Source organism: Hippopotamus amphibius, chromosome 5 (genome assembly GCF_030028045.1).
Source record: "Hippopotamus amphibius kiboko isolate mHipAmp2 chromosome 5, mHipAmp2.hap2, whole genome shotgun sequence".
Taxonomy (NCBI): Eukaryota; Metazoa; Chordata; class Mammalia; order Artiodactyla; family Hippopotamidae; genus Hippopotamus; species Hippopotamus amphibius.
In genome coordinates, this window is record NC_080190.1 from 122909773 (window position 1) to 123053951 (window position 144179).

The 144179-nt window shown below is 41.3% G+C and overlaps 1 protein-coding gene across 1 annotated transcript; it reads left to right on the forward strand.

Moving 5' to 3' along the window:
* Positions 1-31558: 31558 nt before the first annotated feature.
* On the forward strand, positions 31559-114336 carry CA8 (carbonic anhydrase 8). Its single transcript, XM_057735520.1, has 9 exons — positions 31559-31956; positions 33601-33792; positions 44449-44573; positions 79536-79631; positions 85034-85096; positions 87541-87589; positions 89199-89311; positions 97539-97708; positions 113643-114336. Exons 1-8 carry the CDS (start codon positions 31857-31859, stop codon positions 97671-97673), a joined length of 873 nt encoding a protein of 290 aa, XP_057591503.1. The 5' UTR covers positions 31559-31856; the 3' UTR covers positions 97674-97708; positions 113643-114336.
* Positions 114337-144179: the final 29843 nt, after the last annotated feature.

A 144179-nucleotide genomic window follows, 5' to 3' on the forward strand; every position in this document is an offset into this window, starting at 1 on the left:
ACGTTGGCATTCTGCTGTTTTCTAAAATGAATCACGGCATTTATTTTTTATTTATTTATTTTTTCACTCACAATTTTTTAACTTTATTTTATATTGGAGTATAGACAATTAACAACGTCGTGTGATAGTTTCAGGTGCACAGCAAAGATACTCAGCCATACATACACATGTATCCATTCTCCGAGCATTCATACCACCATCACTGACACCACCGTCACTACCACCATCAACAGCTTGATTCTGGCTTGGGTGAATAAATTAATCTCTGTGGGATTTCACAGAGCGAAGATGGAGTAAAGAGGTATCTTCCAGTCATGCTGTGCTTTATTAAACACATGGGTCCACAGAGGACCTAACTTGCAGCACTGCAAAAATGGGTCAGGTCAAGCAATTAATATTTAATAAACAAAAGAAGTTCACCATTGAAATGGATGGGAAGCTGATAGAAAATTGTTTCTGGAAGTTTTTTTTTTTTTTTTTTACCATAAGTAAAAAGTTATTCTCTATTTAGGAAAAGCCTGTAAGTGCTGATCAAATGTCAGTCCTTGAGGGATTAGGGTCTTATCTTGTAGCTCCATAAAGGGATTAAGGAAAGTATATGATGAGATTTCTGGAGGAAGAATATACTATTCACTTAGTGAGAAAATGAAAGGACTAAGTGTTGATATATGAACTTTTTATCATGGGGAACTCAACCAATTCACAGTTACAATTTTCAAGCTTAGAATCCCGGGATTCGTGTACTTATCAGTCTAAGCAGTGTATGGTGAGTGCCTGTCATGTGCTTGGCATTGGGATAACTGCTAGAGATAAATGGGGAATGAAAATCTCTGTTTTTCAGAAGTGTGTAGCCTTGTGAGAAGACAAGACTTCACAGAAATAAGTACGGAATTAGTTATTAACTACGGAATTAAAAGAGGCATGAACATTGCTGTGACATCCTGATGGACTGACTCTAGCCAGGGGAGAGTTAGGAAAAGCTTCACAAAAGAGGTGACATTGACTGGAGCTGAGTCTCGAAGAACGAGTGGTTGTTGAAGATGGAGAAGAAAGGAAGACGTCAGGGGCAAAGGGAGCAGCGTGTTCAAAGGTGTAAAGCAGAGCTTCTCAAAGTCCTTCAGGGGCGGGGGGTGGGGTGGGTACGCTCTCAAAATGCAGATTCCTGGGCTCGTGCAGCTATATTTGGAGTCAGAATCTCTGCGGGCAGGGCCTGTTAATTCACATTTTGGCAAGCATTCACATGTGTTCTTCTGTATGCTGCCCTGTGAGGACCACTGGCATGGGGGAGAGACAAGAATTCTAGATTTTCCCTGAAAACAGTCCATCTTACAACAGAATGCGGAGACTTGGCAGGTCCTTCGGGGAATATGGTAGACTGAGTGGATGCCATGTGGGTAAATTTTTAGGGGTCAGGTGCTCAGGGCTGTGCCAGGACATCTCCCCCAAAGTACTGCCTCTTACCTTGTCTTTCACAAAGAAGGAATCACAATGCCTGTTTGGCCTCTTCGGGTGGTAGAAGCAGCAGGTTTCCTGGCTGGGAACACTGCTCCAGCTCCAAGGCCAAGTGGACCAAAGGGCTGCCACCAGCTCTGAATGTGACCGAGAATAGGAAGGGTCCCTGCAGCAGGTGATGGATGCTTCAGTGGGGGGAACAGAGGCTGTGTGGACCAGGTGGCCAGCCCCAGCAGGAGAATCACAGAACGGGCCCCCAGCCTTCTGTAGTCAAGCTGTTTTAGAGCAGCATGGAATTACATGCTTTTGAAAAGCATCTCCTACCCTGTTACTGGGCTTTGGAACATCCAATGTCTATTCAGCTGGATCTGTCCATCACGAGCAGGGCAGACCCAGTAAATCATAAAGTCAGGCTGGCCCGGCAACAATCCAGCATGAGATGAAACGACAGATACTCCAGGATTGAGCCCGAGCAGCAGTAGTGGGCAAAGCAAACGCATGAACGGCAGTCCCAATCCCAAGGCACTATGTCTGCTGTCCCGGCCCTCTGTGGCATGCACCCGCAGTTGTATCGGGGATCCCACAGGAGGAAGAAAAAGCCCATGCTTGCTTATAGAGGGTGAGCTTGTTAGGTGGGTGCAAACTGCAAATGGATGACCACCATGCTGCAGGCTCCCTGCGAGGTGGCCTTGCTAGAGTGGGGTGAGAGAAAATCCTTCCAGTGGGCAGCGCACCTGGGCACCCACTTTATAAAGAAAGAGAAGTGGGCCAGAGTTAGAAATCATGAGAATCCTGGGAAGTAGTGAGTGGCTTGGCCAACTGGTCAGGGGTCTAGAAGGAAAAAGATTGGAAGACCACGGATGCATGTGGATGGACACACGGAGGGGGCCTGATGACCTTTGTGTCACATGTTAACATGAGAGAGAGGATCCTCAGAAGAGGTACTAAAGAGGAAAATTAGAAGTTTGCACTCAGCTAGAAATAATTTCATGCTTGCTCTACTTCTGTAAAATCTGCTTGCTGCACTGAGATAAGAACAAGATGACCTAGCAGTCAACTGTAACCTTAAGATGTTCTGGTAAGTATGGAATGTTCTGCTCCCGCTCCAAGTTTCTGTTTGGAAACCCCCTGCACGTAACCCATAGCAACTCCTGCTCTCTGTAACTGCCCATAACCTATAGTAACCAGGTAACCAATCAACCAATGCTAACTGTAACCATGTGCATGGACCCCTATAAAAGTAAAGCTCACCCTGGGCTCGGGACCCCAGAACTTTAGAGCGTTAGCTCTTCTGGGACCGCCAGCTTAATAAACCTGAGTTCTCCAACCCTCCGAGTGTGGTGCTTGGTTTCTCGACGGACCGATTTGATTTCCACAACAGTACTAGACAACGGAGCAACAGAACATCCCAGCCGAGTGCTGATGTGAGGAGCCCCTGAACACAGGGGTCATGGTGACTACGCAGGGGCCCAACGGCACGGACTTACACCCACCAAGACCCGTCTGGCTATTGCTGCTGTCAATTTAAAAAAATGTACAATGTGAGAGTTACAAGTTAAGTCATTTTTGGGGCAAAATGAGGACGGCAGCCCGGGAGACAGCATCCCAGATAGCTCTGAGAAACTGTTCCGAAGAGGTAGGGGGAAAGTCAGTATGTGTGTAATCTTGGGGAAGGAGGAGTACATGCAGTCAAACACATATTTTTGTTTGGGGTTTCTGCTAGTCATGAGGAGCAGACGTCACCATAAAGGGATTTAGTGCTTTTCCAGATGTGATGAGATGCAAGGACTGGCTCACAAAATCAGCTCCTGAAAACATCTAACTACCTGCAGACCAGTTCCGCCCGTTCGTCCAAAGCACAAAGTGCCTCATTCCCGATCTCCACTCTGAATTCCCTTCAGAGGATGTTGAAGGCCAGCAGCTGCAGCAGCTGTGTGATGTAATCCTTGTAGAGGTAGATGGCCAGTGCCCATGGCAAGTGCCAATTTGTAGTTGACCCTGCAATAGAACACCTAGACTGCCAGCTTGGAGAAGAAGTATGAGCGCTTCTGTCTTCTCCAGAGCCCCATGCTGGATCACTCCCATTCTATCCCAAGGGGGTCTCAGATTCACCCTTAGAATAGCTTCTTGAAAAATCTAATTTGGAAATATTACCGTCATACTTAGCATTCTTAAAACTTTTCACATGATGAGCTGCTAAACTGGACAGATCCAGGTTTATTATTATTTTTTCCATTGTAGTTTATTACAGGATATTAAATACAGTTCCCTGTGCTCTACAATACAGCCTTGTTGCTTATCCATCCTATATACAGTAGTTTGCATCTGCTAATCCCAAACTCCCCATCCATCCCTCCCCCACCCGCCCCTTCCGCCTTGGCAATCACAAGTCTGTTTTTTATATTGGTGAGTCTGTTTCTGTAAGATACAGTTTTAGTCCTAGTAGAAATAAGATTTGACTTAAAATTCTTCAGGTTGTCTTTAGAAGGTTAATAAACGGACAATTTATTGAAGTCAATTTTAATAGCACACAGAAATCTCGTACTAGGAAAGGTGAAGGCCGTGGGGGAGAAGTTGATTTTCTTTAAAATTCCACTTTCCCCATCTTTTAAGTCAAAATGCATCTCAGTTGTTGTAGGAAAACTCAAAACTGTTACTATTACCTTTCAATTCACAGTATCTCATAATAATGGGTTAAAATCTCCCAGAGTGTACTTTAAAAGACCAAGTGTGTTTGAGAGAAAAAAACCAAAGTGATCTTTCACAGAAGCCATTGGTCATGTAAAAGACCAATTCCATAGCTGGGAAAACATAAGAACATATATTTGTGATGTTTGTAATCTGTCAAGATACGAATATATAGAAGTTTAGCTTTTGAGAAATCTATTCTGGGCCACAAAGCAATTTCAACTGGCAAAAGTAATCCTTGAACAAGTTAAGGAATTAACTGGAATTTCAGCATCCACATAAAGCCTGCTTATTTGGGATAAACCTGCCTTGGGGTTTCAAGATTTGTAAAACTTTGCCCTGCCCTGTATTTTGGGGAAAAAAAAAGTCTTTATAGCATTGCCCTAGAGGGATAGCATCTTACAATGACCTCTGGGGTGTGGTGTTGCTACAGCACAGGACAAAAGCTTTTCTGTGGTTTTCAGAAAATGATCTCAGTGTAATACTGTAAGCTGACAGCAGAAGAGGCGTCTACATTCCTTCACCCCAGGCAACCAGACAGAAGAGCCAGCTCTCTGAATGCCTGATAAATAATCCAATGGCAAATGGAACTTGAAAGAGAACAGGAATTGCCTCAGGCATTTTTCCAAAGACTAATTGTGCCTTTGGGAGTCCTCTGCTTTTAGAGATTTCAGAAGCAACATAATCAATGTTTCTCATATTGAATTAATAGTTTAAAATTGAGCAAAGTCATATTAGGATCTTACATCTTTGCTTTAGGGAAGACTTAGCTTTGCCATTTTCTGGGGTTCCAACACCTTTCTGAAAATCTTGTATGCCTGCCTCGCCAGTTCTGCTTCTCAGCAGGTTCTCTGCTCTCCGCACTCTCACTGTCCTGCTTGCTGTGTCATACTACCTCCAAGTCTTTGCTCTGTTGGAAATTCTCCCCTGTCACCCCTAACCCAGGTATCCTATCCATTTCTTTTTTTAAAAGTTAATTAATTGGCTGCCTTGGGTCTTTGTTGCTGTGCACGGGCTTTTCTTTAGTTGAGAGGAGCAGGCGCTAGTCTTGGTTGCTTTGGTGCTTGGGCTGCTCATTGTGGTGGTTTCTCTTGTTGCAGAGCATGCGCTCTAGGCGCTCGGGCTTCAGTAGTTGCAGCACGTGGGCTCAGTAGTTGTGGCGCCCAGGCTTATTTGCTCCTCGGCATGTGGGATCCTCCTGGACCAGGGATGGAACCCGTGTCCCCTGCATTGGCAGGCGGATTCTTAACCACTGTGCCACTGGGGAAGTCCCTCCTATCCATTCTTGGAGGTGTAGTTCAAGTATCACTTCCTTGAAGAAATCGTCTCTGATCCCTACAACTGGAATCAGTCCCTCCTGGCTAAGACCATTCACAGCACACAGAACTCATCTCATTCAGTTGTGTTAGTGCAACTGAGCAGGGACTCCTGGGCATGGAATCCTTTCAAACAGTTGCTAATCAGAGAAGGGAGGGCATGCAGAGAGAAGGGAGGAGCAACCAAGAAACAGTAGTGCAGCCTTGGGGGCAGGATCCCAGTCCCCCCTCAAGGGATATGCATAGCAATATCTTTAAGCTCTTCTGCAGAACTAAAACCCCAACAAATGCAAGATGGGCTGTGCACATCCTCACCTTGTCAGCAACCCTGCCCTTGAACCCTTGCTATACAACTCCTCACCAAATCCTCTCACGTTGGGACACAGTTTTTGGAGGCCACGAGCCTTCTGTGTCTCCCTTTGGCTGGCAAAGCAATAAAGCTATTATTTTCTACTTCACCCAAAACTCTGTCTCCAAGATTCGATTCAGCACTGGTGCACAGAGGCGGAGCTTTCAGTATCATTAGCAAAACCTTTTTAGTATAAGCGAATCTCCTCCCAGTCACAAGTGGGGTCAGAAACTGCCTCCTTTTTCCTCCCCTGCTTTGCACACAGCGTGTGCACGTCTCTGCTTCTTAGGTGTCAGCACTTAACACAGACCTCTGCCGCTGAGGCCTTAATTGTTTGCCCCTGACCCCATCCCATCTTTCAGCAAGACTGTAAACTTCAGGAGGGGTGGTTGTTCTAGAAGTATCTTGGGAGCTATTGCATTCAGTGTTCAAATCATGTGAAGAGGGTTTAATATATACACAGAAGAGATTTACTACACATCTGTCGTTGCTTTATCCCTCTGTACTTCCTTTCACAGTGTGATAAAATTAATAACTATTTTTTCATTTGGGTCAAACTTCATTCATTAATAAGCTTTTCCAATCTGTCAAGTGCTTTTGCAAATGAAATAATATTATTGTTGTCTAAGCCCCATTTGGTTCCTCTAAAGCATAGGCGAGGCACTGTTATTAATGACTTAAATGCCTTGGAAGATTACCAGACTGTTTATATAGTCGAGAGTGAACTTCAGGAGGCACTTGGCTTCTCTTAAATCAGCAAAAGCCACAATGTTGGATCAAAAGGAAGGTACACAAATGAACACAGGGTACCTTTCCAATGCTGTAACTTTTCCTTTAACAAAAGGATCTCTGGAAACAACTTGTAACCCAGTGTGAATTCCTGTAACTTCTCAACAGTAACAGAAAGGAATTGTAGCAAACTGGAAACTGTCATGTGACTAGATACATTAGAAATATGTACAATTTATACCTGTGGTTTTCTAACTTTGCAATTTGGAATAAAACTGTGGGGATTTGGTACAAGAGTTGGGAAAATGTTTCCATCTAAACACTGCTACATCAACTAATTAGCTGTTCTGCAGAGGAAAATGGAACTTGGGGAAACTTCAGCTGGACGGCATCTCCTTGGCCACAGTGAAACCCTATTACCCAAGTTCAGAAACTGTTTACATAAAATAACACTAAATCTTAGAACTTCTCAGATGTGCAAACCCAAGATGAAACAACAACATGAATGACAAACTACGGAAAAGGCTGTTACCCTACTTTAAAATAGGCCTTTTCATGGAAATAAAGTAGGTGATTTTTTTTTCCTGAGTTATAATTTGGTTCACTTTAATTTAGCGTTGCTATTTGTTCACTGTTCTCCCAGCTCCATAACATCTTTGGAATATTCTTAGAAACCAAAGATCCAGACTTCTTCGCTCTAGTGAAAAAAAGATACAAATGCAGAGTGGAAATCTTTGGCGCCCAAGCCTGTATTTTGAATTCTGTAGGGGGTGCCCCACAGACTCTCCCTCCTGATTCCTTCTTAATCACTTGTGACATTTTCCAAGAGAAGAACGAGGTTAAAATGCAGTGAAAGCTGATTGTGTGAATTTATTTGGTTTTACTTACTTACTTGTCATTAAGGCCATTTGGGGAAAATTGACTCTATGCTCTCTTGGAGAAAGAGAAAACACCCTCCTCCCTGGCTTGTATAGGCTTTTCTACTTTCATGTCTATGTCTTGCCCGGTTTTTGCAAACCTTCCCCTTTTCAACTTTGGATCCATGATAACTTTTTTGACTCTGATCTTTAAATGATTTTGTGTGTATTAAAAATGCTCAAATACATCATAACTTGATAAATGTCTTCCTTATCGTAGTTGTAGAATAGCAGTTAGGTGTGAGTTCTGGAGTTAAACTCCACAGATTCAAAACCTGATTCCCACTGTTTTCTGGCTGTGTGGCTTCTGGCTAGTTACTGAACCTCTCCAAGCTTGCGGGCACCATCTCTGAAATGGAGATGACAACTGAACCTCTCTCTCAGGGTCGTTATGAGAATAAATGAGACAATGTTTGTAAATAGCTTAGCAGTGTCTGCTAGACAGTGAGTGCTCAAAAAATGGTAGCTATTGTTTTTATGTGGGTTACCATTACTGTGAGATCTTCTAATTTTTCACATTCTATTGGGAATATCATCTTATTTGGCCTTTCATTATAATCATAACTGGGTCATGCTAAGTTATCTCTGCCAGAGAGGTGCTTCAGGCCTCACCTTACTGAGCACTGATACTAATTTATTTCTTTTTAATTTATCAAGGGACTTCTATCAGCTTCTAATTTAGCAGAGCCCAGAGTCTCCCTGTATGTCCTTGAGCTGAGATGTAGAAGATCAAGTGTGTAGGGAGGAAAAAATATGAATTGCTTAGCCTTCCAGCTGTTCATCCTGCTGTTTTTCAAAATGGCTCTTAGTGGTAAGCAGGAGACAGGAAAAAGGTGGTTCTAAGTTGGAATTTGATTTAATGTGTTCTGAACACAAAACTTTCACTTTCAGCCCCATCAAGCCCGAAATGCACGCAATACAACCTGTACGGTATTCAGTGCACGGTGTGTGGGCGAAAGGTCAAAGGTGATCAGGCACCAGGGGAAATCTGATCCTGTTGAGAAGTGGCTCCTACAGGCTGGCTTTAGAAGGATGTGTTTGTCACCCTGGTTCTCGGAGGCAGGAACAGGGAGGTTAATAGTGGTCCCTCTGGAGCAGGGAGAGAAAAGCCTCTCCCGATTCCTTTCTATTAACGTCTGACTTTAGGCAGATTGACGTGGTCGTAGCTGAGGCCGCAGTTCCACTGGCTCCAGGCACAGAAAGGACAATTGCGGTGTGGTCTGTGGGCCAGGAACATGACACTCAGCTCTGTCTGTGCTCAGATCTTCAGGGTCCAGGTCCTGTTTGCTGAGAGTGGAAAGAAAAAGCTACTTCCATTTTATTTGGGGTGGAAATTGTTCCTCTGCCTTGTTTTTCTCTGTTGCAATTTGTTGACTTTTATTATAGTTAAGACTCATCAAGGGGTAAAAATCTGTAGAATTTGAAAGGATATTTATTACAGAAAGTAATCTAAGGATTCTTTTTCTTTTTCTTCACTCTATTCAGGAAAAAAAATTACATGCAATGTGCTTAAGCTGAAACAGAGTTTTACAGTTGAAATCATAATTCTGATACCAAATAGTTGTTTACTTTGATCCCTGAATATTTCTGGATGTCAGCTTCCTCGGATTTAAAATAAAAGGGGGGGGGGGCTTGGAATAGATGAGCTATAAAGCCCCTGTCAGATTTAAAAACTTTATGGTTCTTCCAGAGGGTTAATTTATAAAGAAATATACACCCTCCTACCCTAGTCAGTCCCAGATAATGTGCTATTTTTCACAAACATTACTGATAGAGCATCTATTTTCAGTTTCCAATGGAATGGAGAACAATGTGACCCATTTAAAAGCTAGCTCATGAGAGAATATTACCCACCAGTTATCAATCCTTCTAGTTAATTCTCTTGATAAGGACTGTATGATAGAAACATTTCTTTGCTGCAGAACTAATAGCAGTCTAGACTATATGTGATGATATATTGTACATGCATGCTGTAATAGCTCTGAAAAATGATTTCATATTTGTTGCCAGTTCAGTTTGCTTGAGTTGAGAAAAAGAAGAAAATTCACTTTCATGTTCATCTGTCCTGAATGACTGAAGAGTTAAGAGGACATATGGCTTCTCCACATCATTAGAAACTATAGCTGTTAATTTCAATGTAGATTGCTCTTATGTTTATGATCCAGAAATGATTGCTATTAAGATCATAAGAATTTTTTTTTTCAGTTTTAAGAAAATATTCCTCTGTTCACACAGATGCTTTCTTAGGATGAATTAAAGGATGTTTACTAAGAAAGACAGGAGACTGAATAATGGAAAGCAGCATTATTTTAATGAGTAACTCAGTTCATGGATGTAGTTTCCTAAATTTTATCTGTCTAACAACAATCTGGCTAATGTCTATCCGTCGGTGATAGCTGAAAGAGATTATAAAGATCTGTTTCCTTAGAGAGGGACAAGGCTTGGAGATATGGGGTGAGTGAGGTCAATGGTTGCTCATCTTTATATTCAATTTTACTAACAAAGTTCCTATTCTTGATTAGGGGCAAACACCAGAGTACCTATTTTTAAAGATGTGCTAACTTCTAAAAGCATTAGTGAAGAAATACCACAAGGTGATGGTATATTAGCCAATAGACATTCTGCACACAGAGATGCTTAAAGGATGCTTTTTAAAAACAAAAAATCAACCCATCTCTACTGACAGTACCTCTCTTAATCCTTTCCAATTTCTGATATCCTTTCTGAGAACACGCCACACACACACACCATATATGTGGGCGCGCCCCTCCCACACATGCATACACACACGCACGCACACACCCCTCTTGAGTTGTTGATGGTGGGGAAGGGGGACATATCCTTCAGTTGCAGCAGGGGCAGTGCTGACTAGAGCTAGAACCCGAGTCACGGCAGGAGCACCGTGTGTGCTGCTCCCTCATCTCCGGAGGCAGCTGCAGAACAAGGTACCTGGGGGGGTGGGGGGGGACACACGGCACAGACCCGAGAGCATCCTCTGCAGGCTGCTCAAGGTTGATGCCTCTGTCTCCAGCTCACTTTTAACAGCAGTGATACGGAGAGAGCGTGGAAAGTGAGGGACAGGAGAAGAGGACGGAGTGAGATACGGGGTGAGGGAGAGAGAATAAGCGAGGGGAGAATGGCTCTCCATAAAGCACAGACGTGGCTTCAGAGGAGGGTGACCAGGCATCCTGGGCTGCCTGCTTCCCTCATATAATTAGAAATAGTGTCCCTTCACTCTAAAAGTGTCAAATACGGATGACAAATTGTTACCCTAGATACACGCCCCAAATGCCGGTAACATAACTGATGACAGGCCACCAGTCCTGGGACTCTAAAGGGTCAAGTGGCACAGCCAGGGAAGGAAAATTGTTGAGGATTCGCAGATACCTTGGACAAAAAGGAAGAAAATGTCATTGCCTTTTTCTTGCATATTTCTATGGTTTGATTGATAGGCTTCTTGCAGCTTGGCTTGTAGAGAAGTGTTTTTATATAAAATATTTTAATCTTAAGGTTTGATAAGACTTTTCCCTCATCAAATCTCTCCCACTGTCTCTGTCTGCCTTTTGCTGCTAAGACAGCCCCAGTGGTCCTCATGCTCTTGTGTTATCCCCTTCCCTTGAGTGTAGGCTGGATTTGGGGACTAGCTTCTAGCAGATAGAATGGGGCACGGGTGATGGGATGCCTCTTCCAGGTTAAATTATAAAAAGACTCTGGATTCGTCCTGGTTCTCTCTCTGTCTCTCTCTGTCTCTCAAACTGACAGCCCTGTCCTGAGCTACACTATGGAGGGACCCACGTGGAAAGGAACTGACGTCTCCGGCCACCAGTTACCAGGGGTGGAGGCTGCCACGGCCATGTGAGTGAGGGCGGAAGCAGACCTGCCCTAGTCAAGCCCCGAGATGACAGCAGTCCCAGCTGACACCTTGACTGCAGACTTGTGAGGGACAGAGGCTGGCACCCAAGCCAAGCCCAGAGTCCTGACCCACAGAAACCACGAGATGATGTTTTTTTAACCTCACGTTTTGAAACAACTTATTATCCAGGAATCAATAACTTAGATGAATGCCATTTGTCCCCTTGCAGGGTTCCTGGATTAGCTTTCCACCGACCATACCCGATTAAAGTGCATCTTACAACTGGGCTGTCACTGACCAAGGTTAATCCACTGTCTGCTGCGTAGTAGGAGGGCAGGGAGTCAGGAGTTTTGGAGGGAAACGGCCACAGTGAGAGGGTGTACATGCAGGGAGGCGTCATGTCGGCGAACGTGCCCAGGGCAGACCTGGCCTTACTCACCTCCAGTCTCTTACAGGTCATATTGTCTATGCGAAGACTCCATCTAGATCCCTCACCTGCAGCTGCTTCCCCTTCTTATGAGCTGCTCTTCAGCGATGGGACCCAAGACCTCCACCCTTCTAGTCCCTTTCATTTGGGGCGGAGGCTGAGGCCAGGCACGTGGAGCTCTCGCTCTCACTTTGAAGAGCCATGGTTCCACTTCCTGCTGCTGACTAGCAAAACATTTGGCTGACTCCGTCCACGTTTTACTGTGTAGGTTTGAAAGCACAGCTGACGTCACAGATAAATGAGGCCCTGGTTTCTCTCTTGATAACGGCTCTTATCCGGTTTCATTCACTCTTGAGAGGCAACAAAACCTGGTGGTTCAGAGCTTGGCTCTGGATCTCAACTTTCTGGTTTCAGGTTTTGCTCTCGTTTACCAGCTGTGTGACCTTGGGCAACCTGCTTCACCTCTCTGTGCACCCGTGTACTCAAACAGTGGGTAATAATAACTGTTACTGGGCACCGATGACCACATATCTTATTTATAAAGATTAGAAATGGTTAGCTATTTTTTTTGAAAGAACTAGAAACTGAGTTTGACTATTTATTTATGTATTTATTTGGCTGTGCCGTGTCTTAGTTGCAGCATGTGGGATCTAGTTTCCTGACCAGGGATCGAACTCAGACCCCCTGCACTGGGAGTGCGGAGTCTTATCCACTGGACTGCCAGGGAAGTCCCAAGAAATGGTTAGCTTTTCAGAATGCTGAACAATCAGGAATACGTGAGACAGTCTTGCAGAGTGAGTGTGAGGAAGTTAGCCTGTGCTTACAGGAGTGCCTGGCTTTCAGAGAACGCTCTGTGAACCTCAGCCACTATTATCACAATATCAATTGGCACAAATATAAAGCAATCATTTCAAAATCAAAATGCTTTCTTGAGCTCTGACTACTTTCTCCAATTTGCATTTTTGGAATTTGCCGTGAATTGTGAAGTAACCCACGGACACAGACTGGATTCTTAGAGCACGGTTCATGACTCAGGTTCCTCAAAAGAAATAAGCTCTCCCTCTGCAAAGCCTTTGGAAGTCATTTGTATTCAAAGAGTGGGGATAATTCCTGAATTCTTTCAAGAAAAGAGAAATTGCCTATTTAATGGGTGAAAAGAGAACATCACAGAATCGTTTATGGAACTTTTAAGGAATTGCAGTTTGTAAAATAAATGAGGCATTGTGGAAAAGTCAGTTCTGTTAGTCAAAGGAGGATGTGGTTTATGTTTCACTATTTTTTATCAAGGAGATGAATCTGGACCCAGTGAAGATGCACAGATATTCACAATAACCTCCTCTCACACGTCTATTCACAGCAGTAGTTTTCAGTGGAACTAAGGACATATACGTATAGAATGCTTGGTTCACAAGGCTTGGAAATGGATTATCTGTTTTGAAATTAAAAGCCAGATGGGGATTTTACACATACATACGAAACACACACGAACACACACACGTATCGCAACTTTCACAAGAGGCTCGGGTGTACCTGCGCCCAGACTTCTTTCTTTCCTCCTCCTGCTTCCCTGGCTAGGCCCCACTCTCCTGACCTCCTGCCTTCGTCTTCTCTGACTCTACCCAGTCTTTCCCTCCACCTAGTCCTTGCTCCATTTGGGATGTGGCCGGGGCTGGAGGGCACTGATTGAAGCCACAAGTATATATATGTATTCATGGTGGTGATGAGTACGTGGAATCTGCACAGAATTTCCCCACAAGCACAGGAGTAGACATGCAGAAAAAAAAAATCTATGAATGAGTTTTATATATATATATGAATAAATTTTTTTGTTTTTGGCCATGCCTTGAGGCTTGTGGAATCTCAGTTCCCCGACCAGAGATTGGACCTGGGCCACAGAAGTGAAAGCCCAGAATCCTATCCACTAGTCACCAGGGAACTCCTAAGTATATTATATTTAAAAAAAAACAAAAAAAAAAAACCCACAGAAGATCCGAGACCCTTGAAACTCAAAGTGTGGTCCTTGGATTTTAGCACTGGCATCACCTGGGAGCTTGTCAGAAATGCACAATATCAGACCCCAAACCAGACCTACTAGATCTGAATCTGCCTTTTAACAAGATCCCCAAGACGTGTATGCCCATTAAAGTTTTAGAAGCATTTCCTGAGAAACATATTAGCTTAAAACTCAAGTTCTTATGGTGGCCTGGCATAGCGGTTAAAGTGTGGAAACTAGGTCCAAATCCTGTCTCCACCCCCTACAGTCTGAATCAGTAGTAGTCCTGATAATGCAAAATCCAGCATATTTCTACAACATGATTATTCCAGGGAAGAATTTCTGCTCTAAGTTTGGCCCCTGTATCCTTCACAAACAGCAGCATGTGACTTCATCTAATCTTAGCCCCTTTGGACACGTTATTATAGCCTGTATTATGCACCTAGCTATTTAGGCCTAATTAAGGCATACAATCCTATCTTTGAATACCCAACAAAATACTCGCAAACCAAATCTAGCAATGTATAAAAGTGATTATACACCATGACAAATCAAGATTTATTTCAGGAGTGTGAGGTTGGTTTAACATCAGAAAATCAATTATTAATGAAATACACCATATTAATAGAATAAAAGGCAAAAACTACACAATCACCTCAATAGACACAGAAAAATATTTGACAAAATTTGCTGGTCCTTCATGATTAAAAGACTTAACAAATTAGGAAGAGAAGGGAACTTCCTCAAATTGATAAAAATGCCCAAAACTGTCAATAAGGATCATACTAAATGATGAAAGACTGAAGGCTTTACCCTTAAGATTGGGACTAAGGCAAGGATGTCTAGTTTCACCACTTCTGCCAAGGTCACACAGCTGGCAAGTGGGGGAGCTGGAATTTGGTTCTACATACTACCAGGCTACAGGATACAGTGAGACTAAAAGGAAAGAACCTTCAAAATTCTACTGTTACTGAACACATGCTCTGATTATTAAATATCTCTGTCTTTACAATTCTGTGGGCTTATATGGACCACTTCCCTTGGTATGAAGTGGGGGCCTGGACTTGCAGGAGGGAGCGTATCTGAGTCATACGCTGTTCCAGAAGTGGGCTCAGCTGAAACGCGATTCAGACATGGGGGGGTGGGGGTGGGGTGGGGGAGGGTAAATCACACACCCTCTCCTTCACCCTACAGCAGTGAGAACAAAATCCTACCCAAATAACCATCAACACACGCCCGTGTGGCGGCAGGACCCTTCTCTTCCTTCAGCTCTTGGGGAGACAGCACAGAGACCGATGAGCAGCCCGGCACTCCACCTCTTACAAAGCAACCTAGCCCGTGGAGAGTGAGCATTCGCGAAGAAGGGATGGAAGGTGTATAGCAGGTGTATTTCATGTATAGCAGGTGAAAGGGACCAAGGAAGGAGGTTTTCCCCCACGTCACTAAAAAGACGGGAGGCTCGGTGAGCACTAAAGCACCCCGTTCTTCTGTTCTCTTCTTCCACAGAGGGAAAGGGGAACTCTTTCACCCTCCTGCACTCTCTCTGGCTTCCTTTTTGTGATTTGTCTTTATTTCAGGGCTTTTGGACACTTCTTTCAATGTGTTTAAAAATATTGAATTAGAAGGTGAAAATACATAGGGCAGGCTGAGAAATGTGAGTTTGCGGGGCTCATCGCTACCCGCCGTTGACACATGGGAAGGTGACCACCCAGGGAGCTAGGACTCACTACTGGCCCCCGAGGGCTCTGAATCAGATTCTTTGGAAAGTTCCTATTAGTGTACTACAATTACAAAAGCAAGACTACTTGTTTTTATAAATTCGAGCCTCATTTTCAATTACCTTTGCTTTCAGAGCCATCTCCCCATCGTTTCACTCTGGGAAAAACCCAAGTTAACGTCAGGCACTTGAAAATGGCTATTTATGAGACATCTAAAAGAGAAAACAGAATAAGCTCAGGATAACTTTTAAATAAATCTAACACATAGGTGCAGGAGGCTTGTACATATCTTCTGTAAGAGGTAAGGAGTCACAGAAACAATGACATAAAAATTGTGGCCGTGCATACATCAGCCCGGGTACTGAGGACCTGCTCCCAGTCAGTGAGCTGATGCAGAGCAGATTCACAGGGAAGCCAAAGAAATTTAGGTCAGGGTCCCTCACTTTCATGGGGTCCCTTGCAAGGCCCTTGAAGGGGCTCTGGCAATTCTATATTCCTAATTTTATATTATTATTTTTTATTATGAATACAAAATTTTTATTCATTTTTTTTGCTACAAAGTAGTGTTTATTTAAAAATAATATTTAGGAATTTATACTCCTAGGACATGTTATAATTAAGATCCAAAGACAATCAAAAATATTTCTTGATGATTTATTATATGCTTAGTACTAAAAAGTTCCTAAATCTATGCAGTGTTGGCATTACAAGATTAGAGAGTTGTTTTTGGCTAATGATTGTTACAGAAAAACACTGAGGAAAATTTCGACCATTACAGTCAGTTAAGTATAATTTTATATTTCACAAAGGAGAGTAGTCATATTTAGCAATAGCTTTCCTTATAAAGTATACACGCTTCAAGGTTGTATTCTGATGCTGTGTCTTTTCCCTTCTCTTCTTGCAAATAACCAACAAGATACAAACTGCTTCCAAATGACAATCCCAACAAAGGAGGGATCCTGGCTAACCATCTAGTTGCTAATATTTGTGAAAGGCAAACTGCAAACTTCTGAGGACAGTTCAATGTCACCAAAAGGAGTCAGGTTGCTCCCTCTGACCACGTTATTCCACTTCTAAAATTGATTTTTAAAATTCAGTGGAAAGATTTAGGAGAGTCATTTTATCGATGTATAACGTTACATAAGGAAGAGCGGACAACTGTGAATTATTCTTCCAGAAGAGCAGACCCCACCCCAGTCTCAGCCCTACAACACCTGCGTTAGCCTCTGCTTCCCTTGCTTCTATAGAGGATCTTTCCCTCTTCCTCTCCCTCTTCTCTCCTGTGGAAGCAGATTTTGTTTACCAAACACTTCCCTGAGTTCTGAGTGATTTTTGGCATTCAGTTTGCATTTTGATAAAGACATAAATGATATGACAGTTGTTTCCTCAGGTTGGAATAATATACTCAAATTCCCAACATTAGGGACTTCCTCAGTGGTGCAGTGGTTAAGAATCCACCTGCCAATGCAGGGGACACGGGTTCGAGCCTTGGTCTGGGAAGATCTCACAAGCCATGGAGCAACTAAGCCTGTGTGCCACAGCTACTGAGCCCATGTACCACAACTACTGAAGCGGGCGCACCTAAAGCCCGTGCTCTGCAACAAGAGAAGCCACCTGCGCACTGCAATGAAGAGTAGCCCCTGCTCGCCACAGCTAGAAAAAGCTGGTGCACAGCAAAGATCCAACGCAGCCAAAAACAAAAACAAAAACAACCAAAAAAACACCCTCAACATTAAGTTTAAAACGTATAAGTGTAAGAAAAAAATCTAGCATTTCAGTTACAAAATAAAAGGTATTCGGTATGGGAACCTTAGCTAGAGTACTGTCTGTGAAGAAAAGAATGAATGTTTTGTTTCTGAGGTGCTAACAAGCTCGTTAAAAAGTTCTGGAGTTAGGAGGTGTGGAGTAACCTGGCAAGCAGAGACCAGCCCACGGTGCTCAGACCACATCCAGTAAGTCATCCTATGTGTTGGGAATCCTACTTCAGGAGTGTTAAAGCATAATTTTCAGAAAGGTAAAATCATAAAAATAAAATGAACACGTGGCAAATATTTCATTTGACTCATTAATTAAAATCCACTTAAATGAGTTTTTGACTTAGAGATTTATATTCTCTGCCTGACCAACTTCATTTGCATTGCCATGAGCAGGCATCACATGCACGGCTATGGGCACACGACATGTGCGTTGCTATGCACGTTCTATAGCTTAAACTCTTTCCCTGCAGATTTGTAATAAAGCCTCATCAATCAATCGAAAGTGCTCACCCCTTTGGAATTAGATAAGCCCGGAGGGTCTGGTAATAATGCCCTGAGCTCCAGAAATCACTTTGGCCCATTTCTAATACTTGGACCGTTTTTCCTCTACAAGGGATATTTCCAAAGGGGAGGATGCTTAGCAGAGAGTAACTGCTCTTGAAATCATGAATTATGTAGACAAATGATGGTACAGGGGATATTTTCAGCCTAGCAAATACAAAGACACATTGTTGACCGTGACTCAAGTTATAAAACACAGAAGACTTGTCATGAAGCAAAGGGTTATCCTTATTCTGTGTAGTTCTGGAGATCAGAACCAGGGTAAAGGAAACAAAACAAAACAAACAACAAACAAACAACCAAAAACAAACAGGAAGTTACAGGAAAGCAGACCTTAATTCAATATATATGAAATACCTGTTCAGAAATGAAAGTGCTCATTTGTAGATTCTTCACCATTGAAAACATTTAAGCAGAGGTTATATAATTTTCCATAGGAATTCTGTGGAGTTGAATTTTTACATTTTTAATAAGTTTGGTCTAGAGCAGTGTTGTCCTATAGAAATATAATGCAGCTCATATGTAATTGTAAATTTTCTTACAGGTGAATTAAAACATATTTAAAAATTGGTTAAACTGATTTTAACAGGATCCTTTGTTTAACCTGATATTTCTAATTCATTATTATTTCACCATGTAATCAATATAAAAACATTAGTGAAATCTTTTAATTTTTGTTTGTACTATGTTTCTGAAATTCCTTGTGAATTTTACACTTACCTGCACGTCTCAATTTGGACTAGCCATGTTTCAAATGCTTGATAGCAACTTGTAATTACCTTACTGGACAGCACAGGTCTAAGACCACTGATTCTCAAACGTTAGCCTGGAGGACTTACTAAAACATGATCGCTGGCTCCACCTTCGGAGGCTGTGATTCAGCAAGTCTGGAGTGGAGCCCAGAAATGTGCATTTCCAGCAATTTCTCAAGTGATGTGATACTGCTGGCCCAGGATCGTACTTTAAAAACCACTGGTTTAGACAAACCTAAGGTGTATACACACAAGGCGAGAAATGCTTCTCTTTGCAATGGGTACTCATCTTGGATATTTGTCACGTATTTTTGTGAGATGATGGTGTTCATTCAGTGAAATTAAGACTTTCAGGGTGGACTCCAAAGGATTCTGCCTTTCTCAATCTTTGTTTAAGTTTCCTCTATTATATCATTATCTCATTCTTGACCTCCTTGTGCTTTATTTGTATTTGACTTTCAACAGAAGGTTACAGATTTTGAGAATACGTAAACATTAACATAAGAATAAATCAAAAGTGGAGTTTCAGATTGTTGTGTTTTTATAAAGGGCGTTCAGTGCTGGGACACGATTTCCCAATGTGTTAGACCCCAGAGGCATAAATAGCCCTGTTTCTCTTTTGTAACATATCCATTGGCTACTGAACCCATGAATTTATCCAAGTCTTTCAGAAAACTACAGATTTGTAAAACTATATCATAAATTTTGAAAATTTATTAATTGCACAAAATAGGCCTTCTTTTAATTTTTCCTAAAATTACATCTTCTAATCTACAAGAGTAGCTTTCTTGATTTTATTATTCCAGAAATTGGCAAATACATCTATATCTAATTTACTGATGCCACGTCTTTTCCCAACTAGAATGCATCTAGATGTCTCCTTGTGAACTTCAGTTAGGGTTTTGTCCATTGATGCGTATCCAATGGTTTTATCCATCCATGTTCACAAGGAATTCCTTTTTCAACTTATGCCATCAAAACCCCCATTTCTTGCACAAGTTTTTTGTTTTGGCTCCTCAAAAATCATCAGTTAGTACCAAAGCAGTTATGAGAAGAAAAAAAAAAGGAGGGAAAGTTGCATTTCAGTGTATTGGAAAAGGTGACAGGTCTGGGTAGTCTTGGCAGCCAAGAAGACAAAAGTCTCTACTCAGTAGGTACAAAAAACACAGACCCTTTCCTAGAAACAAAAGTTTCTTCTCCTTAGGAAGTTCTGGAATACATCAGGGGCCATTTTCTCACAGTCATCACACACGCACATGGTTTCCATCAACTCCAAATATAAATGGGCTTGGATGTGCTCACTGGTCAGGAACAGCAGGTTCTCATCAGGCTTCTGTTACAGAGCGAAGCTTATCCAAGCTGGGGCAATTCCCAAGGAGGACAAAAATCAATGGTTTTAAAAGATAAAATGTAGAGACTTTCAAACAGTAATAAAATTTTATGAAGCATTCCATAAAAAAGAACTGATTCAGATGTATTGTGGCTCAGAGATGCCATGTAAGAATAGGACTTTGACCTTCAAAGCACGTACTATATGAAAAAACACAGTTCAGTTATTTTTGCTTGGAAGTGTTCCGAATCATTCTTTGCAGACCCAGAATTTTCATTTTAGAGTCAAATTATGGACGTTCCAAAACATTTGTTCTAGGTTATTTTTAAAATGATTAAAATCTGGTCATGTGAATTAGTCAACAAGCATTTATTTTGAGTACTGACTCTTACTAGGTCTTGGGGATTCCAAGATGAATAAATGTAGCCACTGTCTTTTGAGAGCTTATATTGAAGTGCTGGAGAAAGATATGGAAGCAATGATTATGGTGCAAATGCTTCAAGAATAGCACCTCCTTTTGCAAACTGTGGGAGGTGGGGAAAGTTACGTAGGGAGAAGGAACTTGAGCAGAGTTTTGCAGAAAGTCAGGGGCTAAGAAGGGCTGAGGAGGGGGAAGAGGAAGATGAGCAAGAGGTATTCTCCATTTGCATGGAGGAAACACCACATGCGATGCAAAAATACATCCTGTATCTGGGGACCAGAAAGTATCTGGTATTGTAGGAGTTATAGAAGACATTGATTCTGTGATAGAGAATCAATCTGTCCCAGCTGAGATAGATTCTGTGTGGGGCACACGCATGGGAGTTTTGAGAACATAGAACAGTCAAGATTGAGAGAATCTAGAGGGAGGGGTAACAGCTAATAGGCAATTGCAGTAGTCGGGGTGAGAAACAGTGAGGTTTAATTAACTAACATCTTGAAATTATACTGTGTACATCAGTAGGGATTCAATACATTTTGAATGTCAAATACCTTTCCGAAAAATAGATTTTAGCTTGTCAGTGATTGGTCAGCAGGTATTTATTGGTTGTCTGACATGTTTCTTGAGTCACAACATTCTACTGTTGGAGAAATGGAAGCCATACTATCTTTCAAGCTAGCAGACGGTGTGTATATCCTAATTTCACAGATTATTGTTTCTGTCATTTTGGGAAAGTTAGGTAAACTCTCTGAGCTTCAGTTTCCTCGTCTGTCAAATAGTGGTAATAAAACTTACATCACAGAGCCGTCACAAGGATTAAATGAGTAAATGAATGCAATAGTATTTGATTCATACTTGATGCCCAAACTGTGCTCATTTCCTGCCCTGACTCCTTCCCCTGCTTTGGTGTGAAGTGTGGTTTTCCCATGTCTGCTTATAGGGTTAACATTGATTGGATTTATTTAAATAACATTTAGAATTGTGGCACCTCTGGTTCACATACTTTGAGCAATCTCACAAATATGCACATTATAAAGACATTCCTGAATACCAATGCAACAAAAATAATAATATTGATAATAGCAAGATGGACAGTATACAAACTAATAATGACAATAATCAAATTAAGTCAAAGATAAAATGACCTGAGAAAATAGCCAGGTCACATACACCAAATGGCAGTTTCTTATAATTACAACAGTAATAGTGACATTATTTGAGTGCTTCTTAGTGGCGGGGACAGTCGGTTTTGCTATAATGTGACACACGTGTTCCTAAAAACACTCTGCTATGCAAAACTGGCAAAAACAGCCACCGGGCTTGTGGGGAAAATGGGATTAGAGGCACAACACTGAAACCCTTCATCAGTGACACATTTGAAAAGAAACCAAAGGAACTGAATCAAATGGTAGCAGATTTTACACACGTTCACAGGTTAAGAATTGCACAAATGCTAAAATACGTGCAGCATTTTAACTTGGAAAAGACCTGATGTTTGCCTGTGGAAGTGTTTGCAGCTTGTGACTTACTGTGAAGGGGTGGGGGGTGGGGGGATCCCCTGAAATGTGATGGAGAGTTGTCACACCAGACGTAGCCGGCCGACATCTGAGTGTGAGAGTGTGCGCGCATGTGCAGTCCTCACATGACTCCGGTCAACTCGGTGCAGTTTTTTCTGCTTCCATCTCGTTTTTCCCACGGAAATGAAAGTGGCCTGAGCAAGCAGGGACGTCTCGGTGTGCTCAAATTGTTCCCTAATATATCAATTGAATTGGAACAAATTTGCATTTTCACAACAAGCATCCGAGTAGAACTGACTGTTCTAGTTCAAGTGCGTTATCTATGTAAACTTAGGAAATCTTCCCAACACCCTTTTTGGTTAGGTACTATTATTGTCCTCATTTAATTGATGAGGAAATCGAGGCAAAGAGAGCTTAAATGATTTGATAAAAATCAAAACTTACTAAGCAACAAAGCCATTATACTCTACCACCTTCCAACACAGTATATCATGCTAAGGATAGTAACTCAATAACATACATGCTCCCATCAGACTTTTGAACAGAACCACTTGTAATAATTCTTTTTTTTAATTTAAAAATTTCAAAAAAAAAACTGCACCGGGTCTTAGTTGCAGCATGCGGGATCTTTAGTTGTGGCATGTGGACTCTTAGCTGCGGCATGCACGTGGGATCTAGTTCTCTGACCAGGGATCGAACCTGGGCTCCCTGCACTGGGAGCACAGAGTCTTACCCACTGGACTTCCAGGGAAGTCCCTGTAATAATTCTTAATGTCTAATAATTGCTGTGTCTCACCTAAGTCTCTCATGTTGTGGTTTTAGTCTATTTCCAGCTCCTTTGTCAAGGTGGGGACTATCATGCTATATAACGTTATGTCTTACTGCCCCTTAAATAATTAAGGCCCAGTTGAAACTAGTGCAGTCAGTCTGGTGAACCCAGCACCACGCTACACGATAACCTGTCTCTTCCATCACTGAAAATTATGCTGAAAGTGATGGTTAGTGAAGCCCAATCAATGGGGCGCAAGTCACAACATGAACATGCTGTGCTCCATTAGCATTAGGGATGTTTGTTGCCTTGTGTATTTCATTAGCGTCCCTGGTGCCTCCTCATTACACAAACGCTTTATGAAATAGAAATAGTTAATATAAAACATCTTGAAAGCTTTCTGGTTTTGAGGAGTAGCGTGTTAGATGTCTAAGGAGGCATTTAATTTATGTCCCGTTGAGAGCTGGTTGCCAATGTGAATGGATGAACAGCTAATGACACTCTGAATGGGCTGTTCGTAAAATCGTGGCTAAAAACTGACTCTAAGGTGAGAGGTGGGAAAGGGGTACGGAATAAGCGTTGGCTGTAGAGCTGGGTAGACCTGGTTAGCCTCCTGTGTTTGTTAGCTGTGTGAGCATGGGCAAAGCACGTAATTCTCTGAGTTTCAATTTCCTCATCTATAAGAAAAATACCTTTTATCATATTATTATGAATTAAGGAGTGAAATCACATTACACACATAGTACGTAATAGGTGATTAGCAAATCAACAACCAATGGGAGGGACCTTGCAGTCGTCAAGAGACATCAAACTCTGGGACTTCCCTGGTGGCCCAGTGGGTAAGACTCTGCTCCCAATGCAGGGGGCCTAGGTTCCATCCCTGGTCGGGGAACTAGATCCCGCATGCAGGCTGCAACTGAGTCCGCATGCCGCAACTGTAAAAAGATACCATATGCCACAAAGAAGACCCAGCACAGACAAAATTAAAAAAAACCAAAAAAACCAAAACAACAACAACAAAAACCAAAAAAAAAAAAAAAAGAGAGAGAGAGAGATCAAATCCTGAGTTGTTAGTCTGAGCAGGGCAAGCCTAAGGTTCAAGCAGAGACTAAGACAAACAGAAGGACAGGGAGGGGAGAGGTCAGAGGAACAGCAGAGATGGACTAATGCACGGCTGCAGAGTGGGGTTAATTTGACAGCAAATCTCTTCAACATGGGATTCCAGACAAAGATTCCCTTTTCTATACCTAAGCAAAGTCTTTTTACGGCTTGTGGGATCTTAGTTCCCCAACCAGGGGTTGAACCCGGGCCACGGCAGTGAAAGCATCAAGTCCTAACTACAGGACTGCCAGGGAATTCCCACAGCTGCACTGCTATGTTTGGAAATGGGATTCCGAGACCGGAATAAAAATACCAAATTTCATCAAATCCCCAAAGCAGAGTCTTAAAGCTATACACAAAAATACACAACACAAAGAGTGAACCTAATGTAAGTTATGGACTTTAGTTAATAATAATGTATCATTATTATTGGCTCATCGATTGTAACATGTACCACACTAATGCAAGATGCTAGTAATAGGGGAAACTGGGCTGAAGCGAGGGGGTAGGTGGAAAATGTCTGTACTTTCTGCTTAATTGTTTTGGAACAAAAGCTGCTCAAAAAATAGAATCTATTAATTTTAAAAAGCTTTCAGTTCTGTCGGGCTCTTTTTCCAAACTTCCTGTCTTAGGTCCCTTGACTCTTCCATTTTCGACTCTCTTGACTCCAGCTGCCAAGACTGGTCCAGCATACCTCCCAGTTTGCTCAGAGGCAGGATGCAATAGTGCTGGAGTGTGCATTTAAATTACTGTCCGGTTCCTAAGTGTTTTACAACCCATGTTCTCCTGGTTGTGGAGACAGAGCACAGTGGCTGAATTCACCAGCTCTGCAGGCAGTCAGTTTGGCGGTTCTGAGCACAGGTTCTAAGACAGATCTCAGGTCACCTACCACATCCGTCTATGGGCACAGACAATTTCATCGGAATGTGGGATGATATTACTGAAGCTCTTCTGAGACTTAAAGGAAACAATCTATGGGGACTGCTTGGCATAGTGGCTGGTACACAGTTAGTGCTTGTTTCAGTTCTTTATGCTGCATAGTAAACCCCCAAAGCTTAGTGCCTTAAAACAATGACTTACGATTTCTCACAATTCTGTGGGCCAGGAATTCGGGCAGGACTCAGAAGGGCAATTTTTCTGCTCCACAAACTGTCATCTGGGGCTACTCACCTGGCTGCATTCGGCTGTTGGCTACCCTGGGCTGGAAGGCCTCACTCACCTGTGCCTTGGTGCTGCTCCAGGTGTTGTCACGTGGCTAGCTAGGGCTTCCTCGCAGCATGGCGGGTTCAGGGTGGTGGAGTTTCTTCCATGAAGACTGGTTCCTAAGAGCAAAAGAGGAACTGGTCAGCCTTCTTAGAGGCTAAGCCCCAAACTGGCCCAGGGTCACTCTACCACCGTCTCCTGGACAAAGCAAGTCATCAAGCCAGCCCTGATTCAAGGGAAGGGGAAGCAGCCTGCCCTCTCATGTGCCTACAACACAAGGAATCACAGCAGCCATCGCTGGAGACAACTGCAGTGCTCAAATGTTATTTTCCTGCGAGTTGGCTTGCCATTTTGCACAACAGGCAGAGCTGCATCTCCTACAGGCAACGGCACGTTGTAGGGCAGAGTGAGGCATCCCAGGGCTGTGGGACCTGAAGTATGAGTGTGGCCAACAGGTACTCTAACTGGGCCATTGTATCTTCTCTTCATGTCAAGAGGGCTCCATGCATTTTTAGCATTGCTGTTCTGTCAGCAGTACGTACCCACCTGTCATCTACTTTGTACTTTATTTCACGTCATGAGATTATTCTGAGACTTAAAAAAAAATCACGAAAACAGAGACATAGTATTTAAAGGTGTCATTTTGCCCTTTTACTAACACTGCAGAAAGCCTTCTGTTAACACCACAGAAAAAGAAAATAAACTTGATCAAAAAGTGAACCCAGGCTGGCTTCTAAATTCGAGTTTTCACTGTTTGTTTTTCCTTTTCACTGGAATGTCCTTCTTACCTCGCTTCCTCCTCCCTCCTGTGGGCAAAAGAACACTTATTTATCGTTGAAGACCCAGCTCACATGTCCCTTCCTTTAAAAAGCCCCTGTTGACACACCTGCCACCAAGTAAACTTGGTCACTCCCTTTTACGCGGCCCCACTGCTCCCTGAAAGCTTCCACCATAGCAATGGTGACTTTTATTGCACTAATATATTGATAAAGGCTGATCAGGTGGCACATGGAAGCAAATTCCTAAGTCCTACCACGAGGGGATACAAAGGGGAATGAGATGAACTTCTCGTCCTCGGGGAGCTCATTGTCTACTGGAGGAGGTTGTACAATGTGTACTTCAAATACAATCTTCATTTCAGGGCTGGAGATCTACTCAGGTTTTTATTTATTTATTTATTTATTTATTTATTTATTTATTTATTTATTTATTTATTTACTGTGTTGGGTCTTCGTTGCTGTGCGCGGGCTTTCTCTAGTTGCGGCGAGCGGGGGCCGCTCTGCCTTGCGGTGCAGGGGTTTCTCATTGTGCTGGCTTCTCTTGTTGCAGAGCACGGGCTCTAGGCAAGTGGGCTTCAGTAGTTGTGGAATGCAGGCTCAATAGTTGTGGCTCTCGGGCTTTAGTGAGCAGGCTCAGTAGTTGTGGTGCATGGGCTTAGTTGCTCCGTGGCATGTGGGATCTTCCCAGCCCAGGGCTCTAACCTGTGTCCCCTGAACTGGCAGGCGGATTCTTAACCACTGCGCCACCAGGGAAACCCTGCACAGGTTTATCATGGACGCACTTTAACCACTTGAGTAGGGGATTTCATTTGGCAGAATACTAGGAAGGTTTTACAGAAGGTTTTGCTTGCTGTAAAGATAGATTGTGTGGCCATCAATGTAATAATCTCAGACATCCCAGCTTCAGCCTCTGTCATTTTGGTGTTGAAGGAGGCACTGGGCCCCAGGCATACCTGGTGTGATCTCAGAGCAGTGAAGAGAGCTAGGCCCATGTCTACTGGAGGAGGTGGGGGTTTTCTATGGATAAGGGCTTTCTCACCATGTGGTGAGGCTGTGAGGATGCCAGTTAGGGCCAAGGGCTTCTAAGAAGTTTGCAAGGCAGAGATAAGGGCACTGTTTTAGGCTGTTTAGTTTCCTTACAGGCCAGAGAGGTACTTTTACTTTGAAAAAAAAACATTTGAGTCAATGAAGATTATCCCTGAACTCATCTTTACCTGAATGGCTACTGTAACAGTCAGCTTTTGCTAGGTTACACTGCTAAAACAAAGAGCCCTGAAAGCTCAGTGCCTCATCAAACAAAGGTTTATTTTTCACTGACATTATAGATTGACTTTGAGGAGGCTGTGGTTCTGATCTCTGCATGTTTCTTATGCCAGGACTGAGACTGACTCAAGGAGCAGTACCTTTCTTGGAGTGGGTCATTTTGGGAAAGAGAGACAAATATGGTGGTATAATCCACACAATAACTCCTAAAGCTTCTATTGGGAAGTGGTGCGAGCGCTTCTACTTATATTTAATTGGTCAAAGCCATGAGGTACAATCTCACAGGGAAGGCCAGAGAATGACAGGAAAGATAATACAGTAAGTGCCCTACATACGAACCTTCAAGTTGAGAACCTTCAAGGATGCGAATGTGCGTTCCATCAACGTTAGGCGAGAGTGAAATTGCAGCTCGCCCTCTGTCTCCTATTGCTGACAATTCTTCAGCTCTACCACCTCCCACCTCCTCTCCCTCCTCCAGTCAGTGACTCTTTTTTCTGTTCACTTGATGCCGCCCATGGATGCCAGCTGTTGTACTGCACTACTGTACCTTTCAAGGTACTGCACTGTAAGATTAAAAATGTTTTCTTGATTTTTTGTGTTTTTTTAAATGTTTTATTTGTGTGAAACATATTATAAACCTATTATAGTACAGTACTATACCGCTGATTGTGTTAGTTGGGTACCTAGGCTAACTTTGTTGGACTTATAAACAAGTTGGACTTATGCATGTGCTCTTGGGACAGAACGCATTCGTATGTAGAGGACTTACTGTACAATCTTCCACAGCTACACTGAACCCAAAGACTAAAAGCTGATGGTTCTGAAGACAAGAGACCAAGAAGAGGTCAAACAACTTAGGTTGATAAACGCAACTCGAAGCAGGTAAAGTATGAGGTTAACCTGTTGAAGAAAGAAATATGAAAGAATCAGAACTTGCCTAATAAACAAAGCTTGAAACCTTTCGAAATCAAAATGTATACAGTGAGGAAAATTTTGATGTTTTTACTGACAAAACAAAAGTCAGACTAGCAAAAGAAACGAGAGAAGTGTCTTCAGATGTGAGTCCACTGGGGCACACATTTTTTGAGTATCGTGGATGGGTTTTGGCAGGTCACAGAAGGCACTTAGGGAGACAATGGCTCTGTAACAATCACTTCCATGCTTCAGCATCATTGGTTGTGTCGGCAATGCTATTCCCTTACTCACTGCCCACCGAAACCCTACCCATTGTTTTTGGTTTGCTTCAAATGTTACCTTTTCCCTGAAACCTGCCTTGATCATTCCCGTGTGTATCAACAGCATCTTTCTTAGATGTGATGGTACTTGCATCACTATTTAACATATTGCCTTTATTATAATTAATTCTTTACTCCTACCTCCTCACCTTCAAGGACAACTGTGAATCCCTTGAGGGCAGAAACAGGATTTTATTCATCTTGGGGTCTCCCATGGTGCCTAGTGCAGAGCGGTGCACTCAAAGGAACACAGTTCATTGTTGGTGAAGCTCAGAAACTGATAACCTGGTTTGAAGCCACATGATGTGCAAATGTTAGCTGCATCCTTGAGGTGTTCCCAGGGCATAATGTGTACACAAAAAGAAGGTAATGATTGTTCATGACAATTCTAGGACCCAAACTCACCAGTACAATAAGAAAGCCTTGGTAAGGCAGGCCAAGGGTGAGAAAAGATTGGGAGCAGAGAGTGGCGTAAGTGTGGGGTGCTGTGATATCTAGATTAGTTTGTTTCTTTTAGGTATTTGCATTTCTCTTTTCTTAGGATCGTGTAGTAATTAGTCATACAGGTCCTAGTTTTAATAAATTGTTTTAGGGTGTGGTTTGACCTCAGTTATGCAAACACTAAAAGCGAGCAATATTCAGTTAATTCAAGGAATTAAATATGACATTAGGTTGAAATGCATGAATTATACAGAGGGATATGTGAAGTACTTATGTTCATAACATAGAGCATGAATGTTTTTAGACTCTGATATTAGAGTCAGGTGTGCTTGTTCTATTTTGTAAATCAAAGCAATGGCCTATATCTTTGATCTGTGTGTTTAGGCTTTACGGTGAGAGATACCTTATAATAACTAGAAATAGAAATTCCATCTTTAGTGATAATATAGTACAGGGATCTGAGAAGAGAAGGTCTTAAGGTGCTGTTAATTAGTAGAATTCTGAAGCACACAGTCTCAAAGCAATTAAGGCTGTTAATTGAATATTTGGATGCACGGCGGAATGGCTCATATGTTGCTAGGCTTCCAGAGAGGAGTTACATTACACACACGATGCTCAAAAATTCACAAAGAACAAATATGGTAAACATATGTTTGTCTAGTAGCTAACTGCACTTATGAATGGTGATGCATCATGGACTAGATGCAAAATTGTCTGTGAGGTGGAAAATTCAGCATCAACAATTCAGTCTTTCAGCCTGTCTGTTATAAATATGGCACACCATTTACTCACGGAACACTGAGCTTTTCCCACAAGATTCTGTCGTCCTCTGGTCTGGCAAACATTTCTATAATTCACACGATCCTTTACATGAAATCGGTGGTCACACAATGGTTGCAGTCTAGCGTCTATGCAGGTTTGGGGGCAGCGGGGAATGGACATTGCGGACGAGCTCTAAGTCGCAAAGTGATCTTGTTCTCACTGCCTGGGTTCCACGAGCTGCAGCCTTTGATGAATGTGTGAACTTACTTCTAAAAAGAAACTTGACAGAAATTTTTAAGGCTGTGAAAAAGTTTTCAAAAATGGAAAAAGAAATAAAATGTTCCTTTTAAAAGAACTTCAGTGGAAGGTGGTTAATATTTTGGGCAGTGCTTATTATTTTTAAAGGCTATATCTTTAGGGCAGACCTCTGCTTCTGTCAATCCCAGGCTTCCTGGGGTGCAGAGCAGGGAGGGTCGCCACTAGACACCAAAAAGGCAGTGAGTGAAGAACAAATTTAGTCGCTTTCAAACTGTGTCTCAGTCCTGGGAATGGTGGACTTTCTGGTCTCTGTGTTAAGGGGAAAGAGAAATTACAGGAATGCTTGAAATCCTCAAAGCTAAAGTTGACCAATAGCTTTTATGTATTTTGGCAAACATTCCAGAAAGTGGCAGAATTGATTGAGTCATGTTCTCCTCCCCCCCTCCTCCCCCCTCAGTCCTGATCCATTTTCAGGAGAAATTTCTAATAGACTGTGAAGTGGTTTTTTTTTCTTTTATTTTTAAGATTTATTTTATTATTTATTTATGTGTTTATTTTTTGCTGTGTTGGAACTTTTGTTGCTGTGTGCAGGCTTTCTCTAGCTGTAGTGGCAAGCAGGGGCTACTCTCTCTTGTGGTGTGCGGGCTTCTTATTGTGGCCGCTTCTCTTGTTGTGGAGCAGGGCCTTTAGGTGTTTGGGCTTCAGTAGTTGTGGCACGTGGGCTCAATAGTTGTGGCTCACGGGCTCTGGAGCATAGGCTCAGTAGTTGTGGCACATGGGCTTAGTTGCTCCTCCACACGTGGGATCTTCCCCGACCAGGGATTGAACCTATGTCCCAACCACTGCACCACCAGGAAAGTCCCTGTGAAGTGGCTTTTTACAAAAGTGGAGGGCTGAGCAGGCAGTGAGGGCTAGGAACACAGAACCTAAAAATCTCCAAAGTCAGCATCTCCATCCTTCCGTGAGGGATTAAGCATTCATAAGGCAGGTATTCTTTAGGAACCTGCTATTGACTGCTAACATTTTGGTGCACATTAAAAAAATCTTATGTAAGGTCCAGATCTGAGCTTATTATGCACATAGACCTTCTAAAAATGCAGGGTTAACCTGCTCGGGGTTACAGGCTAGAGCTTTTAAAAGCTCTTGGAACAGGGGGTTGCAGTCATTCACCCTGGATTGAGAAGCATATTCAAAAGGTGACTCTTGGAATCAGGAAAGTTCCTGTTTGTTATGTAATGTGTGCATTTCATTATTTACACAATTTCGCCAGGCGACTGGGAGCTGTGTACACAGCCAGCTGCGCCCCAAGCAGCACTCCAGGCTTGAAGCTAAAACTAAACAGACTTTATTGCCTTTCACCGCGCTTGCTTTTTTTTTTTTTTTTTAAACGGAAAAATTTCCCTAAATTACTTCTCTAGATTAAAACAATTTTTTTTTCTTAAATGTTTTTAGGAACTATATGTTTCCTGGAAAATTTTCCATACTCGTGTCCACTGGTCTCTAAGGATGAATTAAAAAGCAAATATTCAATAACTAAGCTTTGGAGAGGGAAACTTTTTTTTGTTGTTGTTTTGGTACAGGGTTCCCTGGTCCTCTCTTTTCTCTTATCCTGGGCAATTCGTGTCTCTTCTCCCCGATCCCTTTCTTTGTGGTATTTCCTGGAATAAGTGACAATGAATTACGGTTGGAAGCCCCCTGCCTTGGCCCTGCGCACCGGGGTCCCCCGGGGTTGGGCGCGAGAGGCGGAGCACGCGCGCGTGTGTGCGCGTGTGTTTATGTGTGTGTGTGTGTGTGGGGGGGGGGTTGGTTCTCTCCTTTCCGTGGGTGCGGCCGGGAGCCCCGGGGCCTTTTGGTGGCGTCCACCCCGGGGCCCGGGCCCGAGCGCAGGGGGCGGTCCCTCGCGTGCCAGCCACGCCCCGTCCGGGTTGGTTTATAACTGGGCCGCTCGCGCTCCCCGAGCCGCGGCTTCCCTCGCACTCCAGCCGGACTCGGGCAGCGCTCCCCGGGCCGGCCGCCCGACGACTCGCGCCTCGCGCCGCTCGCACTCGCACGCGCGCTCACACACCCACGTTGCACTTCACCGCACGCGCTCACCCTCAGCCCCGCGCGCTTGCACTCACGCACACACACGCGCTCCCCCACTCGCGCGGGCGCCCCCACTCCCCCGCGCGCACCCCCCGCGCTCCCACTCGCGCTCCGGAGCGCTCGCCCTGCAGGGGCGCAGGCACCGCCGGCGAGAGCGCCGAGGGGACCCGCGGCCTCCCCATGGCTGACCTGAGCTTCATCGAAGATTCCGTGGCCTTCCCGGAGAAGGAGGAGGATGAGGAGGAAGAGGAGGAGGGTGTGGAGTGGGGCTACGAGGAAGGTAACCGGCCGCGCGTCGGGAGGCTGGCGCCGTGGGTGCCCCGCTGCCGGGGCGCGCTCCCCGCGCCTCCGCGTCCCCTCTTACCCACGTGGGGCCCCGACGCTTCCCCGCGCCCCCGGCCCGGCTCGGGGCAGTAGGCGCTCCGGGGAGAGCGGGCGTGCGCGCCGCCTGCGTTCGCGTCGGGGAGCCCGGCTTTGCTGCCGGGCAGCGGTTGGCACCTGCCGCCGTCCCGAGGGGGAGCCCGAAGGCTGCGGGCGGTGACATTTCCGTCTTGCGAGCAGCGAGAGGAGCCGCCGTCCACTGTACTCAACACCTTGAGAATACAGCGCTAGTGAAACTATTAGTTTCTTTGCAAAAAATTTTGTTGACTTAGAACGTGGTGTTAGTTCCAAGTGTACAGCCAAGTAATTCGGTTATACAGCTACATAGTTTCATTCTTCTCAGTAGATTCTTGTCTCGTAGCGTTAGTGAAACTATCAGCTTCTTGCCGGCCTTCCGGGAGAAAGTGTTTGAGCCACTGATCTTTTCGCGAAGGATGCTGACACCGCTCAACTTTCTTTTCTTTTCTTTTTTTTGAAGAACTTTTATTGAAGTATAATTGACATACAATAAACTGCACATATTTAAAGTGCACCGTTTGATGTTTTCTTTCTTTCAACTCTTTCTAAACGAGTCCTCTAAGTTTTGAGCTCAATCAGTGGGACTGGTCAGACGGGACTGACCTTTTAATAAAAAGTTGAGTTACCTAAATGTATCCCTGAAGATGTAGGACTCCTAATACAACTGACTGCGGGTGCTGATGTTGACTACACATGCTGAAACAAATGTAGAGTTTATCACTTGGATTATAAAAATACGGGAAGAGTGTTATGCATGTACTATGTATATACAAGTATGTGTATATATGCGTACGCACACTTCAAAATACGGTGTCCGGGTTTCTGATAAGTGTTTACTCACTAGCATCAGGTTTATGGTTTTTGGCTCTCATCAAGAACGCTGAGAGTTGCAGGAATGTCCCAAGTACTGCACATAATTGAACTAATGAGCAGAGGAAATTTTTGTGTTATCGTTTTTTTCTAATCACCTAAACATGATCCAGATTTCCTAGAGCCATAAATTAGTACCTCTCTGCAGACAAATAGAATATCCAGGACCTTTTTTCCCCCATAAGCTTTATTTTTTTCCCCACATCTTTATTGGAGTGTAATTGCTGTAAATGTTGTGTTAGTTTCCACTGTGCAACAGAGTGAATCAGCTATATGTATACATATATCCCCATATCCCCTCCTTCTTGAGCCTCTCTCCCACCCTCCCTATCCCACCCCTCTAGGTCGTGGTCACAAAGCATTGAGCAGATCTCCCTGTGCTACGCAGCAGCTACTCGCTAGCCATCCATTTTACATTTGGTAGTGTATAGTCCAGGACGTTGAATGTGGCATTTGATAACATTAGATCATTAAAAATATGAATGCAAAAAATTCACACACATTATTACATATTTTATCTGTAAAAGGACAATAGTCATAGCCTTCTTAATAATGGCAAGGATCATAAACAGTGCTTCAACTAGTTTTCCCATGTTAAATTTTGCTGTAACTTATTTTTTCAATCTGTTTTAAGCTTGCTCCCTTTTGTCCTCAGGTGTTGAGTGGGGCTTGGTGTTTCCTGATGCCAATGGGGAGTATCAGTCTCCCATTAACTTGAACTCAAGAGAAGCTCGATATGACCCCTCACTGCTGGATGTCCGCCTCTCCCCGAATTATGTGGTCTGCCGGGACTGTGAGGTTGCCAACGATGGGCATACCATTCAGGTTATCCTGAAGTCGAAATCAGGTATTTTATTTTAATATAATTAATTTAATTTAATTTTTTTCTCATTTATTTTTTCAGATCTTTATTGGAGTATAATTGCTTTACAATATTGTGTTAGTTTCTGTTGTACAACAAAGTGTATCAGTTATATGTATACATACATATATCCCCATATGCCCTCCCTCTTGAGCCTCCCTCCCACCCTCCCTATCCCACCCCTCTAGGTCATCACCAAGCATTGAGTTGATCTCCCTGTGCTATGCAGCAGCTTCCCACTAGCACTCCATTTTACATTTGGTAGTGTGTGTATGTCAATGCTACTCTCTCACTTCATCCCAGCCTCCCCTTACCCCCCTGTGTCCTTAAGTCTGTTCTCTATGTCTGTGTCTTTATTCTTGCCTTGCCACTAGGTGCGTTAGTACCATTTTTTTAGATTCCATATATGTGTGGTAGCATACAGTAAAATTAGGTGTTTTGGATGTTTCTGCATGCTTCTTAAATTAGAAGTCACTGCTGACTTATATAGCTTGTGTGACCTTAAAGGTAGAACTAACCTCCCAGCTCTGTTGTCAGGATACCTTGATAAGTTACTATAAAATGCATTTGGGGGGGAATTATTTTCTGAAACATCTTTGGAAGGATGAAAGGGTGAAATTATGAAGGTGTCATTTGGTTGTTCCATGTTGTGTGATGCTACTGGAACAACCTTAGTTGGTCAAATTCCAACTCTGTGGAACTTGAAGAAAAGTATACACAAGTGTACCAATCTGCATTTTGTCTTAAAGTGTTGATTACCTTAAATCATTTAGATATTTATAATTCATTGTTTTACTGCTTTGTAAAATGAAAGATTAGGATTTATCGACTTTTCAAGTTGATTTTCTCTCCTATATTAATATGATAAGAAGAATTTTAATTAATAGCAATCTAAAACAGCCTCTAAACTCAGCAAAAGATTTAAATGGCAAACAAAGCTCTTACTTTTATTCATTTATTTTTAAACTCTCCTCCTCTTCTCTGAGCCTCAATCTGAGATGAATCTGAAATGTTTTATAGAAAAGCTGCTGGGTAATTACCAAGGAGATTGGTTTTTGGCCTAAATGTAGAGGAAAGGTAAGCAGAATATTTTAAAATTAGCATTAATATCTTGCTTTTCATTGTGAATAATAGCTGTATTTCCCTCTGGGGAAGAATGTAAAATTAGGAGTATGTTGAAATACTAGGAGGCACTTAATAGAGAGCAACTGTACTCAAATTAATTCTGAATCGATAAATTTGATATTTCAAGCCATAAAATCTTTGGGTGTCTAAGTAGGCAGGGCAGGTATTGATTTCCAGGTGTGGATATTGTATGTATTATGAATGTTCCTGAGCTTTAACTTAGAGTCTCCCCGGCTGCTGTGAGTCTAGTCAGTGGGCATCTCCCAAAACAGAATCTGGGTGTTGTATGAATGTAGTCAAAGAGACAGCTTCCGATGTAAACTTGAGCTTAAATCAGCTTTTTTTTTCTTGGGGGGGGGGCATTATCTATAGTAGGACATTATGCATTAATACACAGTAAAATTATTGAATGCTGCCTGTCCTGACATAAACATTTTAAGGTAACGTTGACATTACATTTTAAGGTGTACCGGTATGTTGACATGCGTTTTCACTTCTGGAAATAAACATTTCTATATCTATACAACTAACATGCATTTCACATCAGGCACCATGGTGATTGTGTGTTGGTGCGTATACTAATGGGTAAAATGGTTCTTGAGGATCCATGTTAATGAAAACACAGCCCTTTACAGTATCAGGGTAAATACGACACGGTAAGTGTTATAAAGTATCACGGGAGTGTAGAGGAATGACCAAGTCAAGATGCTGTCAGTGGCCACTCTTGCCTTCTGAGATGGCCCACACTTTATCTGTGGGGTGTGTTTCTCTCTATATAAATCCACTTCTTACCTATCAAAAAAAAAATGCTGTCAATTAAGACCGTGTGTGTCCATTCCTGCTTGAAGATCAAATTTACTCGAGCACATTGAGTTTACCATTTTCTTCTGGTACTTTCTCTAGCATTCACAGTTTTCCTTGGCCCCCTACCGCCCCCCAAAACAGCGCTGATCAAGCAGTGTTCAACTCTCCGCTCACAGGGCCCACCCCTGACCGCAGAGGAAGAGCTGTCTGTGTTTCTGTCTGGGCCTGATTTGATGTACACACTCTGACCCCTTACTCCTGCCTCCTGGGGTACTTTGCTCCTTCACGTGCTTGTCTTCTTTCTGCCACTGTCCTCTTTTCTTCATTGCTTCTTCCCTTTCAGTATTTCTCCAAATTAAAAAAAAAAAGGAACAAAAAAACCCATGTCTGGACCAGTTTATTTGCTTCCTAGCATATATAAGTTTTTCAGACGAATGGTCTGCAATCCCTGAACATCCTGTCATTCATTTAATTCAAGCTTTATCTTTATGACAATAGAATGTAAACGTAATTTAAATAGTTGACTAGTACTAGATGTGTCTCTGCCTCTGGTTATACCCCACCCCTCCCAACCTAAAGTTGTTTGCCCTGGTGACGACCACTTTCATCTCTTAGCTGTTTTTCCTGCTGTTACGTCCACATTTCTTAATAGCATGTTTCTACTGTCTTGCTTTGCTGTTTAAGATATCTGCGAACTCCCTGTGATGGAAGAGGCTAGTTCTCTTATTACCCTCCCCCATCATGGTTTTGTCCCCCGTTGTCCCTGTGTACTTAAATTACAGTTGTTATTTAAATTAGCTCAGTGTTTTTATTATTATGACTGTGTAACTGTTGTTTCCAGCTGAGACTATTTTCTGTTTTCTTTATTGAATAATGCAGGACTACCCCCCGCTGGAATTAGTGTATTTTTGTTTATTTGGTTTTGTGGTTATCCATCATAATTTCATTTCTAAACTCTCTGACAGTTGGCAGGCATGTCTTCTCCCAGGACATTCGAAAAGCCCTTCTAGCAGTCCCTCTCATCTATCGTTCCTTCCGCTCTTCAGCCCGTCCGGACTGCCGCCCACAGCTTGCTGCACCTCAGGCCAAGGAAGCCCCTGGCTGGTCTCTGTGTTCAGTCCCGTGTTTCCTGGATGAGGAGACCTCCTCTTTTGAGGTTGTTCCCTCATTTCAGGGAGTTTTTGGTTTATTCCCTCCTGCAGTTCATCTCCTAGTAACTTGCTGAGAGGAAGGGCTTGTGAGAGTAAATGTTTGGATACCTTGTGTGTCTCTCTGCTGGGTCCCTGGTGGGCCATTCAGTCAGGATAATTGTCTTATTTCTTAGAAATTTTTTAAATATTATTTCATTGGTAAGTTTTCTATTTTTTTTCTTTTCCCATAACTCCTCTATTTTTTTTTTTTTTCTCAGTAGTTTTCTTCTACTTTCTGGTAGATTTCCTCAACTTATATCTTTCTATTAAACTTCTAACCTCTGCTCTTATATTTTTAATTTCTAAGAAATTGTGTTTATTCTATGAATTTAAAAAATTAAAAAAAAAAATACAGCTACCAGTATTTATTTCATGATTACAGGGTCTTTCTCCATTCTTTTCTATGTTGCTTTTTTCCTTATTTCCCATATGTCTCTGTTTTATTCTGGGATCCTTTTTCTGTTTGTTTTGGTCTCTTTCTTTTATGTTGGAGGTTCTTCTCAAATGTCCAGTGATCTTTGGCTCTTTGTTCATGTTTGGGAATGGGTTTAAAAATCGAATTAGAGGCTGTGCACAGAGGAGATTGAGGTCTGGTGGGCGTCTGGGGGTGATGATGTACAGCCAGGCCCTGTTGTTGGAGCAGCCTTTGTAGGTTTATTGGTTTCTCCGGGGGGAGGGGTGTGATGACTCACACCTGGCTGCCAGCATTCTGGTTCCTGACCGCAGGCAAAAGAGTGTAACGGGAGGGTATCACTGTTATAGTTAATGAACCTATGTTGATACCTCATCAACGCCTGGAGTCCGTAGTTTACGTTAGGGTTTGCTCTTGGTGTTTTACATTCCATGAGCTTGAACAAATGTTTAATGACTCCTAGCCACCGTTGTAGTATCGTACAGAATGGTTTCACTGCCCTAAAAATACTCTGTGCTGCTCCTGTTCTTCTTCCCTCTCTCCAGCCCTTGGCAATCACTAATCTTTATACTGTCTCCATAGTTTTGCATGGTTTAGAATGTCATGTAGTTGGAGTCATATGTTTTATAGTCTTTTACTTGATCATAATGCAGTTAAGTCTCCTTGGATGCTGTTTGTTTTGTTTTTTTTAATTAAAAAAATCAGAGCATAAGCACAGTTTTTAAAAATTGTGTGCTTTGTTTATATTAAAACAGAACACAAAATTACCAAAAAGAATTACAACAATTGTAGTATAATTTAAATGCCTCCACTTATTAAATTAAAGCTTTAAAAATAATCCTAATGGTATAGTTCCCATATATAATAACCCTATCTGGGGGTTTAAATTTGAGGCATGTCATGAACACGAGCCCTTCACCCTCAACCCCTGCTGAAAGTTCCCAAACCAAGGTCATTGATAACCTCTTCATCCTATGAGCAAATGGCCACTTCAAAATTCGTAAAATGCTTTAATTCTGTTGCATTTGCAGTGGAATTTTTGGCACCTCTCTCCCCTTGGTCTCTATGATGTTTCTTCTTAATTTTGACTGCCTTTCCTCTGCCAGTTCTTCATTCCCCATTAGCCTTAAATGATGGGATTTCTCAAAGTTTCCTTCTCCACCCTTTTCTCTTCTTGTGATACAGTCACCCTGTAAGCAGCTCACTCACACAGACTGCATGCTGCTTTCTTCAGTGTTTTGATTTCCACTGAGGCAGCAGATGAGTTTAGGAAAGGGGCTGAATCCTAGATTCGCTGAGTGTGGTGGGCCCCTGGAGGCCCCCAGTCCATCCCCCATGCCCCGCCCCCATATCAGACCCTCTGGCCAGTGGCTGGGTGGCTTCAGCTTGAACATCTCAGGAAAGGAAATTCATTCCTCACTGAGGAAATCCATTTTGCTTTTGAGTAATACCACATTGAAAAAGTTCTAGGATCTCCCTCATTGCTTCTACTTCGGGATTCTGGACCTACAGAGAACACAAATAATTGTACTTTCACATGGGATTCTTTAAAATATTGACTTGCCATCGTCACACCATGGAGTTGCCATTTTTCCTTTCAGGCATGGTTAGCTCCTTCAGCTGATCCTGGTGGGATAGCTCTCCGTTCATTAATACATGTTATTGATCGTTTACTACCAGAATTAACACATTCTTGTCTCTTCTCAGAGAAGGGCCTGTAAATGAGGGCAACCAGGAGAGCAGAACTTGAATTCCTTTATGATCATATTTATTATTAGCCGACTTTGGGGGACTTGAATCACCTGGACAGTTGCCTTCATCTGCTTCACTTTGCTTATACGCACCCAGCTTAACTGGTCTCTTCTGCCTACTGTTGGTGTTAGCGCTGCGCTCATGAGCTGATGATATTTATTCTTTAATATGAAATAAAGCTGTAGGTTAAAAGCTAAGGACTGTTCACAAAATACTGATGGTTGCTTTTAAGGCTTCAAATGTTAAAAAAGAACTAGTACTATTTTTAGAATGCTTTATGAATACATTTGGGATTCCTTAAAAGTTAAACTGAGGTTATAAAATCTTTAAACCTATTGAGAATGACCTTTGGGGGCCTCTGATGCTTTGGGGGACATATCAGGGACCGCTGGCATTGGTGTCCCTGCACATTGGAGTCGTGGCTCCACCGGCCTCTGTCTCCCGGCTCGCCGTCTTCTCCAGGCTGTGAGAGCAGCTTTCTCAGCAGTTGAGCTTGCCCTTTGCTGGCCCACTGTCCATGCATACCTGGGAGTAATATTTTAATCCTTTTTTTTTCTTTTTTCTTTTACCTTGCCGTGCAGCATGCAGGATCTTAATTCCCCAACCAGGGATGGAACCCATGCCCCCTGTAGTGGAAGTGTGGAGTCCTAACCACTGGACTGCCGGAGCGGTCCCAGACCTGGGAGTAATATTTTAAAATGCGAACATATTAGCCCCCTGCTTAAAAGCTAGCAATGACCCCTCCATGGTAAACTCCACCCCTCCGCACGCGCTGCCGCCCTGTCCTGATGTTCGCACCTCGAGGCCTGCCTCTGTCCATTGGGCACCTCTGACTTGATTCTCTTGGAACCTGCTCAGGCTGTTTCCCATCTCTGAGCCTCCTCTCTCTGCTCGGAATGTACTTGCTCATGTCTGCTCTTAGCTTACCCTTCAAGACTCTGCTTAGCTATCATCTCCTCTGGAAAGTCTTCCCTGACTTTCTGGCGCCCTCCGAGTGCCTTGTGCACGTTCTCCTGCTGCTCTGATGCAATCGCGTTTAGTTCCTTATGCAGTGCCAAGACTGTATCCTTCCTGTTATCCACTCAGTGGTCGGCACAGGCCTGGCATGGAGTCCATCTCAAAACGTGTGTGTTGAACTAAGATGGAACGAGGGGGAATCAGCCTTTGAACTTTCTGGGAAATCTGTTTTCAGCAAAGGATTATAGAAGCTTAGACAGATTTAGTTAAATATATATATATGCCATCTCTCTGTGGGATTCTCAAATTTTGCAGCAGCTTCTGCAAGGAGCCCTTTTATGTCCATAAGCGTAATGGCCATGACTACCAAAGAGAAAGCGTTAAAGACAACAGAGGTGGTACCAATGGCATCAGTGTGTACTGTATCCTTTTCACAAGTTTGTTAGTCTCAGGAAATGCAGCATGTCATCAGTGTGAGTTTCATGTTTAATTGTCATTTTATTGGACATAATGACACCACAACTAATAAACCTGCCAGATAGCGACAAAATATCACTCAGCAAAATTTGATATTCATAAATGTAGGAAAAGTGTTCTTCTTTTGGTATGACTAGTTTTCTTATAAAACAAGGAAATGGTGAAAAGGAAGAATAATGCCTTGAGAGGATGTTGCCAAATGGATAAAAGAGACTTGCCATTTATTTGTAGTCTGTAAACACAATCATTCTTGGGGGACGAACAGGTAATGCTTTCACCTGGCCCCTCATGAAATTCTGAATTCAAGATTTTGTCATTTTTTATGGCTTTGCACAGCCTTGCAATTTTAGTGGGGTTTAACTTTGGATTATTCGTCCGCAGCAAAAGTGAAAGGTACCAGAGCTGATTCCTGGCTGAAAGCTGCCCCTTTGTCACTTCTCCCTGGGGACCAGGCCTGGGCAAAATGCTTCCCTTCTTTGTGTTCATTTTCAACCCAATAAAATGTAAGACTCTCAGGATCTGGTTTCATTATAATTCTCTTGAACATAATGACCATGTAATGACCAGATATCACAGTAAAAGTCTGATCTTCATAAATATATGAATTTGCATTTCATCCCAATAGGATGTAAGATCCACGAAGGCAGTGAATTTTGTCTGTTTTGTCAACATCAGTGTATCTTTTAAAAAAATTAATTACTAATTAATTAATTGGCTGTGTTGGGTCTTTGTTGCTGCACACGGGCTTTCTCTAGTTGCAGAGAGTGGGGGCAGCTCTTGGTTGCGGTGCACAGGCTTCTCATTGCGGTGGCTTCTCTTGTTGTGGAGCACAGGCTTCAGTAGCTGTGACTCATGGGCTCTAGATTGCAGGCTCAGTAGATGTGGCGCACGGGCTTAGTTGCTCCGTGGCATGTGGGATCTTCCCTGACCTGGGATTGAACCCATGTTCCCTACGTTGGCAGGCAGATTCTTAACCACTGCACCACAAGGGAAGTCCTCTGCTTTCATTTAAAAGTGGAGTGTTAGAGCCTGCCACCTACCCCCCGGCCCTAAAAGCCTCAGGTCAGGTCGTAGATACAGAAGGTATTTCCATTTCACGTGGTGCAGGCTGGAGTGCAGCAAGCATGAGGCTGGTCTCGAGGAGACAGCAGTGAGCGGCGGCTTGCAGTGAGATCTTAGTTCCCTGCCCAGGCATTGAACCTGTAGCCTGAGTGAAAACCAGGAATCCTAGCCACTAGTCCACCAGGGGCTAGAGGCTAAAAGCAGAGTTGCCCTGGCTCTTGCCCCATTTGAAAAATGAATTTCTCAAGAAGACAAAGACTGCAAAAACAGATACAAAGTTTATTATCAGAGACACAGCACAAGGTGGGAGAGCACACAGAGGAATAGCTTAAGACAGAAGCAAGGCAGAAATACACACTGGGAGAGAAAGGGTGTGGGCATCCCCCCCAGTGAGGAGGAGAGCAGTAAAGAAGGTGGGTAAGTCATTTATACAGGGCAGTTCTTCGGGGGTCTTTGTTTACCTTTGGCCAGTTACCTCGTTTCTTTTCCCACAGCTGACCTGCCCTAGGGTCCTTTCCTGATACACCTGTGTGCATCTTTTTGCCAAGGTGGATTACACATGGAACGGGGTAGCACGCCTCCCTTTTTGAGGCTGGAGGAGCCTTTTTGTTCACCTGCAGTTGGGAAGTCCTTGACCTCAGCAGTGGTCATCTTATCCCTGTACCCCAGCAGCGCTCAGCTCAGCTCCTGCCATTTACGTGGTCCTTGGAGCGTCTGGGAAAACAAAGCTCCAATTTACTCCGCTTGACAAACTCCAGCTGTCCAGCCCAGGGGCCCATCTCTTTCCTACCTCAAGACTTCCAAGAATCCTTTCCCGTTTATAATTTTTGGTTGGGAGGTGGGGTAGACTCCAGGCCTCTTCCCCCGTTTTCCTTAAGACCCAGTTTGCACGGCCACGGGAAGGGATCGCTTTGGGAAGGTATTCAGCAGCTGCAGTGCTCTGGTTGAGATCAAAACACTTTAGACCTTCTTCAGTCCGCGGCATGGTGGTTATTGAAGGAGATGCGGTGAGCCTACACTGTGGTTCTGATTCAGCAATCCCTTTTTACCCATGTAGTCACACCTTCTTTTTCTTTTTGTATTGTTCAAGAAACAGGATGAGGTGTGATACTCAAAGGAGGGGCTGCAGCTCAAATAGAAATCTAGGCTGAAAGAACTCATTGTTTTCTGGTTCATGCTCCCAGGTTCCCCGTCTCACCACAGGACGTGGGTCACAAGACTTGAGTCCTGGAGCTGGCTAGCTGGGTGACCGCGGCTGCTCACACTCAGTGCCTCTCAGGCACGTCGATGGAATGATAACACAGACCCCTCAGAGTTGTGTTGAGACTTAAAATAAGACCAGGCATGAGGAAAACATGACAGTCGTGTGACATGATTCATCCGAAAGGCCATCACCTCACTTCCCTTTCCCTTTCCCCCTGGATGTCAGGGTTAACCCCTTGAAAAATGAAAATCCCTTTTTGCTGCTGCTGCTGCTGTTTTTCTTCTGTTGGAGCTGGAGGAAGACTTTGCACCAGATCTGTAGGGCACTTTTAGCAAGGTCTGCGTGACATTTGTTTGTGCGATGACCTCATCACTCTATCCCTTCTCTGCCTCTGTCTTTGTTTTCCCTTTGCTCTTCTGTCTGATTTATGCCATCGGCTGCAGGATAGGAACCTTGATGGAAACAGCTTTAACTTATTTTTGGGGGCAAGTTATCAGATGAAGAACCAACCAAACAAATATGGCCTCACCAACTGTCCTTCTCCTTTGATTTTAGAGGAAGGATGGAGAACAAAGCTGATCCTCAGCAGGGCACTCAGTTTGGCCACCGTTGCTTCCTGTACAATGATGACCACGTGTGAACACTAACCTCTTCCAAAGAGACCACTTCTGGGGGAGGGGGTGAATTTTGTCAGCTACTGGGTTGAAAATAACCAATAATTTTTACCTGATACCGTAGGATGAACAGGTTTTTCTAGGAAAAATGCAAATAACCTTTATTTGTGTCGAAATTGGCCCTTTGTAATAAACTTTATTTCAAGTGTTTCCAGATATCAGGGAGTGTTTAACTAATCAGAGTATTTTGTTGCTTTAAGACAAGATGTATTTTCCATCACCCTTTAGAGTGCCCTTGTTTGGGACAGAGTTTCGGGTTATCTCCAGAAATGAGACATGGAGATAGGGCCCTGTAGAACTAAATTTAACATTTTAAGTATTGTGAATATTTTATCACAGCTTTATTTTGTTTGCATTTATGTGACACTGGATGACAGATTGCTTTTTTAAAAATGTGATTTCATTGTTGCAGAATCAGGCTGGCTGAATAATTCACTTCATGGGTAATTTTGTTAGCTGACATCTGCTCTCTCAATTGAAAACCTGCTCCTGTAAACGGATTATCTGCAAACAAGGTGGAATTTATTGATAGGTCTATAGCGAGTTATTGGTCAGTCTGAGTCTCAGACCATAATCTTGTCCCCTGATCAATGATACGTTTAAGTCTCAGGGAGTACAGCTACTGCATTTATTGGGTTGTCCAAAAAGTTTGTTTAATTTTTCCATAAGGTGTTGTGGAAAAAACCAAACAAACTTTTTGGCTAACTTAATATTTTCTCTGTCTACTCCTGTGCATTAAATATACAAGAAGTGAACATATATATATATATATCATTCCCAAGTATTTGAGAGTTTTTGAACTTCTACGGTATCTAGATGACAGTATAAATCCATCTCACAGTTGTGATACACCTCATTTTGGCTATATGAATTTAATCTATAGAGCTCATGAGACCTTTTTGGCAAAAAATGTCCCCAGTGTTTGTAATGCGGTGCTGAATGTTTTTGAGATGTAATTAAATAGAATTTATTTTCTTTTTTCAGTTCTTTCAGGAGGTCCATTGCCTCAAGGGCATGAATTTGAGCTGTATGAAGTTAGATTTCATTGGGGAAGAGAAAACCAGCGTGGTTCTGAGCACACAGTTAATTTCAAAGCTTTTCCCATGGAGGTAAGAAGAACAAATCCACTTGTGAAAGTTTCGTTGTTCCTGTAAAGTGTCCTGCGATTTACTGAAAATGATTTAGCTTAAAAGTAGATGCATAGCTCTTGAATTTTGTCAATTTATAGTAAAGTGAAAAAGTATTCAATGAAATATAAAGCTTGGGGCAGCAAATGAGGCTTCCCATCAGCCTTAGTGGGCTTGGGGAATGCACATGGGCTGTTGACCATAAAGGTAAATTTCCGCTATTGAGTAAGTTTCCTACTAGTATTACTACTGTTGTAAAAACTCTGCTGCCTCTGCAAATTCAGGAGGTCACTTTTGCGAATGCTATGAATAGATGATAAACTGAAAACAACTTTTGGAGAAACCGCAACAGTAATTAAAAGTCTAGTTTAGCTCTGATTAAAAGAGTTTTAGAGAGTCATTCTTTTGTCTGAAGAATTCTCTCCCTTACCTATCTTCTCAGTCAGCTCCTCTGACTCTTTCTTCAGTATCTAATTAGAGTATCATGTCTTCCACGGGACTTTTTCTGAGCTCCTTCCCTAAGCAGAATTAATTTCTGCCTCTTCTGTGCTCCCAGTGTCCCTGCTGGTTTGCTGCTGTGGCCTTGATCTCCTGCATTGTAACCTTTATGTGTAAAGAGTCCTTCTCACTGACTGTGGGCTGCTGTTATGGACTAAAGTGTTGTGACCCACCCCCGCACCATTCATATGTTGAAATTCTTCCCACCTATGTGATGGTATTAGGAGGTGGAGCCTTTGCATTTCTAATTATTTTTTTAAAAAATGTTTATCAGTTTATTTGGCTGCATTGGCACGTGGACTTCTGTCTAGTTGTGGTTCACGGGCTCTAGACCACATGGGCTTAGTTGTCCTGTGGCATGTGGGATCTTAGTTCCCCCACCAGGGATTGAACCTGTGTCCCCTGTATTGGAAGGCAGTTTCTTAACCACTAGACGACCAGGGAAGCCCCAGGAGGTGGAGCCTTTGGGAGGTGGTTAGGATTAGAAGTCACGAGGGTGGGGCCCTTGTGAGTGGAATTAGTGCCCTCATAAGAGTCCAGAGAGAGTTTGCTTCTCCCTGCTCTCTGCCGGTGAGGACACAGGAAGACCGCCATCTCTAAGCCAGGAAGTGGGCCCTCACCAGACACCAGATCTGCTGGCATCTTGACCTTGGACTTCCCAACCTCCAGAACTGTGAGAAATAAGTTCTGCCGTTTAAACTACCAGTCTATGGTAATTTGTTATCGCAGCCTGAGCTAAGACAGCTCCTGAAGAAAAAGTCTTCCTCTCACTCTGCATGTTACTCTCAACATTTAGTCCATTGCCGGGTATACCAAAGATGACCCACATTGGTGAAATTGATAGGATGTCTCTGTTGTTCATATTTATTTCTGTAAGGACCTCAGTTCTCTTCTGGGAAATAGCCCATCAGTGACAAGTAGCAGTGTATTTCGGGGGCTGTCAAAACACCAGTCTTCCTTCTCTGTCATTCCCAACTGCACGTACTTAAGTATGGAATTGCTGGCCAGGTACCATGTCCATACCTGCCTCATTGCTTGGAAATCATCACTGTTTGATATAAATGATATATGTACCTTAAAGAGTGAAGTTAGAGAAGAAAGTAATTCTCAATGTTACTTTAATAATTATTTAAAAATTTCTTGGGCTTCCTAGGTGGCGCAGTGGTTAAGAATCTGCCTGCCAATGCAGGCGACATAGGTTCGATCCCTGCTCCAGGAAGATCCCACATGCCACAGAGCAACTAAGCCTGTGCGCCACACACACACACACACAATTTCTTTTGAAAGCTGAAAATATCCCTTTCATTAAAAAAACTCAGGTCTTAAAAGTGAAATATTAAATGTTTCGAGGATGGAGGGACAACCAATTGCTGTGTGTTGAACTGTGCTGAGGACAGTACGAGGAGACAGCTTCTTTAAGGCCTTGATGGGCGAGGTTGGGTTGTCAAATGTTACCTGTCTAGGGGCTTTTTTCTCAATGCCCTCAGACACCGTTTCACTTCCAGTGCCTGGAAACTATTCCATCCTGTCTCTGTGTGACCTCTGGCTGCTGCCCTGTCCTCACCCAATGTGAGAAGGAGGCATTTACACCAGAACATATCAAAGAGGAGAGAGGACACAAGACAATCCCAAACAATTAAACTTGCTGGGTAGTGGAGGGGCAGGAAAACGCTGGGCTGTCAGGGCCTCGGCCCTGCCCTCTGCTGTGGGTTTGAAACGCTTTTTCATCTCAACCGGCCTTCAAAGATATACTCCCGTAATCAAAAATCTAGGGGGAGATGGGAGTCCTTGGGTAGGCACCAGCTTCTGGATAGGGATTCAGTGGCTTTGCCTCTGACACACAGAATTTACAGCTTTGGGAAGTTTCATTAGATTAGGGGAGTCGGTGACGTGTGCTCCTCACCCCGCAGTCGAATAGAATTTCCTGACCCAGCGTGCAGACTGGTCCTGCCACTTGGTGAAGTTTTAACTGCCCCGGTCCATCAAGCACAGGTAATGGTTTGTGGAGTGGAGATTAAATTCTGGTGGCAAGGCTTTGTTTCTGCAGACATATTTATGTTTAGGATGATGGAATTGCTGACTGTAATTTTTCCGAAATAGGCGATGAGTAATATTTGAATGTTTTGCTGTCCCAGATTATCTTTGATCCAGTCCTAGAGAAAATCTTTCTGTCCGTCATCTGACGTTCGTTTGGCATTGGATCCTGTTGCGTGCAGCCGTGCTTTGGGTGCCCAGAGTTTGAGGCAGGTAGCTGCGGGCCAGGTGCTTTTTGTTTTGTTTTAATGGAGGCTGTGAAGGGTGAGCTGGGTTTTCAAGGGGACAGGGCTGACCTGGTGAAGGAGAGGAGAGAGGGACTCGGCGTAGAATAGTCTGGGAGGGAGTGAGATGCCTGATGCGGAGACAGGTAGATGACTTGCCACCCCCCCACCCCGTTCTGTACTACTGTCAAGGGTCACTTGGAACCCAAGGACGTAGCCATCAGGACAGTGGAGAGTGAGAGAACCGGGTACCGTTTTTGGTACATGATTTAATTAATTAATTAATTAATTTATGGCTGCGTTGGATCTTTGTTGCTACATGTGGGCTTTCTCTAGTTGCAGAGAGCAGGGGCTACTCTTTGTTGTAGTGCACAGGCTTCTCAGTGCAGTGCTTCTCTTGCTGTAGAGCATGGGCTCTAGGCGCATGGGCTCAGTCGTTGTGGCTCGTGGACTCTAGAACACAGGCTCGGTCGTTGTGGTGCACGGGCTTAGTGACTCCACGGCATGTAGCATCTTCCCGGACCAGGGATCGAATTTGTGTCCCCTGCCTTGGCAGGCGGATTCCTAACCACTGTGCTATCAGGGAAGTCCCAGGGTACATGATTTAAAAAAATAAACTTTTAGGACACTTTCTGTATCTTATTTATATTTTAAGACTAACTTTAATTTCCAAAAGACATATCTATGCACTTTTCCTTTTTGCTGATTTCACTTAAACTTACATGGATGGTTTATTAAACAAACACTAAACAAATATTTACCATGTCTGTTACATATAACACGGGAATGGCTTTAAACAGAATCTCATCAAGCTCCCCTCTTGACTTTTTTAAATTATAAAATACAGGTATAAAAGCAATCCTGAATATATTTTTGATGCTACCAGTAGTCAGCACCCACCTCACTTCAGTGATTCACACAGTTTGTGACATTAAACCATTTAAACTGCAGCTCTTTTGCTCGCAAAATGGATAAAGCCTGTCCTTTCTGCTTTTCCTTCTCGAGGTTTGTAGTTTTCGGAAACACACATGCTTCCACGGCTGCCTGACATTTCTTGCCATGCTTTCATGTTGTAAACCGAATTCTATTATGAATACTTCAGGTTTCTGCTTAAATGACAGCACCTTAACAAGAGAAAAGCAAATCGTGCTGCATTTGTCTTCCTGTTACCTGCAAACGTAGTGGGTTTGCATGTGTTAACTATATTCTTACAAATGTCTGGGTGACGTCTACCAGCTGGAGTTCTTCATGTGTGGATATTTTGCATCGTGATAGTTTATCAAGACAGCAAATGTGAGTTGAAGATTGTTGCTTTAAGACAAGTATGGGATCCAGTCATATTAATTCCTGTATGTTTGTCCGTCTGGTGGCTGTGATAGCTTCATATTTTCTTTGGACCTCGTTAGACGTTTCAGCTCTTGAAGTATAACTTTAATGCTGTATGAGTTTTGTGATTTCCCTAATAACAGTGCCCTTTGTGAAGTCACCATATCACTAGAATTATTTATTCTATTCATATTAATTTTGTTACAAATCTAATTAATGGAAGAACTTCCAGGTATTTAGGTTCAAATTCAAGTTTCAGGCTATGTAATGTTCTTTGCTACTTCAAAGTAGCCTCACTGTATAACTCCTGGTGAATTATGATTAATCTTTGCACATGAATTGGTACTTTAATACTTCTATGGGAGAGTATGTCCCAGGCATTTAGATTTTATGCTGAAGCAGCAAAATTAAGAAAAAACGGGGGATGGAGAGACCAACAGTGTGGCTGAGTTTTATTTTTTTATTTTTTCCAAATAACATCACCAACTCTGTGCTGTTCCCATCATTTTATAAAGAGAGGATCTCTAATTTAATAGCTAAATGTAAGAAGGATATGGTCTCAGAATAAACACAGGCCTGTACATTGAATAGACTGAGCTTTTTAAAAACTCCCTACATTATTTCTGTTTTTCTCATTTCACTACAGGTGAATGATAGTTTTATCAGGATGGGCACTGATCCTGCCCACAGACCAGCTGGAGGTCATGTGTGGCGGGTTTGACTTTCTTGCCCTTTGGGCCTAAAAGTTTACAATTTGAAAGTGAATTATCAAGACAGAGGCGCAGCATATGGTAGGGCAGACTGTTATCTTTGTTTATATTGTATTTAAAGAGCAGGTCTTGCTTTGTGTACTCTGAAGGGCTCAGTGATAATTGAGCCACATACCAGCTGTTTATGGAAAGTTGAGGGCATTAGATAAAGTTCCACTGTGTAGAGCAGGGGTCTTTAATTGTGAAGAGCCCAGATCTTGGTTGCAGAATAGGCCAACAAAACATTATGAAGACTGTATCTCAAAATAAAAGAATGTATCTCATAATTATCTCCTAATAAAGCACTTTATCCTGTGCCTGTATATTGTGCCTGTGTATTCTGTGCCACTCTATCCCGATCCTGTATATTATACCCCTTGCCCCCAGTGTCCCAGGTCTCCAGATATCCTACATTTCTTCTTTTCTTTTCAGGCAAATAATAATATCTACCCTTTAAATGTTCTTTTAGAGAAAAAGATCTGGCCTTTTGGGTTGCTGCCTTCCAAGTCATTTGCATATTCACTTGACAGAAAGATGTTTATTTTTATTCATTTGTTTTACTACTCTGAGCAGATACCAGGAAGAGTTTGCTCGGTTAATAGGGAATTGATCTTTTCAAGTTATTTGGTTTCCATAGGCACCCCAAGTTGAGCTTCACACTTGTGAATCTCTTCTAAAACAGAGACGTCCATTGACTTTCCAAGGAAATGTAATAGAGTGACTTCAGTGAGTAAAAACATCATGAGGGGGCTTCCCTGGTGGTCCGGTGGTTAGGACTCTGAGGTTCCGCTGCAGGGGACACGGGGATTCAGTCCCTGGTTGGGGAACTAGTATCCTGTGTGGTGTGGCCAAAAACAAAAACAAAAACCTCATGAGGATGATATAATTAAAGGCATAGAATGAAAGAATTTGTTTGTAAAAACAACTTGAGAGATGAAGTTGTTATGTTGAACTGACTTTCCAAACTCCTGTTTAACCTGGGAGAAATCTGAGGCTTCGAATGGTTAAGGGTCACAGAGCACCTTACAGGAAACTGCGAGATATGGCCTGGGTGAAGAATAGTGTCTTTCCATTAATTAAATGTTCCATTTAAGAGTTATCCTTTACTCTTGATCTTGTCTCTGGTGGTTTATATGGAAAGAGATAACTCTACAGTCTTTGTCCCCCTCTCTGCCGCCCCTGGGAGCGGTTTTATGTCTGCATGCACCCCCATTTAGAGGTGGGCACGTGTTAACCTTCCTCAGAAGCGTTGTAGTGAAGCGGTGGCCTTGTGCCCAGGCCTTATAGCCTACGAAGACAAAAGTCAGAGGGCCTTTGTGAAGGTACAGGGATGTGGGGTCTTGAAGGAGGAATCTCGCTGCCCCTTGAGAACTGGAATGAATTTAATGGACCATCTAGTCCCCCCCAGCCACTCTGCCGAGATGCTCCCCAAGGTCTGGGGAGGAAGTGACTGGTTCAGGAAATGACAGAGGACACTCGAGACCTGTGAGCTGACTTCTACTGCAAGGGATGCTTTAAAAAATTTTTTTTTTTCTTCACCTTAAAGCCAGCTCTTACTAGGAAAAGCAGCTCTAGTTTGAGAGCAGTTTTTTATTTGCCACGGTAGCTAATACTTGGGATTGAGGTTGCTTTATGGGGAAAAAAGGGCATCTTAGCTTTAATAGGAGTTAAGACTGACACTGAAGGAAGCAATGTCACATTTGAACGTTCGGCGTCTCTGGGAAGTGTTATCATGTTGACCAGCAGAAGGACTCTGACTGTAATGATGATTATTGTTTGGTACCGTGGAGTTGTCCTCAGCGCTCGCAGGCTGAGCCTCGTGGATAGGCAGGTGAAGGAATTCGAACCTTGTGTGGGGGCCCCTTCAGTGGTCGTAATTGTGGGAACTCCCTCTCACATCTGGGTAAAGAAAAATAAAAGCAAATTTTACATTTCCTGAATTCTAATGAACACTTGCCTTTTTATTCCATAAAAATCATGGCTCCTGCTTTGATTCAGCATGTTTATTTTTTTTTCATTCATTAAAATGTATTTAGAGCAGAAACCTCACAGTTTACCAACTAGAAAATAAATTATAGTGTTGAACAAACAGAAATGTTCTTTTAGCTGTACCACATGATGTAGCAGTCTGCCGTTTCCTCTTAGAAATAGAATTGTATAAGGCCAACTTGACCTTTAAGGAGTCACTTTGAACCTACCTTCAATTTTATATTTGTAAGATTTCTTGTAGTAGATTATTCACTCCCATTGTTTGAGGATGTATGAGAGGTTTTTTGTCAAACTAACTGAAAGAAGCATTAATATTGTAGCTGATTTTACTATGTAAAGCAAATTTATGCAAAATGAGAAATTAGTTTCTATAAACAAATATGATATATAATGAATTTATAGGTGGTTATAGACTTGCTGCATGTAGAAAATATTTTAAATTGGGTTCTAACAGATCTAAATCCTCCTGTAAAATTTCCTCTTAATAGGCCCAATAAAAATACATACTGGTTTAAATATGTAGTTCATAACCAAGTGGTCATCTTTAACTCATTCCCATCCGTTCTTCCATTTGTCCATCCATCTGTTCATCCATCCGTCCATCCATTCAGTCAACAGGTACTTCTTGGGAACCAGCTGTCCAGGTCCTGGGCTAAGTGATAGAATGTAGAGTTGAGGGCAACAGACAACTTGGGAGGTTTTTATTACATTTGGGGAGTCGAAATGCAGGGTTCGTAATTTGCCTCTTCCCCCCTTTTCTCTAAATTGATGAGTGTTTAGAAGGTTTAATTGAGTGTTTCTGTGGCATGTAAAGGGGCTCATCCCCTCTAGCCTGTCTATATAGTATGCAGATTCCAGCTATTTGAAGCTAATTTTAGAGGAAGACCCTTTTTTTAAGAATTAATTTTTATTGGAGTGTAGTTGATTTACAATGTTGTGTCAGTTTCAGGTGTACAGCAAAGTGAATCAGTTATATATATATACATATACATATACATATACATATACATATATATCTCCACTCTTTTGTAGATTCTATTCCCATACAGGTCGTTATAGAGTATGGATTGCATAGAGTTCCCTGTACTATACAGTAGGTTCTTATTAGTTTTCTATTTTATATATAGTAGTGTGTGTATGTCAATCCCAATCTCCCAATTCATCCCTTCCCCACTTTCCCCCTTGGTAACCATAAATTTGTTTTCTACATCTATGGCTCTATTTCTGTTTTGTAAATAGGTTCATTTGTACTGTTTTTTTTTTTTAATTTTTTAGATTCCACATATAAGCAATATCATATGATATTTGTCTTTCTCCGTCTGACTTCACTTAGTATGGCAATCTCTGGGTCCATCCATGTTGCTGCATATAGCATTATTTCCTTCTTTTTTATGGCTGAGTAATATTCCATTGTATATATATACACCACATCTTATTTATCCATTCGTCTGTTGATGGACATTTAGGTTGCTTCCATATCCTGGCTGTTGTAAATAGTGCTACACTGAACATTGAGGTGCATATATCCTTTTGAATTATGGTTTTTTCTGGATATAGCTAGAGGAAGACTTTTGAAGGCATTTATTAGAAAGCCAGTATGTTATTTGAGATATAAATGATTGTCAGCCAAACGAAACATTTATCAACTAGTATGCAGAAGGCACCATGCTAGGTACAACCTTGTTACCTGTAGTCATAGGCTAGAGTGACTAGGATAACCTAACAACATTAGGATCGGGGAGAGACAAGATAGGAGAGTTTTGATGCTGGGGAAGAGCTGGGAAAGGTCTAGGTTCTGGGAAGCAGCCAGAGAACATGGCACCAGTGCTGCTGCCTTGATTAACAGTGGAGCCTTGCAGGGACTTCCCCAGTGGTCCAGTGGTTAAGATTTTGCCTTCCAATGCAGGGGGTGTGGGTTCAGTCCCTGGTCAGGGAGCTAAGATCCCACATGTCTCACAGCCAAAAGAACAGAACATAAAACAGAAGCAATATTGTAACAAATTCAATAAAGACTTTAAAAATGGTCCACATCAAAAAAAAAAAAAAAGCTTAAAAAAACAAACAAAAAACCAAGAAAACAGTGGAAACTTGTGAAAGGAAGTCAGGATGGTGTAGTTGGAAAGAGTTTGAAAGTCAGAAAACCAGGATTGAAACCCAAGCTCTGCAGCCTTGGGCAGGCTCGTAAACCTCTTCCAGCCTCCATGTTCCTGCCTATAAAAGGGGCTTGAAACTAGCTCAGAGGGGCTAGCAAAGAGTAAACTCTTCAGTATGTACTTCCTGTTATGAGGAAGAGATGGGGGATGTCATTGTGGTTGTGATGATAAAAATCTAGTGACAATATTGTAAGGAGGAACCAAAAGCTTTTTTTGTTCTACAGATAAGAAATGCAGAGACTATGAATGGAGAAAAAATAAGTTGTGTTTTTTTGTTTGTTTGTTTTTTAAAAAAACCCTACCCCCCTGAACACATTATCTTCTACAAGTCTAGTCAATATGTCATCTTCTGGTCATTTTTCCTGACACATTTCTTTGTATTTGCTTGATGTGCCTATGCAGTAGAATTTATATTACCAGTTAATTCTGTAGTGAAAATCATGTAAATATTTCCTGCGTCAAATAGTTGAGTTCAACAGTGTGATAAAACTTCTAATTGAATGGAAGGATGTTAAGAGATTTTTAACTGCCTAAGATCTTAACCAGTGTAAAAACTGCATACATTTTTCTGGTTATTTTTCTTTTTTCTTTTTCCTTTTGGATTTAAGAGTGATAGGTTAAAATGACACAACAAAGTTATTAGTAAGATAATCTTGCCTTGGCCACTGCTCTGCTTAACTTGAATATATTTTTCCTTTTAGCTTCTTAGGGCTACAGACAACAAAAACTCACTATGGAATCCTAGGAGCAACTTACCGTGAATCCTATGGGAAACTGGACTTTTTGGTGCCGTGGTTCCCTAGGAGGTAGCCTGCTCTAGTGACATAGATTATCCGTCAGGGAGGACTGCACTCTGATTCCAGTTCACCATGGTATTTGCTGTTGGACTTCCGTGTGGTTGTTTAACCTTAATTCCTTCATTGGTACATAGGGATAATACAGTTGTTCCTACCCTTACAAAACTTAGGGAGAGGCTATAAAAATTAATGGTGTAAATATTGGAAGCACCATTCACTGAATATAGTAGTGGAAAATATTGTTATTAATTACAAAATCTGGTATTAAAGTGCTTCCTAAAAGCATTTTATAGGCATCAATTTCTATTTTGGATGCAAATGTTGTAACTTTGGACAACAGAGTTTTTCTTTTTTTTTTAGAAGCCTTGAAATTAGTAGGAAGAAAGAAATCCAGATTTTAAACTGTTGACTATAAATATTAAGTATAAGAGAAAGACATTTGTAATAAGACCTGACAAATGAAAGATGGACTTTTTTTTTTTTTTAAATCAATTAATGTTTCCACTTGGGCACCCTAAGGCAAGAACATTCTCTAAACCCAGCCTAACGAATCACTTAGAACTCTGGATGAGAGAGTTTATTCAGTGGAACCAATTTATTTGGCTTCGGAGTTAATGTAGTTCCCATGAATATTCCTTGGTGGGCCTATAAACTGGTGAGTTCTCCGGGGAGATCCCATAAAGAGATCGCTTCTCCCCAGCCTGAGCTCTGAGCAAATAGGAAATCAGCATCGTTAGGGTCATCAAATAATGGAGAACAAAGCATCACCTTTATTGTGGATGAAGGACGTTGGAGACAATGCTTAGTATGAGAAAGGAAGGGTCGGCCAACTCAGTTATAGGCAGTGGGGGAGGGGTGAGATGGGACGCGAGAAGGAAGGGAAGGAGGGGGGGATGAGGCAATGGGGGTAGGGGTGAGAGGTTCCAGGTTGGGTTTATTAGCTTGCTCTCTGAGGGTAGTTCAAATTTCAAAAGAGGAATAAAGAGGAGGGAGGAGTTAGTTGAAGGAGTGGAGAGGAAGGCTAGCTTTGTTTAGGGAAAATCACTCTAAAGAAACAAGGAACAGGGAAGAGATATTTCCTGTGAATAAGACTAACTCTTGAACATTCTTCCAAGTACGCTTTAACGTTCTCTGGCACTGGACACTAGCAAGAGACCAACCGCATCTGGGGATCACTGAAGCAAGTCCTGTTTTCCTTTTACTGCAGGTTTGTTTATTTCAACCATCTGGGACCACATCCCTTTCTGCCCGCAGCTCGGTTGTACCTAACCGAGTCGCACAGTTTTCCACTTTGTAGAAGGAATTGGGACTTGGGGTGAGCAAGGATTTTGCAGCATGTGTAGGATTTAATTTAATTTTTTTTTTCTAATGTACTTGGGTGGGTTTTTGCCCAATTCACCATCTCAGCTTGGACCAAAGATATAACTAAGGGCTGTTTATAGATGTTTCACTTTTCAAAACTTGTGAACCAGCTCCAGGGCTGAAATCATTAATCCTGTTCCGAATTCGGGTTGTACGGCTCTTTACAATAATTTTTGAACACAAATATCGTTTATCTACCTTGGTATGGAGAACAAATATTACAGATTTTTATCAGTGGGCGTTGTGCCTAATTAACTTATCAGCCCTGACATGCTTTAACTGTGTTCCCAATCTTGCTGTTTTCTGGCTGATCTAGAGTTTGACTGTATTAAAGAACTTGACTGTATTTGGCCAGTGGCTTCGGTCATGGTGGGATAAAGGCTGCAGTGCTGCCTGAGGCCTTTTCTTCAGCTGAGCTCAGTGGGCTACTTTGTAGCTCTTGAGCAAGCAAGAAGAGAGATGCTACCAAGCTTTGAGTCTGTTGGTAAGGCAAGATGGTAGAGTGATATATACCTTTCAGTTAGCAAATATTGGTTGTGTCTGTATTTAAGGGCAAACTCTCTGAGAAATATAAAAGACAAGAAAACAGCATTTGTTTGTTTTTTTGTTTTATATTTTAATTTTATGGGAGTATAGTTGATTTACAATGTTGTGTTAGTTTCAGGTTACTGCAAAGCGATTCAGTTATACGTATACTTATATTTATTCTTTTTTAGATTCTTTTCTCATATAGTTTATCACAGAATATTGAGTAGAGTTCCCTGTGCTATATTATAGGTCCATGTTGGTTATCTGTCTTATATATAGTAGTGTGTGTGTCTTCATCCCAAGCTCCGGATTTATCCCTCTCTCCCAGGTTTCCCCTTTGATTACCACAAGTTTGTTTCCAGTATCTGTAAGTCTGTTTCTGCTTTGTATATAAGTTCATTTGTATCTTTTTTTTATTAGATTCCACATATGAGTAATATTATATGATATTTGTCTTTATGTGTCTCACTTCACTTAGTATGATAATCTCTAGGTCCATCCATGTTGCTGCAAGTGGCATTATTTCATTCTTTCTTATGACTGAGTAATATTCCATTGTATATATGTACCACATCTTCTTTATCCATTCTTCCGTCAGTGGACATTTAGGTTGCTTCCATGTCTTGGTTATTGTAAATATGCTGCAGTCAACATTGGGGTGCATGTATCCTTTCAGATTATGATTTTCTCCAGGTACATGCCCAGGAGTGGGTTTGCTGGATCGTGGGGTAACTCTATTTTTAGTTTTTTAAGGAACCTCCATACCGTTCTCCATAGTGACTGTACCAATTTACATTCCCACCAACAGTATAAGAGGGTTCCCTTTTCTGCATACCCTCTCCAGCATTTATTGTTTGTAGACTTTTTTTGCAGTTGGGGTATAGTTGCTTTACAGTGTTGTGTTAGTTTCTGCTGTACAATGAAGTGAATCAGCTGTATATATACATATATCCCCTCCCTCTTGGACCTCCCTCCCAGCCCTCCCCCCATCCCACCCATCTAGGTCACCACAGAGCACCCAGCTGAGCTTCCTGCACTATACAGCAGGTTCCCACTAGTTCTCTGTTACACACATGGCAGTGCACATATGCCAATCCCAGTCTCCCAGTTCACCCCATGCCCCGGCCCCGTGTCCACAAGTCTGCTCCTTATGTGCGCATCTCTATTCTTGTCCTGCAAATAGGTTCATCTGTACCATTTTTCTAGATTCCACATATATGTGTTAATGTATGATATTTGCTTTTCTCTTTCTGACTTACTTCACTCTGTGCGACAAACTCTAGGTCCATCCACGTCTCTACAAATGGCCCAATTTCATTCCTTTTTTGACGATGGCCATTCTGGCGGTGTAAGGTGATACTGCACTGTAGTTTTGATTTGTGTTTCTCTGTTAATTAGTGATGTTGAGCGTCTTTTCATTTGCTTTTTGGCCATTTGTATGTCTTTTTTGGAGAAATGTCTATTTAGTCATCTTGCCATTTTTTGATTGAGTTGTTTTTTTTGACACAGAACTGCATGAGCTGTTTGTATGTTTTGGAGATTAATCCCTTGTTGGTTGCTTTGTTTGCAAATATTTTCTCCCATGCTGTGAGTTGTCTTTTCATCTTGTTTATAGTTTCCTTTGCTGTGAAGAAGCTTTTCAGTTTAATTAGGTCCCATTTGTTTATTTTTGTTTTTATTTTCATTACTTTAGCAAGTGGATCAAAAAAGATATTACTGCGATTTATGTGAAAGTATTCTGCCTATGTTTTCCTAGACAGCATTTGTTTTAATGATTCTGTTGTCTGGTTGGAAGAGGTAGAATTAAGATAGAAACATGTGAAATGATAACAATCGAAAGGTTATGTGACAATGGAAAACAATTCACGACATCCGTAGGAAGCAACTCCTATGTGTTTGCTGCTGTGGTTGTTGCTGATGTAGGGCAATAAATAAGAAATAATCTAGGTCCGGATGAAGTTCCCATTCCCAAAAGGATGTGACCTATTAAAAATGGCTGTTATATATGAGAATAGCTTTAAAGGACGAAATGTAAAGGGGGCCACACATCATGGAATAATGGGTTTCTGCTGGGCTCAGAGAAAAACTGCAGGAAGGGATAGATACTGGAGCTGGGCTTTGATGGCTGGATAGGAGTTTGCTGGATAAAAATGACATGGATGGAAAGAGAAGAGGTGGATGTAGAGATGTAGGAGAGGACATGGGAATAGGGCTTGATGAGTGATTAGAAAAGGCCAGTGTGATGCTGAGAAATGGAACGCGAGTAGTTGAAATAGTGATGGTACAATTAATAGGAAAAAGAGGGAGTCAGATAGTGAGGGACGTACTGGGGAGAAGCTAATTAATTTGGATTAATAAATGATACTGTTGTAACAGGTGCCATTTTATCCTATTACCTACAGTGCTTTTCACCCCAGCACGCTTTCAAATTAGGTAAAGAATAATAGTAGTTGGGGTCACAGTTCTTTGAAAAATTGTAAAGATGCCCTTCGCTGTAGGTGAAGAAGAAAGTGTTTGAAGCTATACTAAACCTTATATAATTTGTCTTAATTAGAGCTAATATTTCTTCAGCAGAAGAGTGAGTTAAACTAAAGATGACTAGATTTTAGTTTTGACTTATTGTTAGCTGGAATTGATTTGTGTTCTCAAGGGAAAGCATGTTCAGGTTTGTAATTTCCACTCCCCCTCTTTAGTCTAATGGTCTGAATTCATTGATCTTCGCAGGGTAATACGCATTTCTGCCCGGGTTTCCTGGGCAGTACACGGCAGAACCTCTCCATTTTGGTGTTTTTTGAGGGGCTTTTTCTTGATGTCTGTGTTCCTTGGAATTGCTGCACGTTGCTGTTGTCAGTTGCTTGTTCTGGAGTCTCTCTCTACCTCTGTCACACCCTTCTCACAGTGTTATTTTTCAATATAGATGTCCATATCCTGTCAGTGCACCTGAGGGCTCTCATAAGTTTCTGAATTTTAAAAATTAAAGAAAGTGGTAGAAATAAAAAAAAGATATTGACTGTGAAAGCAGCAAATGAAGATACTTCAGATTATGTGGATATTTACATTTACATCCATCTCAATTTTAATGGAGACTTTATTTCAGAGTTTGTGGGAAGACCATATTTGTGCAAGCACCATGGAATTTTACTTTAGATGATTAGAATTTGTCTTATTGGCATCACTGATCCGGGTGAGTGAAAAGCTCCTGGGAAACTAGGCTTTTTGCTGCTTGATTCTGGTTAAATTTGAGCCCTCTTTGTAGGAAGAATTATCCTTGGTTGTTTGGGTCTAATGTCAGAAACATGTAGATGGCATCTCTTATTGAATAAATATTAAGCCCTGTGGGGACAGAGATTTGAGAGAACAGAGGTGACTCTGCCTTTCTCTCCTCAACTTTTTTTTTGGGGGGGGGGCGGTGCTTGGGAAAAATAGTAGGTGCAAAATTGGGCTGACCAGCTATTATAATATTTTTTGGAATAATATTCAGTGAGCATGTACGTAGTATTATGCGTGTCAAAAATGAACGGAGATTTTTGAATGGGAGGCTTGGGAGCACTGGGTGTTAGATGACTGGGGATGCCAGGAGGGAGAGGGAATTGAGGGGAAGGTGTCAAGGTCAGCTGTAGTCATGCTGAATTGGAGATTGCTTGAGATTTGTATATAATTCAGCTGAAAGATAAATTCTAGGAATTTTCATGTTTGGAAGCTTGGTTTGAGTTCTAATAGAGTTTCAGTTCCTGGCATGTAGGGGGCCTTAAATACATATAAACAAGTGCGTGAAAGCAGAGATCGGAAAGTTCGAGGCATAATATCAGGTGCTGCGGATGTAAATAGGACAGAAAGTCCTTGCTGGGAGACTTTGGCCTTGCCATCTCTGTGTCTAGAATGTTCTCTCCCCCGATGGCCACATGGCTGCTGCTTTAGCACCTTTGGATCTCTATTCAAATGTCACATAATCAGTGAAGCTAACCTTAGCCTGCTCACCCTCCACGTCCTCCTCTAATTTGCTTTTCTCCGTAGAGTTTCACAGTCATTTAATACATACCTGAGGTTATTTATATAATCTCTTCTAGCTGGAATTTAGGGCATCTGGAAATTAATTAGCTGGAGATAACGTTGAATGGCAGGCTGAGGACAAAAAACTCAGGCTCTTGAATGTCTGGTTTCTGTGGAGAAGCTTTTCTGTGGTCGGGTGTATCACGTATATGTGGTTTATTACTAAGCGCAGTGGGGAGTGCTGTCCTACACTTCACAGCTATGAATGTTTCATTCAGTCACCAAATATTTGTTGAGCACCTACTACGTATGTTTTAGGCAGACTTAGGTACTAGGAACACACCCATGACAAAATATGCAAAAAAATCACTTCCCTTCTAAAACTTTTCCTTCTAGTGAAATGTAATCAATTTCATTGATCAGAAGAGGTGATTCCCTTTAGGAGAGCATTTTTAAATCCAGGCATGACGTTCAAATGATGTCAGCTGGGATGATGGCTCTGACAAGGAAAAGAAGGACGTGTTAGAAAGGATGTGTAGAGAGAATGTTGGGAGCTCTTTTTGCAGATCAGGGGTAAAGGGGTGTGTGATTCCTCTAAGATGTGAGCCTCAATAACTGCAAGAATGGTGGAGCTCTTAGGAACTCCAGAAAGGAAACTGTGTTGGTAGCAAATTGTGGTGCCTACTTTGCTATGTTTTGGGTTTGACAGTTGCCATTCATTCAAGTGTAAATGCCCAGGAAGAAGCTGGAAATGCAGCTCTGTAACTCAGAAGGGAGGTCACAGACCAGGACTTATTATAGCAGCTGATGGTATTTACTTATGTATCCATTTAAATCTGGCTCCAGGTAAATGAGTTAATGTAAGAACACATGGTATCTTTTCTTTATCCGGTGTCATGGGATACCAGTTGCAATTTTAATTTGGTGTCTTATCACCACCACTTATTGGGGTCACAAAAATATATGTTCCCAAGTCAGCCTAATCATGCAGGACTTCACCAAGGGGAAATTATATGCTGATCCTAGGGAACAGCTATTTTACGCCCTTAGTTTACATATTCCAATTGTAATGATAATAATAGCATACGTTGTCCTTATCCACATCCATAATTAATCCCTCCTTGAAACTTACTATACTATTTACCTTAATAATGTACTAATAAAATCTACTGCTTACTATTAAGAAATATTAATGTGAATTTAAGAGATTTAGGATTAGATTTATACTTCTAAAATCACTTGAGCTGATGGTATGTTTTATACTCATTGGTAATTGGTTTACATTCTTCATGTCTTTATTTTTCAGGGTATTATAAAGTGACGAAATAGAGAAAATGCCCCTTAAAATATTTTGGTGAAGAGCTCTATATCAGAGCAAAAAGCTCAATCTGCTTTTGTCCACTCTTAGATATCTCTCTGTTTTCAAAAACAATTAGATTTTGTCTGTCAGAAGCCCACATTTAGATTGTAATGAAAACTTTCTTTTATTTATGCGATTATTTAGGCTATGCGTGCATATAAAATATTTGATGTAAGTACCGAATGAAGTGCTCAGCACCCTGCATTTCTTTTATAGCAGAGCCTTGGTTTCAGGCAAGTAATGAAAGACACAACTAAAAAATAACAAGAGAAAGTTTTTCTCCCACATTACAAGAAGTCCCAAAGGGCAGGTCCAGGGTTTGAGTATTGTTCCAGCTGCTCAGCCCTGTTTCCAGAGGCCAGGTGCTTTCTGTTTTTCTGCTAAGCCATTTCAGTGTTTTGGCTTTTTCCCTTTGATTTTTTTGCTCACAGTTGCAAAATGGCTGTATCATCTGTAAGCATCAAATCCTCACAAATTAATGGTTAAAAGTTGTAAGAGCAAAAACTTTATTCTCTGGCATGTAATGAGTTATAATTTATTACGTTCACCCATTTAAAGTGTACAAGCCAATGGCTTTAGTATACTTACAGCGTTTTGCAACCATTACCATATTCTAATTTTAGGACACTTTGGTCCCCCTGAAGAAACAGTCACTCCCTATCCTCTCTTCCCTAGGCCACCACTAATCAGCTTTCTGTTTCTGTAGATTTTCCTCCTTTGGACATTTCTTATAAATGGAATCATGCAATATGGGGTCTGTTCTGACTGCCTTCTTCCCCTGGACATAGTTTTTAAGGTTCATTCATCCATGTTGTAACATGTATCATTGCTTTTTATTCCTGGAGAATATTCCATTGCATGGATATACCACATTTTGTTTATCCATTTATCTGTTGATGAATATTTGGTTTGTTTCCACTTTTGGGCCATTATGAATAATGTGGCTGTACAGTTTTTTGTGTGGACATATGTTTTCATTTCTCTGGGGTATATACCTAAGGGTGGAATTGCTGAGTCATGTGGTAACCCTTTGTTTAACATTTTCAGAATTGCTAATTTGTTTTCCAATGTGGCTGCACCATTTTAGAATCCCACCAGCAGAGTATGAGGGTTCCAGTTTTCCACATCCTGACCAACACTTGTTATTGTTTGCCTTTTTGATTGTAGCCATGCTAGCGGGTTTGAAGTGGTATCTCAATGTGGTTTTGGTTTGCATTTCTCTAATGGTTAATCATATTACACATCTTTTTATATGCTTATTGGTCATTCATATATCTTTCTATTCATTTAAAAAATTGGGTTGTCTTATTATTGAATTGTATGAGTTCCTTATCTATTTTTTGATACAAGTACTTTATCAGACATATGGTTAGCAAATATTTTTTCTCATTCTGTGGGTTGTCTTTTCACTTTCTTGATGGTGTTGCTTGATAAAGTTTTTGATTTGAGCGAAGTCTAATTTATCAATTTTCTTCTCTTATCAGTTGTGCTTTTTGTACCATCTCTATTAATTAAAGTAAAATTTTTATAGCTAAATAATGTATGGACAGAAGAGTAACCAAATCACAAGTGTACAATTTGTTGCATTTTCACAAAGTGAGCAAACCTATGAAACCAGCATTCAGATTAATAAACAGAGTAACCACTATCCCTTCATGGCCCTTCCAGGGTTAACCATGATCTTGACTTTTGACACCATAAATAAGTTTTACCTGCTTTGGGATTTTACATAAATTGGGTCATACAGTATGTGTTATTTTGTGTCCAGCTCTTTTTTTATTCAGCATTATGTTTAGAGATTCATCTACATTGCAGTGTGTACTTTTTGTTTACTCCTTTTCATGTATAGTATTTCATTATGTGAATTTTCCATAGTGTATTTTTTCTAAAGTTGATTGATGTTTGGGTTGCATTCAGAGCTGAATAGAGCTTCTCTGAATATTCTAGCCTCTTGGTGAACATATCTCCAATACTTAGAAGTATATCCTTGATTATTGGATGGGCAGAGTTCAGTTCTGGCGGACACTCTCAAGTAGTTCACCAAAGTGATTGTAGTAATCCAGTTTCTGAATCTCTTTTTAGGAACTAGCAAATGTCTTCCCAGAAGTCCTCCTCACCCCCACCCTCCAGTGGAATTCCCTCATGTATCTTTGGCCAGAACTTCTGTGCACGCAGGTTCCTGAAAGTCATTTCAAGAGAAGAGACGGGGCTGGAATGGTCTTGGCTTAGTCAAGATTCACTCTGCGGGGCTGAGGAGGGATCCAGCCGTCCCACTAACACTTGACCTTGTGCTGTATAAATGCAGTTGGGTTTCTGTTTGCCTGGAGGAAAGGGGAGGAGGATGGATGGTGAGGGGAAGTCAGCTGTGTCTTCTGAGAGAAGGAACATCCAGTTAAACCAGTTAGATGCCTATTTGAAAAAGTGGCCTTTTGCTCCTCAGTGTAACTCTTCTGGAATTATTTTGAAACTTTACCAGGCTTTTTAGTTTCAGGGTAGCTAAATATAGTAAGTGCTCAATAACTGTTTTCTATAGTGATTATATTTTTCTCACTTTAATTTACATTCTTATACCCTTATGTTTTCGGTAGGCCTGTCTTTATGAATTGAATGTCCGCCTTGGTACGGTGTAGCTAGACCTTACATCCCTTATGTGTGTCTCCATCACAATGCCTTATTGAAAATGGGCTATGAAGTGCTTACTTATAAAGTTTTCCCATTTTCCCAGAGAAACATGTTTTTATTGAACTTTTATTCCTGTTAAAGGCTTAACAGCAAATTAATTAAAAATATGTAGTACTATGTTATATAAAAGCAAAGATAATAAAACAACTGTATACCTCTATAATAATTTTAGATGCAAAAGTTATCTTCTGAGTTATGTTGCTTTAGAGCAAGGAGGGCTCTTGCTTTTCTAAGGGGCCCACCTTGATGAGTATATATACACATGAAAATAGAGTTTGTTCATTCATATGTTTCTTTTCTCTAAAACGCACATGCTATCTGTAACATAAACTTTTAGGTAACAATTTTGTTTCTATTGTTTGAATTTACATAGGTTTTTAGAGAATGATTTGGATGGCCAAGATGCTAAAGGCTTTGAGTAGTGGAGAGAATGTACTGGTTAGACAGCAGTGTTGTAAAGCAGAGACCCCCCCCCCCCCCCGCCCCAGTCCTGGAGAGGCAGGCCCAGGAGTAAGCAAGATCCGGTGCAGACAAAGTCCTCATTTCCTAATTGGTGCCCCCATATCTGCCCTCTGAGCATTTAAAGCACTTCAGCGTTGATGACTATATGTTTTGGATTACGGGCAATACGTAATCATCTTGTTTTAGAAATGCTTTTCCCCTGTGTCAGAATGAGCTGTAGAGAATTGCAGTGCATTGCCGTGTAAACGTAGGTGACGTTTCCTATCTGAATTGTGCTTTTTCTGGTTCACACCCATTGATGTCTTTCCTGTTCCTAGTTGACCTTTTTTTAACCCGAGCTGTTTTGGTACAAATTCCACTTCCATCAAGGAAATTGATACTTTACCTTATCACAGCATTGGAAAGAAACTTGGACTCCATGTTTTAGGTCAGTAGTAAGTCAAAATGCAGTTTTCTAGGATGTCCTTTAAAATAATGTGATACGTATGTGGTCCCTTAGAGCCCTGCTCCTGTGTTGGCAGGAAAGTCTTACACAAAGCTCTGGGAAGCACGGTCCCCTTTAACTAGCACCGAGAAGTGAGTGGTTTATGGTGAATTTGGTAAGGAATGGTTCTTTGTGCAACGGTCTTGAGCAACAAGTGAGTTAGATTAATTTGTTATGATTTTAAAGTTAATAACAAAGCATATAAATAAGGAAGAACTTTGTGGGAAAAGCATAGGTGCAGATCTTTACAGAGCTTTTTATCTATAAGATTAGGGCAGCCTTCCTCTGTTCTCATCTGGCTGTGGGTAGAGTAGAATTCCTCCATTCTTTGGGGAATGGTCTTGGTGATATTGTGTTACATGTCTCTATGTATACATTTATTTGTGCATGTAGCTTGTCAAAGTTCACTCTTCTCAGAGAGAGAAAGGACCCTAGAAAATATTGGAAGAGATTATAGTCAAAAACTTCCCTAACATGGGAAAGGAAATAGCTACCCAAGTCCAGGAAGCACAGAGAGTCCCAGGCAGGATCAACCCAAGGAGAAACACGCCAGACACACAGTAGTCAAATTGACAAAAATGCAAGACAAAGAAAAATTATTAAAAGCAGCAAGGGAAAAACAACAAATAACATACAAGGGAACTCCCATAAGGTTAACAGCTGATTTCTCAGCAGGAACTCTGCAAGCCAGAAGGGAGTGGCATGATATATTTCAAGTGATGAAAGGGAAGAACCTACAACCAAGAATACTCTACCCAGCAAGGATCTCATTCAGATTTGATGGAGAAATCAAAAGCTTTACAGACAAGCAACAGCTAAGAGAATTCAGCACCACCAAACCAGCCCTACAACACATGCTAAAGGAACTTCTCTAAGTGGGAAACATAAGAGAAGAAAAGGACCTACAAAGTTCACTCTTCTCACAGTAATTCGAAGATACAAGATGTTTATATTTTTGGAAAGTTTTATGTCCTTTGCATTATCTCATAGCCATGGAGTTAATGCAAGATTCATTTTACCGCAATCCTCAGGGAATTATGGGGACAATGTGAACGCTTCTGAAGGCCATCTATATGCCAGGCACATGCCATATCTTCTTTAATCATTAAACATCCTTTAGAGGTAGATGTTATGTCTGTTTTTCAGCTAAATAATCGGGTCAAGAGGCATTAAATAAGTTGCCTGAGGATACGTTGGTAGTGGCTGAGACCCGGAGCAGCTACCATTGTTTTTCCCTCTACAATGTGTGCCTTCTCATATTTCTAATCAAATGGTCCTGATTTTTGTTCTAGATAATTGCCATTCAAAAAGTGAAAGCCTTTGAGTATGCTGTGTTCATAGACAAGTACTTTTCAGGTACAGTGGGGATTAAAATGGATTTTCTTTTACATTTTCAGATAAATGCATATTATAAATTGTAATCTTTTGAATATTGTAATTGGATTTAAAAACATATTGTTCCTGAAAATTAGGTTATTAGGCAATGTACTTGGTATATACAGTTGGAGGGAGAAAATTGACAGTGGTATTTCACAAAGAAATGAAATAGTTCTGAATTTTAAATCCAATTAAAATTGCTTTTTATGCGTTCTTACTACTAAAAAGAGCTTATTACTATAATTTTTATCACCAACTCACCTGAAACAGTTAATACGTAATAGACCAAATATGCCACACTTTCAAAGATTATGGAAAGACATTCTTTTAGTGCTTTGCAAGGATTGTGCCCTGTGGACACAGAGAAGCCTTGGATGAACTTTCCCCAGCAGACAGATGATGTAACTGCAAGGTGGAGTCTTAAGTGAATTTGAAAAGCCAGCTTTGGAGGTATGGAGGCTAGTTCAGAGACTTGGGCAGTGATTCTAGCGTTAGATCGCGGAGAGCTAAAGTAAGGAATTGCTCACGGGAAGAAGCTGAGAGGATGGATTCAGGAGATTGTAAGGAGGTAGAAAATGTCAGGACATGGTTCTTTTTTTCTTTTTTCTTTTGTAAAACTCTTTGTGTGAATCAACTTTACATATGAACTTCTATAAATACAATTATAGAATTTCTTTTCTGTTAAAGTTGCCTGTCATTTCTTCAATTCTGTAGATTTCTGAGAATTAACAGAATATTCTTTGCCCGGCGGTTGCTCTTATTTTTTAGTGTGTACAGTAGCTTTCACTCTGGCCTTTCAACTCCTTGGTCTGGTTCTGTTCTGAACACACCTCTAAATGAATGCTCTAGAGATGGTTAAGCACTCTGAACAGTGATATTAGAACACGCTCTCAAAGTTCTCTAATTAAAGAAACATTTAAAATTTTTGTCACCACATTCACTTGGCTATATTTCTTAGCTCTAGAAGCTGCAGGACATAGTTCTTGCTTGTTTGTAAGGGAAGAGGAGGGCAGAAGAGATTTCTGACCTGAGTCCATTAACAGAGCTCGGAACAAAGAGGGAGACAGAGGTCTGAGGGGTGGTGGAGGGACTTCAGTTATGAAATGCTGACTATAAAATATTTCACTAGGCAATTTAGTAGAGGGATCCAGGCTGGAGACAGAGATTTGGTTAAAGATACGGACTTTGGAATCATGGGCATCTAGATGACAACTGAAGCCATGGGGTCAGCTCAGCAAGGATATGCTCAATGAGAAGAGGTGAGAGGATGGAGCCCCAGTAGAACCACCCCTCGGGTGTTGTCAGGGGAAGGAAACCAGTGAAGGAGGCTGAGGTGAAACTGGGTTTGAGGAAGAGGAGCCCTGCAGAGTGTGGTGCATGGGGCACATGGGAAGAGGTGGTTCGGGAAGAACAGGCGGGTCTCGGGTGCCGTAGAGCTGTCAAATCAGCCCAAACCCGAGGGGTAACATAGAAGAGGGTTCTGGTGAAGTTGGGGAGAGCAGTTTCACTCAAGTGATAGGGTGAGAGATGGATTTCAGTGGATCCTGGAGGAGATGGGCAGGGAGGAGGTGGCACTGGGGAGCGCAGAAAAGTTTTTGAAAAAGTCTGCGGTGAGGAGAAAGTAGTAGGAAGGATGTGAGGCCAAGGAAGGTTTTTTTTTTTTTTTTTAAAGATGAGAAAAATCTGCACATATTTAAGTGATGATGACAAGGAGCTGATAGAGAGGGAGGTCTCTGGCCAAAGAACTGATGGAGCAAGGCCCCTCTCGGGGCAAGGAAGAACAGAGCAGAGGCAGGTGTTGACTCAGGCATCTTGTCGGGAGGAAAGAGGCGGACCGGGAGGCAGGAGGGGAGGACGGGAGGATGTCCCGGCAGGAAGCAGAGGCAGTTCCTTTTCCGATGGTTTTTATTTTCACTTCAGGCAGGAGACCTTGGTGTTGGAATATTAACGATATTCACAAGGGGTTGCAAACTGGTGACCTTTGGGGCTGGATTTAGGGCTGGGAATCTAAGCAGCGTTGGGCAGGGCGCCGATTTCCCAGTTTCACAGCTACCCCTCCCTGCTCCATCCCATCTTTCCCCCATTTATCAGACTGCTTCCTGGAGACCTTTGAATTGGTGACTGACTTTGGTGATCTGGCTTTCTCTAATGGAAAACATTATTAGTTATCATTAAACCTTAAGAAAATAAATAGTGAGTTGAGGCAGCATAATGAGAAAATAAGCAGACGGAAGGTAGATGAGCATACCTTTGTTTTCAAAGACCGAGCTGTTTAAATACAACCCTGCCGACCTTTCCTCTGGTACCTGTTTCTCTACCGTCTGATTGGCTCTAGCCAGCACTGACTTGGTATTTACCAGGAACTTTCCAAATAAGACCGCTTGTCCTTGTAATGACTTTACATGTTAGGTGGTCTGATCTCTCTTTTACAGCCGAGACCCCGAAGGCTCAGATAGTTTTCCCAGGAGCTCGCAGTGAGAAAGAGTGTTTGTTCACAGCGGCTGTGCACTTGGCACCGTGTGCTGTTGGCCTTAGGCACAGCCAGGCTGCATTCTAGCCGTTTCTTGGGTAGTGCGTTCTCCATTCCTCTTCCCTTGTCTCTACAGGGGATGTTGTGTGTCTGTTCCTCCACGTGTTCTGTGACCAATCACGCTGTGAGTTCTACCCTGATCAGTCTTCTATCTTCCCCCTTTGGAGGAGACAGCCTGCCCAGAAGTGGTGGAGTCCAATTGCCTGGGCCAGGTTCTGGCTTTGTCACTTCTCAGCTGTGCAACCCTGGGCAGGCTACCTTCCCCTCTGGGCCTCCACTCCCTTCTCATTAAGATGCGGGGTTAATTGGGAGATTGGGATTGCCATATATACATTAATATGTATAAAACAGATGACTAATAAAAAATATCAAATTGTACACTTTAAATATATGCAGTTTATTGTATGTCAATTATATTTCAATAAAACTCTTTTTAAAAGAAAAAAAAATGCAGGATTGGCGACAGGCAGGGTATCTACCATCGTAAAGATGACAGTGAGGGCCGAGCGAGGTGATATTTGTAAGGAACACTGCCTGGTGGAGCAAGTAGGTAGCACCAGTGTTCATTAAATAAATGCACATACTCAAAACATCCTCCGTCACTTACAGGGCATGCGAACCCTTCCTGCTCATCTTTTTCTTCTGTTGAACTATCAATTTCATGTTTTTATTTATTCACACCCTGGATTCTTTTACAAAACTGCTTGAGATCTTTGTATTTCCAATGCTGAAAGCAGTGCACAGTGAAACCCTAGATGTTATCGGTGCTCAGTAAATGTTTTGATGAATGCCGCAGTTATTTCAGAGCTCTGTTGTCAAATGTGGTTCTCATTTGGGGGCAGAGGGAGATTGAATAACAGATGCAGTCTCTAGATGACATATTCTAAAACACCAAGACCCTTTGACAGTCTCTTTACCTTCTTTATTTTGCAGAATGACATGAAATATAGAGAATTTAAGTTAACAGCAACTTAAATTGCAGCCATAACCCACAAATAAGACAGAGGATATTTCTTGGAAAACCAAGAAACCAATGTCAATGAATCAGTTTTAATTGCTTCTGATCTTACATTAAATATAAAATATTTCAAAATGATGTATTTTTTTCTTCAATTCACTTCAATGAGTCTTTCCCAACCTTCCATAGTGTATTTCCTAAAGACAGCTTTGTTTTTGGGGAAAGGAGCCCTAATCGCACTAGGATGCCCTGCTCCTAAGAGGGCAGCAGAATCAAAGTAAACAAAAGGAAATTAGCATTCAAAGAGGAAATGATTCTGCTTTGAAAAAAGTCTTTTCATAAGTTACATGGAAATAGTGCCTTTTTTTTTTTTTTTAGTTAAAAAGAATTGAAGTATAGTTGATTTACTAGTGCCTTTTCGAATCGCGGATTCTGAACCCTAAGAACATATAAATAGCTTTTGATATTAATATATTAATAGATGAAGTTGCTCTGAAATGCTCCAACACAGCCTCCTGTTTCTCCTTTTCTGATATCAGAAAGCACATAATTAAGTCTAGGCAAACATAACAAGTAGGTGACAGTTAGAGATAGAATTTCAAAGAATTTATTTTCCATTCCATGCTTTACAGCTCTTTGTCACTATTCTGTCTACACCTTGAATGTCCTTCTCTGGATAATAGTGGCATAATATATTGACAGCGACATCTTAAGTGCCATAGTGCCTGAAAATAATATACACTAAATCTCAGTTTATCTGCAGATGGATGGCTGCTCCGCGTAATTAGGAGTGGATCTGGAGAGAGGGGCTGCTTTCTCTGCTGTTTTCAGTTATTCAAAGCTCCCATTTTGTTACTCTGACGTTTCACTTCCAGTCTCCTTCTCTCTTTGAAAATTTCTATACGTAACATCTTCCTTCTTTCAGCCCTCAGTGTCATAAGTGTAGTTGAGACATGAACCTTTTTTTCTCCTTTTCTAGTTTTGTAGCTCTTTCCCAGTGCGCTGAGAATGGATGTTTTGGATGTGGTAGGGCGTGGATGAGGTGAGAAACCTGGCTCCTGAAACTCAAAATCTAGTGGGAGACCTCCTACAACTCTCACAGTTGAATTTCTTTGGGACTGAGGAAAGCAATTAAGTAAAGTCAGGGCACACAAACCAGGACCTGCTCTTGGTGACTCCTTTTCTTCTGTGACTCTGCGTTGAATAGTGGCCTGGCTCAGAGGAAGGGTCTTGATGACTGTAGTTTTCAGAAAAATGGTTTCAGGTTCCGTTACATCTGGTGTCATAGGTGCACTGAACACTTCTGAATTTTCAAAGTTTATAGCAGCCCGTGATTCTTTCAGGTTTTACTTTTGCCCATTAAAAGAGTAGATTAAAAAATATTACAAGTGAAAGATGATATACGTGGAATCTAAAACATGACACAAATGAACTTATTTATGAAACAGACTCACAGACACAGAGACAGACTTGTGGTTGCCAAGCTGGGGAGTTGGTGGGGAAAAGGATGGGTTGGGAGGTTGGGGTTAGCAGATGCAAACTGTTGTATACGGAATGCATAAGTCTCACTGTAGAGCACAGGCAACTGTATTCAATATTCTGTGATAAACCACAATGGAAAAGAATGTGATAAAGAATGTATATATATGTGTGTGTATGTGTAACTGAATCACTTTGCAGTACAGTAGACATTAACACAACATTGTAATAAACTAAAAAAGAATTTTTCAATTAAAAAAATACTACAAGTGAAAGATAAATTTTGCTTAAACGCAGGCACATTGATTCTTCTTATTTAAAAAAAATCTCTTAGCCCTCCCTTCAGCTACCTTTCGATCTCTGTTTTCTCATCCTCACCTTCTAGGATGAGCTGGTCCCGCCCCACTTGTTTATCCTGATGCCTTTACACTCTGCCTCTGCTCCTTTCATTGTATTGCAACTGTCTTCTCAATAATCTTAAAGACATCAATCCGAAGTCTTTCTGTCCTTATTTTCTCCCTTCCTTCCTTCCTCCCTTCCTTCCTTCCTTCCTTCCTTCTTTCTTCATCTTTTTTTTGTAGCTATTATGACTTTGTTGTGGTAGAGCCTTGACGCTGCTGACCATGCTTTCTTCCAGAAAGTTTTTTCTGGTTTGTCCTAACAGGACTTTGGAACTTTCTGGATTTCCTCCTACGTATTTGATAGTCTCTTTTTCCTCCTCTCACCATTTCCCAAAGCTCAGCCCTTTCACTTCCGTCGTTCTCTTTTGTGACTTGATCCCTGGGTGAGCTGACCTTATAAGGCCGCCTCGCTGGGTATCTAGGGATGCCTGCAGTCTGCACCTCTAGCACCTACTTCACCAGGCAGTTCTGGTTCTGCATCTCTTACGGATGGAACCAGTTTGACTATAATGATGTAACTTTCAACACCTAAAACTGGACTTATCCTACTTTTGGTTAGTAATTGAGGATGAAAACCCATTATCCCTTTCCCTTTGTATCTGTTGGTTCGCGTTATCTGTGTCTCCGTCTCCAATCTATCTGTCTTGTCAGATGCCTGTTGAGGCCTCGGAGGGTGGGTAGAATTTGGATAAGCAGCAGGACAGTGGGGAATGGCATTCCAAGTGAGTGGAACAGAAACGGAATGGGAAGGGTGTTGTGAGGGGTCAGGAGTCACAACTGATCTGAGTATTTGGGGATAGTTGGGATGGGGAAGGATGGGGTTAGAGAAATTGAAGCCCCGTATGGGTAGGGAATAAAGGAAGTTAGAGATTTTGACCAGAGAAATATGGTGAGAGTGGTGTTAGAGAGAGATTGGTTGAGCTTTGAAATGCAAATGATTAGGGGTCAGGAGAGCCTTGGTGAGTTGGAGATAAAGGGATGGGGGTCCCTGGGGGACCCTGGGCTCCATGGAGAAGACACTGAGAGGGTGCCTTTGAAGGGACTGGATGCCAGTTCTGGTAATACTCAGCTTTGAGGTGACACGAAGCCATTTGAAAGGAAATGACCATTAAGTATTTGAAGAGAGGAGACATGGAACCTGTGTGAGTACAGGGCTGGGGAGAGAAACGTGTGACTCATAGTTGCCTTTTCAGTGCTTACTGCTTTTTCCATTCCTCATGATCCATTCTTTTGTATTTTAATGCTGTCGTGTTATTTATGTTAATAATAAACCCCATTTATCTTGAAGATAGCTTTCTGTTAGGCTGCCACAAACTCTTCAAACTGATTTTTCTCGGTGACAAATAAATGATTATAAGGCTACGGCTTGTCACAGTTTCCTAACTTTGAACACATTTATCTATCGCTCTGAGTTAAGTACATTAAGATGAACGTTCTGCATGTCCTAATGGTGTAGTGGCGTAATCAATGCCAGGGAATTGGAATTTGTGAGCCCGTCAGCAAAAGAGCAAAGATTTTCTCTAACACTGTGAAAGGATGCTTTCTCCTAGGGTCAGATTTTTTTTTAATAGGAAGGAATGAAGGTCATGATACTGACAGAGTAATAGTGGGTCTTTGCTTTTTTATTTCTTTGTAATACGTACATTGTTAACACGAGGCCATGTGCACAGAGGCCTTGGTGGTTGGAGAGGGTGGCGCGAAGAGCAGTAAGAGGTGAGAAAAGAAGTCAGCTCTAACTGTCATAGAAAACTATGGTCTTCTGCTCTCCTAAGTTGGGAGGAAGACAGAACATTTTGCCTCTCAAGGAGGAGTCCCTGAAGGGGGTGGGGAACTGCCCCTCGTTTCCACTGAGGAAGAGTCAGCTGTTGTTCAGCTGCTCCTATTGGCAGGCTTGGTAGGAGTTTGGGTTCAAACTGCAAGAGGTAGCCCCTCTGCCACCTGCTGTCCCGTGTGTTTACACACAAAGAAGGTCTAGGCTGCAGAGGCCTTGGTGAGGCCGAGTCCTGCCTGCGTCATCTGAGGAGTGAGGTGACCGAGCAGAGGGGCCCCTCTGAGTCTAGGCAGTGGATGGAGTCATCACACCATCTGACTCTTATCCTCCTTAGAAATGGGCAGCGTGGATGACCTTGGGCTGCCCTGCAGACTGGAAAGCTGCTCTGCGTTCTCCAAGTCATCACCCCGCTTCTCTGCCTTTGCGCGATATGTATAACTAATGCTAATGAGGGCGAAATGGGATAGGAATATGAGGGCAAAGAGAGCCCGATGGGAGGACAGAGGAGGTGTGAAGAAGCCGAGCTGTAAGGCGTAGTTCTCTGTACGTTACGGGGAGACGGATGCTCCGAGAAGTGGTGGCTTGTGAGGTTCACAGAGCTAAGGAGTTGAAACAAGCATCTAAGGCTTATGACTCCCAGCTCAGAGGTCTTTTGTGAGAGCTGTTGCCTCTAAGAAGTTAGCACTGGAGTTGCACAAGTGCAGTGTGGCCCCTTGCCATTCTGTCCTCTGCTGTAGACCCGCTGCACCCCAGAGCATGTCTGCACTGTTAGACTTCGAAGTGAGTCTTCCAGGTGCCCTCAGCGGATAACTGTCTGCTTGGACCTCTCTGAAGCCTCCCTTGGACTCCGTGAGCTGCGTCATCATTTTCTACACCATGTCCTTAGTATCAAATGCCTTTCTGTTCAAATCCATTTGTCCCCAAACAAATTTTGGAGCACATATCCTTAATATGTGCATATTTATTAATAAAGTAATTCAGGTACTAATATGTATTATATATGTATTGATACCTATTATATATATAATATATAATCTGTTTTGTGAAGCATAGGAAAATTGACATGAAAAGACACTGGATAAAAATAAAGATAAGCAGGGGCTTCCCTGGTGGTGCAGTGGTTAAGAATCCACCTGCCAATGCAGGGCACACGGGTTCAAGCCCTGGTCCGGGAAGATCCCACGTGCTGAGGAGCAACTAAGCCTTTGCGCCACAACTGCTGAGCCCACGTGCCGCAACAACTGAAGCCCATGCACCTAGAGCCCGTGCTCTGCAACAAGAGAAGCCACTGCAATGAGAAACCCTCGTACCACACCGAGGAGTAGCCTTCGCTTGCCGCTAGAGAAAGCCTGTGCGCAGTAACGAAGACCCAACGCAGCCAAAAATAAATAAATAAATAATAAAATAAATCTTAAAAAAATATTTAAAAAAAAAAGCAGATGTTCTAATATGTGCTTTCTGAGCATCGGCAGATCATTTTATTCCCTCTTCCCCTTCGCCGGAGGAGCTGTGTTTAGTCTTAGAAGAATAAATTTCAAACACTGTCACGTTAATTGTTAGAGCCCTTTGTTTTTATTCCTGTTGCTTCTAATCTTGTTCAGATTTAAACCTCCATTCATCTCCACACTTTTTTTCTGGTCACACACTTTTTGTTTGTTCATTTGTACAACCTGTATTAGACTTCTCAGGAGAAACAGTATATATATTCTGAAACAGAGAGAGGAGAGTTAAGATTTATTTCAGGGAACTGGCACCTGTGATTGTGGAAACTGGCAGTTCTGAAGTCTGCAGGGCAGGCCAGAGGCTGGAAATGCAGGTAGGGTTTTTTCACTCTGGAGGTAGAATTCCTTCTCCTTCAACTGATAGGACGAGGCCCACCCACATACTGGAGGGTAATCTGCTTTGTTCAGTTGACTGATCTAGATGTTATCACAGCTAAAAAATATCTTCACAGCAACATCTGGACTGATGTTTGACCAAACAACTGGGCATCATAGCCTCGCCATGTTGACACACAAAGGTAACCATCACACACCCTTATCACAGTCTTGTGTTGGAACGTTCATGGTAGCCACTTAGCATATCTTCCCACCTCCCACGCCAAGTACTTCCATCCATCCCTGTTCTGCCGAAAGGACCTTTGAAGGAAAGATGTTGGTGTGGGGGATTTTGATGGATTCTAAGCAGCATAAGTAATAATAATATTCACTGCAATAATATATTGCTTTAGTGTTTGATAAAACTTAAAGCTCTGTGCCATCTGAGCCCCTCTAACTTTCCAGCCCCATCTCTCCTGTCACTGCCAGTCTTATGTGCCCTCTAGTTACCCCCAAAGTACTCTCAATTCTTCACAGGCACTGATGATTTTCCTGTCTCTGTAGCTTCACTCTATGAAACAAAACCAACACTAATATAAGGCAGACTGTAAGATGACAGGAGTAAAGAAGGGGCTGCTTGAGACGGGAAGTTGATGTGAATAAGTCTAGCTTTTCAGAGCTGAAAAAACTTCATTAAGTCGAGGAGAAAGGAAAGGGGAAGGTAGGTGGTTTAGGGGCTGTGTTTTGTTCCCTACCCCCTGCAACCAACTTATATGTTGAAGTCTTAGCTCTTAATACAGCAGAATGTGACTGTGTTTGGGGGCAGAATCTTTACAGAGGTTATTAGGCTACATCAGGTCACTAGGGCGGGCCCTCGTCCAGTATGACTGGTGTCCTTGTAAGAAGAGGAAATTTGGATACAGATGTACACAGACGAAAGACCATGTGAGGACACAGGGAGAAGGTGGGCGTCTGCTGCCCAAGGAGGGAGGCTTCGGGAGAAAGCAACCCTGCCCACACCGTGATCTTGGACTTCACGCCTCCAGAACTTTGCGAAAATAAATTTCTGTGGTTTAAGCCACCGAGTCTCTGGCACTTTGTTACAGCAGCAGACTGACGCAGGTGGAGTGAGGCAGGGCTCAGGGAACACAGAGTGAGCTAAAGCGAGCAGCAGCAGCAGTGTGGAGGATGTGACGGGTGTGGACTGAGCATCTAAGTGACTACTGCTGGTTACAGCTGGTGTCCAGAACGTGTTGGAAATTTGCCTGGTACTTGAATTAACCATCCTCTCGTGGCTTGGAAAGGGGAACTCTGATGATGTTTTGTTTGGTCTTAATGAGAGAAAGCACCTCAGAGAGACGGAGGGGGTTTATCTCAATGAATACCAGGCCGGAGCTTTGTTTCTGAAGTTTGGGTTCCTTGTGGACTGTGAGGGAAGGATCTCTCTTGCTCCTTAATGGAGTCTTAACTGATTATTTAAGATCCGGACGCTAGAGGGAACAACGGGTGGTGGAGATTCTCTTGCTATTTTCGTTCTGTTATTGTACTCGTCACACAAAGGTCATAAGGATCTTCTGTTATCCTTTTTAGCTTGAGTTGGTGGAAGCGCCAGGATGTCCCTTAATTTTTCTTCTCTTTCTTTTCTTTTTTAAATAGACTGTATTTTTTAGAACAGTTTTAGATTTACAGGAAAATTATGAAAATAGTACAGAAAATTCCCATCTGACCAACACCCAGTTTCCCCTGTTATTAACATCTTACATTCATATGGTTCACTTGTTATAATGAGTGGATCAGTCTCGATACGCTGTCTTTATTCAGTTTCCTTAGTTTTCATCTAATGTCCTTTTTCTGTTCCAAGATCTCACCTATGACGCCACTTTACATGTAGTTCTCGTTTCCCTAGACGCCTCTTGGCTGGGACCTTTTCTCAGGCTTTCTTTGTCTTTGATGACCTTGACAGCTTTGAGAAATACCGGTCGGGTATTTTGTAGAACGTCCCTCCGTTGAGATTTGTGTGATGTTTCCCTCATGGTTAGACGGGGGTTGTGGGTTATTGGGAGAAAGAGCACACAGGTACAATTTGTCATTTTCATCACATCATGTCCAGGGTGCCTAAATCAACATGTCTGATGACCGCCGAGGTTGGCCTTGGTCACCTGGCCCAGGTGGCGGTGGCCATGTTTCTCCACCATCAGGTATTCCATACTGTACTCTTTTTTGGGGGGGGTGGGGGGGCTGTGCCGTGCGGCTTGTGGGATCTTAGTTCCCTGACCAGGGGTTGAACCTGGGCCCCAGCAGTGAAAGCGCCCATTCCTAACCCCTGGGCGGCCAGGGAACTCCCCCATACTGTACTCTTTGAAACGAGATCTCGATGTGCAGCACACACTTGAGTGGGGACCCTCAATTTTTTAAACACAAAACCAGAGCAGGTGTGAGTGATGATGTTGCTGAATTATGGAGGAATGGCCCCCAAAAACCCCAAAACAAACACACAAACAAAGACAAAAACCAAAAACCCCAAAACCCCAAACATACTTTTTTGTTTTTTGTTGCAGAAAAAAAAAACCAAAAAAACCAGAAACAACTCCATACTGTCGTTATGAGAAGTAAGAAAAATGTTGATTTGCACTTTGCAATATGTGGAATAAAAATAGATTTCAACCTTGGGCTTTTTTGGTTGATTTAATTAAGGCAATCAGTTCTTATCTGTACCACTGTACACTTATCTGTACCACTGGGACTCCAAAGCTGTTGTTGCAGCCAGAAAAGGAAAGATTAAATTGGTCTGTCTTTCATTATTAATTGAAAGGTTATAGAACATTGCTTTCTTAAAGGCAGTGCCTTGACAGTTACATTTACTGGGCAATCCAAGTTCTTGTAGGCTTTTCATAGCCTGACCTGTCCTGCCTTACCGTTGCTATTTTAGGCGGAGGACCTCATGACTTCCCTCTGGTGGTCAGCTTTATAATCTTGAATTCTCATTGGACAAATTCAGCAGGAGAAACTTCAGTTAGTGGCAGTCCTCATGATAATTTTCATTAATACTTTAATACGGATGCTAAAATGACATGGTGATTGAATTTTAATGTCTTTTGGATTAAAACTAATTTCTAAATGAGGCAGTGTTTTCAGGTGGCAAGTAATGATAACTTGATTAAAAGCTAAAGTGATGAAGATTTGTATTCTAGGTAGAAGGTTTACCTACCTACTGTTCTACTGAGAACCTCAGAGGCCATTTGATTTTAACCAGGGAATTGAATCTGACTTCTTGCAAGTGTTTTGTCAGCACTGTAGGAGCAAGTGCATTTTCTAGATAAACTTGAAAACTACAGAGCTTTACAGGCCTTGGAGTGAGAGTCCTCTAGAGTATTGTTTGTTATTCCTTCCCAGGTAAAATGTTATCTCCGGTGCAGGAAATGGCTTTCTTTTAGAGCTCTATATCAGCATTCATTATTTTACCATGCTTTAAAAAAGATGCAGTGCTTTTTATGGGATGCTATCTCTACATATTCTTAGAGAGTTGAAATAATTTACAAAATTGAGACTGGCTTTGTGTTATTCTTGATGGAAATACTGGGTGACACAGTACTTGAATATGTAGGTACTAATTCTTTGAGCGTTTTCGTGTTTGTGCCCAGAACCAGAGGTCTGTCTCATTGAGAGCCAGAGGGGATGGCGTCTTAGGAAAGGCAACTAAATCGGTGTGAAATCTGCGAAATCTGCTTAGATGTGCTCCTGATTAAGACAAAAGCAGAACTTGAGCGGCATGAAACACTGCTTCTGTTCAGAAATCAGAAGGAAGGAATTCATACAGAGAACCAGTATTAAACCAGTCATCTGTTTGTGTCTATTTGTATAGAGACGTTGCATATGTTACCATGTCGACAGGGTCCAGGAGAAGTTGATACATCTTTGTTTTCCTGAAGAGAAGTACATTAACGAGGTTACCTGTCTGTTGTTGCTCACCCAGCTCCACCTGGTCCACTGGAACTCTACCTTGTTTGGCAGTATTGATGAGGCCGTGGGGAAGCCCCATGGAATCGCCATCATTGCCTTGTTTGTTCAGGTAAATGGTCTTCTGCTGTGAGTATTATGTTGTTCAGAGATGCTTATTTCTAATTCATTTTGCAAAAGGTTTTTTGTCCTCTCTTAATTTCACTACTTAAAGGTGACATTAAACACCTGGACAGAGAACAGTGATAATTTAAAAATAGAAAACTTGGTCTTTGTGGGTCCGTGTGAGTAGCCAGAGTCATTGGTAGAAAATGGTTCATTGACTTATTAGGAATTTTCTTCAGAGCAGTGTTCAGGGTCCTTGGAGAAATGATTAGAAAATGTCTCCTGAAGGCAGAATTCATTTTATGAATGAAAAAGGAGTTCAGAAAGTATTTTTGGACCCTGCCTTACTGCAAAATCTAAGAAAAATCAATACTATAATCATGTAGTAGATTCCTTTAGCTATTTGTTATTAATAATTTTCACTCTAAGATGATTTGAAATGCCTTGTAGAAAACACTGATCAAATGAGACCAGCAAAGACCTTGGTGGATATAGTCAATGTAAAGTTTAGATTTGAGCTCTTTGGTGGGCGAAGAATATTATATAAATTTAGTGAAACATACAAAAGCAGACCATACACTTTTAAAGGTAAAATTTTAATTTAGTTCCTAAGGTGAATCTTTTAAACTGTCTTATCATCTACTTGATGTAATAGAAGATTTAGAGGTGGAAGAGACCCTGGAAACTGTAGGCTCCCCCTCTCCCCCCTCTTATAGAAGAGAAACCAAGGGCTGAAGAGGCCGAGTCGTTGTTTACAGTCACACAGGGATTTGATGTCACCAGTCAGGACCAGAAACCATTATCCACTCTGTGCGGTTCCAGGCTGCCTTTGGATAACCTAGTGCTCCTTAATAACTTAATTTTCCAAAGAGGGTTGAGGAAGCGGCCTTTTGAATCTTCCTTTTTTGGGTGGCATATATTTCAGTCGTTTTAATTCCAACAATTTCCTGTTATAAATACCTCTCAGATATTTCTTTATTGATGTTTGAAAGTAACCTTCCGGTTTTAGCCTTTTAGTGCTTTGAAATCTGTGTCTTTAAAGTATGACACATGTCATGGCATTTAAAACAAATCCTTACATTTTAAAACAAATCTTCTCACTGTTTATTTCATGGCTTTTTCACAGGCAGGGCCCTCTATTCCTTCTATTTTATAACTGCATTGTATAGAGAGAATGGAATCACACAACGTTGATGGAAAACTGTTTTAAATTAGACTACAAATATAGTTTGATAATCTTTAGTATATTGAAAATAATAACTGTTAAAGTCCATCTTTTATAACCTGAGGAAGTTAACAGGGCATCTGAATTTTACAACACGAGGCGGCAGAAGTAGAAGGCAATTCATTATCAAAAAAATAAGAATAAAAATAAGAATAAAATAAAAATAAGAACACAAATAACCAAATAGTCACCTATAGAAGGGAAAGGAACATGTTAGTTTCATCTTTGGAGGTGGTATGCAGTACATACTTCTGAATGCAATTACATGTGACAACTTGGTGTTTTCACTTGCTGCTTTTTAGCATAGAACAGCCGACATGCAGTAATACTGCTCTAGATTGGAAGCCAAGTCTCCTGGGACTGAATATCACTATTTCCTAGAACAAGCTCGGTACTGGAGGCAGGCAAAGCTTGAGGGCTTGCACACTGGGTCTGACTTTGCATCAGAGGGAAAATCCAGATTATCTGTGTGAAAATGCCTTTCTCGGGAGAAAGCAAAGTCACAGAAACTATGTGAGCACACGTTCACGGAGGAAAGAAGGGCTGATCGGGAGTGTCCGCTGAGGCAGAGAGGAAAACACCGCCTCTGGGGGTCTTGCACTTAGGTCAGAGGCTGGGAGTTGCAGAGGGGAGGAAGTCCGGGCAGTGAGGATAGACTTCCCTTTCTAGAAGCTTGACTCAAAGGCAGATGGGGTGATAACTAGTGGTGATGTGCACAGCAAAGTTCAGTTTGTTTTGTGTTGAGATCCGAGATGGGCCTGTGTTTGTTTTTATTCTGAGCAAAAAGAGCTAGTGCAGGTGTTGTTTAAAAATACTGGCAAGAAAGGGGATGATTGCTGTGGAGAAGTCCCAGAGGAGGCAGAAAGGCACAGGATGAGAGCTTAGGTGGGTGGACTAACCCCGGACAGGAGGGGCCCCACCCCTTCTCTGAAATAGAGGGCCAGGAGGAAAGGGTGGGCACAAATCGCACACGTTTCTAGGTGAAGAAAGCCAGGAAATTAGGGGAGCTCATGCCTGATGACCTGTATTATCTCTGAGACATGCAAAGCCAAATTATTTATAGAGCAGAGGAAATATGGGTGTGGGATTGGGTTTTGAAATAGTGCAGGAGGGGAATGACAATAGACTTGATGGTCAGTGTAGGAGACCCGCTTTTTGAGATTGGACATCACAGATGGTACAGGACGGAGGATCGTGGGCTGGTCTTCAGCCAGGTAGAGGAGCAGAGAATTCTGGCAAATTTTTGTTTTTTTTTTTGGCTGTGCTTCACGGCATGCGGGATCTTAGTTCCCAGACCAGGGATCGAACCTGTGCCCCGGGCAGTGGAAGTGCGGAGTCTTAACCACTGGACCACCAGGAAAGTCCCTCTAGCAAATTAATTGTTGATCCATTGCAGAGCATGTGATTTAGGAGGACAAGGGGATTAGAGAATGGAGAATGGTTGAAGAGGTGTCATTCATTGTAGGCAGGAGGGAAGGAGATGAAGCCAAGAGGGACCTGAGGGGCCTGACTCCTTGTTATCAGTGAATAGGAAGAGAGAGAAGAGAGGAGAGAGCTGGGTGGATGGGCAGTTACGGTCAGAGGGGATGGTCCTCGGAGTTGCAGTTTTCAGCATGAAAACAAATCCAGGGTGTGTTCTCAGGATTGGTTTGCTGAGGTGGGATGGAGTTGATGGGTATGGACTGCGGGGTAAAGAGACAGGCCAGGGAGGGCACAGGTCATGCACAGGGATGTAGAAGTCCTCCAGAGTGATGGCAGGAGGGGATGATGGTCACTGGGAGTGACTGGTGGGTCAGTAAGTGACACGTAGAGAAGATAGCATCGGAGGAGGGCAGTCCACTCAGAGGAGGATGGCCTTGGGCTTGTGGGGCAGAGGACCCATCTGAAAGTAACAGCTGGGCACTGGCCACGGCTCTCAGCCCTGTCTTGAGGGAGACTGCGCAGTGTCCACTCAAAAGGCATGGGAGGGAGGTGGCCTTGAGCAGACCGGAGGGGCTCACAGAGACCAGGAGGTGGCCGGAGAGCTTGTCAAAGCTGTGGAGTCATCTGCTTTCAGAGGGTGCAGTGGAAAACGAGAGGGGATTAGAGTTAGACGTGGAAAGATGCAGGGCCGTGCAGGGGTGAGGTTCTCGGAGGGAAATTGACCAGAGGGCTGGCATTTGGGCGGCACTGGTGAAAGACGGCCAACGGGAGGGTCAGAAGTTACCTGGCTCTTGGACTCCTGGCTGCTGGTTGCCTTGTCACCTGCACTGCCGTTAGGATTTTAGGGGCTGGGGTGTGTGTTTTCTTTTTGGGGACTGTAACCTCTTCAGACAAAACTTTGACAGAGAAGGAAAGATCTCGAGCAATAGCTGAAGTTGGTTGCCAAGTATAAAGTTTTGCCCATCAGGTAAAGAACCTTTATAGATAGAAGGAGCCAGTAAGAGATAGTGAGTGCTGCTTTATGTAAAAGCTGCGTTCGATGCTGTGCAGCATTCTGACTAAGAGTATTCTGGGTGATGGTCGCTGAATCACGATGCGCCGTGCCCTGTTCTAAGGTTTTTGTTTGATTCTTACCTTCAGCCCCATCACTTTTATCCTCCCCACTGTACAGAGGAGGAATATGAAGGACATAGAGGTTAAGTAAACTTGCTCAAGGCTGAAAAGTGAGTCAGGGTCAGAAGCCAGCATCCAACGCAAGTGACCTTGCTCCTGGGCCACTGCACTGTGTGGCCTCACCGCGTTCCGATGTGGGCTCTTCGGAGAGTTTTGCTCTGACGAGGGACTCGTGAAGTGCAGACAGAGCCCACCTGTGGGTGTAGGCATCCAAATGCTACATTGTGGTTAAAGCAGTACAGCAGAGGGGACCATTTCCCCTGAAGATGGGCTGAAGGCGTCTGCCTGCAGGTCTAAGCTTTTGCACCCAGGAGTACATTTCCTAAGATATCTTTTTTATTTTTGTATTTTTGATTTTTTTAACTTCAGAGAGCCTATGTCAGGAATTGCAAACACTTGGGGAATGAAATCCCGATTGTTTTGAACTGATTGGCCTATCTTAGGTTATGTAAGTTCTTTGTCACACTTCTTTCCTCTGATGCCCTTTCACATAGCCTGTTTCCCAGTTGGAGCATGTGGAGAGAAACAGGGAATGTGAACATGGTGACAGCTATTCTTGCTCCTTGTAGGTCATTCTCCACAATTTAGGTGGGAGAGCAAAAGTGAACCATAACGAGGGTCGTTTATCTGAGGTTATGAATTGTGTCTGCTGTGACTGCTCTCTGTTATCATGGACCATTGAAACTTGGCTGAAAAGTGGAAATCAGGTTGCACTTACAATGTTTAAAGTTAGAGTCAACAATATTTAACATCATATTCTTTTTAAAGTCTCAAATTCTTTTGGAACATTTTATACACTGAAAATATGTAATGATATATAATGCTTTAGAAGAGAAAGCTACTGGGAATTCCCTGGTGGTCCAGTGGCTAGGACTTGGTGCTTTCACTGCCATGGCCTAGGTTCAATTCCTGGTCAGGGAACTGAGATCCTGCAAGCTGCACAACGGGACCAAGAAGAAAAAAAAAAAAAAGAAAGAAAGAAAGGAAAGCTACGAATAGCATATTTTTATTTATTTAAGAATAAAAAGGTGATTGTAGAACTATGTCCAGTGGTAATCAAGGAACGTCCTGAGTTCGATGACTTTAACGTATGAAATCGCGTACCCATTTTTCTGAGTTAATACAGTTTTTTCAACAGGGATGACATCTTTGTAGTAATGATCTAGAAATGCCCAAGGTAAAAATGGAAGGCTTTGGTCATGTGATGAATAATTTTAATTTTAATACTCTTGAAATTTTTATGTTGCAGTATTATATGACATATATAAATATATTTCAAATATATATATGTATATAAATATATAAATGTATTTATAAATATATAGCACAGTGGGTAAAACCTGTACCTAGCAAGGTGAATTTAGAATGGATTCTTGGAAATGTCTAGGAATACATCTAATACTTTCTTGTACTGGCTTCTGTTACAACTTTAATTGCCTTTTGTAGATGTTGACCTGGCTATTATCAAAAAGGTCATTTATTCCCCAGGAAGGACATTCAGGTGAACCTGAACTTCACTTCTGTTGGTTATTTTAAGTAAAAGCTACTGAAAAGCTTTACAGTTATGGTTTATGCTTTACACATTGCAGATTGGAAAAGAACACGTAGGCCTGAAGGCTGTGACTGAAATCCTGCAGGATATTCAGTATAAGGTAAGTCATTCTTTAAAAGAAAATTAAAGAACTGGTTGTGTCAGAGGTTTCCAAGTCCACCCTCCGGCTCAGAGAGTCCCTAAAAGGACTCATGGACAAGCTGTTATGCTCCTGGTTGTGGTTTCTTCCAGTGGAAGGATACAGGTCAGAAGTCAGCCCAGAGAAAGGGTGGATGGGGCACAGTCCTGGAGAAGCCAGGCACAAGCTTCCAGATGGCCGCTTGCAGTGGAGTTGCAGCGGGACTCACCTGATTCTCCCGGCAGTGATGTCGCAGCACGTGTGAAGCGAGCATTGCCAACGAGGGAAGCTTGCCTGAGCCCTGGTGTCCAGGGATTTTACTGGGGGCCAGTCATGCCTGTGGGCAGTGCCTGAGGGACTGACCTCAGCTGCTCTGTTGCCAGCTCTCCCACCCCCACCCTGAGCACAACCAGAGAAATCACTTTGTCGGGATAAACTTATCTCCTGCAACTGGTGCAGCCTGGCCCAAGGCCTCAGGCACACAAAACCACTCTTATCAGGCAGCATATTCCAAGGGCTCAGAGTTTATCTCCCAGGAGCCAGCCAAGGGCCAGTCTTGAAGACAGGCCTTTTGTTTTTTTGGATTTGTAGGATTTGAGCAACCCAGGCCTGCTGAGCTACCCCTTTCTGCCTGCTGGTTACAGGGAGGTAGTATAAATGAAACAAGTGAAAAGTGTGGCAACAACGCTGCAGAGTATTTATGTAAAAAGAAAACAAGAGACAAGTACACATAAGTCAAAGGATAGTATATCCTGGGGAAGGTGATTTAGGTTGATTTGAGCCTGTAGTGAGTCAGCTTAGCATTGCTGGGAAACCCAGTTCTTTTATACAGTACCTTTTGTGCTCACACTGAGTTAGTAGAGTCTGCGTGGCTTGCAGGGGGAGAAGTTTAATCCCATGTAGCTGCTGGAGATACAGCACAGGGGTCCAGTGACCCAAGGCCAACCCTAGAGTCTGTCTAGGGGCAAAGTCTCACTAGCTCTAGACTCACTAGGTCAAGCCCAGAACATTTGGAACCAGGCAAAAACCTCTGCAGAAGGTCCCCTAAGCAAGCTCAGAGTGAATCCAGGTACCAAGGGAAAGCACAGATTGGTCACAGAAGCTGCTAAAAAGGGGACAGGGACACATTTTTATTGACATTTGTCCAATAGAAGTGGGTTGAGAAATTTTCCTTTATTGCTTCAGCTATTAGGACATCGTTCGTTACAGAATACAGGAGGGTGGTAGGAGGCAAGTAAGCTGGATTCTTTGTGTCCAGCAGTCCCCAGAAGTAAGGAAGAGACCGGGAGGTCGTGCACTAACCTTCCCTGTTATGTCTGCATTAGTGGAGTAATCTTATAAGAGACATCCAACTGCCATGACAGGTCTGTCTAAGGCCTGACAGTTTAAATGGGACTATTTAAAATAGTGATCAGGGACTTCCTAGGTGGCGCAGTGGGTAGGAATCTTCCTGCCAATGCAGGGGACATGGGTTTGATCTCTGCCCCAGGAGGATACCACATGCCACAGAGCAACTAAGCCCGTGCGCCACAACTATTGAGCCTGCGCTCTAGAGCCCGTGAGCCACAGCTGTTGGGCCCATGTGCTGCAACTATGGAAGCCCACGCGCCTAGAGCCCGTGCTCTGCAATGAGAGGCCACCGCAATGAGAGGCCACCGCAATGAGAGGCCTGCGCACCACAATGAAGAGTAGCCCCCGCTCCACGCAACTAGAGAAAGCCCGTGTACAGCAACAAAGACCCAATATAGCCAATAAAATAAATAAATAAATAAAATAAATTTATAAAAAAAAGAAAAAATAAATAAAATAGTGATCAGAAATGTGAATTGGTGAATAATGGCCCAAGTATTTTATTGAAATTTTAATCTAGTTTTGATAAACATGTATTGAAATTTAATATTTTCATCTGAGTGTCAGTTCTCCCTCTCTGGAGGAGAAGACCATCTAGAATAGGTCCTGAGCTGAGTTACCAAATCCAAAGGGGGCAAAAAGAGAATTTGGGAGGCAGCGTATCCTGCCAAGAAGGTTAGGAACTGAAATCATAGTACCAGGAGGAAAGTCATTTCCGAAGAATTCCCTGAGCCAAGGCCCAAGTCTCTGGTCTGGATGTGCCAGGAGCAGAAGAGGTAGCTGACATGGGGCAGACAGACACTGGACAGACAATTTTAAGTTTCACTCCGGGAATAATAGGGAAAATTGAGCTGTGGCAGTAAAGAAGATGGCTTCAGGTTTGGACAAGAGTATCTCATTGGAACCAACCCCCCGTCGTTCCAGTGAAAACACAGATTGACACACCCACAAATCTATGGAGTCTGATAAGGCCATTTGGAAAAGACTTCAGCCTGGATTTTTACTGCTAATAAATGTTCTTCTTCTAAAATTTCGAACTGTTATGTTAACAAGGGGTACATTGTTTTCTTTTTCAGGGGAAGTCCAAAACAATACCGTGCTTTAATCCTAACACGTTATTACCAGGTAAGCATTCATCTGGTTGCTTAAGAGGATATGACATCATTGTTTTCCTCAGAGTATACACAACTATATCTTATTAGTTAATAAAGTTTCTTTACAATTTATTTCCTGTGTAGTTAGTACCAGTTTCAGATTGCTCTAAACCTGGGAGCAAACCTTTTGAATAATAAACACTTTACCACTAGTTCCATTAATCCGTGAAGTTTATTTTTTGGATTTTCATTTATACAAATTGCTGCCTCTGTGTAAAGCATGACCATAATAACATAACTTTGATATACATCTAGTATTGGTCAGTGAAGTTCTTATTGATCTCTGGCATGAAATAAACTTTATATCTAATTTTAAAAGATAACCTCTGAAATTATTATTTAGCTATTATTCTAAATATTTAGGTATGTCTGAACAGGTAAGAATTACATACAAAATACTCAAAATATAATTTGTAGATAAGGGTCATTTTGTACAAAATTTTTGTCTTCACCTTTCTCTACCTAAATTATGTGGAATTTTTTGGTGTTTCAAACAAAACCAATGGCATTTTATCTTCTACTTTCTACATTTAATTGCACTGCAACAAACTAGTTTATTCCATATGTTGAATACGTACCATCATATTTAATCACGAATTCTTCTAATGCAGGGCTAAAAGATTTTATAAGAATGATTTTTTATTCTATCATAATACGATTTTAATATTTTGCTATTGAAGAAGCAACGTAGAGGTAGCTAGAACAGAATGGTTAAACACAGAGGTTTTTTTGGGGGGGGGATGTCTCTCATTTTTATTTAAAAAATAGATTATGTGATTTAACATTCTTAAAAGAATCAAAAACTCTAAATAATCACACCTGGGAACAGCTTAAGCAGTCTCTCCCTTTAAATCCCAATAGATACAAATTATTGACTATGCTTTTTTGCATTTTACAAATATATTTATGTTAACTGAATTTAAAAAGATAATTTAAACACATAGACTTTGAAGCCAGACCGCTTTGTTCTAACCCTGGCTCTGGCAGTTGTTAGTGCAGTGACCTCGGACATAATGTATAACCCTCTGTGATTCAGTTTCCCCGTCTGAAACTTGGGGCTGGTAATAGGACCCATCTCACTGGTTTGTGGTAAGGGTTAAATAAGTTAATGTAGAATGCTTATAGGAGAGCACTTCATGTGTACTGAACATTTAGTAAATATTGGGTATAATCAGTCAGGTAAATCATCCAGTAAAGCTTAAAAAAAAAAAATGGATACACTTCTCCTCAAGTGAGTAAACTTGATGTATAGTATATGCATAGTATATAGTATATATATCAAGTACATATATATATTATAGTATATCAAGTTTATATACATCCAATTTATATAGCCATATTTAAATATGTACAGTAACCCGTTGATAGAAACCACTATAAATAATAGAGGATTCATCATGTTTTTTATTATTTTCTCCTTAATAATTAGTTTAAAAATACATACGTGAGGCTCTAGTTTAAAAACAATCAGTCTGAGAAGTGCTCTTAGGACAGTTTGTAATTTTGAAAATTGTTGTTGGACTCTTGCGAATTTTTTCTCATTAACTTGCCTTTCTGCGACCCTCCCGGTGGCGGCACAGACCCCCTGCTGCGCGATTACTGGGTCTACGAAGGCTCCCTCACTATCCCGCCCTGCAGTGAGGGTGTTACCTGGATATTATTCCGCTACCCTCTAACGATATCCCAGCTACAGGTGAGTGCGGTGCTGTAAAATCTTCCAGAAGTTTTGCGGTAAAGGTTAAAAGTTGTTTCTGTAAAAGGGAAACGTCTGTTTTACGTTTTGTCTCCCTTTGGATCAGTTAGATGAGTCACCTTTTTTTCAGATGAAAGTGAAATGTCTTGAACCAGTGAAAGCAATGGAAAGGTCAAGGAGGAACAAAACCCAGCTCTCATTTATGATCTGTATTTTAAAAGTCAGTTTTTATAGAGTAAATAGAAGTCACTGAAATAGTCAAACTTTTGATTAGTCTACGTACTCCTTCATGTGGGTCTTCTCTGGAGAGGAGAAAGGTCTTGGAAGTCAAGTGAGAATGCCGGTTATTTTTGTAAGTCACACGTGGCTTTGTAATAGCTTTTTCTTGGCTTGCACAGAAAAATTCTGTATGCAGAGAGTGAGGGAGCTGGAAGGAATGCCCCGGAAGGCTCTGGATTGTTCTCTAGCCCCACTTTTGGTCACCCATCTCCCACCTGGGGTATAGCATGAGTGCTAAATGCTCATGCACAGTGTGTGGCTCCAAGGTGAGTTGTCACTAGGATGTTACCGGTGGAGCAGAAGGCAACGTCACTACAAGGTGTTTAAACAATGGTTTTGATATTATTACAAAAAAGATGCTTTAAATGTCTCCTATCCCCCAGAGATCTGTCTAAGGCTGTGTTCTGGAAGGCTGTACTTTTTCTTCATGATCAGTCTCGAAAGACTTGGGCAACACTCTCAGTAAACCCAAGTTTCCTGTGGAAACTTTCTACAAACTTTTATTATATCCCCTATCATTTTGTAAGAAGTTCAACTTCACTCACTACTCAGGAAAGCCTTCTTTTGTTGGTACTTCAGTCTTTAAAACCCTTCTTTCAACCTTTAACAATTTCTTATTTCTCTTTTTTCTAAGGATGAATTTTAAAAGTTCTCCACTCAGCATCTTCATTGTCCCATTATTTTAGAACCTTTGATCACACCACCTTCGGGCCTTCCTGTTTTTAATATGACAAATCCCAATTCCTTTATTTATTCATCCATCTTTTTTTTTTTTTTTTCTTACAAGAAACTATTCCTGAATGCCAGACAGGCACAGAGGATACAGAGATTAAAACACAGTGTTTACCCTTGAAAAGTTCACCGTGGACTTGGAGAGGCAGACAACTTCTTACAACTGTGTTAAGTGTGATAAGTCAGGTGCGCCAGAAACACGCGGGAAAGAAAGCCAACCCAGACTGGGAGGTCAGGGAGCAACTCCTGAAAAACATTAGCAGTTAGTCTAGTAAAGGAGAGAGAAGAAATTAGAAGTTCGAGTCTAATGATATGAATAGAGGTTTGGACTAATGACACATGGATTTGGAATTTAATGGCAAAGATGGTAGCTGCTGTAACAGATATACGTCAAAACTTCAGTGACTTATCACAGCAAGAATTTATTTTTTACGCACATAAAATCCAACAAATGTGTTTTTGATTCATACCGAAGGCTTTTCCCTGTGCAGTCATTCAGGGAACTGGGTTGAAAGACGCTCTGCTGTCTTTAATACCTCACTTCCAAAGTTGCCTCAGGTGTGGGCATGTAGCCAACGGGAAGGGAAAGCGCCGGGAGGCTTTCAAGGGGGATTGCTTTCTAAGGGCCAGATGTAGATATGGTGAACACCACTTAGGCTTGCTTTCTGTTGCCTGGAACTCAGTCACAAGGCCACCCCTGATCGCAGGGGAGGCTGAGAAGTGGATTCTAGTTTCACGTCCAAGAAGAAGAAATGGATTTGTTGATCAGATCAACTCAAGTCGAGGAAGAGACCAGATAGCCCAGCTGCGTGCAAACCCCGGTGCAGGTGAAGGAGATGGAACTACACAGGGATCTAGGGACTTGCCTAAGGGCGTTGGGGACAGCCAGGGGGGAGTGATGTCCTGGGATAGGTGAGAGTATTTCCAAGATGTGGAGAAGGAAGGTTAATAGTGACAAATGCTACAGAGAATTTAAAGAGGATGAGTGCTGTCCACCCGGGTACCCAGGTAGAAAATAACCGCGCCTTATAAACACATGCCCAGATGCCACTGCTGGGTTCTCACCCTTGACTCTTGTTTCTTGGTCTTGTGTGTTTTGCTGGTGGGTCCTGGTACTGATACTTCTCTGTTGCAGAGCTGTGGCTTCTCTTCCCAGCATCACTCCCCCACCATCCCTTCCCCTATGCTGCTCTGGCTGCTCCAGCTCATCACCCCAGCCCAGCCAAGCAGTTTGCCTGGAGGCTCTACCGTGGAGCCAGGCTTCATCTCTTTTCAGAGTTGCCATCATGCAAACAAGATTCATGAACGAAGACTATCGTTGCCAGTTAACCGAACTGTTAACTAAAGTGAGATGTTTTCATGGGGGTGTTGAGCTGAAAGGAGAAGGGGACCAAGGATAAGAGTTTTAGCTGGTGTTAGTCACAGGAGAGGGGTGAGACTGGCAGAGGAAGGAGAAGCAGCTCAGGGTCTGCAGTCACATTTGTTCAGGAGTTCAGGGGTCATCTTCTAAAAAGAGGTCAAATCTTTCAGTGAAAAATCAATGTTTTCTCTCTAACCACAATAGATGTCTGCTTATTGAAAGTCGGTTCAAATTAACCTTGCTGAGCCACAGAGAAAATTCTCGATTCCACTTAGAATTTCATTAAGGATTCCCTTGCTAGCACGGTACGGGAGATGCTAACTTACAGTCTGTAAATGTGAGCGAGGATGTTTTACTTCCACGTCGACCAGTATGTTATGCGAAAATCCAGAGGCAAATCATCATGCTCTCTTTGATCTCTCTGGCTGCAAAGGGAGCCTTGTTTTGTCTTGTCCCTTCGAGTAAGGCCAGTGACAAAGTCTAGCCCTAACTCACTAAGTCATGCTCTTCAATTATTGGGAAATAAGTTATATCTTCCTAAAGGGGAGCCAAAGTCAAAGGAATGTGTATTGGAAGGAATAATCCCAGCCGCTCTTGGAAACAGATGACTTTCCAGTTATCTGTACCTTTTCAAGAAAAAAGATGTAGGTGCTGTTACCACAGAGCTCTGTTCAGAGAGCAGGAGTGTTGAAGTGGACACACAGACACACAGACAGACAGACAGACAGACACACACACACACACACACACACACACACTCACATGTATATTAAAATGTAATTTAGAGTGATTTAGGAAAAAATTGTAATCTTAGGAGAATATACATCAGCCTGTCCTTGACTTGAATGTTTCACTGTTGCTGCTCCTATAATTTCAGAGAAGGCAGAGCCCAAAATAGAGAAGGTCCAGAGAGGGCAGTAAAAACGAGAGGAACCGAAGGGAGAGGATGTGGTTCTAGAATCAAAACCAAGAAGAGTTGAGAAGCCTCATCTTGTTGCACTTAAAGAGGATCAGAGAAACACAGAGACAGAGGCAGAAAGAGAGAGAGAAAGAACTGATACAGCAAATAACAGAAAGAATAGCAAATGGCAGGTGGAGTGGCTGATTATACTGAGAAATAGAAAACTTTGCATTAAAGAAAAACATGTGTCCTCTTATAGGGGTAACATATGTAATTAAGCTGCTGGGTATTATTATGGAAACAACCAGTATCTTGAAATGCATCAGCTGTCATAGGATAATAATGTCTGCCCTTGCAACATAATTAAGGAAAAAGCTCTAGATCATAATGCTTTCCTAGGAGAGGCACTGCCGCTGGAGAAGGAGGAGTCGGTGGCTGAAGTGTAATGTTGAAGCCAAGCCTATTGCGGACCATTTACATCTTCCCTGAGCACTAAGAATTCTGGCCTCCGGGACTGGAAGACCCAGATTGGTTGACCTTTTCCTGTTATTCCCAGTTCGCACACCCTACGCTAGGGGAAAAAACACACACAATTGGGTGGATTTGGATGCGTGTAATTTAAAACGTTTTAAAACGTGATCCGTAACCATTAAATTACTAGAAGATATAAGCAGCGGTCTGAGCTTTAGGAAGTCAAAGTAAAAAAAAAAAAGTTTCGGCTGGATTGTTATGTTTGGAAATGGGATTCCAAAAGCAGAATAAAAATACCAAATTTCCTCAGATCTGGCAACGGAAATTATAAGACACATTTTGATTTCATAGAGACATTAAAATGTGAACAATATTCAGAATTGATCAAATGTGGTATTTTGGTATAATGGCATATGTACACATATGTGCGTGTGCACACATAGACACACACAGACACACAGACACACACAGACACGCAGACACACACAGAAACGATTGATCATTAAGTTTTACTCTCTTTCCTGCCTTCTTCTTCTCCTTTCTTTTTCTGCATATTCCTCTTATCTGTTTCTGTTTCTTAACGTACCTACTTTCTCAGATTCGATGTGTCTGTTTATTCCTTTCTCTTTCAACTTCAAGTAGTGCCAGAAACAGAGGAATACGGGTGTTTTTATCCGTTTTCGTTGTGTGGATTTACGCCTGTTAGAACTCGGAAAACCACCTTAGATTTTGTTTCCTCCCAGTCTTGCCTCTTCTTCACCCTTCCCCATTTCATACGTCCTGTGGACTGAAGAGTGGGACTCTTCCTGGCTCCCATAGCCCGGTTTGGGGCATGGTGGGCTGGTGGCCTGCTGGGGCTGGGAGCCTGTCTGGTCCTAGACCTCTGAGGAGCAGGCTTGCTTTGTGTTCCATGTGGGACGTGAGCAGCCGTCAACTCCACAGACCAGGATGCTGCAGGTCCCCGGCATCGTCATGTTTGAAAATGAGTCCGAGTGATTTGGAACATTTGTTGTGCATCTTCTTCTGTTATCTGTGTTTCTCTCACTGGAATGTGCAGCGGAATCCCCCCCGGAGGGCGTGTTAAAACACAGACTGCTGGGCCACACCCCAGAGTTCCAGATTTGGGGTGTCTGGGGTATTTGTTCCAGGAAGCACACTTTGAGAACCACTGTTTCTCATCTACCTACATTTATCTCTGCGGCTAATTGAGGTCAGCAGTTTTAACACCAGAATGCTGAGTTCCTGAAGGCCAGTGCTGGGTGGCACTAGGCCAGCCCTGTCCAATGGAAACACTATGTGAGCCTCCTTTGTGAGATGAAATTTTCTTTTCTTTCTTTTTTTAATATACACAAACTACATTAAATTTATTTATTTAGGCCGCGTTTGGGGCTTCATTGCTGCGCATGGGCTTTCTCTAGTTGCGGCGAGTGGGGGCTGCTCTTCATTGTGTTGCACGGTCTTCTCATTGTGGTGGCTTCTCTTGTTGTGGAGCACAGGCTCTAGGCACGTGGGCTTCAGTAGCTGCGGCACATGGGCTCAGCAGTTGTGGCTCACAGGCTCAGTAGTTGTGGCTTGCGGGCTCTAGAGCTCAGGCTCAGTAATTGTGGTGCATGGGTTTAGTTGCTCTGTGGCATGTGGGATTTTCCTGGATCGAACCCATGTCACTGCATTGGCAGGCGGATTCTTTTTTTTTAAATTAATTAATTAATTTATTGGCTGTGTCGGGTCTTGGTTGCTGCACACGGGCTTTCTCTAGTTGTAGAGTGTGGGGGCTACTCTTTGTTGCAGTGCACGGGCTTCTTATTGTGGGGGCTTCGATGGAATATTGCTCAGCCATTAAAAAGAATGAAATGATGCCATTTGCAGCAACATGGATGGGCCTAGAGGTTGTCATACTGAGTGAAGTCAGACAGAGAAAGAGACATATCGTATGATATTGCATATATGTGGAATCTGAAAAGAAATGATACAAATGAACTTATTTACAAAACAGAAACAGACCCACAGAGGTAGAGAACAGAACTTATGGTTATGGGGGGCGGGAAGGGTGGGAGGAGGGGATAGTTAGAGAGTCAGGGATTGACATGGACACACTGCTGTATTTACAATGGATGACCAGGGCACACCTGTGCACACTCAATGTGTGTGTGGACTGTGGATGCTGCAAATACTGTTCTGATATTAATGTGAGAACAAAGCAAAAAAAAAAAAGTAAAAATAAACAGGTGAAATTAATTCAGGTAGTCTGTTTTAACCTAGTGAATCAAAAATATCATTTTAATATGTAGTCACTATAACAGCTCATTGATGAGATTTTTCACGTCCTTATTTTCACATGAAGTCTGACTTCGTGTGTGTGAATCTTGCATTTCTAGCAAATCTCAGTTCAGCCTAACAACATTTCAGATGCTCAGTGGCCACATGGGGCTGGCTGGTGGCTACTGTCCTTAACGTGTGTAACTCTAGGACTTTCTTTTGCTCCTGGGAGACTCCCTCTGTCCTTTCTTTCTTTCTTTCTTTTTAATTAATTAATTCATTGGCTGTGTTGGATGTTCATTGCTGTGCATGGGTGTTCTCTAGCTGTGGTGAGCAGGGGCTACACTTCGTTGTGGTGTGCAGGCTCCTCATTGTGGTGGCTTCTCTTGTTGTAGAGCACGGGCTCTAGGCGCACAGGCTTCAGTAGTCACAACACATGGGCTCCGTAGATGTGGCACGTGGGTCCTAGAGTTCGCAGGCTTCAGTAGTTGTGGCGCGCAGGCTTAGTTGCTCCGAGGCATGTGGGATCTTCCTGGACCAGGGATTGAACCCGTGTCCCCTGCATTGGCAGGTGGATTCTTAACCACTGCACCGCCGGTAAGTCCAGACATTTTTTAGATGCAGCAAGCAATGTGGGTGCTGCCATATTCTCCCCCTAAGACCCTCTAAAGGCCTAGTGAAAACCATTATGTAGGTTAAGCAGCTAGTGGCTTATCCGACTGGCACTTCCATATAATCTAACATGTGGATGTTATTTAAAAAAGGACGATTCTGGTTGGAACAGCCTTATCGCATTTAGGGAAATCAAACAGTATTTGAAGACATGGAAGAATAGAACATTAGAAGTCAGATTTCTGACCTGGGTTCTGATCTAGCAAGCCCTTTAATATTCCTGACTCTCTTTTCTGACGTGTGTGAGTGGATTGAATTAGAATCTTGTGAGGTTCAACTCCTTTGGAGTCAGGGAACTTCTTCTTAGGAAATAACACAGGTAAAATGTTACACATCGTTTAGGAGTTTCATGGGTCCTTTAAAGTTTAGAGGTTTCTAGACTTTTATTAGAACCCTGAATTAGTTAATCTCTTGCATTTTCTTCACCTTAGACGTCTGTGGCTGTGCTGTATGAACCTTTATAGATAGAAGCCTCTGATTCACAGGTGGTGAACTTTTGGTGGGTTGATGCCGTTCAGATCACATTTGCTCAGCGTCCTGAGATACATGCCAGATGTAGGGTCTACTGATGACCAGAATTTCTGAAGAGGCGGCTGTGGAGCTGGTAAAGGAGCAGGTGGAATTGGAATTGGCAGACTCAGCTAAATTGGAAACTTCCTTAACCCGTCTGGGCGCAGGTTCTCCTTTTGTGTAAGGAATGAAGACTGTCTGTGGCATGTGATTTTATGTGGCGTGGAAATGAAATAACAAACAGTGATTTAACAGAGGTGAATCCACTGCTGGATGGCAGGGAGCCTGGCAGGTGCTCATCGCGCGTTTGCTTGTCGCTCAGACGCTTCCCAGAGCCTGATGTCTGGCAGACCACGGGTTCTTAGGAGGCGCAGACCTGGCAAGTCAGGGAAATTGCAGTGCAGCTGATGGGAGCGGTCCCTTGGGACTGTGGAAACCTCTTCATGTGTCATGGGAAACCACGGGGTTTGGGGAATCCTCCTGAGAAGGGAGATGAACTTGAAAGTCGCTGTTGCCAAGGGAAGAAGATGGGCTTAAACGTTTGGAAAATCAGAGGCATTCTTTGGACCTGTGCTCTCCAGAGGCCTAGACAAGCAGCAGAGAGAGTCTTTTGATGAAAAGAACTCCATCGAATACATTTAACATCTAATCAGTGTTAGCATACATTAATTAAAGATATACTTGGGAAGCATTCCAGAACGCTTCTTCATTTGTTCACTCTTTTTCATTATATTACAGGCAGTTGTAAGAGCTTCTTGAGAGAGGTGTGTATCATTTTTGCACAGACAGATGCAGCAGGTTTCAATGGCTGTTTGTGTTGTCCGGAGACCCTCATATCTCTACTTCAGGGGTCTTCATTCTTCTTGCAGGGGTTGTGTCTGATGTCTTAGGTCTGGAAGAATCAAGTCTTTTTCTCTCTTGAAGTTTAATTCTAATTTTCTCTTCTGAAATTCTTGTAACACGCATATTTTAAGTCATTGATGAAACTCCAGTCTTGTCCTTGGCCGGTAAATGATTAATCTGTTTTGCCCTGCTTTTATTTTCAGATTGAAGAATTTCGAAGGCTGAGGACGCACGTGAAGGGGGCAGAGCTTGTGGAAGGCTGTGATGGGATTTTGGGAGACAATTTTAGACCCACTCAACCACTCAGTGACAGAGTCATTAGAGCCGCGTTTCAGTAGCCAGAGAGAACAGGAGCCGTTGTGTCTTCACCTGGGTATGTGCGGATTAAGCAAGGAAAATGAGGCACATTTGAGTCTGTCACACCAAAGCGACTCTCACGATGACCTGATAATTTCGCAATATAAACACACTTCACTTATATTTAGGACACATTCTCAAGCCCCATTAATTACAAGTCAGGTGGTTTGTAAAAATTTCGTGCCGTGTTGGACCAAATTCTACACTCCTTATGTTTTCTCAGCAGCCTTCATTCTAAGTTTTGCTTCCATATCGACTTTCATAATGGAAGGTGCCCGAGGCAGGGGGACAGTGACACGCAAGTACCTCTTTGGTACTTTACTGTGTTGTCGCACCCTTGAAACTGCAGCTGTGACCTCCTGATGATGGGGGAGCATAAGGGAAGGGACTGGGGGGCTGCGAGCCTCAAAGCCCTCGTTGTTCAGTGCTGATTTGGTCGTCTTGCTTATGGAGGTAAGTAGGTGAGGACAGATCTGGCAGGAATGAAAATACTTGTCCCGTGGAAGTGCTTTTATTCAATAGATCAAGAAGCCCTTGCTAATTATCTGAATGTAGTATGTTTTTTTGTTGATTGAAACATAGTCTGTACATTGTAATATATCAAATTCAATGTATGTGTTCCTTTACCCTTAAGGACAGACAAAATAAAACATCACAAATATGGAAAAGATAAAATATACATAAATGCCTGTGTGCTGGTTACTTCTTCGCCTTGTAGATTGCCCAGAGGTGTGTGCCTAGGTCAGAGTGGGTTGGTGGAAACCATTGCTTCCTATAAGAGGAAAACATCTGTTGGAACAGTATCCTAGAAGTCAGGACAGACCGCTCACTGTTTAATGGGCCAGAGGAAGGATACACTCTCATCCCATGTGAATGGCACAGTGGACCCAGGAGTCACAGAGGAACAGAAATCTCTGACCTCAAGGAGCCACAGTCTCGTGAGCCAGGCAGCTGACATAGGAATTCTAAAGGGTGATCACTTTGTCCACGTGTTTCCTCTCCATTTTTCTTACCCCTCTATTATTACTGTACTGATGCATCCAGTGCTTCAGCCAGTCTGTCTTTTTTCTTCTGTGAATGCCCTTGGCTTACCCAGTCCTTCCCTGATTTCTTTTGCTCCTTGAAACCCTGGCTGCCCAACTCACACACCACCCTCAGCGTGCGTTCTCTGCTTGTCCCTTAAATTGTACCTCTCGTTTCACATTTTTTTCTTCCGTTTAGCTATTTGTGTATTTCTTATTTCCTCTGTTAGATTTCAAGCTTCTTAAGGGTTGAAATGTGTTGATTTTGCTTTGAATCCATCATGACACATAACACTTGGAGTCCTGGATGTTGTTAGGGAAATTAGAAATCCCTAGAACTTCTGTGTGTCCTATATCAGCCAGCCGTGTTCCAGTCCTTCATTCTTTCTCAGTTTCTACATCAGCCGGTACCGTTCATCTCTCCCTTCTAATTCTAGAGACGATGAGGGTCAGGCGAAGTCACCGTTGGTAGGAATGAGAAGGAGCTTGCAGTAATTCATACATGGTAACAATGGAGAAAATCCCAGAGGGCTTCAGGTGAAGCCTTATAACAGATGAGCTGAAGAATTAAAATAATATTCAGTCAGAAAACATTATTGAGCACCTACTATGTGATTGGTTCTGTGTATACAGAGATGAGAGGAGAGGAACAGATGTGGTCTCTGCCTTCATAAAAGCCAGAGTCTGAGATGAGGAGCCTGATAATGGAAAAACAAACACTTCAAAAATACACAGTTACAAATTGTAGTAAATTCCATGAATGAGGAGAACAGAGAACTGGCCTTGAAGGAGATTTCAGAGGGAGGAAATACCTTTTGCAGAGGCCTGGAAGGCCCAGTCTCTGTGGAGGTGGTTAGAATTTGATGCATTGAGGCCCCTGAAGGAAACCCTGTGAGTCTGGGGTGTGGAGATGAAAGGGAAGGTCAGGCAGGGCCCTCCCCATGTCTTAGAGAGCCTTGTCTGCTGTGTTAAGATATCTTTATTTCATTGTCAGTGTGTTGAGATCTAAGGGCCCTCAAGGGAGTGGCCTGACCTGTGTGTGTTCTCAGGAGATCACTGTGGCTGGAGAATGAATGGATTGGATTATTGTGGGCCAGGCTGGGAGTGGAAAGATATTTTAGAAGTTCACTGGGTAGCCAAGGCGAAAGGCGTGGAGGCTTGGCTAGCAGCATAGGAGCAGTGCAGATGGAGAGAGACTGACACATGTGAAAGGGTCTTTGAAAGTGATATCTAGGGATAAATTGGATGAGGGTGGGGAGAGATGGAACTATCAAAGATGACACTGGGGTCTGGGGCTTTAGAAACTGTGTGTATAGAGTGCCATTGAGGAACGAGGGGGACGCTGCAGGAGGCGCTGTGTGAGATGGAGAGCTGGAGGGGCCCGAGGGAGGCTCGTCAGTCACAACAGTGGACCCGTCATGAAGGATGCTGGAATTTCGAGAGTGGAGATCAGAAAAGAGGTCTGAGCCGAATGTGGGAGTTGTGGGCATAGAGATTATACGTATGTGTGTACGTATAATGTTCTGATGCTACATGGGGATGACCTCGGATGTTCATGAAATCTCATGTGATGCCTTATGACAAGTTAACCAAAGCACAGAGAAGGTAGGTCATTTGCCCAGAGTCATTGAGCAGCAGACCTGGAAGCTGGACCCAGGCAGCCTGACAGGCACAGTCCTTTGTTGTAGACGCTATGGGGTCGGAGAGCATCCCCGTGATGGCACTCAGGACGGCAGGACAATGAGGGATGCGGTTACAGCGGGAGGAAGTTGCGTGTGAAGGGACGGGTGGAGATATCTTGTGAGGGAGCTCTGGACAAGTGGGGGGGAGGGAGGAGGGAAGGTGGGGCGGAGGGGAGGGGAGGTGGGGAGCAGAAGGCTGTGGCAGCAGAGAGGGGTGGGATTGAAGGACGCTTTTTTTTCCAACTGAGATATAATTGACATGTAACATTGTGTAAGGTTAAGGTGTACCATGTGTGTTTTGATTTGATCCATTCTTGTGTTACAGTATGATTCCCACCTTAGCGTTGGCTAATACCTCCATCACGTCACATATATATCATTTCCTTTTTTTGTGGTGGGAATGAGACTTTTTTTTTTAAACAAAAGAATTACTAGAACTTTTCTGTATGGGGTGTTGGGGGTGGAAGCGGGGTGAGCCAGCAGGTGGGCAGGCTGTTTCTCGAGGGGTAATCCTAGCTGTGACGTCTCTGAAAAGTTGCCAGGGGATGGGGTCCTACTCAGGAGTGGAGCCTGACTTTTGTTAGGGGCATGGACGCTTTCTGTGCTGTCATAGGAAGGGAGGAGGTGGTGGTTTATAGACAATGTTACTGTTTAAGGAGGCTGTGTAGGAGCTAGGAGAGGTGAGGCTGCAGGGCAGCTGGGAGATGGGTGCACAGTGAGAGTGGGAGGGGGCTTCCAAGCACCGCCTGGTGGGAGGGGCAGGCAGAGAGGGGCCGTGAGGTTGCTGAACGTGAATTTATGAATTTCTCCAGTGTCAGACTGGTGTACTCTCTGTGAATATCGGAAACTATAAATGACACTTTTCATGAAATAAGATCATTGGCTTGAAGTTTTGATCCATATCTGGCCCTACACCAGAATTGCCTCTCTCTAAATATCTAAATAACCATCACTGCTCTCTCTCTCTTACACACACATCCACACACACACTCACTCCTAAATGTTTATGAGAAGATTACATATATTCCAGATACTTCATATTCATTGTGTGATAGGAAGACAATGTGTAAGTTTCAAAGTCTTCGATTAATTGCAATTTAGATATTTTAATGGAGAGAATGAATTTATGTCCTTGTCTTGGTGTCTGAGATTACTTAAAGGGAGTCATTTTCCCCCCAATTCCTAAGAGGGGTGCAGAAATTTTTTCAAAGTCGACTTCACTTCTGATTGTATCCTTTTATGAATACATTTTTGGTCCTTTTATCTTGAGATGTGTAATACAAATCTAGTCATACTGCTACATAAAAATTATATTGGGAAATCAGACTTATGGATGTGTGCTTTTTATTTGATATTTAATAATGCCCTAAGGCAGGTAATTCAGATTTTTATTAAAGTGAAATGATTTGACAGTCAGACTTTGAATTTAATGCATGAATGTTTCATTTAAGCTCTTGGAACTGAAAAGGAGAAAAAACTTTTTTCTGATAGTTCTCTAAAAAATGTTCAAAATAATTTAGATTTATTTTAGCTATGCTTTACTAAAATAACTTCAGTATTTGGACTTAAAATGACATTTATTTTTGCATGACATGTCTAGACATCTGGAGGGTTTTGATAACCAAGACTTATTATTCCCATGAATTATCTGTGACTTTTTATATAACCATTTAAGAAGTATGAACTATGGTTTTGTACTTGTTTAAAGAGTTAGCATATAACTCACCCAGGTGCAGGGCTAGTTCAGACTTCGAGGAGCCAATTTACCCATGGAACTTCCTTTGTAATGTAGGAGAACCAAATCTTAATAACAGCAAACCAAAAATAAGACCAAGCTTTACGTTCAGTTTCCTTGCTGCCCTTTGCACGATAATATTGGTACTAACCTTCCAGTGAAATGAGTATTGCCTGTTTGTTTCATTAAGTATTAGCCAATTTTTAGAAAGCTATTCTGACTGTTCAAAGATTTGCCTGTTTCCCCTGTGACCCAAATATTGTTAAACAGCACACGTGTTTACAGTAACTATAGTTAATAATAATTGTTTATTTTCTGGAAAAAAACAATGCCATTAAGGTTTTTAGTCTTCCCACCCCCACTTCCCCAAAAAAAGGGGAAAATATAAGTGTGCCTCAAATAAATTAGGGGAAAACAAACAAACAAACAAACAAAACAGAAAAAAGGAAGAAGAAAAAAAGAAGGGTTTTTAAACAAGTTATCTCTGATCCCTGTGTCAGACTTACCCTCATATTGGGGCAAAGACCCGTTGTGGGTCTTTGAAGTCACATTCAGACTGTACTGAACTCTTCCCCATGTACACTTTTGCAATTAATAATGTTGTCTTCTTAGCTTTAATAAATGCTGTAGCTAGCATCAGTGTCATAGCCGCTTTCTTTCATAACCTAACGAGTTGGAGGTTGGAAAAGGCTAAGCCATTATGGAAAAGGAGGGGCTTTGTGGCAACGGGATAATGTCAGCTCTGAATGACCAAGTAGGTGAAAGCTATTATCCTTTCAGGATAAATGGAAAGCTCAGAGCCATGTTTTCCATCAATAGAACATGGACTGGCCTCACTCTAATAATTTAATATGATGCACAGCATTAGGGTGAGAAATGAAAGCTCGATGGATATAGCTGTTTTCTATTTACTGTATTGTACAGAATTGTCCGAAAATGAATGGATTTCCTAAAGGATCTCAAAATGATTTCAGGAAGAGGCCAAAATACTGAGGGTGCTCAACCCATCTGTTATGCTTTGATTGTGTGATATAAAAATTGTTCTTGACCCAAGAATGAAAAATATCAAAGCTGTATAGACATTTCCTCATTAGTAAAGAAGGAAAATAATCGCTGCCTCCATATCTGTCCTTTTTTTTCTTTCTTCAGTATTAGAAATGTTAATTTATTGTGGGTAAAAATTTCTGAAAGATTTATCCTGTGCCCCCCCCGCCATGAATTGGGTTTGGGGAGGAAGAAAAGAGAACATTTTGCAGTCATGGGGCGGCTTTTGTGTTGAGCATTAATACATTATGATACCTTGAACTATATATTTTCCGAAAGAAAAGCACTGAGACCAAGGTATCTCCTTTAACCATGTTGTGTTATGCCCTTTTCGTCATGGATGCTCATTTTTGGTAATTTCCTCGGATCAAGTTTTAAATTTTGTTTTCCCAGTTCGAGACTTATTAAGAAAACGTGATTCACAAAGAAGTGATCATTTCGGTTTCCTCCTCATTTACCGTCTGTTCTTTCCAGTTCCTCTTTTCTATGAGGAAGTTCACAGAGACTTAGGAAAGCATATTCATCACAGCCCCAGGGAACTGTGAAAGCCCAGCACATAAAAGGACCTTCCCCGAGGCCACTTGCTGTTGGAGTCCTCATGGCTCAGCCTGTGGGGCCTCCTCTCTTTGAAGGTGAATCTACACCCACAGCCTCTGTTACCACCAAATGCAGATGATCCTCTGATTTATATGCCTGCACCAGGTCTCTGTGAAGTTCTAGAATCGGTTGCTGGACTGTTTGCGTCACTTTTCTTTTGGATGCATCAGAAGCATCTCACACTCAGTATATAAAAGATTGAATTTATGGTCTTCCTTCACAGACTTGGCTTTCTTCCGGTTTTCTTAGGAATTCAAGTCATACTTGACTCTTCTCGCCTCATCTCACATTTCCAGTTTATCTCCCAGTTCTGCAGACTCACCTTTGGGTAGCTCCCCAGTCCACCTCTGTGTCTCTCTCTGTCATCATAACCCATGAAGTTGGCATCAGCTCTCCCCTGGGCTGTTGCTGGAACAGCCCGCTTCTTCTACAAATGATTGCGGATGAAAGATTTATCAAGATGGAAAACATGGATGACAGAGAGCCCTCTCACTTGTGCATCGGCTCTGATTGGTATGAGCTGTCTTCTGAGAGTGTTGAGGAGGATTCTGCACCCATGGCTGAGTGCAGTGGGAAAGGGTGGCAGGACTCACTGGCGACATCTGGCGCTGTGGGCTGGTGGCGGTATTGTAGTTTCTTATTTCCATCCACAGTGGAAGGTTGGGTGATTGACATCTGACTTCAGTGTCTCAGCTGTGAAGGTGCAGAGTCTTGAATGGGCTTTGGAAAATTGACCTGTGTTAGATCTACTGATATGTAATTGGATGTTAGCAGTTATCAAGGAAATACAGAAACATGATGGAAAGACGAAAGTCCCCTGATTGAGCTTCTTTTTAATATTTTCACTTTATTTTGTACTAGTTGTGGTCCTGATGGTCAGGGCTATAACTAAATATAGCAAATAGCTTACATATAGCAAAACCTAGGAAATCTGAAATCTCAGCATAGAAATGAAATGGCTTGAGGGTGATGGAAGGATGAGAGTGAGATTGTGGAGAAACCTACCTGCTCCAGACACTTTATTAGGGATGAAGGGCATCCCCTGAAGAAGGGAAGAGGGCTCGTGAAAGAAGAAACCAGGTAAGGGAGAGGCAGATACTGACATGCCACCCACAAGGGTGAGAAACAGTGTATTTTAAAATATTTTTTAAAAATATGCCATACCAAAAAATTGTCAATTTAACTATACAGGTCTTAGAGATATTTATATGTTAGTGCAAATAGATTTGCCTTATTCTTTTGGCTACCTCATTTTCAAAAAATTGAAGTATAGTTGATTTACAATGTTGTGTTAGTTTTAGGTGTTCAGCAAAGTGATTCAGTTGTACGTATATCTATTCTTTTTCAGTTTCTTTTCCCTTATAGGTTATTATAAAATTTTGAGTATAGTTCCCTGTGCCAGACAGTAGGTCCTTGTTGGTTATGTATTTTATATATAGTAGAGTGTATATGTTAATCCCAGACTCCTAATTTATTCCTCCCCCCCTTCCCCCTTTGATAACCATAAGGTTGTTTTCTACGTCTTTGGGTCTATTTCTGTTTTGTAAATAAGTTCATTTGTATCACTTATCACATATAAGTGCTATCATATGATATTTGTCTTTCTCTGTCAGACTTGCTTCACTCAGTATGCAATCTCTCAGGCCATCCATATTGCTGCAAATTGCATTTCATTTCATTTTTTTTTTTTATAGCTGAGTAATAGTCCCTTGTATATGTGTACCACATCTTCTTTATCCATTCCTCTGTTGATGGACATTTAGGTTGCTTCCATGTCTTGGCTGTTGTAAATAGTGCTACAGTGAACATTGGGGTGCATGTGTCTTTTTGAACTATAGTTTTCTCTGGGTATGCCCAGGAGTGGGATCCCTGGATCATGTGGTAGCTCTATATTTAGTCTTTTAAGGAACCTCCATACTGTTCTCTGTAGTGGTTGTACCAATTTACATTCCCACCAACAGTGTAGGAGGGTTCCTTTTCCTCTACACTCTCTGCAGTATTTGTTATTTGTAGACATTTTGATGATGGCCATTCTGACCGGTGTGATAACTTCAGTTTTAATTAAACAAACATGCCAGTTAAAACTTGTTTTGGTAGCATACGAAGCTAAAAGAGTCTAGACAATGCCTAATGTCTTGAACAGAATCTGAAATATTTGTTGGATAGTGTGGTGGTTCCTCCAGTCAAGACATTTGCCACTATATAACACCATTCTCAAAGCAAATTAATTGTTAAAACAAGAAAACCACATTGGTTTTGGGTGGGTCTGTTTTCTATCACAGTGCTTCTTTAAATGCCTGCAAAATTTCTGAATTCTTATACTTTTAGTGGTTAGAAACTCATAAAGGTCTTTAGGGCTTGTGTACAGAAAATATTTTCAGAGACATCTTAGAAGCATAGAGTCGAATTGGATCTCAAAAAGTTATTTAATCTGATCTTCTGCCTGAAAAGGTCTTCAACTACATTATTATAGATGGTTGGTCCCCACATCTAGAAACTAACAAGCAAACAAAACTTCATTGTATGAGATACCTACTTCAGAGGTGTTTCTACTCCTGCAGAATGCAAAAGGGGGAAAAAAAAACCTCATGAGATACTCTCCCGGTAAAGTATGAACTGAATTGGAACACCATTTTGATAGTAGTATTTTTTATGGTTTGCCATAAATGAATATTTTTGATGAATGTAACCGGTTATATTCCAGGTATTCCAGGATTTATGTTTTTCTTGTGTTTGCAGCATGGGAGAAACCTTTACGGTGCAGAGAAACTCATGCAATTTTTCACAAATAGGAGTGTTCATTCTGATTTTAGTATGGGTACAACCAGTGGTTCTCTAATGGTTCCTTTGCTTTTAAGAATGATTATATTTAGTGGGTCCCAGAAATAAAATCACTATAATGAGAAATGAAAGATTGTAAGTAAGAGTAACAATGTTATGAATCATCTAAATTAGTCATTTCTGGCACATTCCTGGGCCTGAAATATTTCCACAGGAAATAATGCTAAAATCCACATTTACTTATAATTAGACTTAATACAAACCTTCTCTTATTATAATAGTTGCCCAAATCCCAATTCAACTTAATTTCACTGACGTTGATTTCTGGACGGAAAGCATTAAGCTTGAACCTGGTGAAAAATGTATAATATGCGCATTCAATTAAGAAGTAATTAGATACTCAGTCACCCTTACAACACACTAGGGATTAGAGAAGAAGGAAGAAAAATGTGAGGCGCTGTAGTGTAGAAAACAGTTTTGTTAATTAGTTCAGTGCTAATTGAGATTGAGAAAGTGTCAAAATAGTATAACAGGTTTGCTTATGAAGAACTTTAAAAGCTAAGTCTAGCGCTTTATGCTACTGTGTTTCAGTCAGAATATACCAAACGGTGTGATGTGTCCTTGAGTTTCAGTTAAAGTTTACACATTCATTCTAAGTGGCACATATTGGTGAGTGATGAAGGGGAAGGAAGGAAAGCTTTTTTACGTTTCAGAGCCTGTGCTGTATTTTATCTCACTCAATCCTCACAAGGATCTTGTGAGGCATGTGCTTTTATTTCCATTTTAGAGATAAAGACCCTGAGGCTGGAGGGGTTGACTGACTTGCTCAGAGTCACAAACAGTACAGGGCAAAGCCAAGGTTCACACCCAGGGAGGTTTCCCTGCAAACCCTGAGCTCTTTTCACTCCGCATTTCAAATAACAAAGGGCAGACAATTATGAAGTCCGTGTATATCTTTGCCTACTTATCTCTTTAGATGAGTTCCTGAGAATGAGCTTTCTGGGGAGAAAGGATTTTCAATTTTGATATCACGTTGCTAACACCATCCCTAAGGGTTAGGCTAATTCATGCCTGCACCATAGACTGAAGGTGTTTTTGCCCCTTTTAAAATCAGTCACTCTGTATACCTTCCATCTCTTTCTCATCCTCCTTTTTACTCCTCGCTTACTTGAAATGTGTTCATCTCCATTTACCTACTGAAATTGCTGTGGCAAGAGTCACGCTTTGATTTCTCTTTCTGTTCTTTGTTCCTCTGTCTCTAAATATGATGCATGTTCACGGTAGAAAATTCAAACGAAACAAAACAGAATGAAGCAACAAGCCTTTCTCAAACCCTCCTCTCAGTGGCAGTCACCATGAGCACTGGGGGTGAACGTGGAGGGCTCCCCCCATCCCCTCCCCCTTAGCACAGGGGGGATGCCTTAGGTTCCATTCTGACTCCATCACGAGTTAGTTGTGTGACCTTGACAAAGTTATTAATATCTCTAAGTCTCTTTTCTACACTTAAAAGAAGGCCATAGTAGTACCTACCTCATAAGGTGGTTGTGAAGATACAATGAGATAATGCAATTAAAGTGCTTACCATGTTTCTGGTCCACAGTGTAAGTATTTAATAAATGTTACCTTTATCATTATTTTTATTCTTTTGATCTCTCCTTTCTGTGTATCTCTCATAAGCACATCTAGACATATAATGTTCCTTATGAGATTATATTACGCAGAATATTTTTCTTTGATTTTTTGAAAAATAAAAGCAGAGTTTTCTGTCCGCTTGACTGATATATCTTTTCATGTCATTCAGTACATACATGTCATACTTTTTAATGATTGTACATAGGTTGCCTTTAATTATGTACCAAAATTTATTGAGCTTTTCTTCTGTTATTGTACATTTTAGGTCATTTCCAGTACTTTGCAATCATCAATAGTATTGTGGTTAACATACGCATTTATTTCCTTAAAAACTTCTCGGTAATGAGATTACTGGGTCAGAGCATTTTAACTGTAATACTGTATATAGTAAATTGCTCCAAGAGTTGTATCCCTTTATGTTTCCACTGATCCTGTGTCCAACTACACATTTTTCTTCACCTTCACCAACATTATTTTCAAATTTCTTATTCTTGCCAATCTCTGTTACATTATATTAAGTCTTTCTGTGACTGCTTGGTTTTATCCTTGAATTTCCTGTTCTGTTCCATAAATCTGTCTATTCATGAGCACCGACCACTCTGTGGCATTTGTGTATATTTCAGTGTTTGGTACGACAAGATCCCTTACTAATCTCTTGTGCAGAATATTCTTATTTTCATGTGTTTAATTCTTCCAGATAAGCTATAGGATCATTTTACCAGAAGGAATGAAATAAAGAATAAGTGAGAGGGTGATGAAAAGAGAATGAAAGAAAGAGAAAAAGAAAAAAAGAATCTTGCGAGAATTTTTCATTTGGATTGCACTGAATATATAGAGTAATTTGAGAATTGATATCTTTACAACGTTGACTGCCTCTATCAAAGAACAGTGCAGAGGCCTGTGTTTATTAAAGTTTTTTTATGTTATTGAGATGTTGCGTAGTTCTCTCCTCTGATTAAATTTGCTGTAGGTTGTGCATGTGGGCTCTGCAGTCAGCCTGGGGTGTGGCTTGATGGGGAGCATGGCACATCCACCTGCTGCTCCACAGTTTGGGCAAATTATTGATGTTCTTTGAGCCTCAGTTTCCCCATTGTGAAACAGGGATACTAAGAGTCATACCTTCTAGAGGTGTTGTGAAGATTAAATGAAACATGGTAAAAATGCATAGCATGGTGCTTAGCAAGGGGTTAGTGTTCAATAAATGTGAACTATTACTATTACTGTTGTTTTTGTTATCAGTTTTGGTTAGTGTCATTTTTCATTACGTTTTTATATTGGTTAATATTTATAAGTTGAAAAAATAATTGCTTGGTTTTGTCCTTGGCTTTCTTACTAACCTTTCATACAGCTTCCAGTGACATTTTAGTTGATCATTTAGGTTTTCTAAATAGACCTTGATCACATCTGTAAATAATGACCATTTCATCTTCTTTCTGATTTTACTGGTTCTTAGTTTACTGCCCGCTCTAGAACTCCCAGGATAATGTTGAATAATTAACAGTGAGATCCCATATCCCTATTGCCTGATTTCTGATGCACCTGAATTTCTATTTCCAGATGCTATGTTGTGTTTCCCACCCTGTGCCCTTTAAATCTTCAAAAGCAGTTGACACTCTTGACCTCTTCCTCTGTCTCCCTTTTCTCTTTGTTTTCCTTCCTCCTGGCCTGATACTGATATTAGTGGGTGTGTTGAAAAAGAAGGTGCCTCTCTTGCCTTTGCTTGTCATGGAAGGACATTTATTTTTAAGCTTCTGTTCTGTGTGTGGCAAGATTCTAGGGACTGTGTGCAAATATAAACACTATCAGCATAGACTCCCCTGAAGGAGCTTACAGCCTGGTGTTGGGAGCGAATCAGATAACATGGCTATTAACTCCCAATCCAAGCAGCAGGAGGACACTGCCCCGAGAGTGTGGTGCTAGCAGACTGGAGAAAGAGAGCATCCCGAAAGAGTTCTCACGTTTAGCATCTCGCTATTTCTTAAAAGACTCTGCTTTTGGAGATTTTACACTGAATTATCTTACTTAAAGAGGGGTGCATCAGGGGGTTATCCAGACTCACTGGAACTGAGGTCAGACCTGTGACCTGCAGCCACCTCTGAGAAGGACACGTGTGCACATGTGCTTTTTTTTTACTTTTGGTAGCTTTTCAGGAAATCCTCCAATGGTGACTTGATTTGCGCTCATTCCCTGAGGTCTCTTCATAGAAGACAATTTAAGGTTCAGAAATAGTCACATGAAAGATAGCATCTGTTATAATTATATTGAAATAGCTGATGATTTAGAAGACTTCTTAGGATTATGGCCTTACTTCAAGGTCTCATTATGAACAATGATCATTGGATAATAGAAAATTTCCTTTTATAGTTAAGCTTTCTTATTATTTATATATAGATGAATGAGTATTTGGAGAAAGTCCCAAAGGGGAGAAAGTCAGCCTGATTACCTTTGTATATTCCGAGTGTCATTTCTTTGGAATGTTTTACTGGGCAAATTTATGTTTTGATTACCAAGTAGTAGAGTTCTTGGAGAAAGTTTAGAAAATATACAAATGTGTAAAAAGGAGCTTTTGTATCAGATTATGATAATCCACTAAAGAGAAAGGCATTTAATTTTGTTTCCACCACAAGGTGCGTTAGAATAACAGGAAAGAGATTTTTTTTTAAGTGCAAAAACCTACAAGAATAGAGAAAACGAAAGAAGAGACAGCAGCAACAATATTTTGGAAGCTGGAAGCAGGTGGTTTTACTAGAATGGATTTAGCAGATGTAAGGAACAAGGCTGTTTACGTGACAGAATCTCTTAAAGTCCCAGGAATTGGTGGCAACAAATACCTCTAGAAGTTGGAGTGAAAGGTGGCTAAAATCGTCTGTATTTGTTAATAGCTGTTTGAGAAGCAGTTACTTCTCCAAGTCCCGTCCCAATCTGTGGTGGATCCCTGGAGGTCCTTATGCTGTGATGAAGAGAGAGTACCTCTCTAAGGGGACATAGACACAATTGAAAATCAAGATACCTTGCTGAAAACAGGGCGATTAAATAACATCCTCACCTCGTGTGCCCCTCCTCCTCCGCTCAGCTGTCAATACTCTGGCAGGAAGACCTCTACTCAGACAGAAACTACTAGAAGATGTGCTTCACCAAAATGGAGTAAGCCAAAAAAACAGATGTGGGCTCCAGGAAACAGGACATCCGACAAAGGCGAAAGGCAAAGGAGATTCCCAGAATGATGGTGAAGTGAGGTTGCTAGCGTAGAGGGTGTGAGTCCAGATGTGAGAAGTTGACAAGGTTCTAGAAGAGCTTCCTTCAAGAAGACGAAGTTGATAAACTGCATGATATGTCTTAATTTCTTGAGAGGAGAGTACACAACTGTAGGCAAGTAGATTGCCTAAAATCTTACAGAGAGTTGGTGGCAGAGCTGAGACTTGAACTTGAGTCTTCGTGATTCCATATCCACACCCCAGACTGTGATCAATTGAAACATTTCTCCAGGTAATCTGGTATCTTGCAGTGATCAAGATTGAGCATCCATCTCTGGGGGGGAGCTTAACAGATCATCCTCAGCGTGCCTTGGCTTTGGGAGGTGACATTTCCTTTGAAAAATATAGAGGAGAAAAACTCAGTAAGCATAGGGCATTATCTTTAGTTTCTTCTGTGATGGAGCTTTTAGCAGAGTGAGTACCTACATTCACCAGCAGAGTCCACTCTCAGGTAAGTTAGAATTCATTCCGCATTTATTGAGAACCCTCTAAAGCAAGCCATTAGAGCTTCAGAAATGAATGAGACACCCATGAGCACACGCACATGTTATCTTGTGGATGTATGTTCAATGTTAAATGCTTTGGGTAAGACCTGACCTTGTGTCATTAGAGTGACTGCATATTTACTTACCTACCTTTTGTCTAATTGATGTGTTAGACCATGGTAGCTTAATTTTTAGAGCAGTTGGATATATTCTTAAAGGGAAATTGAAATACTTTTCGTAAGTTACTTGGAATCTCTGCCTCTAAACCACCCTTTCCCAAATGTGTTCTGCAGAGCATTGGTCCACCAAAATGATTGTTAAATCAAGAGGTGGCTGTCCCCATACTTTTGGAGAATCCGGAATATAACAGTCTCCTTTTGGAGATTTATAATGCATATTAGCATATTAGAGGCTGAGATGGTTTTATATGAAAGAATCATATTTTACTCTGTTTAATCACAGTTTGCACTTCTTTTTTTTTTTTTTGGAATAGGGATTCACTTTTTCTACCTGACTTCTAGAATTATGTGGAACACATTTGAGGAAATGGGGGACTCCAGGTTATTTTTCTCTTGCAAAAAATTCATCCATGCTGACCTTTAGTCTCCTTTTAAAAGCTCTAAAATGCTGTGGCTTTATAATTTGGATCGTTGGTCAGCTTGACGTGAGTCACTTTGATTTATACTGTGTTGGGTTATAGTTGCCAAACACATATGTAAACAATGTCCTGTTTTACCTTTGAAATCGTATCTCTGAGGCATAATCATAACGATCTGGTCATGACTCACTATCTTATTTGAAATTTAGTTTGGGAATATATACCCCAGCATTAGTAATGTTTTCTAATAAATTGTTCCAGAAATTATATATGTGCACATATATGTGTACTGTGTACAAGCATATCCACACACACACCATGTATGAACAATTTTAAAGTATAATTTATTAAGGAAGGAAATTAGTTTTTTCTAGTTTTTTTTGCTGCAGTGAATATCCTTCTACATAAAACCTTTGTACGATTAGGTGGTTATATCTCTGTCATAGGATCCAAGAAGTGTAATTCTGGATGAAAAGTATATGCATTCTAAATTGTAATAGATATTTGTTGCCCAAAAGGTTGGACCAGTTTGTTTAGTGACTGTATGAAAGTGTGTTTCCCCAGTCCCATCTCTGGCAACACAAGTAGACATATTGAACTAAAATCCTAGCTGAGGTCGTTTTCTAAATGGGAAGAGTGTTAGTTCTCTCAAAACGCACAGTTGTTTCATGTGTTGTTCTATATTTATTATTTCCTAATTTATTTAATTGAATTGTAACGTTATTTGGGGACTAGAAAGCAGTGGTCTTTGTGCTCAAACAGTTACTGTCTGCAGTTATTACACAGGAAATTAATGACAATGACTAAAAACTTTACTCTTATGTGTGACGTAAATTTTTTGTTTAGAAAACAGTTCAAGCGCTCTTTTATTTATTTTGGTTGAAAATACATGTTTCTAGGAAATTTTGCCGTAATAGATTCTGCCAGAGAAATAAAATTACGGGAGACTTTGTGGAGCAGTACAGGGATGACAGACTTGAGCATGAAGGTGTGTTTGACATTTCCACATTTTCTTGGGAAACCTCGTTTTTGCTGTCTCTCGCTGGACTGTAGAAAGACGGTTCAGTCTCTTGTGGAGGAATGTCAGTAACATAATCGATGCCCTCTCTTTGCCTTCAAGGAGGAAAACAATGGTCCTGTAGTGCCCTTGGATGAGAAACGCAAACTTGGAGCTGCAGCTTTGGTTTACTTTCAAAGGCTGCATTGTTTGTCCTCCTCTGACCCAGCTTTGATGGACGTCTGTGACAGTGGCCTGCACACACGCAATAACGAATATTAGACGTGGCTGGACATTCACAAGCAACCCCACGTCACGGCTGCTAGGATTCATCTTTTTGCACATACTGTTTATTGCTTATGTGTAGAAGAAATGAAACTAGTTTTCAGAGTTATTATTAATATGAATATATACCATGTATTAATTCTGACACAGGAAAAATACATTTCCAGCGTTCACGGGCCTTCATGTCCTGTCTCTAACAGAAAACGCACTCATTCAGTGAATAATGTAATTCTTGATAATAAAATGAGAGCTCTGATCAAGAACAGCATACAGCTCTGAAATGGAGTGTGAAGGATGAGTCAGAATCACATCTCATGTTACTTTGCAACCCTCATGCCACGTTTAATGTCAGGGTGATTTGTTATAAAACACAATTTGGGAGTTAATGCAAGAACATAATACTCACTTTGTATATTACTTTCTTAGTTAAAGGATTTAATTGAATATATGAATCTAATCATTTATTTGACATATTGGAAGCTGTGGTTTCTAGGAATTTGAGAAAGGTGTAAGAAAGAAATAGGATAAAGAGACAGTGGATACTTTATAGCTTGATTTTCCATGATAGAAGCATAAATTTAATAGTATTCTATAATAGTGTTGTACGTTTTGTAAGACTTTAAAATATTTTATTATATAGGTTTCACTTGGCATATTGAGATGTTTGTTTTGAAGATGACCAGTATTCTTACTTTAATTAATTTTAAGTGCTACTGGCAAATTTAAGCGTATGCTTAGATGCAGTTAGTTGTGGTAGAATGAGATCATTTATGTAAAGCAGTAGATACCTGGCACAAAACAAGTACTTAATAAATGTTATTAGTTGGCATTATAATTATTGTTGTAAAGCTAATGGCTTCAATAACATAGACCCAATTTTGAGGGATTTTGTGATGCAAAATATCTAAGTTAGAAATAGAAATAATACAGATGGAATAAGTATGTGTTGAGAGATTTTAGATGTGTTGGTTAGAGGTTGTAATAATGAAAAACATTAAAGGCAAATAAAAAATCACACCACGTATCCCTGAAAACAGACGCTAAGAAGGTTCATGGTGGAGACTTAGGCAGGGAGAGAAAGTACCAGAGCTGCCCCAGAGAGAGGAGGCAGAGGCTGATGAAGGGTCAGCATCTGACATAGTCCTGGACCACATGAAGGTGGCATCAGACAGGCAGAGGCAGTCCCAAGTTCTTCCTTTCTGTTGTTTCTTGTATACAAAAATGAAGAAATGGCAAAGCATGGCTAGAGAAACTCAGCATGTTTAAACACATATAGACTAAAACTGATACCACATACTTGCTAGACATTGTCTGCAGGTGTAGCCTCACTTGTAGTTAACATCAAAAGACAAAATCTAAAGCCTTTTCTTAGTGAGAGGCCAACTGGGCTGCTGGCACTCATCTGGTGGACCCTGCATTCAGGCCCTGGGGCTAAACATTACCCTGGCACCCAGCCTCTCTGATCCTGATATAGTCGGTACTGAGCAGCTGGTCTTGGACTTAACTCTTGATGCTTCTTGCAGTCCCCAATCACTTGTCCCTGAAAAATAACAAAATAAACATTACAACAAAAACTAATTCAAATGACTTTCAGGGTAACATCTAGTTGCCCATATTTCCCCTCCAAAGTGTGTGTGTGTGTGTATTTTAATTGAAGCAATCAAATTTGTTTACTGGATATTTTCTGAGTCAAAAGACTGAAATGAAGTACTTGGTTCAGCTTGCGGTGTCCAGTGGTGAGATTGTGTGGAAGCTTATATTCTTTAATGTGGGAAACCCCTTCATTCCACCGTGAGGTACTTCAGACTCAAGACTAGGAATGCTGGTTGTAGTGATGCTTTTGTAGGAATGAAGTTGAAAGAGTACTTTGTCAATCAACAAAAGCACAAGTGACTGATATGAAATCTATCCAGGTGGATTTTGTTTATCTGAAAAAAAGGCAAACAGGTTTTTTTTTCCCATATAGTTTATGCATATATAAGTACCTCTGATTCAAGGTAATTAATGTAGCTGATGGTGTGTAAAGTAATACTGATCTCAGAAAGTTTGTCAGTTGAGGTAATTTGAGTCATTTTATTGGTCAGTCTAGCTAAAAGACTTTGTTGATCCTTTCAAAGAATCAACATTTGATTCTGTCAGTTTTCTCTAAGCATTGCTTTAGCTGAGTCCTATAAGTTTTGTTTGTTATGTTTTTGTTTTCTTTCATCTCAAAGTATTTTTTCTAATTTGCCTTATGATTTCTTCTTTGACCCAACAGTGTTTTAGGAGTGTGTTGCTTCATTTCCACATATTTATGAATTCCCCAGTTTTTATTATGAATTTATAGTTTTCTTCGTAACATACTTTGTGTGATTTGAATTCCTTTAAATTTATTGAGGCATGTTTTATGGTCTAGCATATGCTTTATTCTGGAGAATGTTCCATGTGTATTTAAGAAGAATGAGTATTCTGCTGTCGTTTGTGTTATGTTCCATGTCTGTTAGGTCTAGATGATCTGCCTATTTCTATCAATCATTGAAAACAGGATATTGAAGTCTCCAGCTATTATTGTTGAGTTACCAATTTCTTGCTTCAGTTCTCATTTTTTTTTCTTCATATACCTTGGGACTCTGTTGTTAGGTGTATACATGTTTATAATTTTTATATCTTTCTGATGGAGTTATCCTTTTATCATTATAAAATCTATCTCTAGCAACATTTTTGCTTTATAATACACTTTCTAAGACTTTAATATAGCACTCCAGCTTTCTTATGGCTGCTGGTTGCATGATATATGTTTTTCCATTCTTTTGCCTTCAACCTGTTTGATCTTTAAGTCTAAAGTGCATCTCCTGTAGACAGCTTAAAGTTGGATCTTGTTTTTCTATCTAGGCTGACAATCTCTGCCTTTTGATTGGATTGTTTAACCCATTTATATCTAATGTTATTGTTGATATAGTTGGTTTTATGTCTGCCATTCTACTTTTTTGTTTTCTACCTGTCTCATGTCTTTTTTTATTTCTTCGTCCCTCCTTCATTGCTCTCCTTTGCATTAAGTGACTATTTTCCAGTGCTCTATTTCTTTTTTTTTTCTTTTATTTTTCTCCAGTGTACTATTTCAATTGCTTTAATGAGATTTTTTTTAAACTTTCTTTGGAGTTTATTTTCTTAGTGGTTGCTCTAGGGCTTACCATAAACATGTTAATTTATCAGAATCTAATACTTCAGATTTATAGTAATGCGATTACAGTTGATTTTCTTTGTTCTTGTCAATTGCCTCTTGACCTAGGCAAAACCTTTGAGTCATAGCTCTGGAGCTGTGTGGGAGGGGGGTGGGCAGCAGTGGTGTGTTTCTTGTGGAGTGACACTTCTACTTTGCAAACAGGGTTCTGGGTAGGGGAGAAGCCTCTGGTTTTTGTGGCTTGTTTCTCCCAGCATGAAACTTCCACCCTATGAATAAGCTGGAGTGAAAGTGATCAAGGTCCTACTACCTGCTGCACCTGGTGTAGAACCTCTGGTTTGTGAGTGGGGCTGGGTAGAAGAAGGGAGCTTATGAGCTCTTGGAATTTAGCCTCCATAAGCCTTTTAAGTATCCCTTGACTGGGATTTGAGGGAAGAGGGAGCCCATCTTCCTGGACATACCCACTTAGAATGGATAGTTAATCATGCTAAACTGGAGTGAGTGTGTTTATGGCTCAAATTCTAAATACTCTTACTGAGATTTAGGAGATTTTTCTTGAATACATTTTTCTCCATTTGTTGCATGTCCTTGGGAAAATTTCCAAACACAGATGACACATCTCTGTCATCTGAGATGGTACATTACTCAAAATGTCAGGCTATCAGATTCCTTTGGAATTTTCACTTGAGTAAGCATATTTTTAAAAATTGTGTCAAATATCATCATTGTGATTGAGGGTAGACTCATGCTTTTGGATAATTTAAAGTTTCTTAAAATGAAAATGAAGTTGACATAACAGTGACAGTCATTAACTTATTGGGTTAATTACTCTGAAATTTCTCCATTTTATTTTTCTATTTAATTAATTAAAAACACTTAGTATGTGCTGATTAATGATTTTCAAGTCTCACCTCTAGAAACTGAGCCTCAAGATGGCATGTCGTGAATAGGCACCCAATAAACCTCATTTTCCTCAGAATCTATTCACTTTTATTAGAATATATTAATATAGCAAATATTGATGTGATAAAAAGCAACCTATATTTTATTTAATACAGAATATTATTTGGGTCATAGTATAGAGTATTATGTACAAGATGAGGCATTATACATTGATGATGTAATGCAGTTCCTAAAGATAAGCTCACAGAAACATTCGTTTCTTTTTTTCTATATTCCCTTCCTTTGTTTAGGGGTATTTCCTGTGCTACTTCTGTGTGAAACTCTTAACTGACACTCAGGTAGTGAGGTGGTGATATGTGACCCTTCAGGTGGGTTTTTTTTTTTAAGAAAGGTAAAAACAACACAGAAGAAAGGATTTTATTGGAAACTTTGCGTTGTGTCAGACTTAGATTACATTTTAATAAAGTATACTGAAAGTTTTATACTTCAGATTGTACAGGAATGCCCATATGAAAGTGACACTCTTGAGTTTTAGGAAACTTTTCAGTTTCTGAAACTTAGTGAATCTGCATAAACAACTGACTTGTAATGCTTTTACACCCCCAGCACCCAATGGAACACTGTTGTTTTAGTGAGTCAATAAAACTTAAGAAATTTCTTAGAGCTGCTCCGAAAACCTAGATATGCTTATTTTACTCCCTTTTGGGCCTGATTCATTTCAGAATAACTCCACTGCACAATTCCTTTGATAAACTTTAATTGCTTTCAAATTACATTGGAATTTAGTCAACCTCAATAGGACTTTTCCTATGAAATTATATTAGAATCTGGCCCAAAAGGATTTTTTTTAAAAAACACATCATAAAGTCTATACATTGCATGAAAAACATTTTATCTTTTATAACATGCTTCTTTATGGCATAAAGGAAATCTACAGTGTCATTATAGCACAAGACTGGGATGAAAATTAACTCCTTGCAATTACAGTCATATTAAATAAATTTCCTAACATGCTGCTTTCAGCAAATCTCATTTGAATAAAATAACCTTAAAACAACAAAAAAATCTTTATAATTAACATGATTTCTTACCCCCTTTTTTCCTACTTATACCTAGAAATTATCTTCATATGACATAGTTCCAAGTATTCAAGAAATATGTTTGGGGCCCTATTAAAAAATTCACATGCACGTTTCATGAAGTCTCTTTCTGAGGATTTTACCTCTGTTCAGGCTCAGTAGTTAGGACTGTCAAGCTCAGCCTTCATACATAACCAGAAACGTGAAGCAGTTTAGGAAAAACTGAGACCAGGTAAGAAAAACCTATAATTCCACAGATCTTTATTTTCTAAGTCCACAGAAAAGAAACAGTTCTTCTGGTGGGGAAATTGGTTTTCCCAGGAAGAGGAATTAATGCTTTCAGAGCACCAAGCAGGTGATTTTCTCATTATGTAAGTGTGAGAATTGGCCCAAGTGGTACTCTCTTGTACAGGTGAGAAGTTAGCTCCGAGAAGCCGTGCATCTCACAGAGGCCAGGGCTATTGTTACTGTTAGTCCTTGCACAAAACTATGTATTTGAAAACATTTTATGGACACTGATTTTACCTATTATTTCTCAATGCAGTCCCCACCCTTGGGCTCCAGCCTTGCCTTTCTCTGTTCTCAACACCCCCCTCACTCCCCACCCCCACCTCTGTGAGGACTAGAGGGTCCATTGTTGCTAACTTCTACATCTTTGGCAAGAGAACACATATTTTCAATACTATCCTTGGGAGCCTTTTCTTATTTCTGGATTACTGAGAATTGGCCTGTATTGTTTTTTTTTTTTATCATCTCATGCATTTGTATTAAATATATCTTATGTACTTGTTCCCAGTGCAGTCTTGAAGTCTTGAGGTTTTTTTTTTTTAGCACATTCCTTCAGAAACTTTCCTTTCCTCTATGATGTTCTGTGAGATGACAGCTCACCCGAGGCCACAACTCTTTACTCCATCCGGTGATTCTTTGTCCTCTAGGGCAGCTTCCTTCTCTCTGGTGATATCAGCATTCTCCACTGTGTAATGATAGATGTCACACTTGAAACCGAGCAGGACACTGTGGGGCCTTCCCGGGTACAAAAGTCCCTCTGTGACCCCTGTTTCTTATTTGTGGGAAAAAAGGTGTTAGTCTTCTCGGCCTTCCGAGTTCCAAAGAGCAGACTCAAGCAGTTACTTAGATAACAGTTCAGTGATAAAACAGAGTCCTAGCTCTTCCTCAAGGGATAGAACTGTCAGGTTGCACAATAATCTGATGCGTATCTTTGAGTTCTGCAGAAACTAAGATTCTCCCCTCTGCCTTGGAGGATGGTGACTACCTGTTGATCACAAGCACATAGACCCCAGATTAGTTGGAACCAGAAGGTAAAGGATTAAGATTCCTGAAACATCACCCAGTTACCTCACCACCAACCAATCAGAAGAAAGGCCACAAGCTGCAACCCTTACCCCAGATGTTGCCTTTAAAAACCTTTCCCTGAAAGCCATCGAGGAGTTCAGGTCTTCTGAGCGTGAGCTGCCTGTTCTCCTTGCTTGGAGCCCTGTAAAAAATGCTGTACTTGCCTACACTGCAATATAGGGTCAGCGGATTGGCTCTGCTGTGTGGTGGACAAGCAGACCCAAGCTCTGTTTGGTAACACACTCATCCACCATCGGGTAGGAAAAAGTCACTTTCTGCAATATCTGAGTTTCATGAGGCGTTATTTTTTAATCAGTTAACTTCCAGTTCTACGTGTGCTAGATGATGATTAGGTTTTAAGAATTCCCAGCTTTTCTTACCTTGAATAGAAACAGAATAGTTTCCAAGAGCCACTTAAATAAGAAAGAGTTGAGAAAGCTGTGAAGGTAAGTGGAATTGCTGGAGACGGGAGGACTTCCTGTGTTCACTGACTGTGGACACTTGTTGCTTCTGCTTCTTATGGAAAGTCGGCATTTGGACCTCATCCGTGGTCTTTTCATTGCTCACGTTAATGAGGCATCTCTGAGGGCCAGGTGGTCAAGTGAAAGTAAGCTCCTCAATTTCCCATCTACAGTGATAAATCCGACTTTGTCATAATGACGGAGCATCCAAGACAAACAAATGCAATGCATGGAGTCTTCACTTGGTCTTGGTGTGTGCAAAGACCTCCTAAACCCACACAGAGGTAGATTTCTAGTTGCCTCTCAGCCACCAACCAAACAGATGACACTAGCAGTACTTTCCAAAGTTTCTGCCTGAAAACTCTAGCAAGAGAATCTGAAGCAGATAAAATAGATGGTCATTTGATTGATATGAATCATATGCTGTGGAATTTGACCTAGTTCTAGTACATTAAAATTATAATAGTTTTGTCTTAACTGGATTTTAGACGGGCTCTAAAAAAACCAGCAATTACTGAATTATTGAATTGCAAAGGAATGGGCAGGGCTTTTCTTAGCAGCACACTGACTACAGAAATTAAGTGACAAGGAGGCTTGAGGACCCCTGGGACTAAAACTCTCTTTCCTTACACATGGGATAAGTCCCTTCTTAGACAGGATGTTGGTTTGTGGGAGGTGAACCACATATAAGTGTGAGTTAATAGTAGTCCCCTTAATTCTATTCCCTCCACATTCCTCATTAATCCCACCCTATTGGAGCACTGCTTTATTTTGTTCCTTTATAAATGTATATCACAAAACCCCAATTTGTGGTATCACCATTGATAAGTTTTCTCAATATACACATTCCAATTATTTTCATGACCACTGAGTCAGGACCAGTGAAATTTATGTAGCAACATATTGTTATATGCCTATCAACTTCCATCCATCAGAAATATTTAACTTGTCCCCATCCATTACTATAAAACTATTTGCAAAGCAAAGTGCTTTCATAGATGCATCTAATTGATGCCTTGTCTTTTTTTTGGAGACGTAGCAATTTCTAGAGAGCAGTCCATGAACAGGGGTCCCTAAGTGATGGTGGGGGAGTGTTATTACTCACTGAGATGCCTTCTGGGATGATGGTCTGGCTCACTTTGAAGCAGAAAGTAGAATAAAATGAGGTTTATCTGTTGTTGGGATCAGAAAAGCCCATCACGATGATTTTGTTTAATGATTGTCATCTAGTCTGTAGTTGTCTGTAATACAATGCCTGTCCTGATGCAGACTTTGTGTTTTGGAGAGTGGGTATCCATATCCACAAATGCTGTTGGACAGTAGGAAGGGTACATGGAGGATGGCTGTGGATGGCATGGGAACGTGGGCAAAGTCAAGGGCAGTAATTAAGCTCCTCCCACTGACCTGCTTCTTTTCTTCCTCTTCTATTGCTGTAAGTTAAACCTGGTTGCTAATGTCTGACATTTCTCCTTTGACAGTGAGGGGGACAGGGTACAAGTCTGTCATTTGTTTATTCAACAAATACTTATTGATTTCTTACTGTATGTCGGTTACTGTGCTGGTGCAAAGAAAACTCAATTTTTGCCCAGAATGCACCTAATTATAATTCAGAGCATCTTCTAAAAGCCACGAGTGGCACAAATTATATGTTCAAAAAAGAAAACAAGAGCATCCTTAGGTGAACAGGGCATGTTCATGGAGAAGGTGTCATAGAACTTAAAAGTTGGAGAAGCAGGCGAGAAGAAGGGGTCCAGGTTGCAGACCAGCAGGAGAAAAGGTGTGAGGAGAGTGAAGCAGGTAGCCTGATATGAGTTGGTGCAAGAAGCATTTTAACTGAATTAAAATATATACAAAAGAGTGGAGAGATGTTATGATAAAAGGCAGGATGAAGGAACGAGACTGAGGACTTTGAGAGCTAAATGATGAAATTAGAACTTTATTTGTAGGAGATAATGCATCCATTATGCAAGTTAATTACAGAGCCCTTGAGTAGCAAGCACTGGAATAGACCCTGGAGATATTGGAGGATAAATGATGAACAACCACATCCCTCAACTAAAGGTAGCAACAAGGCCCAGAAGAGGCTTGAACATGAGATTGATGTCTTCTGAAGATACACTCCATGTGTTACTCATGGAAGACTGGAATGGTGAAACTGGAGGTTGACAAGCCTGTCACGCAGAGGTGTGGGCAGGTGGGGGGAGCAGGGCCAAGAAGCAAAACAGAGAAGCAGACGAGGCAGGACAGGTCCCTGCTCTACCTGCTGGCTTGAGAGCCTGTGTCTGAGGCTGCATCCTTCCCGCATCACAAGCTCTTCTCCTTTTGATCCAACAAATAGACGAGTCCAGATGTGAGTGAGCTACTGCCCCTCAGTTTACTACTTGGGGAGAGTCATTTGCAAGTTTTTTACATGACTCCTCAGGCTCTAAGAAATATAAACTACCTCTCTCTCTCTTTAAATGTCTTGCTTGTAAATTGTCCCTAAAAGAAATGTATTGTGCCCATGTCTGATCCTTCCAGGTAGTGCTGAAGCACCTCAAAGGGAAGGACTGTGTGTTCAATCTCTTCGACAGGTTCCCACAATTTATCTTCCCCGTCTATACCCATGTCGCTGAGAGATTTTCCAGTGAGAAAAGATTCTGAACTTGTTACCAGACACAAACAAACATCAGTAACAACTAAATTCAAATTTACTTATCTTTTCAGAAATGTAAAATATACCTCTGTGTGTGTGTGTATTTTCCCCCATTTTTCTTAGCTTTCATTGCTGAATCCATAATTTCAAGCTAAAAATAGCTGTAACCTGGAAAACAACCAATAACTTCTTGGTTTTTAATATTCTCCTGAAAGCAGAGCATCTTTTTCTTTCCAAATTGCTGAGAACACAGTTGTTGGGGTCATACACTCAGGATGGGTGTGTCTTCATGATAAAAAATAAGGGACATGTGGTTGTCCTAGCAGCTTCTGATCTGTTTCTATTTTCTACACATTCTCTAAGAGGATGCCTGGGTCAACTCTGACACACCCAGGGCTTTCAGCTTTTTTCAGCATCCTGGACCCCTCCCTTGAAGCATAAGACAAATCTACAAGGACTTTGGAGCTGGGCATCTACATGGCCAAGTTGAAGAGGTGGGCGCTGGATGGTCCTCTGCCCGTGCATGGAGAATTGGGGGGTACCAGCTGGTAGACTGGGCAGGTCCCCAGGCTGAGCAGGAGTCCAGCTCAGGAGACTCAGAGCAGCCTCCGGAGAACTGGTCAACTCACACAGGGCTCATTCCTCACCTTGTCAGTGTCACATCTTCTATCACTCTTTTTGTTTGTTTTCACACAGCCCTCCTTTTGAATATTCGTATTCCTTTAAAAGTTGATTTTTTTTCCTATCTGCTTTATGCCACACGAGTGCTTTTTCATTTAGTGTAAGCTGGTGCAAATGGGGATTTGTCTTCAGAATTAATTTCAGTCATTTCTTCTCTTCATATCTTTAGCAACTCACAAACATTTCTTGGAAAGACCAGTTTATAAGATCTTTATTGGATCTTTAAAAAACCATTACTATCTCTTCTATTCCATAATTATTTTACTTAAAAGGTAATAAAGTCATACTTTTTTCTTTTTTTAATTATTCCCCCATATTTATTTATTTATTTATTTTTGGTTGGAGTGTAGTTGCTTTATCCAGATGTGAACATAACAAAAAAAGTGTCCTTCTGTTTACATGGTAAGTACAGGATAAAAAAATACCAGGATTAATATGTTGTGTCCACATATTTCAGTGGGTTTTCTTCAGCCTTTGCAACTACAAAAGCAATAGGTTACTTTTCTTTTACTTTAAACCTACCAGAGAAAAGGAGAGCTCTAAGCTCTAAGTAGTTTTTCAATTAGTTCAGTCTCTTTCTCCAGCGCTAACAGGCGTGCTGCCCAGAAGCCTTCTCCCGCAGTGCCAGCGTGATGAAGCATGCCTCGCGCATGGCATTGCTTGCAGTGACATCTTTTTCTGCACAAGCATCCTGAAATCACTGTGGATGGACAACCTGTTTTAAAGGACAGCCTACTGTGATTCGTAATTCCGGGACTGCAACAGTAGGTAGGCATAGCTGCCTAAGACAACAAGCCTTTCTCCAGCTTCGAGTGAATCATCGCTCAAGCATTTCAAGTACGGAGTCTGTTCTTCTGGCGCAAAGCACTCCCATTAATCTTAATGAAAGTCACACACTTTCCCTCAAAGCCAGAAAGGATGCCTCAATCTTCCCCCAGGAATCCTTGATTATAAAGAAAGAGTACCTGTAACTTCTTTTCTTTTTTTGTCATGGAGCAGAATGGAATAATGGAGCTTGGGCAGAGGCTGGCAACATTTAAAATCAAGCTCTTCGTTTGTTGACACTAGAAAAATACCTCCGTGTCCGAGCATAAATGCAAATGTCTCCCTCTGTGCTTGCTACTTTTCAGGTTTCTTTTTCACTTTGAAGGGAAAAGAAAAATCGTTTTGATTTTTAAAAGATAAAACAAAATTTTTAAAACATTTAATGGACACTAGCTACTCATTTTCCTATTCATGCAAATCAAGTGTTCTTATTGATAGAATCTGAGAAGAAGAGAAGATAAAAACACAGTAGATGAAAGGCACAGATGGAAATCCTGGCAGCATAATGGTCCTGTTCTTCAGCTCTTCAGGGAGCACATTCTATCATCCTTCTTAGGCTAAACTACCTCTGATGGTGGAGGGCTGAGTGCACTGAATATGCTTCACTTTCAAAGTATTAGCAAGATCAATTAGCAAATCCTTACAACCAAGAGGAGTAAAAAGCATACGCCAATAGAGCAGTCTCGTGTAGCATTGTTCTTCTCAGAATTACCATTTTGAGTTTCAATTTTCTATGTCAATCCACATGGTGAATCCTACCCACTTTGAGAATTTAGGGGTAGTTCAGTATTTTGCCCCCCCGGAAAAGAGGCTGCCCATGTAGTGGAAAGGGCACGGGTTTGGGACTTAGAACACAGACTCCAGTTTATTTAGTCAGTAAATAGTTACGTGCTACGTGCTCATGTGCTCAGCCTCGTAGGGCTACGGGATTTTGTGTATGGCACTTGTTTTTCTGAGCTCGTGGAAATCTATCACATCTTGTCTGCTCAGCAGTTTTCTTTCAGGAAATACCACTTTTCTATCTAGCAAGATTGCCAAGATCTTACCTTCACTGTCAAGTGACTCAGACAGGGCAGTCTAAACACCACCCTAATGGCCACTGTGTTTAGCTTGGGATAGACCCACGGCCCAGTCTGAGCCAATCTGAGGATTTTGCTGGTGCTTCCTGGACAGAGGAGTGAGTGAGCTGTTCTCCAGGATCACAAGTGACAAGGATGGTGTTTACTTAGTTTTCAGGTAGGAGCTTACCTGTGAATAAATTTTAACCCGCAGAGGAGGAGGCTTACAGAGCTGTACACAAGAGAGCTCTGATAACGTGTTTTGAGTCACTGTATCTAAACTCCCCTGGATCTGGTTCTGGACATTTCAGTTACATGGAATCAAAGGGGTTCAGAATGAGCCTCCCCAAAGTGTGCCACGCTGGCAGGTGCATTATTCTGAGCTGAAGACAATCAAGGCCCAAAAGGCTCAGAAAGAGCTTTTTACCTCCCCGCTAACTGCCTAGAAGTATTTAGATAGAGGGCCTGATCTAAGAAGAGAGCTATCACCTGAGATAACCACGAACAGTGTGGGCGGGTGTGCTGAGGTGGGGTGCCTGGCAGGGTCTGGCTCCCGCTGTGTGTCTCTGTGTCCCACTGTCTTACCTAACATGTGCTCTTCCCATCCTCCTGTGACCTGCCTCCCTCCCCTTTGAAGTCCCAGACCCCCACCCCCTCCTCCTTAGCTCAGGATGGGCAGAGAAGCCTCCATAGCCTGACTGCCTTTGGCCCTTTTCATGTCTGTGTGATCCTCCCATATACCAGTAGTTACATTTGTTTTTCTCCTGCTAATCGTCAATTTAATGATTAGATCAGCCAAAAGAACCTAGAAGGATAGAAGAAACATTTTCACCCTTATTTTTCCTTTCACCTTTTTTTGTTTCATTTTGTTTAGACCAGTTTGAGTCCTGACAAGAACATTTTGGTTCTTCATCGGTAAAACTGGAATAAAATCCTTTTTTTCCTTAAAGATTTGTTGTGATGATTGAACGAGATAATGTGGGTGAAGGATGCACTGACCATGGGGAAGGACTTGGAAGGTTAGGACCCCACTAACCTTTTTTTTTATTTATTATTTTTTTGGGGGGGTACACCAAGTTCAATCATCTGTTTTCATACATACCTTTTTCTTAAAAACATTTTTTTGTCATTGTTGAAGTATAGTTGATTTACAATATTGTGTTAGTTTCAAGTGTACAGCAGAGTGATTCAGTTATATGTATATATATATATACATATATTCTTTTTTTATATTCTCTTTTATTAGAAGTTATTACAAAATATTGAGTAGAGCTCCCTGTGCTATACAGTATGTCCTTATTAGTTATCTATTTTATACATAATAGTGTTAACCCCAATATATGTTAACCCCAAACTCCTAATTTATCCTTCCCCTGCTTCCCCCTTTGGTAACCAAAAGCTTGTTTTCTGTGTCTGTGAGTCTATTTCTCTTTGGTAAATAAGTTCTTTTGTATCACGTAAACTTGAGGTGAGAAAGGTAAGGGAGTGAGTTCTACGCTTAAGCCCTCATGTTCTCCAGGGTCATTAGTTCTTTTTCTTTTTTTTAATTTAATTTTTATTTTATATTGGAGTATAGTTTATTTACAATGTTATGTTAGTTTCAGGTGTACAGCAAAGTGATTCAGTTATACATACACATATATCCACTCTTTTTCAGATTCTTTTCCAATATAGATTATTACAAAACATTGAGCAGAGTTCCCTGTGCTATACAGTAGGTCCTTGTTGACTATCTATTTTACATACGGTGGTGTGTATATGTAAATCACAAACTCCTAGTTTATCCCTCCCCCAACATTTCCCCTTTGGTAATCATAGATTTGTTTTCTAAATCTGTGAGTCTGTTTCTGTTTTGTATATAAGTGCATTTGTATCTTTTTTTTTTTTTTTTAGATTCCACATGTAAGTGACTCTTGGTCTTCTGTGCTAAGGTATCATTATTCCAAGGGAATTATGTTTTGACTAAGAGGAAAGGAATAAACCCTCCACAACCACTAGTATCCATCCATTCAACAAATATTTATCAGTGCCTCTGTGTGTCAGGCACTGTGTTGGGTGCTGGGGTTAAAGCAGAAGGGATGAGGTGAATCAGCTTCTGCTCCTGTGATGCTTCATTTCAATATAGATGCAGGACTGTGCACAGAAACATATTCCAAATGGGATGTGGGTCAGCACTTGGGTCCTGGGAGTATGACTAGGAATTCCAGTTTCATTGCTCAGCAGCTCACATTCCTGGCTGGGAGCACGAGGAAGTTAAGCCCCAGGTTGTTTGACTCCTTTCTTCTGTTTTTACATGTACTTCTGATCCATATCTGCCCTTTTCCTTAAAATTGGCAAAATGGAGAGACACACTTGCAGGTGATCTCAGGGTCCATGAACGAGGCATCACTGATGCAGAGGTAGTAAGACGGCTTTGAGTTTAGCTCATTCAGTCGTGCCCACCCTATCACCTTATCACAAGTACCAGGAGGGATTTTGCTTAGAATAATGAAAAATAACCCTCTACCAGTGTAATGCATCAACTGATTTATCTGAAGTTTAAATCTTCACTTTGGGGCTTGCGTTGAGCTGGGCTTTCACTGTGTTTTAGTCATTCTACCCTTGTGAACAAATCACGGTGCTCTGAAAGCGATGTGGAGTGCCCAGTGAAAGGAGTGCAGGCTTTGGGATCAAATGGACTAACGTGAATCCTGGCTCTGCCATTTGGCATTTGGCAAACAGGCTTTCTTAATCCATTTCTAAGTCCACAGAAGACTCAACTGAACTCACGCTACAAATTTCCGTAGAGTTATCATTTTCCCTTGTATTCCAATCATTTTACTCCTACAGCCAAAAGTTACCTCTAGATTACTGATGGAAAAAAAAAATCTAATGGAAAGCGGTGGGGGTCTCAAAAATTATTATATAGGTTTCACAGAGTCAGAGGTACTTTAAATATTGCCCATAAACCAAATAAATAATATTATAGATATTTAATGTTAAAATAATGTTATAGATACTATTTTCCCAGTATGTAAAGATAATCTTGAATTACTAACTAAATAAACCTTATTTAGAAATATTACCTAATTCAAAATTTTTTGCAAATATTTATTTTTTCTATCAGTGGGTTATAAATGCGTAAATAATATCAGATATGACATTGGATTTTTTTAAACTTCAAAAGGAGATATCTAAAAAGTTATCAATATTTTAGAAAATATTTTTTCCCTATTTATTTTGTTCTGTTTATTTTGACCTCCTTCCAGTTCCAGCCTTCATCCCCCTTCTTCCTCTCACTTTTCTTTCTCTCCAGCTAAGATTCTCTAATTTGCATATCCAAACCCACCTTGGGTTAACACTTTAAAAATAGCTCCCTACCCCCACAAAAGAGTTCGCTTTACTTTTTCCCTTGGAGTTTCTTTCAAAAAGCCTTGCTGACGTATACAAATTGCACAAGCATTTTCATCCCATGCTACTGACATACATTTTTAATGGCTTTTTATCCCATCAGCCAAGGTTCTCCTTGGGGGTTCACAGTGCACGTCTCAGTACACCAGTTTTGTTACATACACACCTGGGTGTACACCAGCTTCATCTCTACAGATTCCAGGGCACACAACACACTGAAGTCCCTCTTGCCACAGCTTGAGAAAGAGATCACATAAAGTCACACTTCCTCAACTCTCATCCAGTATCTTCTCTCCATCACCATGCCAAACTACTGAAATTGTTGTTAAATTCTCAGGCTTTGAGCATCTTTTTAGTTTCCTTGTATTTTAAAGAATAAATTTGTAAGTTTAAAATTTAGAGAAAGTTAAAATAATGGTAATAAAATTAAGAATACATATTTTTGGGACTTCCCTGGTGGCACAGTGGTTAAGAATCTGCCTGACAATGCAGGGCACATGGGTTCAAGCCCTGGTCTGGGAAGATCCCACATGCCACGGAGCAACTAAGCCTGTGGGTCACAACTACTGAAGCCTGTGCACCTAGAGCCGGTGCTCTGCAACAAGAGAAGCCACTGCGATAAGAAGTTCGCGCACCAAAACGATGAGTAGCTCCCACTTGCTGCAACTAGAGAAACCTGCTTGCAGCAACAAAGACCCAACACAGCAATAAATAAATAAATTAATTAATTAATTAAAAAAAAAAAGATGGGAGTCTCCTCCCAATGTTTAAAAAAATACATATTTTCTCACTACCAAGAATTAACTATAAAGCAAATTTGTCATATCAGCTCAGCCTGTTTGTAAAAAATGTGAAATATAACATGAAGCAGAAATCCCCTTTAATCACCATTACTAGTCCCACCCCCTACCCATTTTTCAGAGGCAATCAGTATAATTGAGTGTGTAGCTTCCTGGTTCATCTAAATGCATATTATATATTGACTACATAGTATTGCTTTTGCATGTTTTTATTCATTCATTTGTTATTATATAAGTATCTTTTTATCTTGCTTTTTCTCACCCAACATTTTGTTTTTACTGTCTCCCGATGTAGAGTGTCCTATTTGACAGCTATATTTTGTTTATTCATTCCTGATTTGGTGGTCATTTAGATTGCTACCATCCAAAGATGTCATCAACATCCATCTTTGTATCTGTATGAGAACTTTTCTAACACATAGCTTTTAAACATATGATACAATATTAAAACCTTAGATTCCTTCTGGTGGTAGAGTCATGTTGATGCTAAAATTGCCTTCACATTTTCAGCATTGATAGTAGTGTTTTGTTTTGCCGGGTGTTCAAAATTCCTTTCTCCATCTTTCCCCTCGATTACCCCCACCCTTCCACATGTCCTCTCCCTGTAGATATACTCATAAGCCAGCCTTCCATCCTATTAATGTTTTACCCGGCGTACTTGCTCAGAGGACGTGCATATCTATTGCTTTCCTGTGACACTTGCCTCAGAAATAGCAAAAATAAATCTGATGGAAAAAATCACAGAGAAAGACCTATTCTTTATAATGCCAGCTCTCAGGCTGATGTGAATGACTCAGATTCAGGAAGTGACACGTAATGTATTATCATTTTTGAAACAGAAATTGCTCATCTTTAACCCTTGACCACCCAGATCATCGCAGATAAGATTTTCTTGGTATTCCCTAAGTGAGGGCAGCAGGCAGCCTCCTCAACACGGTGCATACCCATTCCTTTATATGTTAGGTCTCATCACGGAATATTTTATAATGGGAGCCAGGTACGTAAGCAAATATTCAAAGGAGCAGAAGGGGATAATAATGTCAAGTGACAGGGTGAGGAGGAGGAAGAAAATTTTAGATGCCCACAGTTTTTGTTCCAGAATTTGATCAGATTAAAAACCCTCAGACACAAATAGACAAGATATTGTATTTTTTACATATGAAGAACATTTAAATTTCACTACTCTGTTTATAGGTGGTTTGTGAAGAGGAACCAGGCTTGGGTGGAGGCCACCCAGATCTTACCAGGGGCAAAATGGTATTTGAAGGCACATCAGCCAAGTTCAGTGCTTCTCCATTGTATGATTATGAGGCTCACAGCTCAGACAATGAAGCGGTGGTCTCAGAAAATGAATGCTTCCCTTCCGGGGTAAGTGCTCGATGTCATTGCAAATGTTGCAATGAACAGGGGCACTCAGTGTAGACCATGTAATGGTTGGAAGGAATTTGAACTTGCAGTCAGAATCATTAGCTTTGTGACCGTGGGCAAATGTCCCTCTCTCCATGTTAGTAAAGAGAGCTAGTATGTTATACACATATGAAATCCTCAGATTTCACCATTGTCAAATATCAGTTTCCTTTCTTCTGGCTTTTTTCCCTTTGGACCTCCAGCAAGTAGCAAATGTGCTCATGGAAGTTTCAGACATAGAAATTAGTGTTATTTAGAAAAACAATGGTTGGGTGAATGAATGAAAAGCCTTATAGGACAGTTCAAAAGAAATTCACATGGAATCATTACAAAGTATACATTTATACAAATTACAGAATACTGGCTAGTATTTCTTTTAGAGATGCCTTGCTAGAAAGAAAAATAATTTGTGATTATTATGATAATCCTGGAAATAAATATCTGCTGGTGTATGCTGTTTAACTAGGTTTAAATGTAGATGGCATCAACACTATTAATTACTAAAAAAAGCATAAAGTCGTAGTTACTGCAGGACTTCCATTTCTGCCCGGGAAGAATTAAATGCCGTGGAAGCTGCTCTTCTTTGTAAAACCTAGAAAACTGGATTGTGATTCCAAGAGAAGGAAGACAATGGGCTGAGCCTTACAGTTGCCCCAGTTACTGCTTAGAGGCACTTTCCAGGCTGTGGCACAGGGCAGAGGACACACAAGGAGCAAGCGGCTTGCTGACTTGAGGAGACAGAGATTCTAGTTTGGGGAGGCTGAAGAGTCATACTTCGTGGGCAGAGCACCAGAGAGAGGCAGAGAGCTCTGGAGACCTGCGGAAGTTTCCTTCTGAGTCTTTGGCTAAGTACTGATCTGCACATACAAAGGGTGGATTTTCATAAGCGGAGAAAAGAGCCACCAGAGAGCAGTATGTACATCACAGGATTCCCAGAGCTCACACAGGACTGGGGAGAGTTCACGTCCTCCCCAGCTGCGTGAAGAAATCTGGCATGACGTGGGGTATCGGCAAAATTCTCCGAGGGGTCACACCATCCTCTTAGGGCTGAAGTTAGCCTTGGAGTTGTCTGCTCTGGGATCACCCTGATAAAGATTATCAGCAAGGCCTGAAGGGGTCAAAATGCTGTGCAAGTAAAAGTGCCTGAGAAGCCAAATGCTCATTAAGAGAAAAACAACAAAATCCAACACTCAATGACATAAAACTCCCAGTGGTCACTAAATGATAAAGACATCACTCTGCTTGTGAATAGGCAGGAAACTATGCCCTATATAATACCCAGGGGAAAATCAACAGTATGAAAACTGAAAATGACAGCGATAAAGAAATTAGGAGACAAGGGTTTTAAGACATCATTTATAAATCTTAAATATGCTTAAAGATGTAAAAGAAAACATGAAAAAGATCAGGAAAGAAATGATAGACATGAGAAAGAATCGAAGGAAACTTTGAGAGGTGAAAAATACAATATATACACACACACAAATATGCACACAGATAAATAGACTGAATGAGATTAAGATCAGATTAGATGTGGCAGAAGATCAGTGAACTTGAAGACAAAGCAATAGAAACCATCTAAAACAAGTGTGAGAGAGAGAAAAACACTGAAAAAATGAACACAATCTCTGTGACCTATGAGATAATATCAAGCAGTCTAACATATGTTTAAGTAGAGTCCCAGGTAAGAGAAGAAAGAATGGGTGGATGGGTGGTACAGAAAGAATATTTTAGTATCTAAGAAAATCAACAAAACCTGAAAACAAACAAAAGCAAACAAACAACTCCCCCCCCCCCCCAAAAAAAAAAACACCACAGTGTGTCAAGTTCCAATTAGAAGAGAGAAACTACACAGTCATTTGGACAGGGAAAGTTTAATATGAAGGTTTATTAACTGTAGCAGGGGCTTGGAGTACTGAGAGGCTGGCTAGTAAGAAGTAAAGAGATCTCTAAAGAACACAGGAATGGCAGCTATACCGCACAGTCAGCACCCCTGGGGCTGAGGTGGAGCCCTCAAGGATGACCTCCAGGGCTGAGATCCAGAGCCCATTGGAGAGGGCACACTGAAGGCAGAGAAGTCACCATGGGGTCATGCCTGGAAATTGCTATCAATATACCATCTGGAACGTGCTAAAATTCCACACTGCTAGGGTGCTGGGGAAAGCTGCTGTGGGGCAGGTGTTTCACTGAAGATACTGCTACAAAACCACCTGAGGGGGGTCCCAAGGGGAAGTGCTAGCCATGACGTGCTCCTGGCCACATGCACTAGAGGATCCTGCCAAACCAGAACCAGGCACAGTCTCGGCTGCTCTAGGTTCTTTGGGTGGAGCCACCCAAACCTCCTTCCCCAAATGATGAGTCCGCAATCATTCTGCCTGTTGCTGTAGTTTTTAAATCACTTTTACTATTGGGCATGAAAGTGGTAAGAAGCATCCTGAGGACCCCCTGGGCTATGTGGTCCTCCTGGCCTCCATCATACAGCAGGAAGCCAATTTCCCTTTGGTGACTGGGACAATCACTCCAGTCAGTAGACTAACACCTTTCTAAGCTATTGGTTCAATGGTGTAAGAGCCCAACAAGGTGGGTAGACGTTTTAGTGACACCATTGTCATGCCTCTGGTGGGAGCATCTTCCCTTTGAGAATTGTTGCTAAAATTCTACACCCAGCAAAATATTTTCCAAAAATGGAGGCAAAATAAAGACTTTTTCAGACCAACAAAAGCTGAGAGTAATTCTTTGTTTCTTTGTATGTGTCATTTAAAGACACCCACCTTTTACTCACTGGTTTCTTTTCTTTTTTCTTTTTTACTTTTTAACTTTTTTTTTTTGAAACATGTCAGGCAGGATGCTTTTTTAAAAAATTAATTAATTGGCTGTGTTTGGTCTTTGTTGCTGCACGCGGGCTTTCTCTAGTTGTGGTAAGCGGGGGCTACTCTTCATTGTGGTGTGCAGGGCTTCTCATTGCTGTGGCTTCTCGTTGCGGAGAATGGGCTCTAGGTGCACAGGCTTCAGTAGTTAAAGTACATGGGCTCAATAGTTGTGGCTCATGGGCTTAGTTGCTCCGCAGCATGTGGGATCTTCCTGGAGCAGGGATCAAACCCATGTCCCCTGCATTGGCAGGTGATTCTTAACCACTGTGCCACCTAGGAAGCCCTCACTAGTTTCTTTTAAAATTGTATATTTGTTTTTGATTTTTTTGCAGTTTCACTGTGATAAGTACCTGTGTGTTTTTCTTTTTTGTTTTCCTCTTTGGTGTTCATTAGTTTTCACAAATATGTGGATTGTTTCATTTCTGGAAATTCATCATTTCTAGAGAATGTTTAGTCACTCTTTCTTCAAATATTGCTTCTGCTTCATTCTTTGTGTTTCTTCCATCTGGGTCTCCAGTTAGGGATATGGTAGACCTTCTTCTTACTATATGTGCTGTATCTCCTACACTTAAAAAATGTTTTAAATCTTTCTGTTACTGCATGTTTCATTCAGCTAATTTCTTCTAACCTATCTAACCAGCTGGATGTAATCTGATAAACTCTTCCATTGAGTTCTAAATTTCAGTTACTGTATTTTTCAGGTTTAAACTTTGTACTTGTTTTTCTGCAAATCATCTATGTCACTGTGTAATAGCTTCCATTTTGCTGCTGATAATTTTAAGTTTGGCTTATAATAATATAGTTGTTTTGTAGTCTGTTGTCTCTAATTCTGCTGTCTAGAGTTCCCGTGGGTCTATTTTAGTTTTCTGTTATTTCTGCTTATTCTTATTCCTAGGGTCTTGTTTTTACAGTTGTTTAGTTATCTCTGATCTTTTTGGACACCTGCAATTATAGGAATAATCTGAGGTCCCAGGTGATATAAACTTCTCTTGAATATCTTTAGGGTATCTATAAATTACAAAATTTTGACATATCCGTCTACAAAATTTGTGAGCTTCAAATTAATGAGATTCCATTGTGTTGTTGAAATATGTATGTGTATCTCTACCTTAATCTACCTATTCATGTCATTAAGTGCTTTAATTTGGAGAATCTACCTTATCTAACAGATAACTCTGGACTAGGCATTTATATTCCTGATTTTTTGCAGATTTCATTAGAACTGATTTGATTGATGTTCTCATTTCCCTTTGAAGCCTCTTGTTGTATACTGTGAACATTAAAAACATGATTCCAGATAGAACATTCTGAGTCAAAGACTTTTAGAGTTTAATTGATTAATAAATGTATTTATATTGCCTGAATTTAAAAATCATGTTTTTTTAAAAACAATAAATTTCTATACATGATATCTTTTTGTTCCTACTACCTTAAAATATGAGATGCAAATAATGGGACAGTCACATTACTTTTGCACAGCAACAGCCATACCAATATTACACTGTAATTTGTCTTGATTATATTGATGGTTTTTTACAGAATCTATGAGATTTTGATCACAGTAATATGGTCCCCTGGAGACTATATCCAATAGCTACCTGCCTGATTTTACAGAATGCTGTAGATAAAAGAAATAAGTTTTAAAAGTTACTTTCATATAATTTAAGTTTATTAATTATTAAGCATGGAATTCATTCTTCTCTAGGAGCTGCCAGTAACTGTGCCTCCTTGAATTCAATATTCATTCCAACAAAAAGATAAAACCAAATTGCAGCAAGTCATAAAAATTCCTTTTCCTTTCTCACTCTCATTTCTTGCCAGACTATTATCTTATTTTATTTTAACTCTTTCTTCAGCTTTATTACTTCTAACCATAAGTATCTTACAGTTATCCCTCACACTATAACATTGTTCCTTTGGGGAAAATGAGGCTTTGCATTATACTATTTTTCCAAATGCTTCTAGGATTAGTAATACAACATTACTCAGATAAGTAGTACACATATTGGTTAACTTAAAATTTCTTTGTTTTGTAACACAAGAATAAAATATTGGTCGATTTACAACTGGACCATCAAATATATTTTCCTTTTTCCACAGGGGACAAAATCATACCCAGACTTAGATATAAGAGCAGATTATGTATATATGAGGAAATTAACATTATTTGAGTCTATTACCTTCCTTTCTGCCCATACCTCTTTTCTTCATCATATTACCCTCTCCTTGTGGAGACTCTATATTGAAACAAAACAAAATGAAACAAAAATGAGATAAGATGCAGAAATGGATTTTTCCTTTATTCACATATGAGAAACCTTTATATTTTGGTCTAATCTGGGAAGAGAGTAATTTAGCTTTTCTTTGATTTGTGTTTTCTTATCTGTTGAATAGAATAGTAATTTCTCACTTCATTTTTTTTTTAGCCTTTTTTGATGAGGGAGGGTTGCAGAGATAACCATATAATTTTTCACTATATTTCTCAAAAATTCAAAAACTTTTTCATCTTCAGTGAAGTTTGCTCTTAAGATTATCTTAATATTTTTGTTATTTCAAAACACGGATCCCTGGACAAAAGTTCCGAGGGGTACAAAAAGAAGAGGAGAAGAAAAGTAGAAGGTAGTTATCTAAACTGTCTTAGAGGGGACTTCCTGGGTGGTCCAGTGGTTAAGACTTCACCTTCCAATGCAGGGAATGTGGGTGTGATCCCTGGTTGGGGAGCTAAGATCCCACATGCCTTGTGGCCAAAAAACAAAAAAACATAAAACAGAAGCAACATTGTAGCAAATTCAATAAAGACTTTAAAAATGGTCCACATCAAAAAAAAACTTAAAAAAAATAAACCATCTTAGACTAAGATTATATTTCGTTAGACTTCTTAAGCTCTTTAATTACTTAGGGTTCACTGAACTTTCGAGATGGAGCTGGACCTGCAGTCCTGAGTCAGGAGAGCAGATGCCAGCTTGGGCATCTGAACCTCAGCACCACGTGACTCCCAACTCCTGGGTTTTGTGATCTGATCCTTGTGATGGATTTAACAACTAACAAACTTGAAACACTCTGAGTACTTTGAGAAAACTATTATAGTACTAAATGAGATATTAAAAAATACTTTTCAAAAGACCTGGATTATATTATGGTGTCTGTATCAATTAGCTAAAAATGCAAAATAGTATTTTTAGAGAACCAAATTCCTTCCCTCTGTGGAAGGAATAAAATTAGCCTTTTTTTCTTCTTACCTGATCAGTCTCCCTACATCCTATCTATTGTCTCTACAAGTCGGTGTGCAGTCATCGTACTGGTACTGAACACGTCTTGAAACTTTCAACTCAGTCCCCTTCCCCTGGGTTCTTTCATAATTACAACATTGATTTCACATTTAGTGCCATTAAAACTTTTGTTGTTTAATTTTTGCTTTTGTGGAGTCCATTGTTCATATCATTATAATGCCTTTGGTGCTTACATTTGGACAAAATATCCCTTCTCTCTAGTGTGCTAAGAATGACTAACAGGCAGGGGATATACAGGCTTCAACTCTTCATTGGCTTAGGAACTCCATGGACCAACCCTGGTCCAAGTCACCACAGATGCAGAAATCTATCCATGATCCATTTACTTCCTTAGCCTATTTACCACCCTTTTCTCTTTGCCCTTGATCTAGGAGCTACAAAGGAACACTGCTGTTTGAATTGTGTGCTGTAGGTGAGAGCAGAAGTTAACACTCCAGCATTTGTGGCAGCCAGAGCAAAGTCATTGCCTCCATCGACGCTTCTGCATTATCAGGTGAAGCAGCCAAAACGTGTCAGCACCAAATGGCTCCAGAGAGAAGTGTGAGAGTATTGTTCTATTGCTGTTACTGCATTCCTCAGAAAGAAAAGTCTTGGCAGTTGGTGATATCACTCTTACTCATCTGGTTGAAACCTTGTATCACACAGTTCAGACCAGCTTTGTTGTTCCCAGAAAATTTAACACACTCACTATAGATGGTCCGCAACCAGCCCACAGTCTTCTTTGTAACCCTTCATCCCAAACTGGGAAGAGGCAGCAAATCTGCGGACCAACAGGGCGGCTGGAACGGGAGGCAGCAGGTCCTGCTGGTCGCTGGAGGCATTCTCTTCTGATATTTCTTTTCCCAACCCCAATGGTAGGCAGAGTAATGGGCCCCCAAACAGGTCCGTGTCCTAAACCCCAGAACTAGCGAATATGTTAGGTTACATGGCAAAGGGGCATTAAGGCGGCAGATGGAATTACGGTTGCTCATCAGCTGAGTTTGAGATGGGGAGGTTATCCCGGGTCATCCAGGGTATTTCAGCATGGAAAGAAGAAGCAGGAGAGGATGTCAGCGGAATGCAATACGAGAAGGGCTCAACTGCTCTTGCTGCACTGAAGAGAACGAAGGGGTCTACAAGATAGGGAATGTGGGTGGCTTCTAGAAACGCAAAAGGGCAAGATAGTGAATTCCCCACTAGAGACTCCAGGAAGGAGTGCAGCCCTTCTGACACCCTGATTTTAGCTCAGTGAGATCCACTTCAGACTTGTGAATTACAGACCAGTAAGATAATACATTTGTCTCATTTTAAGCCACTAAGTTTGTGCTGATTTGTTACAGCAGGAATAGAAAGCTGATACAACATCCTTAACTATCTCACCATCCATTCAGCTGGATCATGAAGCTTAATGAGGACAAAGCAGACAAACCATTTGTTTAAAATAATCTCAAGTGCACGTCTACTGTCATCAGAGAGACAGTGTCTATACCACCCCCAAATTCTAGAGCTGCTATTGCTGACATAGAAATTGTAAATGAAATCAAGAGCACATGGTGACATTTTGAAGTTTTTTTTAATGCAATTCAGGACCTTTCTGATTCTGGATTGTCCCTGAATAATACAGATGGAGTATTTTTATTTTTTATTTAAAAATAATTTCTAACTACACAAGTCAAAAAAAAAAAAAAAAAAAAAAGTAGGGCTAGAGCCAGTATTTTGTTGGAGCTGCCTTGTACGGGCTTAGAAAATATAGTTGTTAAAATATTAGTTTTTCAAGCCATGAAATTATCCACGGTGAATGTATTTCCTTCTTGGAAAATAGCAGACGCTACAATGGGAGAGCTGATGGCTAAATCCATAGCAGCACAGTGCTGGCTAGAGCCCTCTTGGACAAGCATCCTTTACACATGTTGCATCTCCCTACTCCCAAGACGTACCCACTACCATCAATCTAGTAAGCACCTTCCACATTACTTTCTACGTATTTACATACTTTGGGGTTCATGCATAAAACATAATTTTGTTAGCATTTTTCCTATTTATGTTTTAAACAGTCATGATCAACTTACTTTTCTGTAGCTTGCTTTATTCCCCCTCAACAAAATCTTGGTCTCCCTCATTTTTTATACTATATCATGTATCATATATGTAATATACATATACTATGATATTGTGTAACTTATTTAACAACTGCTCTATTTATGAATATGGGCATAGTTTAGAATGTTTTACCACTGCAAACATTGCAGCAACAAACGTCCTTGTACCCGTTTACTGGCCACTGTGTGTCTAGGATAAATAATGACATTTGGAATTTCTGGGTTTAAGGGTCTCAGCATTTATAATTTTAATATAAACTGCCAATTTTTTCCCAAAGAGGCTGTAATAATTCACAGCTCTGCCAGCAGTGCATGGCAATGCAGTTTCTCTACTTTTGACCTAGATTTAGTCAATGTACATTTCCCAAAATGTATAAAAGTGATCATTTTAATTTGTGTGTCCTTGATCACTGCTTAAATTTAGCATAAATTTCATGTTTGCTTATTGGATATTTGTTATTTGTTTTCAGAGAAATACCTGTTCTGGTGCTAACTTTTCTATTTTTTGGTCTTTTTTCTAATCAATGTGTAGACCACATTCTGGATACTAATCGTTTGTCTAGTATTCTGCTAAGAGTATTTTCTCTCATTGTCCTTTAATAGTATTGTTTTTTTCAACTTTAAACTTTTTATTTTGAATCAGTGTTCAATTTACGGAAAAGTTGCAAAGGCTGTAGAGGGTGTTCCCAGATACCCCTCATCCAGCTTCTCCTGTTTTAACACTTCAAATTACTATCGTACATTTGTCACAACTAATGAACCAATATGGATACATTATTATTAACTAAAGTCCATACTTAATTCACATTTTATTAATTTTCCCCAACGCCCTTTTTCTGCTCCATGATTGCATTCAGGATACCAGGTTGGTTGCCATGTCTCCTTAGCTTCCTCTGGATTGTGACATGTTTGCAGACTTCTTTTTTTAATGACCTTGACACTTTTGAGGAGTACTTGTCTTGTATTTTGTAGAATCTTCCTAGTTTTACAAAATAGACTTTTGTTTCCCTGATGTGTTTTCCTGGTTTGATGGGGATTGTTGTCTGGGTAAGAAGGTCAAGAAGGGGAAATATCATCTCACCGTATCTTATGAGGGTCCATGCTCTTCTGATTTATCCCTGATGATGTCAGCCTTCATCTCCTGGAGAAGGGAAAGTCTGAAGTGGGAAGTACTACGTAAACCATAAACTTGCAATCATACCGCGGCTTTTTCCTTTTTTTCTACAGAAATTGAATATTGCCTTAATAAGAGCTAATTGGCACAAAAAGAGAAATCAGAATTTAGGTAATTGAGTTTATTGAATAATCCCGAGTAACTGGGTGTTAAATATTTATAAAGTCTTTTGTTTTTATGAGTTTATTTATGAAAGATGGATTTTGCCCATGAGATTACACTGGTTAAACTTTCTCTAAGGCTATTTGGTTAAAAGGGATGGTGTCCCTTATCTTGTTTTTAATAGTAAACAATATGACAGGAAAGAAACAGAATAAAGACTAGTACAGTGCATATTGCATTTATAATAGTATAAATTTGCAATTACATCTAATGACCAACATTAAGTACAGTGTATTAAATTATTCAAATTGCTCTTCAGTATAAATTATGCCATTGATTAGATTTGCGGTGGTAGCTTTGAGATGTAAACTAAATATTGTGACATTCTTTAATTGAAATAAATGCTTGTACTTCAATTAATGGCAATTTTTTAGGTCATTAACTCCAGAAATTTGTTTTTATAGTCTATTCAGAATTCTACAGTCAGGTGAATTGAGACACCGGCAGCATGGGTTTATCAAGAGCAAATCAATGTCCTATAAAGGTGATAACATTTTTGGGTTATAATAAGGAAGCACACACAATTTGCAATGCAAAGGAGGGAAACTGTCTATGTCTCTCCTAAATCTTATTATGTCATATATGTCTACTTCTTTCCAAATGATGGTTTGCAGGCGAAAGATATCTGGACCTTGCGGTTTTTGAATTTTGCTCTCCTATTGTTTGACCCATCTGAAAATTCTTCGTTAGCCCTGATAAAATGCAGCCGCACATTAACCTCAAGTACAGAGCAGGCAAAGTTAGCACGTTGTGTCAAAGGGTACTAGTTCATGGGTGTCATCCGGAGGGAAGCGCACAGTCTTTATAAGGTGTCTTACAAAACCCTTGTCATTTCACTTCAGCAATGTTAAAGGAGTAAAATCTCTGAAGGACGTTGAGAAAAGCATCAATGTCTAAATGACACTTCTCAAAGTAGGGGCCCAGGACCCATATCAGGACTCCCCTGAGTCCACGTTAAAATGCAGACCTGGTGATCAGATGCTTAGGAACTGGGGAGACATCTGCATGTTTCTCATCTCCTTAGGTCTCCTTATGCAAATTGAAGTTCAAAGTTCACTGCTGTGAAGGGCACTGTTTTATTTATAATGCGTGTGGGAGAATAAGAATGAGTACATGAAGTTCTCACGTAGAAAGATCTTCCTACCAAATTAAATGTCTGTGACAAGCTGTTTTGCGTTTCTGGGGATATCCTATTCCATGTAGCTTGTCTTCTCATTGTTCCTTTAACCCTTGGTGGTAATTGATGGTGTCATGCTCCACCTTGCAGTTACACAGTATCTCTGCAGTACTAGGTTGTAACCTCCTTGAGGGCAGGACTCGTGAAGTCATCTCTACATCCCTATAGCACCTGTTTGATTGAGGACACAAGAATATTTGATGATCTGAATTGGGAAAACAATTAGCTAGCTAGATGGAGATAAAGTATTACCATTGCTGAGCATTAGTAGTACTCTCCTGCCCAATGATAAATTATGATAAATGACACTGAAAACAACAGGCATGGTTTCTGCCCACCAGAAAGTAATACAACCAGTGCTCCCAATTATTTCCTAATATTTTCCTAGCTTAATTCCAGGGCAAACCTCTTCCATCACTTTGCTTTACATTTACATAACAGTTACTCCCCAGCCTTCAGGGACATTTCCAGGCACACATAGCAATGTTCTTTGGGCATAGGGGAACCAATGTTTGATTAAGTATCTACTGACTCTTATATATGTATTGATGATTATTTAGGTAATAGTAATAATAAAGGATCAGAAAACTTATTAAAGATGCTTAATTCATTCTAACCTTGTAATAACAGGTGAATAGGTGTTGATTTCTACTTCTCATCTCTTATGTGCGAGAAAATTATGAGATCTCCTCTCATATATCCCCTCAATGAACTCAAAATGTTTTTCCTGTTCCTTGGGCTTGGGGGCAGCATGGTGAGGGGAGCAAGACTGAAAAGATGCCATAGTTGTGTTTTTTCTGACTTCATCAATCCAGGCCACACAACTATCTAGTGAATGGCAAGACGGTAGCAGCCTTTTATAGGTCACTTGCCTTCTGGAAATGTCATCACACAGGGAATTATTACTTTATAAATTTAATATTTTTTAGCCACTAACATTGAAGAATTGCCTTCCGCAGGTCTGTGCCGTCTCATACGACCATGTTAGGCCACACTGAGAAGTGTGTTCAAACCCAATCCTTCCTACAGGGTTGCTCTGTCTAGCTTTAGTATTCTTCCCTTGGTCTCAGCATCTGGTATGTAAGGTGCATCCTTCTTCCCTGGCTCTCTGTGTGTGCTCAGTCCCTAGGCTTTGCTCTGGTGTGGACTCGGGCCCTCTGGGGGACTGGGAGTCATTCCAGGAACCCCATCTTTCTCAGCTGAGACCCTAGGCCTTACCTCTCTCCAGGTTCAATTCAGCCAGGGCACGACTAACAGTGGCTGGCTGTCCACTCAAGGGTAGACTTGACGGTCTTTGTCAATCCGGAGACATGTCATCTCTGCCTGACACCCCGAACGGTGAAGCAAGCCTTGGTGGAAAGTTTTACTCACCTTTTTCTTAGAAGACTTGTGCCATGTTAAGATTAAAAACAAAATTTAAAAATACAAAATCTACAATAAAAAAGTCAACACATTGAAAGTGTACACAGAAAGGATGGGTAAGTGGCGTTAAATGATCCATAGCCCACCCTGTTCCAAATCCAAGACCAGTTGAAGGGAAGGGGAAAGGCACAGGTGAAGGCTGGTGACTGCGGTTGGTGTGGTAGGCAGCTGCTGTCTTTTCTTCTCACCCAGCATGGGTTGCCCTGTCCCTGCTGGATTTCTCTTTGGAGAAGTTCTTCTCCCCCTACTGTGGCTAGTCTGGGTGGGATGGTAAATTCGGGTGCCTGGTAAATTCGGGTGCCTTCCCTCTTGTGAGGGAAGCCGGGGGTGGGGGATGGGTAGGGAACTTTGAATCCTTTTCCTCCAATCCTGTTATCACCATCCTGCGCTGGCAAAGGTGAAACCATGGAAACTGCGGAGCTGCCTTTTCTTCACTTTTCCAAGCTGGGG

Bases quoted from the DNA above. Each gene is read 5' to 3' on its own strand.
- CA8 (XM_057735520.1), top strand. From the start codon at position 31,857: ATGGCTGACCTGAGCTTCATCGAAGATTCCGTGGCCTTCCCGGAGAAG. The intron at 44,574-79,535 runs GTAAGAAGAACA...TTGCTCACCCAG, and splicing joins TCAAAGCTTTTCCCATGGAG to CTCCACCTGGTCCACTGGAA. The intron at 79,632-85,033 runs GTAAATGGTCTT...TACACATTGCAG, and splicing joins TCATTGCCTTGTTTGTTCAG to ATTGGAAAAGAACACGTAGG.